Genomic DNA, 144,179 nt, shown 5'->3' on the forward strand with positions numbered 1-144,179 from the left:
TTATACACTTTTATATTACTTTTGGGACTAACCTACTAACCGGAGGCCTAGCCCAGAATTGCTGTTTTTTTTGCCTATTTCAGAGTTTCACAGAAAAAGAATATCAAACGGAATGAAACCTTCGGGAATGTGATTTTCGGAATGAACGTGATCCAGAGGACTTGGACCCTACGTCAAGACATCAACCAGGAGGGCACGAGGTAGGGGGTGCGCCTACCCCCCTAGGCGCGCCCTCCACCGTCGTGGGCCCCATGTTGCTGCATCGACATACTTCTTCCTCCTACATATACTCACGTACCCCCAAACTACCAGATACGGAGCCAAAAACCTAATTCCACCGCCGCAACTTTCTGTACCCGTGAGATCCCATCTTGGGGCCTTTTCCGGAGCTCCGCTAGAGGGGGCATCGATCACGGAGGGCCTCTACATCATCTCAAAGGCCTCTCCGATGAAGTGTGAGTATTTTACCTCAGACCTTCGGGTCCATAGTTATTAGCTAGATGGCTTCTTCTCTCTTTTTGGATCTCAATACAATGTTCTCCCCCTCTCTTGTGGAGATCTATTCGATGTAATTTTCTTTTGCGGTGTGTTTGTTGAGACCGATGAATTGTGGGTTTATGATCAAGATTATCTATGAACAATATTTGAATCTCCTCTGAATTCTTTTATGTATGATTGGTTATCTTTGCAAGCCTCTTTGAATTATTAGTTTGGTTTGGCCTACTAGATTGATCTTTCTTGCAATAGGAGAAGTGCTTAGCTTTGGGTTCAATCTTGCGGTGTCCTTTCCCAGTGACAGTAGGGGTAGCAAGGCACGTATTGTATTATTGCCATCGAGGATAAAAGATGAGGTTTATATCATATTGCATGAGTTTATCCCTCTACATCATGTCATCTTTCTTAATGCGTTACTCTGTTCTTCATGAACTTAATACTCTAGATGCATGCTGGATAGTGGTCAATGTGTGGAGTAATAGTAGTAGATGCAGGCAGGAGTCGGTCTACTTGTCGCGGACGTGATGCCTATATACATGATCATACCTAGATATTCTCATAACTATGCTCAATTCTATCAATTGCTCAACAGTAATTTGTTCACCCACCATAATACTTATGCTCTTGAGAGAAGCCACTAGTGAAACCTATGGCCCCCAGGTCTATTTTCCATCATATAAATCTTCCAACACTTAGCTATTTTTATTGCCTTTTATTTTACTTTGCATCTTTATCATAAAAATACAAAAAATATTATCTTATCATATCTATCAGATCTCACTCTCGTAAGTGATCGTGAAAGGATTGACAACCCCTTTATCGTGTTGGTTACGAGGATTTATTTGTTTGTGTAGGTGTGAGGGACTCGTGCGTGGCCTCCTACTGGATTGATACATTGGTTCTCAAAAACTGAGGGAAATACTTATGCTACTTTACTACATCACCCTTTCCCCTTCAAGGGAAAACCAACGCAGTGCTCAAGAGGTAGCAAGAAGGATTTCTGGCACCGTTGCCGAGGAGTCTACGCACAAGTCAAGCCATACCAAGTACCCATCACAAACTCATCTCCCTCGCATTACATTATTTGTCATTTGCCTCTTGTTTTCCTCTCCCCCACTTCACCTTTGCCGTTTTATTCGCCCTTTTTCCGTTCGCCTTCTTCCCATATGTCTTTTTGTTTCCACGTGCCTTCTATTTGCTTGTGTCTTTGCTTGCTAAAAATCTATTGATATGGATCCACTTAAAGTGTTCTACTTGGATCATCTTCGATCCTTATGCGCTTGTGCTAAAACCCCAACTAGCTTAGTTGATGGGAAATCTTTAGATGAGCATGCTCATTTTGTTCGTCACCGTTTGTCTGAAAAAGGGAGACTCTTATGGGGTCAAATAAACAAATTGCTCTGTTATGCTTGGAATCTTTGTGAAATTTGTGATATTACTTGTTGCTCTAAGAACCCTAAAAAACACCTCCCCTACTTATGTGAGTTTAATGAAAATGAAATCTTATCTTCTTATGCAAAGGGTGTTTATAGTTACTATGATATCGAACAAATTGAAGAATTTGTTACTTTTAAGGGTGCTTATGAAGTTGCTTCTTTGATTGAAAAGTATGATATTACTCTCTACGAATCTAAAATTTTTGACATACTTAAATATTGCTATGAAAACTATGCTCATACTGTCTATGTCAAAGAATTTATTGGGAGAATGACCATTGCTTTGGAAGAAAATAATGATATGCATGAATCTATTGATAATGATGATTCCGATGATTTGGTTGAAATATCCCTTGATGAACATGATGCTTGCTATTCTTGTGGCCATGATGCCAATATTTATGAAGATGAATTTGCTATAGTTCCTTATGTTAAACATGAGATCATTGCTATTGCACCCATACTTGATAGTTCCTTCGATGAAAAGCATGATTGCAATGATTTTACTATAAATTCTCTTAAGGTCAATTGTGCTAATAATATGCAAAACCCTAAGCTTGGGGATGCTAAGATTGCTATGTCTATTACTTGTTGCAATGATAATGATTGGGGTGATTCTTCTTTTGATCTTGAAGATTTATTTAAGCCCCATGATAAATATGAGATTGATAATAAAGTTTGCAATACTATGGAAAGTAGGTTTGGAGAGGTCATGACTTTAGCTAATGTTAATCCCACTATTTTGGAAGAGTGTCAACTTTGCATACATGTGGATCATGTTAAGCATATGTTTTGTGATAGCTATATTGTTGAATTTGCTTTAGATCCTACATGTAACTATTATGAGAGAGGAAAATATGGTTGTAGAAACTTTCATGTTACTAAATTACCTCTCGTTATGTTGAGATTGCTATTGTTTCTTTCCTCTTCCTTGCATATGCTAGTTTTTGCTTGCTATGATAATTTGTTTGCCTATAAGATGCCTATGCATAGGAAGTATGTTAGACTTAGATATGTTTGTCATGTGTTTTATGATGCTCTCTTTGTGATTCAATTGTTGTCTTTCTTGTGAGCATCATCGAAATCTCAATGCCTAGCTAGGGGCGTTAAACGATAACGCTTGTTGGGAGGCAACCCAATTTGATTTTTAGTTTTTTTTTGCTTTTTGCTTCTGTATAGGAATAAATAATATGTCTAGCCTCTGGTTAGATTCGTTTTTATGTTTTAATTAGTGTTTGTGCCAAGTAAAACCGTTAGGATAACCTACGGTAATAGTTATTTGATTCTGCTGCAGAAAACAGAAACTTTGCGCGCACGAGATTAGTTCTAATAAATCACAGGAACGTGATTTTCAGTTGATTCTTTTTGTTGTAGATCAATAATAAATTATCTAGAACTTCCTAATTTTTTGGAATTTTTCACGTTCCAGAAGTTTGCGTTAGTTACAGATTACTACAGACTGTTCTGTTTTTGACAGATTCTGTTTTTCGTGTGTTATTTGCTTATTTTGATGAATCTATGGCTAGTAAAATAGTTTATAAACCATAGGGAAGTTGGAATACAGTAAGTATAACACAAATATAAATAAATAATGAGTTCATTATAGTACCTTGAAGTGGTGTTTTGTTTTCTTTCGCTAACGGAGCTTACAAGAATTTTTGTTAAGTTTTGTGTTGTGAAGTTTTCAAGTTTTGGGTAAAAGATTTGATGGTTTATGGAACAAGGAGTGGAAAGATCCTAATCTTGGGGATGCCCATGGCACCCCAAGATAATCTAAGGACACCTAAAAGCCAAAGCTTGGGGATGCCCCGGAAGGCATCCCCTCTTTTCGTCTACTTCCATCGGTAACTTTACTTGGAGCTATATTTTTATTCACCACATGATATGTGTTTTGCTTGGAGCGTCTTGTATTATTTGAGTCTTTGCTTTTTAGTTTACCAAAATCATCCTTTATGTACACATCTTTTGAGAGAGACACACATGATTCGGAATTTATTAGAATACTCTATGTGCTTCACTTATATCTTTTGAGCTATATAGTTTTTACTCTAGTGCTTCACTTAAATCTTTTAGAGCACGGTGGTGGATTTGTTTTATAGAAACTATTGTTCTCTCATGCTTCACTTATATTATTTTGAGAGTCTTACAAAACAGCATGGTAATTTGTCTTAATCATGAAATTAAAATTCTCTTATGAGTGCGTTGAATAGTAAGAAAAGTTTGATGCTTGATGATTGTTTTGAGACATGGAGGTATTAATATTAGAGTCATGCTAGTTGAGTAGTTGTGAAATTGAGAAATACTTGTGTTGAAGTTTGCAAATCCCGTAGCATGCACCTATGGCAAACATTGTGTAACAAATTTGAAACATGAGATGTTCTTTGAGTGTCCTCCCTTGTGTGGAGGTCGGGGGCGCGCGATGGTTGACTCCTACCAACCTCCCCCTAGGAGCATGCGCGTAGTGCTTGGTTTTGATGACTTGTAGATTTTTGCAATAAGTATGTGAGTTCTTTATGACTAATGTTGAGTCCATGGATTATACGCACTCTCACCCTTCCACCATTGCTAGCCTCTCTAGTACCGCGCAACTTTCGCCAGTGCATTACACCCACCATATACCTTCCTCAAAACAGCCACCATACCTACCTATTATGGCATTTCCATAGCCATTCCGATATATTGCCATGCAACTTTCCACCATTCCGTTTATCATGACACGTTTCATCATTGTCATATGGCCTTGCATGATCATGTAGTTGACATAGTATTTGTGGCAAAGCCACCGTTCATAATTCTTTCATACATGTCGCTCTTGAATCATTGCCCATCCTGGTACACCGCCGGAGGCATGCATATAGAGTCATACTTTGTTCTAGTATTGAGTTGTAATCATTGATTTGTAAATAAATAAAAGTGTGATGATCATCATTAATAGAGCATTGTTCCAAAAAAGAGAAAGGCCAAAAAAAGAGAGAAGGCCAAAAAAAGAGAAAATAAAAAAGGACAATGCTACTATCCTTTTTCCACACTTGTGCTTTAAAGTAGCACCATGTTCTTCATGATAGAGAGTCTCTTTTTTTGTCACTTTCATATACTAGTGGGAATTTTTCGTTATAGAACTTGGCTTGTATATTCCTACAATGGGCTTCCTCAAATGCCCTAGGTCTTCATGAGCAAGCAAGTTGGATGCACACCCACTTAGTTGCATTTTATTGAGCTTTCATACATTTATAGCTCTAGTGCATCCGTTGCATGGCAATCCCTACTCCTCACATTGATATCTATTAATGGGCATCTCCATAGCCCGTTGATACGCCTAGTTGATGTGAGATTATCTTCTCCCTTTTTGTCTTCTCCACAACCACCATATTCTATTCCACATATAGTGCTATGTCCATGGCTCACGCTCACGTATTGCGTGAAAGTTGAAAGAGTTTGAAAATTCTGAAGTATGAAACAATTGCTTGGCTGAAACCGGGGTTGTGCATGATTTGAGTATTTTGTGTGATGAAGATGGAGCATAAACCAAACTATATGGCTTTGTAGGGATGAACTTTCTTTGGCCATGTTATTTTGAGAAGACAAAATTGCTTAGTTAGTATGCTTGAAGTATTATTATTTTTATGACAATATTAAACTTTTATCTTGAATCTTTCGGATTTGAATATTCATACCGCAATTAATAGGGTTACATTAAAAACCATGCCAAGTAGCATTCCGCATCAAAAATTCTGTTTTTATCATTTACCTACTTGAGGACGAGCAGGAATTAAGCTTGGGGATGCTTGATACGTCTCCAACATATCTATAATTTTTTTATTGCTTCATGCTATATTATATTCTGTTTTGGACATTATTGGGCTTTATTATACACTTTTATATTACTTTTGGGACTAACCTACTAACCGGAGGCCCAGCCCAGAATTGTTGTTTTTTTTGCCCATTTCAGAGTTTCACAGAAAAAGAATATCAAATGGAGTCCAAACGGAACGAAACCTTCAGGAACATGATTTTCGGAACGAACATGATCCAGAGGACTTGGACCCTACGTAAGACATCAACCAGGAGGGCACAAGGTAGGGGGCAGGCCTACCCCCCTGGGCGCGCCCTCCACCCTCGTGGGCCCCACATTGCTCCACCGACGTACTTCTTCCTCCTACATATACCCACGTACCCCCAAACTACCAGATACGGAGCCAAAACCCTAATTCCACCGCCGCAACTTTCTGTACCCGTGAGATCCCATCTTGGGGCCTTTTCCGGAGCTCCACCAGAGGGGGCATCGATCACGGAGGGCCTCTACATCATCTCCAAGGCCTCTCCGATAGGTGTGAGTAGTTTACCTCAGACCTTCGGGTCCATAGTTATTAGCTAGATGGCTTCTTCTCTCTTTTTGAATCTCAATACAATGTTCTCCCCTCTCTTGTGGAGATCTATTCGATGTAATTTTCTTTTGCGGTGTGTTTGTTGAGACCGATGAGTTGTGGGTTTATGATCAAGATTATCTATGAACAATATTTGAATCTCCTCTGAGTTCTTTCATGTATGATTGGTTATGTTTGCAAGTCTCTTCGAATTATCAGTTTGGTTTGGCCTACTAGATTGATCTTTCTTGCAATAGGAGAAGTGCTTAGCTTTGGGTTCAATCTTGCGATGTCCTTTCCCAGTGACAGTAGGGGCAGCAAGGCACGTACTGTATTGTTGCCATCGAGGATAAAAAGATGGGGTTTATATCATATTGCATGAGTTTATCCCTCTACATCATGTCATCTTTCTTAATGCGTTACTCTATTCTTCGTGAACTTAATACTCTTGATGCATGCTGGATAGCGGTTAATGTGTGGAGTAATAGTAGTAGATGCAGGCAGGAGTCGGTCTACTTGTCGCGGACGTGATGCCTATATACATGATCATACCTAGATATTCTCATAACTATGCTCAATTCTATCAATTGATCAACAGTAATTTGTTCACCCATTGTAATATTTATGCTGTTGAGAGAATCCACTAGTGAAACCTATGGCCCCCGAGTCTATTTTCCATCATATAAATCTTCCAACACTTAGCTATTTTTATTGCCTTTTATTTTACTTTGCATCTTTATCATAAAAATACCAAAAATATTATCTTATCATATCTATCAGATCTCACTCGCGTAAGTGACCGTGAAGGGATTGACAACCCCTTTATCGCGTTGGTTGTGAGGATTTATTTGTTTGTGTAGGTGCGAGGGACTCGTGCGTGGCCTCCTACTGTATTGATACCTTGGTTCTCAAAAACTAAGGGAAATACTTACGCTACTTTACTGCATCACCCTTTCCTCTTCAAGGGAAAACCAACGCAGTGCTCAAGAGGTAGCAGCTACCATGTCGACTACTACCCTCCAGGCTACTGATTCACTACCAACTTAGGCCAAAAGCCTAAGCTTGGGGTAGTACGTGTTTCTCACCGACATTACATTCATGCATATTATTCCATTTGTCGGTGTTCACACTTTTTCCTTGTATCATCCATGCTTAGATTTATTTTTCTTGCTTTCTTCTTGTGTGTTTGAACAACTTTAGAAAAAACCAAAAAAATTAGTTGTAGTAATTTACTATCTATGCATGCTTAGTAGTAGTACTAAAAAGAAAACCCAAAAATATTTCCTTGTTCTTCTTTTAATTGTTGGGAGCTTTCTCGTGTAAATAGTTTTTCTTGTTTTTGTTTGCTTGTTGAAGAAAAAACAAAAACTCCAAAATTATTTCAGTGTGTTTCTCTGAATTTCTTTTCTTTTATTCGAGTTGTACCGAGGAGAAGACCACGATGAAAATGTTGAGTGGCTCTCACATGAATAATTGTTAAACTAGTAAGAGCCCATTTTACCTTGTCTTCTCCTGTTGAATAAAATGTTTTGCAGATTCCAACTTAGTCCATGGCACTCTTGCACTACTATTATTTTCATGTCATTCGGTCGTGCAAGTGAAAGGCAATAATGACGATATTCGATGAGTTGGCCGTGGCAAAGAGAAACTGGTATGAACTCGACTTGTCTTGCCTGTGTAAATAGGTAGTACCGCTCTAAGATGTCAACTTCAACTTTCCTCAAATCCAACTTTAATTCTTTTTGTTTATTCCTTTTGGCTAATGTAATATTTTACACATGCTTTTCCCTCATGTTGTTTTGTGGGTTCTAGGTGGTAGTAGCGCTGGTCACCATGCCCGCCGCAAGACTCTAGATCACCAAGGTGGTTCCAAGCGCTTTCACACCACAGATGATGCTGGTGCCACTTCCAGCACTCAGCCCAACCATAAGACCAAGCAAGTTGCCAGCAAGCAAAAAAAGAAGGAGAAAACCAAATCCATGAGTTAGTTGTCTGCCAAGGAGTTATGTGCTATACGCCACTGCAATCCGTATCGCCATTAGCAAGATCCAGCTCTTATCAATCGTCCCTTCTAGACCAAGCAGCAACGCTCCACCTATCATGATGTGCTCAAAGGCAAGAAGAATCTGTTTGTGAATGTCAGGTCAGTTGATCTTGGTCATTTGCAGAAGGGTCATAGATACTTTGGAGAAGCCCTTACTCTCTGTGCTCAGCTTGATATCCACAGGATTATTTCATTCAACAAAGACTTTGATGCCGAGCTTGTCACCCAGTTCTATGCCATGGTCTACCTTGGAACTGACGATGAGAGGACCCTCACATGGATTACAAATGGAAGAGTTTCGTCTGCAAAGAAAAAGGATTTCATGGCCACCTTGAGATACAATGATGAGGGGCTCAAGAACCCTATTGGGTTGCACCCTCACAATGAGGACGCGACCACGCACAAATCCAAGCTCTGGCGCTACTATACGGAGAAGATTTCTCCCACCACCGGCAAGAAGACTTATGAGTTGTGCCCTTTCCTGGACATTATGCATCACATCTTCAAGAACACGCTCTTCCCTTGCATTGGGACTTTGGATCAGGTTCACTCTTACCTCACGGACATGCTGCTTATCTGCCAGAAGGAGAAGAACACACAGCAGGTGTTGGATGTTTCTCACGTCATGTGGTCGGAGCTTCACTTGGCCGTCCTTGAGTGCAAGTGTCCTGTCTATGGCCCCTATTTGATGTAGCTCATTGATAACACATGGGCGAAGGGCCTCTACTTTTCCCGATGAATATTTGTGACTGGTGACTTATTGCCACATGAGGTTATCTGGTTGAGGCAAAAGGATAACTGGAGTACTCCGGCTGCTCCTGAGATGGAGGCACCTGAGGTAGAGTCTGAGTGCGGTGATGAGCCGGACTATGAGAAATCTGCCGGGGAGCCATCTTGGGCTTCTAAGCTCAAGAAGAAGATGAAGAAACTGTTCTGTATCGAGGCGCATGGTTACTATAAGGCTCACGTAGCGGAGAAGAAGGCGCGCAGTCATGACAAGGCTATCATGAGACACCTTGGCCTGGAGTCCGCTGGCGGTTCAGAGGATAGGATCGCTTTAGAGGAGGAGTGGGTCTTGAAGAACTGCAAGTGGATAGACTCAGATGATGATCAGCCTGCTACTGCAGAGGAGGAGTCTGAGGATCACGAGAAGGAGGAGGAGCACGCTGATGATGACGACATGGAGTGATGCTACCACCTTGGACCATAGTAGTGCTCTCTTCCCTTTTGATGTCTTGATTCCAAAGGGGGAGAGAGTTTAGGGATTTGTCGAGTCACGAGTGCGTCTTATTTGCCTTCGCTTATTTCGTTTGTGAACTCTTTTATCACTTAGTTTCGTTTGTGTTTGGTTTGTGTCTATGAGACTTGTGAGTCCCGGAGACCTTATCCATATGGTGTGAGACATATATATGCTATCTTATATTTATCTTTATGTCAACTACTATATTAGCTTGTGAGATTATGTCTATATTGTGCCCTTATCTTTATGCTCACATGCTATCTCTTGCATCCATGACTATCTCTCATATTATGTTGTTGCAAGTGATGCCTTGTCTATGAAATGTAGGGGGAGTGTTGATCCTAGTGTGTGTGCTTTGCATTCCAAAATCACACCTAAATAGTGCACACATCTAGGGGGAGCCCGTCTATATTTTTTAGATGTTGGGTTTGCCTAATATCTCTTTATATCTTATATGCAAATCCTGTGCTATCATCAATCCACCAGAAATGGGGAGATTATTAGGGCATATTTCTCCCTTAGTGGTTTCAGTGATTGATGACAATGCATTTGCGTACTAATCGTGTGCATTGAGCATTTCAGATAAACTATCATATGGCACAAGACGATTCGTGCCCCTCAGATATATAATGTCAAGATGGTTATTTTACCTGCATTTCTTTTTTGGTGGACTTGAGTCGTAGGAAAACCATACTATTAAAGAGGGGGTCCACATCAAAAAGGTTTGGGTGGAATAATCACATACACATCTTTATTTGCACCCACCTTCCATCTCGGTTCATTGGAGTTCCATAGTTTTTTCTAAAAACCTATCCTAGGGCTACCCAATGGTAGTACCATTTGTAAGAGGTACTTCTGCTGATCCAATACCGCGTGTACTACTGCTTATTTAGGGTGTTCTGTTGTCTAATTGAGCTCAGCTGAAGTAGCGCGGTAGTAGGGCGGTAGTACCGCTTGCGGTACTTATTCGTCTTTCTTGGTGTCGGTGTCAAAACCGGCCGATCTCAGGTAGGGGGTCCCGAATTGTGCGTCTGAGTATCAAAGGTAACATGAGACAAGGAACACGATGTTTACCCAGGTTCGGGCCCTCTTAATGGAGGTAATACCCTACTTCATGCTTGATTGACTTTGATGAGTATAGGGGTTACAAGAGTTGATCTACCTCGAGATCGTGATGGCTAAACCCTAGATGTCTAGCTTGTATGATTATGATTGCTTCTATGGACTAAACCCTCTGGTTTATATAGACACCAGAGGGGCCTAGGGTTGTACAGAGTCGGTTTATAGAGAAAGCATACTTCATATCCAAATGCCAAGCTTGCCATCCACGCAAAGGAGAGTTCCATCCAGACATGGGGAAAGGCCTTCTATCTTGTATCTTCACGACCCACCAGTCCGGCCCATGTCACATAGCCCGGACGCCCGGGGACCCCCTAATCCAGGACCCCCTCAGTAGCCACTGAACCAGGCTTCAATGACGATGTGTCCGGCGCGCAGATTGTCTTCGGCATTGCAAGGCGGGGTTCCTCCTCTGAATACTCCAAGGCTGTTGAACAAGAGAACTATATCCGGCTATGTATAACAGTTACAACCCTGAACCACAAGGGCGAAATACTTAATCAAAATAAGTTATGTCCACTGACAGCTTTTTCGGCGTGATGTTATGGCTATCCTTATCATTATCTTGAATCATTTTTTGGCCTCCCACCTCGCGCTTCGAGGTGCGGCCTCCATTGACACGTCTTGTCGAAGCAGAGATCGTGTCCCCTTATTGCGGGATTCTCATCAATACAGGTGTGGGTAATCCAACGGTGCCGTTCGCACGACCCCTCGGGAATAGGCGAGTTTTAAGGCTTGTGAGGGGGCGCTCGATATTCACTGCCTTTATAAGAGGACAATGATCCATATTTTTTTCCCACGCCTTCTTCTTCCTCAGCCCATCCGCCCTCGAGCTCCAGCGCCCAAGTTTCAATCTTTTCCGTCCCCACCAAACACACCAGCCATGTCCGGATCTGGCGCGCAGGGCTAGTGGATGGCTTCCTCCATCACGGAGGGGAACGTCAAGGAACTCCGGGAAGTGGGGTACTTGGCCGCGGACATCGCCCAGCGGCTCCCTGCCAAAAATTAGATCATTCCCACTCCGACGCCTAATGAGAGGGTAGTGTTCATCCCCCACTTTCTTCGTGTACTAGGGTTTCCCCTCCACACTTTCATCCATGGCCTCATGTTTTACTATGGGCTAGATTTCCATGATCTAGCTACGAATTTCTTCCTCCACATTTCGGCGTTCATCGTCGTGTGTGAGGTGTTGCTCCGCACACACCCCCCACTTCGGCCTATGGCTCAAGGTCTTCAACGTGATGCCGAAAGTGGTCGATGGTCAACATGCGGAGTGCAGCGGTGCCATGGTGAGCAAGCTCCCCAACGTCACCTGGCCCAAGGGGGCTTTTGTGGAGACCGTGAAGGGATGGCAACAGGAGTGGTTCTATATCATGGAACCTCGCGACGCCACATGGGCCGCCACTCCTGAGTTCAAATCCGGGCCTCCAATGTGGCTCACATCATGGATTAAGAAGGGCCTGGACTGGGTGTTATCCGACAAGGTGATGATGCTGCAGAATCGTGTCAAGAGTATGATAGAGAAGAACACCAGTCTTGCCGATGTAATCCAGGTGATGCTTTTTCTCTGGATTTTCTCCTGCCAGCACCGGACTCTCCATATGCGGGAGTTCAATCTGGCTAGCCCCCGGGCCCTACATCAATTCTTCGGCACGACGCACAAAGAGATCTGGAAGCTGCTTTTCAAAGCCCAGAAGTCGTGGCCGGGAACGACCGAAGACCTCGGCCTCGACTGCGCTCATCTGGCCACTCCAGTAAGTTTTCAGATTTCCAATGAGTATGCTGAGCCTTCCATTCTTCCTTCAGGGCTGGACAAAGAAGGCAGAGCAGATCCGATGTCCGGCTTCGCTGTCCGAAGACCCAGCCATTCCTCTACTAACGAAGATGCTGGTCCCGGCGTCGTACCAGGCGCCGGAGAAGAAGGCTAAGAAGAAGGGCAAGGAGGCCAGAAGTGGCCTTCACTGTAAAGGTACTTCGAACGTTGCGTCCGAAGATACCGAAGCTCTCTCCTCCCACCAGGGAGATGAAGACGAAGAGGAAGAGGAGGAGAGCAATTCTCCCCTTAAGGGGGGAGAAGAAAAGGGCGGCGGCCGTGGACCTAGAGGCGGAGACATCCAAGAAGGGGAAGATCTCCCTTTCGGACGATTCGGAATCGAACGCTGTAGGACCTTGAAGTATGTCTAGAGGGGGGTGATTAGACTACTTGACCAATTAAAAACTTAACCTTTTCCCAATTTTAGACTTTGGCAGATTTTAGCTATCTTAGGACAAATCAAGCAATCTACACACAATTCAAGCAAGCATGCAAAAAGTATATGGGCAGCGGAAATTAAAGCATGCAACTTGCAAGAGTGTAAAGGGAAGGGTTTGGAGGATTCAAACGCAATTGGAGACATGGATGTTTTTGTCATGGTTCCATGTTGATGGAGACTTCAACCCACGAAGGGTAACGGTTGTGCGAGTCCACAGAGGGCTCCACCCACGAAGGGTCTACGAAGAAGCAACCTTGTCTATCCCACCATGGCCGTCGCCCACGAAGGACTTGCCTCACTAGCGGTAGATCTTCACGAAGTAGGCGATCTCCTTGCCCTTACAAACTCCTTGGTTCAACTCCACAATCTTGTCGGAGGCTCCCAAGTGACACCTAGCCAATCTAGGAGACACCACTCGCCAAGAAGTAACAAATGGTGCGTTGATGATGAACTCCTTGCTCTTGTGCTTCAAATAATAGTCCCCCTGAGGGAGTCCTGGACTAGGGGGTGTCCAGATAGCCGGACTATCATCATCGGCCGGACTCCAAGACTATGAAGATACAAGATTGAAGACTTCGTCCCGTGTCCGGATGGGACTTTCCTTGGCGTGGAAGGCAAGCTTGGCGATACGGATATGTAGATCTCCTATCATTGTAACCGACTCTGTGTAACCCTAGCCCTCTCCGGTGTCTATATAAACCGGAGGGTTTTAGTCCGTAGGACGAACAACCATTCCAGCAATCATACCATAGGCTAGCTTCTAGGGTTTAGCCTCCTTGATCTCGTGGTAGATCCACTCTTGTACTACCCATATCATCAATATTAATCAAGAAGGAGTAGGGTTTTACCTCCATCGAGAGGGCCCGAACCTGGGTAAAAACATCGTGTCCCTTGTCTCTTGTTACCATCCGCCTAGACGCACAGTTTGGGACCCCCTACCCGAGATCCGCCGGTTTTGACACCGACATTGGTGCTTTCATTGAGAGTTCCTCTGTGCCGTCACGATCAGGAAGGATGCCTCTTCCCGTCTTTAAAGACGGTGTCCTCATCAAAGGAGCCCTGGCCGCCGGCCAAACTATCCGGCTAGGTGGTTTTCTCATGACCGCCTGTTCGGCCACCGCTTCAACGATGACCTCTCGGGTCATCAAAAGCAATCTTCACGTCAACTCGGAATTCGTCGAGCAGCTGGATCCAATAGAGCTCTCGTCCGTAAACGAGCTCTTGGATCGCATCGCTGCCCTAGGAGTCGCTACAGACTACAATCAGATTGGGCTTAAAACTGACCTGAGAGAGATTAACTCTCCCCAGGCTACCACCACGTTGCGGTGGTAGAGGAACAACGCGGCGACTCTTATTCTGTATTGAAAACTAGTCATGTCCGGACTCCCGAACCCTCCATGCCAGATTCCCGCGGAGGGACGAACGTCGATCAAGCACTGAACCTAAAGTCAGACATCGGACCAGACTCGTTGGACAACGTCCAACAATCCAAGCTTCCAAATCCGGAAACTTTTTGGCCCTTGAGCCTCGAGATGGGTAGGGTTCCGGACTCAATTCCACCCACCCACCCAGACATATGCGATCTATCTCAAATCCGGCAAGAGCCCACTGAAACAGTACATCATTACTGGGCCAGATTCCTCCTGGTTATGGACAGGATAAAGGACTGCCGAGAGGAAAACGCAATTTCAATTTTCTGCAATAATTGCACGGACGAGGGAATCTTGAACGCCGTCAGTCATCGTGAAACGAATAATCCGCAGCCTCGCCGAATAATATGTGGAAACGAACAATCAAATAATATGCGGAAACGAACAATCCGCAGCCTCGCCGAAGTCTACCAAGTAGCAACAACAAACCCATGGAGCGACACGGCCATCACCTTCAACGCCAGCGACGAACCTAAATTCCGAACAGCCCGAGCACCAGCCGCATTGGTCCTCAGTCCAATAGTGGACGTCTTTCGTCTTACAAAGGTACTCATGGATGGCGGCAGCGGATTAAACCTCATCTACGAGGAAACTCTTCAAAAAATGAAAATAGACAGGAGCCGCATTAAGCGAAGCAGCACAACCTTTAGAGGAATAATCCCTAGCCGGGAAGCACGCTACACAGGAAAAATCACACTTGATGTGGTGTTCGGCTCGCCGGACAGTTATAGGTTTGAGGAAGTCATGTTCCAAGTGGCCCTGTTCAGCAGCGGATATCACGCTATATTAGGACGAGAGGCATTCACAATTTTCCAAGCCATATCCCATTACGGGTACATGAAGCTTAAGATGCCCGGGCCCGGCGGAATAATCACTCTCGTTAGTGATCCGGACACAACACTCCGCGTCGAAAACAAGACAACCGCATTAGCCCTGGAGGCACTATCCGAAGCCCTAGCGGCGGAGGAACTCGCCGTGCTGCGCTCTACGGTGAACAGGGATGATGTGATACTCGATAAGAGATCCAAGTCCACCTCCTTTAAACCAGCGGATGAAATAGTCAAATTCCAGGTCCATCCAACGGACCCAACAAAGACGGCCTCCATCGGGGCACAGTTGAATCCTGATGTAGACGCCGCACTACGAGAACTCCTTCGGGAAAATTGGGACATCTTTGCCTGGCACCCTTCAGATATGCCAGGAATCCCACGCAAATTGGCAGAACACAGCCTAAACGTCCTAAAAGGATTCAAGCCAGTCAAACAGGCTCTTCGGTGATTTTCCGAACCCAAAAGACAGGCAATGGGAGAAGAGCTAGCCAAACTACTAGAAGCCGGATTCATCAGAGACATCAAACATCCAGACTGGCTAGCAAACCTGGTAATGGTACCAAAGAAGGACAAATCCTGGCGCCTATGTGTCGATTTTAAAGATCTCAACAAGGCCTGCCCAAAGGATCCCTTCCCCCTTCCCCGCATCGACCAAATAATCGATGCTACTGCAGGGCACGATTCATTGTGCTTCCTTGGCGCATACTCCGGCTACCATCAAATCAAGATGGCGGAGGCGGACCAAGCCGCAACGGCATTCATTACTCCATATGGACCATTCTGCTTCAACACGATGCCCTTCGGACTCAAAAACTATGGGGACCCCGACTCATAAGTCGAGATCACCGAATGCACGTGTACAGTGATCCCAGAGATCAATGCTCACTGAACACACAGAAGCTGAATAACAAGAGTCTTACATCCATACATACCGTCTTACACAAATTGTGACCATTATGGTCAAGTCTTACATTGATAAAGCCTTAAGGGCTGAACATCGAAAGAAACATAAGCAGCGGAAATCGTCGTCGATAAGTAGAACCCATGCCATCAGCCTTAACCCTACAGGCATTCTGACTGGGAAACGTCCTAGTTCGCATGTTCGTCTCCAAAGAACTCTTCTCCGAACTCTGGTTCTTCCATGCCTGGTCAATTAAATAACCAGTGGCAAGCCAATGAGTACTTTGAATGTACTCGCAAGCAACCCATGTTTGGGTTCAAGGTACAACAATGCATGACATAGGTAAATTTTTGCAGAAAGCTAGTTTTGAGTGCAATGACATGTTCAACATCCTATAAAGCATGCATCAAGAGGGTTCAAGTAACCCTGAGGACTGGTTACAGATATCAACATAAATAGAGTGGGCACCAACCCATTTATCATAAACAGAGTGGGCACCAACCCATCTCAGTCGTGTCAAGTCCTTTGACTTGACCCAAGTCATTTCCATCATCACACACACCGGGTTTGTAAACAAGTGGACGTAGCCCAGGAGCGGTTACCCAACTGTCCTTGACCGTGGACACGGCTATTCGAATAGTTTTACACTCTGCAGAGGTTGCACACTTTACCCACTAGATCCGGGGAACTTCCATGTCATCCACGACCCGCGGTACCTCAAGTACCCGGGGTAAGCACCCGATCACTACCTTTCTCTAGACGACACTAACATGGAGTCCACTCGATTGGTAGTAACCCCCGTGCCAACCATTTCACATCATAAAGTTGTGGATCCTTGCTCCCATATTCATCACATACCACAAGCACGGGGTACCAACAGTGTGTCCGGTGCCCTGTGAAAACAGTCATGGCCGCCCTACCTGGCACGACCCCGTCGCAAGAGAGAGTACCAACTCTCCCCCGTCACTAGTAATGCGGGCTCCAAGCTAGTATCGGTCTAAGTACCCAATAATGCCCTTTCCCATATAAGGGTAGAGTGGTTGCGCATGTAAGGTTGGAATAACGGTCGCAACTCCGACCAATCCGTTTTGAAAACAACACACACTTTCCTTGGCACACCACTTCGTCATCAAGTGGTCACCCATCTCATCATCTCCCTCGGGCATAAGTGGCACCCGACGGGGTTTTCAAAAGTCTTTTGAAAAAGCTTTGTCTCCTGCTCCATGCATAAACCCGTCCCTTTTGCGTAGCAACTACTTAGCATCCTATCTACTCCCACCGGCATAACCCTCATAAGAAGGTAGGGCCATGCACAATGCAAGTATCAACGAGAGAATAACGGAGGCAACCAACCCACGTGGTTCACCATCTCACCATGATTCCGAAGCAACAATAATAAAGAGCTATATATGACATGCATAAAAAGGGGTTCCATAGACATGGTCAAAGGGCTGCTTGCCTTGGTTGGCTTGGTCTTCAAAGTCTTCAGGCCCTGCTCCTCCTTCTTCCTCAGCTACCTCGTCAAATACGGGATCGGCGACGATGCAAGGCACGGCGAGGTCGGGCGAGAGCACTGCTGGGCTCGGCGACGTGTTGCCGTTCGGGTGGTGGTGGTCGCGGTCGCCGGGGTGGCCTGCTTCGCCGGCGACGAAGTTACGCGGCGGAGGCGCTTCGGGCGTCGGTGGCTCCGGCCGTTTCCGGCGCGTGAACGCCGACGAGCCGAGGCGGCGGAGCTCGAGCTTGATCTCGAGCTCGGGCGGCTCTGGAGAGGAGTGGGTGGTGCGGGAGGCCGATTGGGAGTGTGGAGGGGCGACAGGGAGGAAGAGAGAGGCTCGGGGTCGCCTTATATAGGCTGGCCGAGGTCCACCGTAGGCATGGCCTACGGGTGCCCGCGGGATCGGCTCGGGTGGCCGTTGGAGGAGGGTTGGAGCTGTCTACGGTGTTCGTGGGGGTGGAGTAGGGCGCCAGGGAGAAGGAGAGAGAGCGGGGAGAGGCTCTGGCGTTCGCGCGTGCGAGGCCGGGCATTGGCCGAGCCGGGCGGCGCTGGGCACGCGTCGCAGGAGGTGAGAGAGAGGGGGAGACAAGGGGGCCTGCACGGTGGCGTGTCGCGGACGTCGAGGCACATCGACTGGCGTGAGGGGGAGGCACGAGGTGGTCGGGAGGCGCGGTGTCAACGGTCGGCGCTCTGCCAGGCGCTCCAGAGCGCGACTTTGGCCGGCATCCGCGGCTTTCTCGCGTCGAGCGCGCGTCCACTTGTGTCTGGGAGCTACAGTGGGTGTGGGAAAAACTAGGAGAGCGCCTAGGATGCTCTGGAGGGCCGAGGGGAGAGAGGGGGGCTGTGAGAGAGAGGAGAAACTGCTGTCCAGAGAAGACAAATGAGGTTCCCCCCTTCCTCCTCATTGCTTCCTCAAGTAGAAAAGCATCCAAGTTGCAGAGGGAAACGAGGAGGGGTTGTGGTAAAAAGATAGGCTCAAGGAGATTAGTGGAAGGGGCTGGAATTAACATTCTAAAATTCCTATAGAAGGTGTTTGATGAGGTTTTGGATAAGTTAAAGACTTCCACTGGCCATGATACTCCATAGGGTGAAATGCCACATATAATTAGGGCCTTCCACCCATTTTGAGCTTATTTGGACAAAGTTGCTAATGTAACTTTTGCAAACCCTAGAAATGGGCAGGAATGGATTTGTGTAGATCCAGTGGAGTAGATCACTTCTCCTTGATGCACCACTTGGTGTGGTAGCCTTATTTGGTCATGTGATCAGGCTCACCAAAGTTGGGGTCTTGGAGAAGAAGTTGGTAGTACAAAGTAGTTCAAATTTGATTCTGGTCAGAGAGGGTTTTGAGGCACTTTGACCAAGATTTCTTCTTATCCAACCTGTGCCATTTGGTCTAGATGCATCATTAGACCATTGGAGCATGTTCACCAAGTTTGAGAATATTTGGACATGTTTGGCAATGTAAAGTTGCTCAAACTTCAAAATGGACAGAAATGGTTTTGAGGAGTTTTGATGATGTGATCTTGTTCTCCAAGTCATGAGACTTGGCAAGATCATCCAATATGTCATATGTGACATGATAGAATTTTTCTTGGAATTTTTGGAGAATATTTCCTTTGTAAATATTTCAAAAGCTTGAAATATCCAGAAAGGGTTTTTGAGGGATTTGACCAATATTTTGAACATTACCATGTGTTGAAACTCTTATATATGGAAAATATATGTCCACTGAGTTTCCCTAATTTTTGTCAAATATTTTTAAAACAATAAAATAATTTTTTCCTATTAAAGACCATTTCTGGCCTTAATAAAAAGCCTTTAAATAAAATAGTAAAACAACTTTTAAAATTATATTTTTGTGGTTTCTGGGTATCCTATATCTAATAGGAGTCAAATATATTTTTGGAAAGATTTTTACTGCCCTTAATCAAGTACTTGCAGTGCAAACCTCAATTCAGGGGTTTTTGGAAAACTAATTTAGAAAATACTTTCTGGCCAAATTATTTTTGTAAGAAAATTCTATATTGCACTATACACATGGCATGGTCATTGGGCAGGAGTTTGGGGCAAGGAGATGAAATATAGATGGTGGAGTAGTTGACTTTAAAGAGCACTTGAAAAGAAGCACAGAGAGAAAACCAAATCCAAATAAAAGCCAAATAATGCAAAAGTTTTTGTTGGTCCAAATTTTCATGCTTTATTAATGAAAATGCAATGTTACAAAATGCAGGGTGTGACAAAAACGCCGGCGCAACATATCAGCGCATGATTCAGACATGTCTTGCTACCCAGATAGGCAAAACAGTAGAGGCATAGGTAGACGACGTAGTCGTCAAAACCAAACACGTCAAAACTCTAGTAGACGATTTGAGGCTCACATTTGACAACCTCCGAGCATATGACATTAAGCTGAATCTGGAAAAATGCATTTTCGGCGTACCAGCCGGAAAGCTCCTGGGCTTCATTGTATCCGGTAGAGGAATTGAAGCAAACCCAGCCAAGATCCGAGCTCTGTCACAGCTAGATATTCCAAAAGACCTCAAACAAATACAAAAATTGACTGGATGTGTGGCAGCTCTAAGACGCTTCATCTCCCGTTTGGGAGAAAAGGCATTGCCCCTCTATCGCCTCCTTAGGCGCACCGAACACTTCGAGTGGACGGATGCCGCCACTACCGGACTCGAAGAAATAAAAGCCGTATTGGCAACAAAACTGGTTCTGGCTGCGCCTAACCTGGGCGAACCAATGTTGTTATATATCGCGGCAACACATCAAGTTGTAAGCGCGGTGCTCGTCGTCGAACGAGAAACAGAAGGGCATAAATTCCCTCTTCAAAAACCAGTGTACTACGTATCCACTGTCTTAACTCCCTGCAAGTCCCGGTACCCGCATTATCAAAAGATAGCGTACGCGGTGTTCATGGCATCCCGGAAGCTTCGACACTACTTTCAAGAGTGTTCGATAACAGTGGCCTCCGAAGTGCCCCTCAACGACATTATAAACAACCGCGATGCGACGGGCAGGATTGCAAAATGGGCCATTGAGCTCTTACCATTCGATATAACTTACAAACCTCGGCGAGCTATAAAGTCGCAAGTCTTGGCTGACTTTGTCGCTGAATGGACTGAAGCCGAACTCCCTAAAGAGTACGGCGCATACTCCAATTGGATTATGCATTTTGACGGCTCCAAAATGTTGGCCGGCTTGGGGGCTGGCGTCGTATTGACGTCCCCAACCGGGGATACAATCCAATACGTACTTCAGATAATGTACACGGACTCCAACAATGCAGCCGAATACGAGGCCCTCCTACATGGCCTCCGGATGGCAATCTCCATGGGCATTCAACGCCTAGAGGTGCGCGGGGATTCAAACCTTGCAATATCCCAAGTAAATGGAGACTTTGATGCCAAGGATCCGAAAATGGCAGCCTATCGTAACGCTGTCCTAAAAATGTCAGCTCGGTTCGAAGGACTCGAATTCCACCATGTAGCCCGGGATAATAACCAAGCAGCCGATGTATTGGCACGCATCGGCGCGAAACGCGACGCTATCCCTCCAAACATCTTCCTGGAACGACTCTTTAAGCCATCCGTACTATGGGAAGAGGAGTCCGGAAATAACAACCCGGAAGCAACCGCACCACCCAACACAGAACAGTCTGACATAATCGGCGGTTCAGCCGATGAAATAACGCCTTCAGCCCACCAAATAATGGCAGTAATTGCCCCGTGGACAGAACCATTCCTAGCCTACTTGATTAGGCAGGAACTTCCCGAAGACCAAAACGAGGCTCGCTGCATAGTTCGGCGGTCTAAAGCCTACAAGGTCCATGAGGGAGAACTTTACAAGAAAAGCACAACCGGAGTCCTTCAAAGGTGCATCTCCGAAGAGGAAGGGCGAAATCTTCTCGCTGAAATTCACGCCGGACTAGGCGGACACCACGCTGCAGCCTGGGCCCTTGTAGGTAAGGCCTTCCGCACAGGATTTTATTGGCCGACGGCCCGGGCAGATGCTCAGGACTTAGTCCAAAGATGCGTCGCTTGTTAGCTCTTTGCTAATCAGAGCCATATGCCACCCACCGCCCTCAAAACTACACCCATTACCTGGCCGTTCGCGGTCTGGGGGCTTGACATGGTCGGACCCCTCAAAGGGGGAACCCACAAGCAAAGGTACCTATTGGTCATGGTGGACAAATTCACCAAATGGATAGAGGCCAAGCCAGTTAAAACGGCAGAGTCCGGACCGGTGATAGACTTCATATCCGGGGTAGTACACCGTTATGGCGTCCCCCATAGCATCATCACTGATAACGGCACGAACTTCACGGCCGACGAGGTCAAACTCTGGTGCAAAAATATGGGCATCAAGCTCGATTACGCTTCAGTCTATCACCCTCAAACCAACGGTCAAGTTGAGCGAGCAAATGGTCTAATAATGAGCGGCATCAAGCCCAGACTAGTGCGGTCCCTTACGGAATCTAACACGCACTGGGTAGAGGAGCTTGACTCCGTACTCTGGGGGCTGCGGACCACGCCGAACCGTACTACCGGATTCACACCATTCTTCATGGTATACGGCGCAGAGGCAGTTTTGCCTGCGACATAATTCATGACTCACCTCGAGTGCGCATGTACGAAGAAAGAGAAGCCGAGCTGGATCGGCAGGACAGCTTGGACACATTGGAGGAAGAACGCGACGTGGCAAAGGCTCGTTCCGCATTCTATCAGCAGCAGGCTCGAAGATATCAAAGTAGAGAAGTACGGGCTAAAACTTACAATGTTGGCGAACTAGTTCTACGCCTGCCGGACAAGAAAAAGGACAAGCTCAAGCCCAAATGGGAAGGTCCCTTCATTATCGATCAAGTCCTGACCGGCGGAGCATACCGTCTGCGAAATGCATCGGACAACCGACTCGAGCCGAACCCATGGAATGCAGCCCGCCTCCGAAGATTCTACGCCTAGCGCCGGACTAAGAGTTCGTCTCCTTCCTCCGTCCAAATTTTTACACTTCATCTATCTTTCGTTTCTCTCTTTTCTCTCACCTTTTTCATAAAAGCCCTTAAAGGCCTATTTGTGCATTGTTCGCACACCCTTGATGTGCTATCCGCACTCATTATACCTGGGGGCTTCTTTACCAGAAGCTTACTTATACGGGTTTCATGCCCAGCACATGTGTCAAACTTCCACATGTACCTTTTATTCACCATTATATGCATCGATATGACTTAAGTTTTGGCCAAGATGGGTTGCCTGGCTCCTGTGCTTACCCCTACGTTCCCGATTGTTCGGCTAGGAGGTAAAGGGAGCACCTCTGCGATTGTTACTGCCGGGTCAGTCGGATGTGTACCTCAGACTGGGTGAAGCCGAAAGCTAGCGTTCTTAAGGGAATATTCGGTTGGTGGCTTGAAAGATGATTTTTTACATATTTATTTATCTGCCCCCAGATGTTTTCCTGCTCTTTTCGCAGTCCGGACATGCACTTTAGGGCATGCCTCCCAGGGAAAGGAACCCTTAACGGAACTATTCTCCCTGGAAGATGTTTCTTACTAACCATGTAATATAACATAACTAGTTGGGCACTTGTCCGATAAAGCACTAATGACCCCTACGCCTGGTCTCCATGCATGCCCCGGTTTTTTCTTAACCGAGAAGGTATTCGGACACACTCCGGACTCTAGGGTCCCGAGGTTGAAGCGAAAAGGTTGGCAAAGACAAACGATCTACAATCCGGCTAGAAGGCATTTTACATGTCATTTTAAATACATCGTCAAATCGACTGACTGTACTCCTCCTCAATACCGTCTAACAGGCTGTCTAATTTACAGTCCCGTTGGGAATATTTAGCGACCAACTCTACTTGGCCGTACACCAAGCTCACAGGGATCTCCTTCCCATCAGGCCCCACAGGTCCGACCTCGGTCATGTGGTTTGGATCCGCCTTCTTGTACCGCGTCTTCACCATGGCCCAGGCCTCCCTGGCACCTTGGCGGAAGGCCGATATCTTCCATAAACGGAAGCGCTGCCGCGCTCTCTGAAGCTTCTCCGCAAGCTCTCCAAGGCCCTTGTGTAGGGAGAGGGACGGCCATAAGGCCTGGACGACGCCGCTCATCGCCTGCCGAACACGTTCGAGCAGTTGCACCAGCTCGGGAAGTTGATCACCCGTTGAGACGGGCATCTCCTCCGCAGGGCGACCTGTGAGCACACCTACAGACATATTTCTATCAGTTGACTTCCTCGCCGAACTCTTCTTTTCAAAGGATTTTTCTCAAGCACTTACTATAGATGCCGCGATGAAGCCGCTGATTCTCCTTCACGGAGCCAGACAGCTCGGCCCGAACACCTTTCAGCTCTTCTCCAAGCTGGGCGTGGGCATCCTGGAGTTTGTTCCTTTCCTGCTGCACCTTCGTAAGCACCCTCTCGCCGGCCTTCAGCTGGCGCAGTAGTTGTTGCTTGTCCGGATCAAGTCCGGCAACATCTGCAATACCATTGTTAGATTTATACGCACGTCGCACACCGCTTATCTTTCTGAAATAATGTGTTATCGGAGGGGGTTTCTGTGCCTCCTTCTGCGGCAGCTAGTGCGGCCTCAAGTTGGGCCTTGCACTCTTGCAGCTCCTGAGACAATCGGGTATTCTTCTCTGTAAGATCCTGCAAATTATATGATCCTTAAATCAGTTACTTTAACTACTTTAAGTCTCGGGGGCTACTGGCATATACAACCATTAAAATCTCTTACCCGTATGTCTTTTACATATTGCTCCGTGGCTCTGGTTAAACCATCTTGAGCGGCACGGAGGTGCGCGTCTCCCACGTTAAAGGCATTCAATGCCTCTAGGGAGAAACACGCGTCACGCAGAACTGTCCGGCGACGCCTATGATTCATGGCGCTCTCCACCTCAGACCTGGTGGCGGACAGCCGGTCGGCATCCTCCGCTAGAGGAGAATCCGGCTCGCGCCTTGCGCTCGCCTCCCCCTCCGGACCAGGTGTTGGAGCCTGACGGGCGAAGGCTTGGTTGGCGACCTCTCCGGACACAGTCCGGCGAGTGCTCTTTCTCCTGGAAAGGTCATGAGCGTTAATACACCTCCTGGGAATCCTTTTCCTAAATAACAGTCATGAGCTATACCGTTGCGGTGACGTTTCGATCCGCGCCGCACTCCTCTTCTGCCTGCTGGGCCGGACTGACCCTTGTTGGTCAGCCGCCGTGGGCTCGGCTTCCTGCCTTGAAGGCACCTCCTGCGAGACACCATTGTATAAGGTGGTCAGAAATGCGCAAGGACGAAATAATGGTGTCAGGACTTCGGTCGCAATCACCTGGGGAGCCGGAGATAGGCCGGGGTAGTCAGCCGTAATGGCGACCAGAGCATTGTCCATGCTGAGTTGGTGGAACATCCCGTCGATTAGCTCCACCTTTATGTCCGGATCCTCTTCGGAGGCCGGATCAAGGGATCTTCCTGGACCCTCGGGTTGTGGAGCCGGACTATGTATGCCCTCCACATCCCGACGCAGCTCCTGTGTCGAAATCGTAAAGTAAGGTACTTAACTTTGAAAGCATGGGTCGGATAAATAAAATGTCCGCTTACCCAGCGCCGAGGGTTATTCATGGAGAACCCATTCAATGGGCTCGTCTGGAGGAAGTCCTCCTTCTCCCCCTTGTACAGACCGGACAGAATCTTCACCAGATCTTCGGCCGATCCCCGCCCTTTGCGGCCATGACGGGTGGCATCATTTTCCCCGTTGAAATCCCACATGGGGTGGCCCCTGTATTGCAGCGGCTGCACCCCCCGCATTATGCACGTGGCCATGACTCCAATCATGGTCAATCCGGAATGGGCCAGCAACCTTATCCGGGCCATCAAATAATGGACGCCCTTGTCTTCCTCCAGTTGAGGGCTCCGCGGGCGCCAACTTAGGCGTTTCTTCAACGGAGCCTTGCTGAACTCCGGGAGGCCGATCCGAACTGGGTCCGGCAGTGGAGCGTCTTCTATCTAAAACCATTCCGAAGGCCAGTCTTCGGACGCCTTCTTTGGGGTTCCGGATGGATATTCGGTCCCGGCGATGCGCCATATTTCGGCACCGCCCACTTGATATATTGACCCCTCGTGAGAACGGGGTATGAGGCAGAATAACCTCTTCCACAGCGCAAAATGGGGCTCGATGCCCAAGAATAGCTCGCAAAGAGCTACGAAACCCGCGATGTGCAGAATAGAGGCGGGCGTAAGGTGATGGAGCTGGAGTCCATAGAACTCCAGAGGCCCGCGGAGGAACGGATGCACAGGAAATCCAAGGCCCCTTATTAGATAGGGGACGAAGCACACCCGCTCTCCTTTAGAGGGACTAGGGGTGGCCTCCGCTTGCTTCCCACCTTTGTAGGTGGCCAGCCCGGCTCGAACTGGGACCATAAAGGCCGGAGGAAGATATCCCTCCGCTTGAAGCTTCACCAGCTCGTTGTGCGGAACTGAGCATCTCCTCCAATCTCCTGGCGGAGGGCTGGGAGCGCGAGAGGAGGAGCCGCGTCGATGGTCCATGATGGAATGGGTTTTCGGTCAGAAGCTCTCTGATGAGTACTCGCGGAAGGAGGATGGTGTGATTTGGATCTGGATTCTTATCTCTCTTATAGGCGGATTATTTGCGCAGCTAGGGGGTAAAACATAAAAGATACCCTGGCTTTTCGCATTCGTGCGACGCATAGAAGAGGGCCATTATTGGGCGTGGAAGCCAAGGAGCGCAACATTTGTAAGGGAGCCGGACACTATTCGGCCAGCACATGGAATTTGGAGAAGAACCCGCCTTGCAACGCCGAAGACAATATACGCGCTGGACTCATCGTCATCGAAGCCTGGTTCGGGGGCTACTGAGGGAGTCCTGGACTAGGAGGTGTCCGGATAGCCGTACTATCATCATCGGCCGGACTCCAAGACTATGAAGATACAAGATTGAAGACTTCGTCCCGTGTCCGGATGGGACTTTCCTTGGCGTGGAAGGCAAGCTTGGCGATACAGATATGTAGATCTCCTATCATTGTAACCGACTCTATGTAACCCTAGCCCTCTCCGGTGTCTATATAAACCGGAGGGTTTTAGTCCGTAGGACGAACAACCATTACAACAATCATACCATAGGCTAGCTTCTAGGGTTTAGCCTCCTTGATCTCGTGGTAGATCCACTCTTGTACTACCCATATCATCAATATTAATCAAGCAGGAGTAGGGTTTTACCTCCATCGAGAGGGCCCGAACCTGGGTAAAAACATCGTGTCCCTTGTCTCCTGTTACCATCCGCCTAGACGCACAGTTCGGGACCCCCTACCCGAGATCTGACGGTTTTGACACCGACACTCCCCAACACTCAACTCTCTCTCATGGGATTTGGATCTGGTGGAAAGAAGATTTGAGTGGAAAGCAACTTGTGGAAGGCTAGAGATCAAGATTCATATGGTAGGAATGGAATATCTTGGCCTCAACACATGAGTAGGTGGTTCTCTCTCAAAAATGGTAAGTTGGAAGTGTAGGTTTGTTCTGATAGATCTCTCCATGAATGAAGAGGAGGTGGAGAGGTATATATAGCCTCCACACAAAATCTAACCGTTACACACAACTTGCCAAACTCGGTGGGACCGAATTGGTAAACTCGGTCGGACCGATTCAGATAATCTAGTGACCGTTAGGATATTCAGTGGGACCGACATGCAACTCGGTAGGACCAATATGGTTAGGGTTAGGGCATAACATAATCTCGGTGAGACCGATTACACAAACTCGATGAGACCGATTTTGGTAATAAGCTTACCAGAGAGTTGGTCAGGTAAACTCGGTGGGACCAATTCGCTCATTTCGGTGAGACCGAAATGTTACGAAAGGTAAACAAGGAGTTTACATTGCAATCTCAGTGGGACCGATCGCTCACTTCGATTAGACCGAAACGTTACGAAGGGAAACAGAGAGATTACAATCCCATCTCGGTGAGACCGATATCCCTATCAGTGAGACCGATTGCCTAGGGTTTGTGGCAGTGGCTATGACATTTGAACTCGGTGGCGCCGGATAGAAAGAATCGGTATGGCCGAGTTTGACTTTGGGTTTAGGTCATATGTGGATGTGAGAAAGTAGTTAAGGGTTTTTGGAGCATATCACTAAGCACTTGAAGCAAGAGGCTCATTAAGCAACACATCATCCCTCCTTGATAGTATTGGCTTTTCCTATGGACTCAATGTGATCTTGGATCACTAAAATGTAAAATGAAGAGTCCTGAGCTTTTGAGCTTGAGCCAATCCTTTGTCCTTGCTATTTTGAGGGATCCACTTTCATCATCCATGCCATGCCATTCATTGAGCTTTCCTGAAATATTTGTCTTGGAATAGCATTAGCTCAATGAGCTATATGTTGTTATGAATTACCAAAACAACCTAGGGATAGTTGTATTTTCAATCTCCCCCTTTTTGGTAATTGACGACAACATATAGATCAAAGCTTCGAAAAATGATAATAAGATTAAAAAACATCGTTGCTTTGAGAACTATGTGATAAGCAAGAGCTCCCCCTAAATTTGTGCATAGTTTAAGATTTGCTTTGGACTGCAAGTGCACAAGGAATTAGGCTCATGGGGTACTCTTCCATGTCACATACATCTTGGTGGAGCGCTCAAAATAATAAAGATTGAATACATGCACTCATCACCAAACAAAGTGAATGATCATATAAGGATAAGTAAGATAATATCATCTAACAAGCATAAGTGTAGCTTATTATCAAACACATGATCATCAATGTCTCACAGATAATAGCATAAGATCTCAATCAATCAAAAGCAAACAAAGTTTAACCACCAAAGCAACAGAGAACAAAAAGCAACACTCTCTCTCTCTCTCGAAGCCTATGATCTATACATTTTTCTCCCCCTTTGGCAACAAGTTACCAAAAAGTTCATAGAAAATGCATAGTGCTAGATCGACTCTCAGGCTTGATCTTCAGGTGGTGGTGTAGAGATGGCTCCTTGGAGGAAGGCTTCAGTTGATGTGGATGGAGCTGGAGGAGTTGGTGCTGGAGCTGGTTGCACTGGAGCTGTAGGAGATGTAGCTGGTGCATATGATGTGGCTCTGGTGTCTATCATAGGCACTGCAGCTGATCTCTGAGCTCTAGGCACTCTGGCAAATGCATCTGTGGTTGTCTTGCCCTTCCTCTCTGCATGTCATCCTGTAGCTGCTCCACAACTGACTGAATCTCAGTTACTTTGACATCTAGATCATAGAATTTTTGTTCCATGATTCTTTCCAGGCTCTCCTGGTTTTGAGTTAGGGTGGCCAACCCCTTCTCAATCCTCAGAGTTGATGCTATCAAGTAACCAAGCTGCTCTTGCTTGTTCTTCAAAAAGTACTCACATGCCTCCTCTTGAGTTGGCATCTTGGCAGCCTTCTCTTTCTTTGCTTTCTCCTTCTTCTCTTGAGCTTGTACTGATGATGGTTCATTCTCATTCATCACAACTAGATTGTCCTCAAAGTCTGGATAGATAGCAAAATGTTCCTTGTCCAGCAAGTATGTGCCTGTGCCCATCGTTGAGTTAATCAACTCCTGAGTTTGTGGGGCATATCCACAACTTCTCTTTTGGTGTGCTGCTGTCCTCTTGATAGTGTCAATCATGAGGCTCATGACCTTGAATTTTTGTGGCACATCAAACAAGTGTAGCAAGTTTATAGCATGGCCTCTTATCATGTTGTGGTCACCTGACTTGGGCAATAGAGTGTGCCTTAGGATCCAGTTGATCGTTGGCAGCCCTGACAGAAGAAAATGAACTGACCCAAACTTATGTGTCTCAACTGCAGCATCTGGGATTTCCTTGTACATATGGGCCATGGTATTGTGATCCATCTTCTTCTTGGCATAGACATCCAAGTCATCTTCACTCTGCTTTGGTGCATTGATCAGATTTGCCCATTCCTCAATGGTTGATTGGTACCTTGTACCTTTATACATCCAAACTATCCTGCCATCTGGATAGAAATGTGTTGTGGAGTAGAATTGCATAATGAGCTCATCATTCCACTTTGTGAGCTTCTGCCCAACAAAGTCTGCAACTCCACAAGCAATGAAACTGTCTTGCACTCTAGGATAGTGTTCTTCATTCTCCTTCATGTAGGTCCAGTCGACCCACCTCATATCACACACTATAGGCTTCTTGTCCAACAGCACTGTCTCATAGAAATCCTGTTGTTCCTTGGTGTGGAACCTATAATCAACAACAGTCCTTCTCCTGATAGCATATGGATCTGACAACCTCCACAGTCTGAGTCCTGCATCCTTTCTTAACTTCATGTTCTCAGCCACAGGATTAGCATCATTGTGCTCTGGAATATTTGGCTTCAGCTTTCTCAGGACTTGTCCTTCATCATCTTCGTCAGCAACAACTTCAGGCACTGGGGCCTTGTTCTTCTCAGCAGCCAGTATACTCTTGGTATTCCTCTTTGGTGAACTCTTGGGCTTTGGGGCAGCTTTGGGTGCTTCTTTGGGCTTTGATGTTGCAGCCCCTAACTTTATAGCATCACCCATCAGCTTTTGTGCCTTGGGTGCTAGTGCAGTGACCTCTTCTTCCTCCTCCTCAGAGTCTCTTCTCATAGAGGGGTTGCCAAGAACCTTGGCAGTAGTGGTTCTGGCTCTCTTCTTCTTCTTATCTTGACCAGCAGCTTCATCTTCTGACTCAATAGTAAACTTCATGGTTTCTCGAGTGGGAACCTTCTTGGGTTTAGAAGTGGTAATTCTTCTTGCAGGTGCCTCTTTGGGATCAGGCTTTTCAGGTACTTGAGTTGATCCTCTGACCTTCAGCATAGGTGTCCTCTTGGCAGGGACCTTCCTATTGAGTCCAGGCTTTGTGTTCTTTGCTGAGGCATACTCCTTTTTGAGCACTACCTTCTTGGAAGTAGCCTCATCTTCAGCTGCCACATAGTCCTCATCCTCAGAGTATGAGGTTCTCTTACTTCTGGCTCTTGTGGCTGCTTTAGGCAAATTGCTAGGAGTGCTTCTGCTGCCATCATCTGAAGAACTTGAGGGACTAGTGCCCTCACTCATGTGAGTCTGCTCTTCTTCCCTGTTCTGACTATCACTTTGGTCTGACATGCTAAAAACATTGACTGCTAACCCTGTGAATAGTTATAGATGAGATAGAATGGATGAGCATCACAAAATGCAGAAATTTTTGCAAAAGAATGATTCAAAAACTTAGTTTTAGTTTTCCACAGAAAGAATTTCGGATCAACCGATTTTCAAACTCAGTGATACCGAAGCAGTTTTGGAACCTAATCTAGTGAACTCGGTCAGACCGAGTCAAAGTTCGGTGGCACCGAGACTGCTAGGGTTTCACAAAGTTCTAAAATCGGTCACACCGATTAGAACCGAGAGTTACTAGTGCAATGGCATTAGCCAAATCGGTGGGACCGAGTTTTTCAACCCGGTGGGTCCGAGATGGTTTCGGCGGAAACCTAACCCTAAATTTTCAAATCGCATCTATTCTAAGGATTGTTTTGACTGGATAGGAGTGTTTCAATCGTGGCAAGAATCATAATGAACACAATGTGCTGAGAATCAGACGAGAATAGCACTGTGATCGAGTTCATACCCTAGTTCAGCGATGAACTCCCTACGGCGGCAATGGCGGAGAAGAAATCCATTGATGGCGGCGGAGACCAGCGACAGGAGGCGGCTGGCGATGAAGGCGATGATCCGGAGACCTAGTAGGTAGAGCGAGCTATGCGCGGGCGAAGGGGTTTGGAGAAAGTTTTCCAAAATTTTGCCCGTGTGTATATATAGCCCGACACAGTCGGTGTGACCGAGTGGAACGACTCGGTGGCACCGAGATGCATAACTATTGACAGTTACAGCAACTCGGTGTGACCGAAAAGTTCTAATCGGTTGCACCAAGATTGAAAACCTAGATCGACTTAGTGATCTCGATAGGACCGAAATGGAGGAATCGGTCAGACCGAGAATCACAAAGAAGTTTTGGAAGTTTAAGTCTATGACGAATCGGGGACTCCGAGTGCTCCTCACACAGAGTGGTTTGAATCTGACTTGATCAAATTTTGTGATGTAGCATGAATAGAGTTTGAGACGAGAAAAGCATAGATAGCTAGAGAAGGTTCTTAGGCATTCTTGTCCATCCACTTGGCCAAAGAAAAAGAAGCCAAACAATCAAAGCAACAAGTGGATGTCCTCGAATGAGTAAAATATGCATCCAACATGCTCACACAATAAAATGGCAAATGAAATATGTGGCAAAGCATGCACAACCAATTCTAGCATCTATCAAACAATTGGCGATGACTAGGTCATCTATATATGAGTATATTGACTTAGGAGTCAAATGAGAACATTTGATCATAGGTCATACTCATCGTTTAAGCTCAAGTGGGGTTACCACTTTTACATAATGCATTGATGTGTTCACATCATTAGAGTTGCTTTGACTCAATTCTTAGAGTTAAGCTCCCCCTAGATGTGAGATCCCCCCTTAGAGGGATGAACTAACCTTGGGTTTTGTCGATGATGACTTCATGTAGGTGTTGAAGATGTGGATGCTCAATGTTGATGTAGATCATTTGGAGCAATCCTTTGGAGTGAGTTGCACTTTCAACATACCTACATGGGTTAGTCCCACAAGGAACAAACAAGAATATCCATAGACATAGAGTGATGCACACACAAGATGATGTCCATGAAATCATTAGGTTACCTTGTTCCTTGCCTTACCAACATGAGGGTTTGTGACTCCTTGAACTAGTGCAAGATATGGAAGTTGATTGCACTTGTCCTTGCCATAATAATATGAGTAAAGAATGTTGGCGGAGTCACCCTCAAGAACACTCTAGTTCTTCTTCTTCGGGATCCACATCATCTTGATGGGAATCCTTGGAGTTGTAGTTGTACTTGATGAAGTAGAACTTGACGTGGTCTTGGGAACCCATTTGACCAAGGACTTAGGTGCTTCTTCAAATGCATCAATCTCCTCTTGAAGCTTGTCCTTGCCTTTGTTCTTGGGGTATTGATCTTCTTCCCACTCAACTCCATTGGCATTGAATTTTCGTTCAAAACTAACACCTTGATTGTTCCGGTGCCTTCCTTGCTTGCGTACAATTTCCTCGAATTGCTTACTCCCGGCAAGGCTCTTGTATACACCTTTCTCTATAATTCCCTTCAATAAGCTATTTTCTTGCTCAAGTGTAACTTGGCTAACAGAATCATTATTGGAATCAAGAGAACTACTAGAAGCAACAATATTGGATTTAACATTATTATTGTTACTACTAGAGGAAGGATCTTTCTTGTTCTTGTTACTAGACTTGACTTGAGGCATGTAAGTAGATAAGAGTAAACGCTTGGCAATGTAAGAAGAACTTTTCTTACGGAGATCATCATTGATTGCCTTTAAGAACTCATGCTCTTTCTCAAGATTGAGCTTTTCAAAGCGTAACTTCTCATGAGCCCTTAAAAGTTCTCGATGATCTTCGAAGATAGTTTCATGAGCTAATTTGAGAGTGTTTAGTTCTTTAGTTAGAAGCTCAATCTTCTCCTTATCATTGTCATTCTTTTTATCTTGATTAGCATGATTAATTGATGTTTCATCATAGTATTCATCACTAGAGTTGTCAACAAGTAAATCATCATCACCTAGCAAGTCATCTTCATCACTATTAAAATCAACATACTCGGGATGTGTTACCTTGGGACCTTTGGCCATGAAGCATCTTCCAATTCCTTCATTTGGTGAGTCAAATATGTCGTAGGAGTTGGTTGACACAAGTGCTAGACCGGCAACACCTTCATCTTGAGTATATTCGGAGTCGGAGTGATAGCTTCTCTCGGAGTGATTGTCGGAGTCGGAGCCGGATACCCATTCACCAACATGAGCTTGATGTCTTCGTTTTTTGTAGCTCCTTGATGACTTGTCCTTCCTTTCCGAATCCTTGCTTATCCGTGAGGGTCTTCATTCATAACGATCATCTCTACTCCTCCTCTCTCTTGGTGGTGATTCTTCTCTTTTGCTTCTTCTTTTTGGAGAATCTTCTATTCTTTTGTAGGGTGCCGTACACTCATTGGAATAGTGTTCGGGTCTCCCACAGTTGTAGCAATTGCGCTCTCGACTAGAAGATCTTTTTTCATTATAGGACCTTGACTTAGAGCTTCTTTCTTTGCTTCTACTCTTGTAGAATTTGTGGAAGTTCTTCACCATTAAGCTCAATTCTTCATTGAAGGTTTGTTTCTCACTTGATTATGTGGGGGCTTCACATGAGGCTTTGTAAGCACCACTTGACTTGTTGTGAAGTTCCTCCTTATCCTTGAGTGACATCTCATGAGCAACAATTCTTCCAATGGCTTCTGTTGGCTTGAGATCTTTGTAATTTGGCATCATTTGGATCAATGTGCACACAGTATCATACTTTCCATCCAATGCTCTTAGGATCTTCTTGATGATGAATCTGTCGGTCATCTCTTCACTCCCTAAGCCGGCAATCTCATTTGTGATAAGAGCAAGCCTAGAGTACATTTCAGCGACACCTTCACCATCCTTCATTTTGAACTTGTCCAGCTGACTTTGGAGCACATCCAACTTGGATTCCTTGACGGAGTCAGTACCTTCATGCATATCAATCAAAGTGTCCCAAATTTCCTTTGCATTCTCAAGACGGCTGATTTTGTTGAATTCCTCGGGGCACAAGCCATTGAAGAGGATATCACAAGCTTGAGTGTTGTATTGCAGCATCTTCAATTCTTCCGCACTAGCTTCACAGTTTGGCTCTCTCCCATCAAAGGATTCACCTTGCAAGCCAATACACACAATATCCCAAACGGCGGGGTTATGTCCAAGAATATGCATTTTCATCTTATGCTTCCAACTAGCAAAATTAGTACCATCAAAGTAAGGACCTCTACAGTGATAATTTCCTTCGCTAGACGCCATACTCTCCTAGGTTGTGAAACCAAGGCTATGACCACCAAAAGCTATGGAAATCAAAGCAAATGGAGACCAAAGCTCTGATACCACTTGTAGGACATTGAAGTATGTCTAGAGGGGGGGTGATTAGACTACTTGACCAATTAAAAACTTAACCTTTTCCTAATTTTAGACTTTGGCAGATTTTAGCTATCTTAGGACAAATCAAGCAATCTACACACAATTCAAGCAAGCATGCAAAGAGTATATGGGCAGCGGAAATTAAAGCATGCAACTTGCAAGAATGTAAAGGGAAGGGTTTGGAGGATTCATACGCAATTGGAGACATGGATGTTTTTGTCGTGGTTCCGATAGGTGGTGCTATCGTACATCCACGTTGATGGAGACTTCAACCCACGAAGGGTAACGGTTGCGCGAGTCCACGGAGGGCTCCACCCACGAAGGGTCCACGAAGAAGCAACCTAGTCTGTCCCACCATGGTCGTCGCCCACGAAGGACTTGCCTCACTAGCGGTAGATCTTCACGAAGTAGGCGATCTCCTTGCCCTTACAAACTCCTTGGTTCAACTCCACAATCTTGTCGGAGGCTCCCAAGTGACACCTAGCCAATCTAGGAGACACCACTCTCCAAGAAGTAACAAATGGTGCGTTGATGATGAACTCCTTGCTCTTGTGCTTCAAATGATAGTCTCACCAACACTCAACTCTCTCTCATGGGATTTGGATCTGGTGGAAAGAAGATTTGAGTGGAAAGCAACTTGGGGAAGACTAGACATCAAGATTCATATGGTAGGAATGGAATATCTTGGCCTCAACACATGAGTAGGTGGTTCTCTCTCAGAAATGGTAAGTTGGAAGTGTGGGTTTGTTCTGATAGCTCTCTCCACGAATGAAGAGGAGGTGGAGGGGTATATATAGCTTCCACACAAAATCTAACCGTTACACACAACTTGCGAAACTCGGTGGGACCGAATTGGTAAACTCGGTCGGACTGATTCAGCAAATCTAGTGACCGTTAGGATATTCGGTGGGACCGACATGCAACTCGGTAGGACCATATGGTTAGGGTAGGGCATAACATAATCTCGGTGAGACCGATTACACAAACTCGGTGAGACCGATTTTGGTAATAAGCTCACTGGAGAGTTGGTCAGGTAAACTCGGTGGGACCGATTCGCTCATTTCAGTGAGACCGAAATGTTACGAAAGGGAAACAGGGAGTTTACATTGCAATCTCGGTGGGACCGATCGCTCACTTCGGTTAGACCGAAATGTTACAAAGGGAAACAGAGAGATTACAATCCCATCTCGGTGAGACCGAGATCCCTATCGATGAGAGCGATTGCCTAGGGTTTGTGGCAGTGGCTATGGCATTTGAACTCAGTGGCGCCGGATAGAAAGAATCGGTATGGCCGAGTTTGACTTTGGTTTTAGGTCATATGTGGATGTGAGAAAGTAGTTGAGGGTTTTTGGAGCATATCACTAAGCACTTGAAGCAAGAGGCTCATTAAGCAACACCTCATCCCTCCTTGATAGTATTGGCTTTTCCTATAGACTCAATGTGATCTTGGATCACTAAAATGTAAAATGAAGAGTCTTGAGCTTTTGAGCTAGAGCCAATCCTTTGTCCTTGGTATTTTGAGGGATCCACTTTCATCATCCATGCCATGCCATTCATTGAGTTTTCCTGAAATATTTGTCTTGGAATAGCATTAGCTCAATGAGCTATTTGTTGTTATGAATTACCAAAACCACCTAGGGATAGTTGCACTTTCAATCTCCCCCTTTTTGGTAATTGATGACAACATATAGATCAAAGCTTCGGAAAATGATAATAAGATTAAAAAACATTGTCGCTTTGAGAACTATGTGATAAGCAAGAGCTCCCCCTAAATTTGTGCATAGTTTAAGATTTGCTTTGGACTGCAAATGCACAAGGAATTAGGCTCATGGGTTACTCTTCCATGTCACATACATCTTGGTGAAGCGCTCAAAATAATAAAGATTGAATACATGCACTCATCACCAAACAAAGTGAATGATCATATAAGGATAAGTAAGATAATATCATCTAACAAGCATAAGTGTAGCTTATTATCAAACACATGATCATCAATGTCTCACAGATAATAGCATAGTATCTCAAGCAATCAAAAGCAAACAAAGTTTAACCACCAAAGCAAGAGAGAACAAAAAGCAACACACTCTCTCTCAAAGCCTATGATCTATACATTTTTCTCCCCCTTTGGCAACACGTTACCAAAAAGTTCATAGAAAATGCATAGTGCTAGATCGACTCTCAGGCTTGATCTTCAGGTGGTGGTGTAGAGATGGCTCCTTGGAGGAATGCTTCAGTTGATGTGGATGGAGCTGGAGGAGTTGGTGCTGGAGCTGGTTGCACTGGAGCTGTAGGAGCTGTAGCTTGTGCAGATGATGTGGCTCTGGTCTCTGTCACAGGCACTGTAGCTGATCTCTGAGCTCTAGGCACTCTCGCAAATGCATCTGTGGTTGTCTTGCCCATCCTCTCCTACATGTCATCCTGTAGCTACTCCACAACTGACTGAATCTCAGTTACTTTGACATCTAGATCATAGAATTTTTGTTCCATGATTCTTTCCAGGCTCTCCTGGTTTTGAGTTAGGGTGGCCAACCCCTTCTCAATCCTCAGAGTTGATGCTATCAAGTAACCAAGTTGCTCCTGCTTGTTCTTCAAAAAGTACTCACATGCCTCCTCTTGAGTTGGCATCTTGGCAGCCTTCTCTTTCTTTGCTTTCTCCTTCTTCTCTTGAGCTTGTACTGATGATGGTTCATTCTCATTCATCACAACTTGATTGTCCTCAAAGTCTGGATAGATAGCAAAATGTTCCTTGTCCAGCAAGTATGTGCCTGTGCCCATCTTTGAGTTAATCAACTCCTGAATTTGTGGGGCATATCCACAACTTCTCTTTTGGACTGCTGCTGTCCTCTTGATAGTCTCAATCGTGAGGCTCATGACCTTGAATTTTTGTGGCACATCAAACAAGTGTAGCAAGTTTATAGCATGGCCTCTTATCATGTTGTGGTCACCTGACTTGGGCAATAGACTGTGCCTTAGGATCCAGTTGATCGTTGGCAGCCCTGACAGAAGAAAATGAACTGACCCAAACTTATGTGTCTCAACTGCAGCATCTGGGATTTCCTTGTACATATGGGCCATGGTATTGTGATCCATCTTCTTCTTGGCATAGACATCCAAGTCATCTTCACTCTCCTTTGGTGCATTGATCAGATTTGCCCATTCCTCAATGGTTTATTGGTACCTTGTACCTTCAGACATCCAAACTATCCTGTCATCTGGATAGAAATGTGCTGTGGAGTAGAATTGCATAATGAGCTCATCATTCCACTTTGTCAGCTTCTGCCCAACAAAGTCTGCAACTCCACAAGCAATGAAACTATCTTGCACTCCAGGATAGTGTTCTTCATTCTCCTTCATGTAGGTCCAGTCGACCCACCTCATATCACACACTATAGGCTTCTTGTCCAACAACACTCTCTCATAGAAATCCTACTGTTCCTTGGTGTGGAACCTGTAATCAACAACAGTCCTTCTCCTGATAGCATATGGATCTGACAACCTCCACAGTCTGAGTCATGCATCCTTTCTTAACTTCATGTTCTCAGCCACATGATGAGCATCATTGTGGTCTGGAATCTTTGGCTTCAGCTTCCTCAGGACTTGTCCTTCATCATCTTCCTCAGCAGCAACTTCAAGCACTGGGGCCTTGTTCTTCTCAGCAGCTGGTATACACCTGGTATTCCTCTTTGGTGCACTCTTGGGCTTGGGGGCAGCTTTGGGTGCTTCTTTGGGCTTTGATGTTGCAGCCCCTGACTTTATAGCATCACCCATCAGCTTTTGTGCCTTGGGTGTTGGTGCAGCAACCTCTTCTTCCTCCTCCTCAGAGTCTCTCCTCATAGAGGGGTTGCCAAGAACCTTGGCAGTAGTGGTTCTGGCTCTCTTCTTCTTCTTATCTTGACCAACAGCTTCATCTTCTGACTCAATAGTAAACTTCATGGTTTCTCCAGTGGGAACCTTCTTGGGTTTGGAAGTGGTAATTCTTCTTGCAGGTGCCTCTTTGGGATCAGGCTTTTCAGGTACTTGAGTTGATCCTCTGACCTTCAGCATAGGTGTCCTCTTGGCAGGGACCTTCCTATTGAGTCCAGGCTTTGTGTTCTTTGCTGAGGCATACTCCTTTTTGAGCACTACCTTCTTGGAAATAGCCTCATCTTCAGCTGCCACATAGTCCTCATCCTTAGAGTCTGAGGTTCTCTTCCTTCTGGCTCTTGTGGCTGCTTTAGGCAAATTGCTAGGAGTGCTTCTGCTGCCATCATCTGAAGAACTTGAGGGACTAGTGCCCTCACTCATGTGAGTCTGCTCTTCTTCCCTGTTCTGACTATCACTTTGGTCTGACATGCTGAAAACACTGACTGCTGACCCTGTGAGTAGTTACAGATGAGATAGAATGGATGAGCATCACAAAATGCAGAAATTTTTGCAAAAGAATGATTCAAAAACTTAGTTTTAGGTTTCCACAGAAATTATTTTGGATCAACCGATTTTCAAACTCAGTGATACCGAAGCAGTTTTGAACCTAAACTAGTGAACTCGGTCACACCGAGTCACAGTTCGGTGGCACCGAGACTGCTAGGGTTTCGCAAAGTTCTAAAATCGGATGATGAACTCCTTGATCTTGTGCTTCAAATGATAGTCTCCCCAACACTCAACTCTCTCTCTCATGGGATTTGGATATGGTGGAAAGAAGATTTGAGTGGAAAGCAACTTGGGGAAGGCTAGAGATCAAGATTCATATGGTAGGAATGGAATATCTTGGCCTCAACACATGAGTAGGTGGTTCTCTCTCAGAAATGGTAGTTGGAAGTGTAGGTTTGTTCTGATAGCTCTCTCCATGAATGAAGAGGAGGTGGAGGGGTATATATAGCCTCCACACAAAATCTAACCGTTACACACAACTTGCCAAACTCAGGGGGACCGAATTGGTAAACTCGGTCGGACCGATTCAGCAAATCTAGTGACCGTTAGGATATTCGGTGGGACCGACATGCAACTCGGTAGGAACGATATGGTTAGGGTTAGGGCATAACGTAATCTCGGTGAGACCGATTTTGGTAATAAGCTTACCAGAGAGTTGGTCAGGTAAACTCGGTGGGACCAATTCGCTCATTTCGGTGAGACCGAAATGTTACGAAAGGGAAACAGGGAGTTTACATTACAATCTCGGTGGGACCAATCGCTCACTTCGGTTAGACCGAAATGTTACGAAGGGAAACCGAGAGATTACAATCCCATCTCGGTGAGACCGAGATCCCTATCAGTGAGACCGATTGCCTAGGGTTTGTGGCAGTGGCTATGACATTTGAACTCGATGGCGCCGAATAGAAAGAATCGGTATGGCCGAGTTTGACTTTGGGTTTAGGTCATATGTGGATGTGAGAAAGTAGTTGAGGGTTTTTGGAGCATATGACTAAGCACTTGAAGCAAGAGGCTCATTAAGCAACACCTCATCCCTCCTTGATAGTATTGGCTTTTCCTATAGACTCAATGTGATCTTGGATCACTAAAATGTAAAATGAAGAGTCTTGAGCTTTTGAGCTTGAGCCAATCCTTTGTCCTTGGTATTTTGAGAGATCCACTTTCATCATCCATGCCATGCCATTCATTGAGGTTTCCTGAAATATTTGTCTTGGAATAGCATTAGCTCAATGAGCTATATGTTGTTATGAATCACCAAAACCACCTAGGGATAGTTGCACTTCAAACGCCAAAGACACCCCCAAGAGGCGCCCCAGGCCAAAGCCCCTGGTCGAGTCGTAAGTACTCAAAGATACTATACATATATCTGGCCTTTTACCAATTGTAGGATAACATATCATTTACATATTTTAGTCCGGCCGTGGTCTCGCCCAACAATCATCATCTTCGGGGAACTCATTGGCGCCGGGGATGATGGAGAGCAAAACGCCTCCACGAGCCTCTCCGCCACATGCCGCGGATGACACTGAGGTGTTGTCCAAAAGGACCTCTCCATGCCAGGGAGACGTGTGGAAGGCCGCTGAAATGGCACCAGAGGGTAATGCCTTGGCTTCCGAAAACATGGGGGCACAACGCCCATGGAAACTGACGACGGGGGCCCGGACCAGTCCGGCCCCCTGCCGAATACAACTCCGGAGACCCACATGGCTCCGGAATCGAGCGAGCAACCCCCTTTAAGGGAGGGGGGTGCTGACTCCACCGGCGACCTCCATCAGTTCGGAGGCGCCGGACATGCTGAGGGAAGCACTTCAACATGCTTCCGTCGTGGAAGAGCACCGTACCTTGATGGGTACGGTGGTTGAGAAGGTTCAGTCCGCCAAAAGCGGACTGGATGAAGCTTTCACTAGCCTGTTAACAGGTTTTGAGGTATGTGACATAATATGCTTAGCCGCTTTTCATATTGGAAGAATATGCCTGTGTATAGATAGTAGCCCTTGAGACTCTGTTCGTCTCTTTGGAAAAAGGAGCCAGACAGAGTATCAAATATTCGCCGGAGATAACACGTTTATCTATTTTGATAAACAGGCTTCATTGTTAGCGGCTTTAGCCAAGGACGCTGAAGTTTCCAAACTCCAGCAGAAACTGAAGCTGGCTGATGATGAGATCGACAGTATTAACAAGCGGTTCGATGAGGCCCAAGGTATGCTTTTTAAAAGACCCTTACGAGCCTGAATTGTAATACAAGCTCAGAATTTAAACTTATGTGATGCTATGTCTATGATTGTAGGCAGCGCGACCGAGGTCGAGACCCTTAAGAGTGCCCTTTCCGAAGCCAAGGAGGAGGCGAGGGCAAGCAAAGCGGCCACAGACAAGGCGGCTGCGGATTTAGAGGCCGAAAAGGTCGCCCGCCGCCAATATGAGGCGAGGGTGACCAAAGTGGAGCAAGCGCTCCAGGATGCTGCCAACAAGTGTGAGTCCTTGGAGGAGAGTAATAAGGCCCAAGTGGCCGAACTCACCAAGGCTCTTCAAGAGGCGAAGGAGGCGCGGACAGAGTCCTGGGCGGCTCGCGAGGAAATCAAGCAAGCCGAACAGATAGCGGCTGGTAAGCCTTTTCTTTTACAGAGTACATCCAGCGGTTGAAGATATGCTTTGCTAAATCGATTATGGAGTGCTCCAGACGCCTTCGCGGATCTCTCGAGGAGTGCTGTTGATGCCGCCCAGTATTTCCGGGCCCAAGAAGGGAACGCGGCGGAGAAGCTCTTCTGGTCACAGTACTTGGCGCCGAAGTGGCCATCGTTGCTAAACAACTAGATGATGCAGCTGACAGAGCTGCATAGGATGTCCAGTTTGGCCATGAAGGATATCATAGTCTGGCTATGGCCAGCTGGACCTATTCCGAGCAGCTACTTCAGCCTGGTCAAGCGTCTCGGCGACGCCTTCCCCCGCGTTGAGGCTGTGAAGCACTCGGCGTGTATAGAAGGTGCGTGGATGGCCTTTGCCCGTGTCAAGATGCACTCAGCGAAGATGAAGACCGCCGTCGTGGCGGTTGAGGGTCCGCCCGAAGGCAAGGACCACTGCAAGTCGGATCGCTATTTTGAAAATGTCCTCGAGGGTGCCCAATTGATAGAGGGTCAATGCTCGAAGGATATCATGTTTGAGTAAATGTATCCGGGCTACCCAGACAATGTATTATAAACCAAGGCTTTGTAATATATTTTATGCATTTATCTGAACTATTGTCCTCCTGTGCGGCCGTATGTCATTGTTCTAAAAGTTTGCCAGTCGTCGGGTTCAGCCCCCACGTAGATGCTACGGGGGTGTTCATAATAATGTACAATCACTCTTGACGCAACGTCTTGGTCCGTAAAGGAGGTGACTTACGTAACTAACCAAGCAATCAGACTATGCGGCTTTAGCACTTTCACTTAGCTATAGGAGTTTGACAATGGGACTGTAAGATAGCCCCTGGTGCGCACGCGGCTATCCGAACTTGGATGCCTTAACCGCGTGACTGGGAAGAGCCAGTCCTTTGTATAATACGGAAGAAATCACTAGCGATTTAGTAAGTCGCCGAATTGCTGACCAGCTCTCGCCGCATCATGACAGTTAGTTTTCGACCATCTCTACTGAAGTGTTTGATCGGACGAACCAGAAACACAATCGCAGTAGTTCTCCCTTTACTACCTTAGCCGAACAAGCGGAACGTAAGGTGGTAATTGATGTCTACTCCCTCCGTCCCAAAATTCTTGTCTTAGATTCATCTAGACATGGATATATCTGAAACTAAAACGTAACTAGATACATCCGTATTTAGACAAATCTAAGACAACAGTTTTGGGACAGAGGGAGTACTACACAACCTTCTTCTTGTAGACGTTGTTGGGCCTCCAAGTGCAGAGGTTTGTAGGACATTAGCAAATTTCCCTCAAGTGGATGACCTAAGGTTTATCAATCCATGGGAGGTGTAGGATGAAGATGGTATCTCTCAAGCAACCCTGCAACCACATAACAAAGAGTCTCTTGTGTCCCCAACACACCCAATACAATGGTAAATTGTATAGGTGCACTAGTTCGGCGAAGAGATGGTGATACAAGTGCAATATGGATGGTAGATATAGGTTTTTGTAATCTGAAAATATAAAAACAGCAAGGTAGCAAGTGGTAAAAGTGAGCACAAACGGTATTGCAATGTGTTGAAGCAAGGCCTAGGGTTCATACTTTCACTAGTGCAAGTTCTCTCAACAATAATAACATAATTGGATCATATAACTATCCCTCAACATGCAACAAAGAGTCACTCCAAAGTCACTAATAGCGGAGAACAAACGAAGAGATTATTGTAGGGTACGAAACCACCTCAAAGTTATCCTTTCTGATCGATCTACTCAAGAGTCCGTAGTAAAATAACACGAAGCTATTCTTTCCGTTCGATCTATCCTAGAGTTCATACTAGAATAACACCTTAAGATACAAATCAACCAAAACCCTAATGTCACCTAGATACTCCAATGTCACCTCAAGTATCCGTGGGTATGATTATACGATATGTATCACACAATCTTAGATTCATCTATTCAAACCAACACAAAGTACTTCAAAGAGTGCCCCAAAGTTTCTACCGGAGAGTCAAGACGAAAACGTGTGCCAACCCCTATGCATAAGTTCACAAGGTCACTGAACCCGCAAGTTGATCACCAAAACATACATCAAGTAGATCACGTGAATATCCCATTGTCACCACAGATAAGCACATGCAAGACATACATCAAGTGTTCTCAAATCCTTAAAGACTCAATCCGATAAGATAACTTCAAAGGGAAAACTCAATCCATTACAAGAGAGTAGAGGGGGAGAAACATCATAAGATCCAACTATAATAGCAAAGCTCGCGATACATCAAGATCGTGCCAAATTAAGAACACTAGAGAGAGAGAGATCAAACACATAGCTACTGGTACATACCCTCAGCCCCGAGGGTGAACTACTCCCGCCTCGTCATGCAGAGCGTCGGGATGATGAAGATGGCCACCGGTGAGGGATCCCCCCTCCGGCAGGGTGCCGAAACAGGGTCCCAATTGATTTTTGGTGGCTGCAGAGGCTTGCGGCGGTGGAACTCCCGATCTAGGTTATTTTCTGGAGGTTTCTGTATTTATAGGAATTTTTGGCGTAGGTCTCATGTCAGGGGGGTCTCCGAGTCGTCCACGAGATAGGGGCCCACGCCCAGGGGGGTAGGGCACGCTCTCCACCCTCGTGAACAGCTTGGGACTCTTCTGGCCCAACTCTTTTACTCCGGGGGCTTCTTTTGGTCCATAAAAAATCCTCAAAAATAGGCACGTTAATTGGACTCCGTTTGGTATTCCTTTTCTGTAAAACCCGAAAACAAGGAAAAAACAGAAACTAGCATTGGGCTCTAGGTTAATAGTTTAGTCCCAAAAATCATATAAAATATCATATAAATGCATATAAAACATCCTAGATGGATATATAATAGCATGGAACAATCAAAAATTATAAATTCATTGGAGACGTATCAGTAATCACAGGAGCCGGGCAACCCAACTATTGACCAAAGACATGATTCGGAGCCGATGCATATAATGCCATATTCGGGATGACGAAGTATACTATAAAAGTGTTCGGACTTCTTTTGTTTGAAAAATATACGTGGCTAGATAGAGCCCCTGGTGATTTGAATCATGCCGAGGTGTATACGACAATCTGACGTAAAGAGGGAATACATATTAGTAAATAAGCCAATACTGAACAAGGTTGGGCTGAACTGTTTCCATTGTGGTCTGATTGATACATCAAAACGTATTTTTACAGAGGATGCGATAAGCATCGAGGCTATTTTACATGCCGAGCTCAAGGAAAAGTCGTATACAGGTCCTAAAAAGAGAAAGATGATCTTGAAGATCCTTTGGACACTCTGCCGCACATCTGCGTCGCTTTTCGCCTTGGTGTATGATCCTTTGAGAGGGTCGTCGATCGAGTAGACATGAGGAGCCTCAAAAAGGGGCCCTTGGTACCATTGAAAAGTGATGTGGGTTGTAAAGAACCTGAAAAATAAAAATAAGAAAAAAAAGAAGAATATGAGGGTCCGGGTAGGGTCGAACCGTATTGTGGACTTTATTTTTAGTAGGCCTCCGTCCTTGCCCATGATATCTTTAGTGCGTAGTTATGTACGCGTGGTACGTATGCCGCTATGAGGTTGGGGCTTTGACGGAGGCTGAATTTCTAGTCTAGCTCTGGACGAGCCGGACTTCCATTCTGTAGGGTAGACCGGACTCGTTTGACATTGTCCGAGGGCTTGATTGCCGATGTAGTATTCGTCTTAATGAGGTCACCCTGTACTTCGGCTGCGAGGGCCATGGTATGCTCCTCAGTACGGAGGGAGCGCTCCATGTTTCCATTGACTGTTATAACGCCACATGGTCCAGTCATCTCGACCTTTAGATAAGCATAGTGCGGGACTGCATTGAAACGGGTGAAAGCGGTTCGTCCGAGCAGTGCGTGGTAGCCGCTGCGGAAGGGGACGATGTCGAAGATCAAGTCTTCGCTTCGGAAGTTGTCTGGTGAGCCGAAGATGACTTCCAGCATTATGGATCCTGTGCAACAGGCCTCTACGCCGGGTGGGCTTGATTCTTGATGGATCAATACCCATTTTATGGACAGTGTCCTGATAAAGCAGGTTAAGACTGCTGCCTCCGTCCATAACAACTTGCGTGAGGTGGAATCCGTCGATAATTGGATCGAGGACCAGTGTTGCCGAACCTCAATGACAGATACTGGTCGAATGGTCTCTGCGATCAAAAGTGATCGGACAGGCTGACCATGGGTTAAATTTTGGGGCGACTTGCTCTATGGCGTAAATGTCCCTGAGTGCGCGCTTGCGCTCCTGCTTGGGGATATGAGTGACATAGATCATGTTCACTATTTTTACTTCGGGGGAAATTTCTTTTGCCCTCTTGTGTTCATTGGGCGAGGCTCTTCATCGTCGTCCTTTCTGGGCGGCCCTTTCCCCTTATGTTTGGTGTTTTAGCTTACCGGCCTGTTTAAAGACCTAACAGTTTCTGTTGGTATGGTTGGCAGGCTTGTCAGGGGTGCCATGAATCTGGCAGGGCCGATTTAGTATTCGGTGCAGACTAGATGGACCATCTTTGTTTCCTTTGAATGGCTTCTTCCGCTGACCGGGTTTAGAGCCACTGAATCCGGCGTTGACCACCATATCTTCGATGTTGTCATTATTGCTTCGACGCTTATGTTTGTTGCGCCGTGGCTTGCCGCTGCCGTCTCTGACTTCGGAGGTGCCAGGGTCATTGGTGCCGTTGCTTCTACGAGCTAGCCAGCTATCTTCTCCCGCGCAAAAGTGGGCCATGAGTGCGGTGAGGGCGGTCATAGACTTTGGATTTTCTTGGCCGAGGTGTCGGGTGAGCCACTCGTCCCGGACACTGTGTTTGAAGGCAGCGAGGGCTTCGGCATCCGCACAATCGACGATTTGGTTCTTTTTAGTTAAGAACCTGGTCCATAGTTTCTGGGCTGACTCTCTGGGTTGCTGGACTATATGACTGAGGTCATCGGCATCTGGAGGCCGAACATAGGTGCCTTGGAAGTTGTCTCTGAAGGCATCTTCCAAATCTTCCTAGCTAACAATGGAGTTTTCTAGGAGGCTGTTTAACCAATGTCGTGCTAGTCCTTTGAGTTTTAAGGGGAGGTACTTGATGGCATGGAGATCGTCACCGCGGGGCATGTGGATATGAAGAAGGAAATCTTCAATCCATACTGCGGGTTCGTTGTTCCATCATATGATTCAATATTCACGGGTTTAAACCCTTCTAGGAACTGGTGTTCCATTACCTCATTGGTGAAGCATAAGGGGTGTGCGGTGCCTCTATATCGGGCAACGTCGCGACGCAGTTCGGATGAAGTCCGTATGCGGTTCTCGGCCCGAGTGAGGTTGTGCCTGTCGTGCCAGGCCTGATGGTCGTCTTCTCGCGTTGGGGCATGCCCCCTTGATCCATAGATCGATCTGGCTTGGCCTGCTCTATTGTCCAGGTCCTGCTATAGGTCGTAGGTGTATCCTTGAGCTGCCGTCTCTCTGCCTCTACGACGAGGTGGTGCGGGTTGGTGTTCGGCATAGGTGGCCGCTTTATCTCGTCCACGTGGTGGCCGGTCTGGTTCATCAGCACGGTCATGTCTTAACGGTATGGGCTCGACGTCCTCGTCGTCAAATTGTGGAAGTAGCCGACGCTTCGGATAACTCTTTGTTGGGCGTTGAAGGCCGTACTCTTCGGCAGCTAGGACTTGGGTCCATCTGTCATTGAGTGTATCCTGCTCGGCTTGGAGCTGTTGCTGCTTCTTTTTCAGGCTTCTCGCAGTGGCGATTAACTAGTGATTAAAGCGCTCCTGCTCGAGTGGTTCCTCTGGCACGATAAAGTCTTCATTGCCGAGGCTCATATCATCCTCGGAGATTGGTAGATAGTTACTATCCTCCGAGTCCTCGTTCCCGACTGGATCGTCAGGGTTAACTTGCCCATCCTCCCAATCATCCTGTTCGGATGTCGGCTCGACAGGGGCTTTGGGGTCTTCGACGTTCTCCGAAGTGTTATTATCTCCGGTGTCGGTATTGTTGTCTTTTTCGCGACGCGATTTTGAGCGGTGTCGCTGACGTCGACGCTTTGGAGGTGCTTCAGCAGGCTTGTCCTCAATCGGATCCTTCCTGCCGTCATCGTCATCCTCTTTGGGTGTGTCCACCATATACATGTCATATGTGGAGGTGGCCGTCCAATGTCCGGTAGACGGCGGGTCTTGGCCTTGCTCGTCTCCGACATCGTCGTCCATGCCGTCGATGTCTTCGGAGGCGTAGTCCAGCATGTCGGTTAAATCTTTGACAGTGGCTATGAAGTGGGTGGTGGGTGGTGAGTGGCACATAAAATTCCCCGCTCTCAGCCCCTAACCCGGGCTGGGCGTAGTTCGGAAGTGATTCCTCTGTAAGCGAGGGATCGCATTAAGTCCGGAGCCTCGTTTAAAAAGCGAGTCCGCGGGGCTGGCTGGGGTGAAAGCCTCCTGACCATACCTACTTGGTGTGGACTTCGCGAGTTCGGATCTGGAGTTCGGGGGCGAGTCCGTCTTTTCAATGATAGGGGGAACTTGGACTGATTCCGAGTTCGCCGTGGACAAGATCGGCTCCGGATCCTTGATAATGCGGTTTGCAACGGAGAGTCCGGTGGGCTCCACACTCCCATATTCAGACCAGATGGTTTGCTCCGGATCTAAGGCCAGAGCTGTGATCGGGGCCGCTGTCGGCGTTCTAGGAACGGGGGTCCCCAGACTTGCCTGCCTGCGGCCTGTGGCGTGGCTCAAGGGGGCCCAGCGCGGCCCGTCTTCATCAACACAAGCTCAAGACCCTCGCGAGGGGCCAAGCCTCACGCGGCGGACGACAAGGAGCTTCCTCAGGAACGGCCTCGTCAAGCTGACTCACGAGGAGGCGGAGAGTTCAAGGCGGGGTACCTCGCGAGGTGCCCATGACGCAAGCCATGACGACCAAGGGCGCCAGTCGGGCGCCAGCCCACGCAGTGTCCTCCTTTCCTCTTTGGTGCAAAGGGAGCAAGCGCAAGCGAGAGCATCAAGCAAAGGCATCCATTTCGGTGCAACATGACCAAGACCAGCCCAACGGCAGGGGAGAAGTCATTGTGGAGCCCAAGCAGGCGTCACCACCAGAGCCTTTGACAGGCGAGGACCAACTTTAGTTAGGATAAGTGTACCCGCTGTCCCCCTTCAAAATGGCCAATTGTTGGCGCCCTTCCCGCTCAATATTTGGGAAGAGGCCCAGGGCCTTTGCCTATAAATAGGACTAGCCACCCCCGGGGTAGAGGGGCGAGACCTGATCGAGAATCCAAGAGCCAGAACCAAGTAGCACCAGCCAAGAACAGACCCTCGCGAGGCTGTTCTTCATTGTATTGTTCATCATCAGCCCATGAGGCAATCCACCACACCACACACTGGAGTAGGGTATTACACCACAATGGTGGCCTGAACCAGTATAAATCTTGTGTCTCTTGTGCTGTTCTGTTTGGTAGTTTAGATCCTAGCGATTCGGCGAGGAACAGGCAGGCAGAGGGTAAAATCTCCGCGCGCACCCCAGTGTTCGAACCTCAAGGGTCTGCCGGAACCCAAAATCCGACATTTGGCGCGCAAGGTAGGGATGCGCCGGAATTTGCCTTCCGTCGTCTTGTTCTTCTATGACCACCGCATCCATGTCTGACGCTCGTCGGGCTCGCGCCGAGCGGCAAGCCGCCCTCGCTTTCCACGTCGCCCAGACGGCTCCCGTCGGCGGGCGCCCTCGTCGTTCCCCGTCACCTGCCGTCAACGCCGCCACCGGCCTGGCGGGGAACGAACAGCAAGCGTCGTCCCAGCACCCATCCATGAGGCGGGACGGCCGCACTGCCACACCCTCGCTCACCCCCGTTGGTTCTTCGCCACGCGCGGCCATGGAGGCCCAAGCTGCGCTCATCGCGGCAAACGAGCTCCTGCGCTACCGCCCCATCGACGACGTCTACGAAGAGTGGCTCGACCGAGTCGTCGAACTCGTCCGCGCCGCCGGGGGCTCCCCCGCGCCATCCTTCTCGCTGCACCGCGCCCCGCCCTGCGCGGGCAAGGAAGCTCCTGGGGCGCCTCAGCCGCCTCCACCTCAAGAAGGTACCCTGGCCCCAAGGCGCGCGGCCCCTGGGTGGAACCCGCTCTGTCAGGCGCCAGCGCGGCAAGAGCAGAGCTGCCAAGAAGTCCCTCGCCCTCGAGAAGCTGCCCGAGCGCTCCCTGCTCCAGCACGTCAAGACCCTGCGCTGCCTCCAGCCACGGCGCATGGGGACCCGCAAGACCAAGCTCTTCGTCGCCCCAGGCCTCCTGTGGCCACAGCAGGCTGCCGCGCCTTCACCTCCGAGCTGCGTAGCGTCGCGTGGCCCGGCAAGTTCAAGCCAGACCTGCCTCCTCCCTACGACGGCACGGCTGACCCTGCAGAGTTCCTCCAGCTCTATGAGTTGGGCATCGAGGCTGCCAACAGGGATGAAAAAGTCATGGAAAACTGATTTCCCATGGCACTCAAGGACGGAGCCCGCACCTGGCTCCTGAATCTGGCCCCGGGCATGATCTCGTCCTGGGACGAGATGCGCACCCGCTTCATCGCCAACTTCCAGGGTACCCGCGACCGGCCACCCGCCGTGAGCGACATGCGCCTTATCAAGCAGCAACCAGGGGAAACCTTGCAGAAGTACATCCAGCGCTTCAACAACGCGCGCCTCAAGATCCCCAAGGTAACGGAGGAGGCCATCATCTCAGCCTTCTCCGACGGGGTGCGCGACGTCAAGATGAAGGAGGAGCTGGCGATGCATGAAGACCTGTGCACCTCCTTGGAGCTGTTCAACTTGGCGACCAAGTGCGCCAGGGCTGAGGAGGGACGCCTCTCCCTCCTCGAGCTGCCCACCGCGGACCCAGAAGAGAAGAAGCCCAAGGCCAAGGACGTGAAGCGCAAGGGGGCTGCCCTACTCGCGGCAGAGCCAGACACCAAGCGGGGCAGAGATCAGCCCAAATCCTCCAAGGGCAGTCGGTACTGCGTATACCACAACCTCCACACCCACAACACCAATGAATGCCAAGAGCTCCGGGCCGTGCATGAAGGAAGGGTCGGCAGACGTCCCGACCGCAGCGACGGGGGCTATGGCCGAGGAGGAGGAAGGAATGCAGGACATTGGGAAGACCGCGGCCCGTGCCAAGGGTGGCGCGACCGACCTCGCGAGGACTGCTGGCAGGGCCCGCCTCGTGAGGGAGGCTGGAGGGACCAGCCTCGCGAGGATCGCCCGCAAGGGAACGCAAGCCTCCCTCTGCTGCCGCCGCAGCCAAGGAGAAATGAAGACCGTCATCAGGACGAGGGGGCTGGGGGCTTCCAGGAACGACGTGCGATCGCCTGCATCCTGGGTGGAGCTCAAGCCCCAGCCTCTCAGCGCATCTTCAAGCAGTTCGCCCGCGAAGTGAATGCAGTCCTTCCCAAGCTCGAGGCCACGCGCCCTCTCAGGTGGTCGGCATGCGCCATCACATTCAGCTCAGCAGATCAGCTCAAGTGCGCGGCCACAGCCGAAGTCCTCCCGATGCTTTGTTCCCCGATCATCAGCAACATGTTGGTCACCAGGACCCTTATCGACGGCGGGGCAGGGCTCAACGTCCTGTCCGTGGAAACATTCAACAATCTTCAAGTGCCCTACAGCTAGCTTCAGCCAACCAAGCCTTTCTCTGGAGTCACCGACGGCTCCACCGTCCCGATTGGGCAGGTCTGCCTTCCTGTCACCTTCGGGGCACGCGACAACTACCACACCGAGCTCATCGACTTTGACGTCGCCCACATTCGCCTGCCATACAACGCCATCCTCGGGTACCCGACGCTGGCCAAGTTCATGGCCGTAACCCACCACGGCTACAACGTCCTCAAGATGCCAGGAAGTGGCGGGGTCATCACGGTGCCCTGCGAAGAGAGAGACGCGTGTGCTCCCTGGAGCGAGCCTTTCAGGCCGCATCACTGGAAGACCCGGACCGCGGAAGCAGGAGGCTTCCCGAGGCCGCACCCAAGAAGAAGAAGACATCGCCCGGCCCGGCCCCTCAGGACCCGCGCCTGCTCAGGGGGAGCCTCCTTCCATCGCATAGGGAAGCGCGCCCGGCGCCCTCCTTAGGCAGGGCTCGAGGGCTCTCCCCTGGAGGGCCGCCGACCTCGCCAAGGTCAGGAGGGAGGCGCTTGGGCACCACATGGAGGCGTGTTTCGAAGCACGTTTCCCTCAAGGAGGAGCAAGGCAAGGAGGGCCCAACCCTCAGGAGTTCGTCAGCAAGGCCATTCAGGAGCTGCAGGAGTCAAGGGTCATGAGAGGCAGCCGCCGCCTACCCGCGGTGGCCCCCCATCCAGGCGAGGATGGTGGGTTGCACGTCTGCATCGACATACCGGGGCTCAACCGAGCCGCGTCTCAGGAGTGCCTCTGGCCCTCGCGAGTGGGACGCTGCGAGGGTCCGCCCCACAGCTACTTCCGCATGCCTTATGGCTTGCCGAACGCGGGGGCTCCGCACCAGCGCCTCATGAGAGCCATCCTGGAGGCTCAAGTGGTCAGGCGTTCCGCAGCCCTGGCGGAGATGGAGATGGCCCGCGAGGAGCCGCCAGCACCTCCGGAGCCTCCTGAGGCCCCTGGGCCTGGGGGCTCGTGAGGATCGGCTCCCGCAGCCCGCCGATTCTGCTACACCAACACCCCTTCCTCCCCAACATCATCAGGTGACATCTTTCTAGTTTCATTTCCGGCTGGGAGCGCCCATAGGGCCGCATTATTCCCAGGCCGCGTGGGTCCGTCCCTGCGGCATATATCCCTTTTGTTTCATGTTCTTAGCTTACCTTATTGGGGCGCCCCTCGGGCTGCATCATCCCCAAGTCGCTCGGGCCTGACCCAGCGGCGTGTACCCTTCTTGCGTTTATCTTAGGGTTATGCTGTTGATGTTGGGGAACGTAGTAATTTCAAAAAATTTCCTACGCACACGCAAGATCATGGTGATGCATAGCAACGAGAGGGGAGAGTGTTGTCTACGTACCCTCGTAGACCGAAGCGGAAGCGTTGACGCAACGTAGAGGAAGTAGTCGTATGTCCTCCCGGTCCAACCGATCCAAGCACCGTTACTCCGGCACCTCCGAGTTCTTGACACACGTACAGCTCGATGACGCACCCCGATCTCCGATCCAGCAGAGGCGCGGGGAGGAGTTCCGTCAGCATGACGGCGTGGTGACGATCTTGATGTTCTCCTGTCGCAGGGCTTCGCCTAAGCACCACTACAATATGACCGAGGTGTAATATCGTGGAGGGGGGGCACCGCACACGGCTAAGGAACGATCTCAATGATCAACTTGTGTGTCCTAGGGTGCCCCCCTACCCCCGTATATAAAGGAGGGAGGGAGGAGGAGGCCGGCCTAGGGAGGAGGCGCGCCATAGGGGAGTCCTACTCCCACCGGGAGTAGGATTCCCCCTTTCCTAGTCCAACCAGGGATCCTTCCATGTAGTAGGAGTAGGAGACTAGGAAAGGGAAGAGAGAAGGGAAGGAAGGAGGGGGTGCGGCCCCTCCCCTTAGCCCAATTCGGACTAGGGCAAGGGGGGGCGCGCGGCCTACCCTAGGCAGCCCCTCTCTCTTTCCCGCAGGGCCCAATAAGGCCCAATACTTCTCCCCGGCGAATTCCCGTAACTCTCCGGTACTCCGACAAATACCCGAATGACTCGGAACCTTTCCAAACTCCGAATATAGTCGTCCAATATATCGATCTTTACGTCTCGACCATTTCGAGACTCCTCGTCATGTCCCCGATCTCATCCGGGACTCCGAACTCCTTCGGTACATCAAAACTCATAAACTCATAATATAACTGTCATCGAAACCTTAAGCGTGCGGACCCTACGGTTCGAGAACAATGTAGACATGACCGAGACACGTCTCCGGTCAATAACCAACAGCGGGACCTGGATGCCCATATTGGTTCCTACATATTCTACGAAGATCTTTATCGGTCAGACCGCATAACAACATACGTTGTTCCCTTTGTCATCGGTATGTTACTTGCCCGAGATTCGATCGTCGGTATCCAATACCTAGTTCAATCTCGTTACCGGCAAGTCTCTTTACTCGTTCCGTAATACATCATCTCGCAACTAACTCATTAGTTACAATGCTTGCAAGGCTTAAGTGATGTGCATTACCGAGAGGGCCCAGAGATACCTCTCCGACATTCGGAGTGACAAATCCTAATCTCGAAATACGCCAACCCAACAAGTACCTTCGGAGACACCTGTAGAGCACCTTTATAATCACCCAGTTACGTTGTGACGTTTGGTAGTACCCAAAGTGTTCCTCCGATAAACGGGAGTTGCATAATCTCATAGTTACAGGAACATGTATAAGTCATGAAGAAAGCAATAGCAACATACTAAATGATCAAGTGCTAAGCTAACGGAATGGGTCAAGTCAATCACATCATTCTCCTAATGATGTGATCCCGTTAATCAAATGACAACTCTTTTGTCCATGGCTAGGAAACATAACCATCTCTGATAAACGAGCTAGTCAAGTAGAGGCATACTAGTGACACTATGTTTGTCTATGTATTCACACATGTATTATGTTTCCGGTTAATATAATTCTAGCATGAATAATAAACATTTATCATGAAATAAGGAACTAAATAATAACTTTATTATTGCCTCTAGGGCATATTTCCTTCAGTCTCCCACTTGCACTAGAGTCAATAATCTAGTTCACATCATCATGTGATTTAACACCAATATTCATATCTGTATATGATTAACATCCATAGTTCACATCGTCATGTGACCAACACCCTAAGGGTTAACTAGAGTCAATAATCTAGTTCACATCGCTATGTGATTAACACCCAAAGAGTACTAAGGTGTGATCATGTTTTGCTCGTGAGAGAAGCTTAGTCAACGGGTATGTTACATTCAGAGCCGTATGTATTTTGCAAATATTCTATGTCCACAATGCTCTGCACGGAGCTACTCTAGCTAATTGCTCCCACTTTCAATATGTATCCAGATTGAGACTTAGAGTCATCTGGATCGGTGTGAAAGCTTGCGCCGATGTAACTCTTTACGACGGGCTCTTTTATCACCTCCATAATCGAGAAATATTTCCTTAGTCCTCACTAAGGATATTCTTGACCAATGTCCAGTGATCTACTCTTAGATCACTATTGTACTCCCTTGCCAAATTCAGAGCAAGGTATACAATAGGTCTGGTACATAACATAGCATACTTTATAGAACCTATGACTAAGGCATAGGGAATGACTTTCATTCTCTAATCTATTTTCTGCCGTGGTCGAGATTTGAGTCTTACTCAATTTCACACCTTTGCAACACAGGCAAGAACCCTTTCTTTGACTGTTCCATCTTGAACTATTTCAAAATCTTGCCAAGGTATGTACTCATTGAAAATCTTATCAAGCGTCTTGATCTATCTCAATAGATCTTGATGCTCAATATGTAAGTAGCTTTTACTGAGGTCTTTCTTTTAAAGAACTCCTTTAAAACACTCCTTTATGCTTTGCAGAATAATTCTACATTATTTCCGATCAACAATATGTCATTCACATATACTTATCAGAAATGCTGTAGTGCTCCCACTCACTTTCTTGTAAATACAAGCCTTTCAAAAAGTCTGTATAAAACCATATGCTTTGATCAACTCATCAAAGCTATATTCCAACTCCGAGATGCTTGCACCAGTCCATTGATGGATTGCTGGAGCTTGCACACTTTGTTAGCATCTTTAGGATTGACAAAAACCTTCTGGTTGCATCATATACAACTCTTCTTTAATAAATCCATTAAGGAATGCAGTTTTGACATCCATTTGCCAGATTTCATAAAATCTGGCAATTGCTAACATGATTCAGACAGACTTAAGCTTTGATACGAGTGAGAAAATCTCATCGTATTCAACCCCTTGAACTTGTTGAAAACCTTTTGCAACAAGTCGAGCTTAGTGGATAGTAACACTACTATCAGTGTCCGTCTTCCTCTTGAAGATCCATTTATTTAACATGGCTTGCTGATCATCGAGCAAGTCAATCAAAGTCCATACTTTGTTCTTATACATGGATCATATCTCAGATTTTTATGGCCTCGAGCCATTTCGCGGAATCTAGGCTCATCATCGCTTCCTCATAGTTCGTAGGTTCATCATGGTCTAGTAACATGACTTCCAGAACATGATTACTACACCACTCTGGTACGGATCTTACTCTGGAAGACCTACGAGGTTCTGTAGTAACTTGATCTGAAGTTTCATGATCAATATCATTAGCTTCCTCACTAATTGGTGTATGTGTCACAGGAACTGATTTCTGTGATGAACTACTTTCCAATAAGGGAGTAGGTACAGTTACCTCATCAAGTTCTACTTTCCTCCCACTCACTTCTTTCGAGAGAAACTCCTTCTCTAGAAAGGATCTATTATCAGCAACAAATTTGCCTTCAGATCTGTGATAGAAGGTGTACCCAACAATTTCCATTGGGTATTCTATGAAGACGCACTTCTCCGATTTGGGTTTGAGCTTATCAAGTTGAAAAACCTTTTTTCATATAAGCATCGCAACTCCAAACTTTAAGAAACGACAGCTCAGGTTTACTGCTAAACCATAGTTCATACGGTGTCGTTTCAACGGATTTAGATGGTGCCCTATTGAACGTGAATGCAGCTGTCTTTAATGCATAACCCCAAAACGATATTGGTAAACTGATTAGAGATATCATAGATTGCACCATATCTAGTAAAGTATGATTACGACGTTCGGACACACCATTACATTGTGGTGTTCCAGGTGGCGTGAGTTTGTGAAAATATTCCACATTGTTTTAATTGAAAACCAAACTCGTAACTCAAATATTCGTTTCCACGATCAGATCGCAGAAACTTTATTTTCTTGTTACGATGATTTTCCACTTCACTCTGAAATTCTTTGAACCTTTCAACTATTTCAGACTTATGTTTCATCAAGTAGATATACCCATATCCGCTCAAATCATCTTGTGAAGGTCAGAAAATAATGATACTTGCCACGAGCCTTCATACTCATTGGTCTGCATACATCAGTATGTATTATTTCCAATAAGTCGGTAGTTCGTTCCATTGTTCCGAAGAACGGAGTTTTAGTCATCTTGCCCAAAAGGCACGGTTCGCAAGCATCAAATGATTCATAACCAAGTGATTCCGAAAATCCATCTTTATGGAGTTCCTTCATGCGCTTTACACCGATATGACCCAAACGGCAGTGCCACAAATAAGTTGCACTATCATTATTAACTTTGTATCTTTTGGCCTCAATATTATGAATATGTGTATCACTACGATCGAGATCCAACAAACTATTTTCATTGGGTGTATGACCATTGAAGGTTTTATTCATGTAAATAGAACAACAATTATTCTCTGATTTTAAATGAATAACCATATTGCAATAAACATGATCAAATCATATTCATGCTCAACGCAAATACCAAATAACACTTATTTAGGTTCAACACAAATCCCGAAAGTATAGGGAGTGTGCGATGATGATCATATCAATCTTGGAACCACTTCCAACAAACATCGTCACTTCACCCTTAACTAGTCTCTGTTTATTCTGCAACTCCCGTTTCGAATTACTAATCTTAGCAATCGAACAAGTATCAAATACTCAGGGGCTACTATAAATACTAGTAAGGCACACATCAATAATCTGTATATCAAATATACCCTTGTTCACTTTGCCATCCTTCTTATCCACCAAATATTCAGGGCATTTCCGCTTCCAGTGACCATTTCCTTTGCAGTGTAAACACTCAGTTTCAGGCTATGGTCCAGCTTTGGGCTTCTTCGCAGGAGTGACAACTTGCTTGTCTTCCCACTTGAAGTTCCCTTTCTTTCCCTTTGCCCTTCTCTTGAAACTAGTGATCTTGTTAACCATCAACACTTGATGCTCTTTCTTGATTTCTACCTTCGTTGATTTCAGCATCACGAAGAGCTTGGGAATCGTTTTTGTCATCCCTTGCATACTATAGTTCATCACGAAGTTCTAGTAACTTAGTGATGGTGTCTAGAGAATTCTGTCAATCACTATCTTATCTGGAAGATTAACTCCCACTTGATTCAAGCGATTGAAGTATCCAGACAATCTGAGCACATGCTCACTAGTTGAGCGATTCTCCTCCATCTTTTAGCTATAGAACTTGTTGGAGACTTCATATCTCTTAACTCGGGTATTTGCCGGAAATATTAACTTCAACTCCTGGAACATCTCATATGGTCCATGACGTTCAAAACGTCTTTGAAGTCCCGATTCTAAGCCGTTTAAGCATGGTGCACTAAACTATCAAGTAGTCATCCTTTTGAGCTAGCCAAACGTTCATAACGTCTGCATCTGCTCCTGCAATAGGTTTGTCACCTAGCGGTGCATCAAGGACATAATTCTTCTGTGCAGCAATGAGGATTAACCTCATATCACGGATCAAATCCGCAACATTGCTACTAACATTTTTCAACACAGTTTTCTCTAGGAACATATCAAAACATATGAAAGCAACAATGCAAGCTATTGATCTACAACATAATTTGCAAGATACTACCAGGAATAAGTTCATGATAAATTTAAGTTCAATTAATCATATTACTTAAGAACTCCCACTTAGACAGACATCCCTCTAATCCTCTAAGTGATCACGTGATCCAAATCAACTAAACCATGTCCGATCATCACGTGAGATGGAGTAGTTTTCAATGGTGAACATCACTATGTTGATCATATCTACTATATGATTCACGCTCGACCTTTCGGTCTCCGTGTTCCGAGGCCATATCTGTATATGCTAGGCTCGTCAAGTATAACCTGAGTATTCCACGTGTGCAACTGGCTTGCACCCGTTGTAGATGGACGTAGAGCTTATCACACCCGATCATCACGTGGTGTCTGGGCACGACGAACTTTGGCAACGGTGCATACTCAGGGAGAACACTTCTTGATAATTATTGAGAGATCATCTTAAAATGCTACCGTCAATCAAAGCAAGAATAAGATGTATAACAGATAAACATCATATGCAATCAAAATATGTGACATGATATGGCCATGATCATCTTGCGCCTTTGATCTCCATCTCCAAAGTATTGTCATGATCTCTATCGTCACCGGCACGACACCATGATCTTCATCATCTTGATCTATATCAATGTGTCATCACATGGTCGTCTCGCCAACTATTGCTCTTGCAACTATTGCTATCGCACAGCAATAAAGTAAAGCAATTATTTGGCACTTGCATCTTATGCAACAAAGAGACAACCATAGAGCTTCTGCCAGTCACCAATAACTTCAACAAAACATGATCATCTCATACAACAACTTATATCTCATCACGTTCTGACCATATCACATCACAACATGCCCTGCAAAAACAAGTTAGACGTCCTCTACTTTGTTGTTGCAAATTTTACGTGGCTGCTACGGGCTTAGCAAGAACCGTTCTTACCTACGCATCAAAACCACAACGATAGTTTGTCAAATAGACTCCGTTTTAACCTTCACAAGGACCGGGCGTAGCCACACTCGGTTCAACTAAAGTTGGAGAAACTGACACCCGCCAGCCACCTGTGTGCAAAGCACGTCGGTAGAACCAGTCTCGCGTAAGCGTACGCGTAATGTCGGTCCGGGCCGCTTCATCCAACAATACAGCTGAACCAAAGTATGACATGCTGGTAGGCAGTATGACTTATATCGTCCACAACTCACTTGTGTTCTACTCGTGCATATAACATCAACGCATAAAACCTAGGCTCGGATGCCACTGTTGGGGAACGTAGTAATTTCAAAAAAATTCCTACGCACATGCAAGATCATGGTGATGCATAGCAACGAGAGGGGAGAGTGTTGTCTACGTACCCTCGTAGACCGAAGCGGAAGCGTTGACGCAACGTAGAGGAAGTAGTCGTATGTCCTCCCGGTCCAACCGATCCAAGCACCGTTACTCCGGCACCTCCGAGTTCTGGACACACGTACAGCTCGATGACGCACCCCGATCTCCGATCCAGCAGAGGCGCGGGGAGGAGTTCCGTCAGCATGACGGCGTGGTGACGATCTTGATGTTCTCCTGTCGCAGGGCTTCGCCTAAGCACCGCTACAATATGACCGAGGTGTAATATCGTGGAGGGGGGGCACCGCACACGGCTAAGGAACGATCTCAATGATCAACTTGTGTGTCCTAGGGTGCCCCCTACCCCCGTATATATAGGAGGGAGGGAGGAGGAGGCCGGCCTAGGGAGGAGGCGCGCCATAGGGGAGTCCTACTCCCACCGGGAGTAGGATTCCCCCTTTCCTAGTCCAACCAGGGATCCTTCCATGTAGTAGGAGTAGGAGACTAGGAAAGGGAAGAGAGAAGGGAAGGAAGGAGGGGGTGCGGCCCCTCCCCTTAGCCCAATTCGGACTAGGGCAAGGGGGGGCGCGCGGCCTACCCTAGGCAGCCCCTCTCTCTTTCCCGCAGGGCCCAATAAGGCCCAATACTTCTCCCCGGCGAATTCCCGTAACTCTCCGGTACTCTGATAAATACCCGAATGACTCGGAACCTTTCCGAACTCCGAATATAGTCGTCCAATATATCGATCTTTACGTCTCGACCATTTCGAGACTCCTCGTCATGTCCCCGATCTCATCCGGGACTCCGAACTCCTTCGGTACATCAAAACTCATAAACTCATAATATAATTGTCATCGAAACCTTAAGCGTGCGGACCCTACGGTTCGAGAACAATGTAGACATGATCGAGACACGTCTCCGGTCAATAACCAATAGCGGGACCTGGATGCCCATATTGGTTCCTACATATTCTACGAAGATCTTTATCGGTCAGACCGCATAACAACATACGTTGTTCCCTTTGTCATCGGTATTATACTTGCCCGAGATTCGATCGTCGGTATCCAATACCTAGTTCAATCTCGTTACCGGCAAGTCTCTTTACTCGTTCCGTAATACATCATCTCGCAACTAACTCATTAGTTACAATGCTTGCAAGGCTTAAGTGATGTGCATTACCGAGAGGGCCCAGAGATACCTCTCCGACATTCGGAGTGACAAATCCTAATCTCAAAATACGCCAACCCAAGAAGTACCTTCGGAGACACCTGTAGAGCACCTTTATAATCACCCAGTTACGTTGTGATGTTTGGTAGTACCCAAAGTGTTCCTCCGGTAAACGGGAGTTGCATAATCTCAAAGTTACAGGAACATGTATAAGTCATGAAGAAAGCAATAGCAACATACTAAACGATCAAGTGCTAAGCTAACGGAATGGGTCAAGTCAATCACATCATTCTCCTAATGATGTGATCCCGTTAATCAAATGACAACTCTTTTGTCCATGGCTAGGAAACATAACCATCTCTGATAAACGAGCTAGTCAAGTAGAGGCATACTAGTGACACTATGTTTGTCTATGTATTCACACATGTATTATGTTTCCGGTTAATATAATTCTAGCATGAATAATAAACATTTATCATGAAATAAGGAACTAAATAATAACTTTATTATTGCCTCTAGGGCATATTTCCTTCAGTTGACCCACCATGCTTGTTATTTGGTGCCTTTTCCTCTTGGGTGTCGGAATCTTGGGCGTTAAAGGGGGGGTGCCTGAGCATCGTGACTCAGGGCTTCTACCGGCTCTCCAGCCCTCACCCTCTGGTCTTGTCCATGGTATCGCGACCTGGCAAGCCAGCGACGGCTGAGACCAGCTCGAGAGCTAGGACCCGAGGACGTAGAGTTTCGACATCTAACCCAGCTTGCGCGTTAAAGGGGGGGTGCCTGAGCATCGCGACTCAGGGCTCCTACCGGCTCTCCAGCCCTCACCCTCTGGTCTTGTCCATGGCATCGCGACCTGGCATGCCAGCGACGGCTGAGACCAGCTCGAGAGCCGGGACCCGAGGATGTAGAGTTTCGACATCTAACCCAGCTTGCGCGTTAAAGGGGGGGTGCCTGAGCATCGCGACTCAGGGCTCCTACCGGCTCTCCAGCCCTCACCCTCTGGTCTTGTCCATGGCACCACGACCTGGCATGCCAGCGACGGCTGAGACTAGCTCGAGAGCCGGGACCCAAGGACGTAGAGCATCGGCATCTGGCCAAATTTGCAGGAACACACTCCAAGATAAGGCCCAGAGCCAGGCGCAACCCGCCTTGAGGTAGGGCCCCGTGAGTCCCGCGCTGGCACACGGGTGCCCATATACACCTCGTCAAGCCCTACCGTGCCAGCCACGTGTCAGGGTGGGGCTGTATACGCCTCGGGGGCTCCTCCCAGAGGGGAGCCCCCTCCCACGCACCCGTGGAAGCACCATGCTTCGCGCTGGCTGACGACACTGCCGAGGAGCGGCTATGCCCATACACATACGGAAGCGCTATGCTCCGCGCTGGTGATAAACAACTGAGGGTGGCCCCCGGGCCGCATCAACCTCAGGGATCCCGGAGCTCAGTGTCTGGCCTCATCGCAACGCCTCCCCTCGGGAGTGCCGTGCGAAGGGGCTAGGCACGGGGGCTGCGCCTGGGTCACGCCCAGACGCACGCCACCTGGCCAGGCCCCCCCAGGCCTGGTTCGTCGCACGTCCCTCCCCGAGCGGAGCCAAGGTACAAAGGTCATTTGAGCGTCAAGGGGGACTCCTGAGCATCGCGACTCAGGAGCCTAACTGGTCACATAGCCCCTTACTCCTTAGTTCCGAAAGGCTAACGGCGGTTGAGGTATGCACGGGGCCGGGCTCTGCAGACGTAGAACGACATATCCACCCACATCTCACCTCCCTACTTGCTGTTCAAGCGCCAAGGGGGACTCCTGATCATCGCGACTCAGGAGCCTAACTTGTCACGTAGCCCCTCACTCCTTGGTCCCGTCCTGGTTTCCGGTCGGGGCTAATGGCGGCTGAGGTATGCGCGGGGCCGGGCTCTGCCGGCGTAGAACATAAGCAAGTAGGAAGGAATAGCACAAATTTCAGGGAATTCAAAAGCAAATATTACAGTCCATACTATTATCACGGTACCAAATGCAAGTTTTAACGCCTCCCCGAGGCATGGTACATGCGCAGGAATTAAAAGCAGGACAGGAGCCACGACGGAGTCACTTGCCGGCGGTGGAGCTGCGTGGAGCAGGTTCGCCTTGTGGAGCAGCAGGGCTGGTAGCGCTCCGCTTCGGCTTGGTGCTGAAGGCCCAGAACTTCCCCAGCAGGGCCTCCGCACGACCCTTCACGGCCTCAGTAGCGGCAGCGGCACGCTCGCCGCTCGCAGGCTCCAGCAGGCTGTCGAGGTCAATGTTGGGGTCACGAAGATAGATGCGGGTGAAGACCCGCGTCAGCGCTGCGGAAGACAAGACGCGTGCCTCGGCCTCGGCCGTAGGGCCAAGGCCAAGGGTGACATCTTCAAGGGCGCAAACCAGGAAGGGAAGCAGCTTGGCGGGGCCATCCTCCTCACCGGATAGCGGGCTCTCAAGGCCGCTATCATAAAGCGTCTTCAATGAAGTGCGAGCCTTCTCCTCCATATCCGCGAAGGCCACGCGATCCACGGCGAGAACCCGGGCCTTGCAGTCCAGGTCAACCTTCCTCGCCTCCAGCTCTTGCTCCAGCGCGCCTAGGCGGCCACGGCGCCTCTTGAGCTTGGCCTACAGGTCCTTGACGGCCGCCTCGCGAGCCTTCATGCTTTCCTCCTGCTCTCGGTGAAGGCGGGCCTCCTCGGCAAGCTGGTTCTGCAGGCCCTTCAGCTCGCTCTCTAGCTTCTCACAGAAACCTCGGACAGTAGCCATCTCCCCCAAGGCAGCATCGCGGGCAACCTTCGCCCCGAGGACGGCTTGCTTCTCCTCGTCGCAATCCGTCGAGGCCTGGACCAGCGCTGCCCGTATCGAAGCGTCGGAGTGAATCCAGCCAGAAGCTAGCTCCAAGCGCCCGGCCACTAGACGAGGGTCGGCGCCCAGAAGATCCTACCGTAGACGGTCCAGTTCGGCAGCGGCGCGATCTAGAATGGTAGTCGGAGAAGCAGCAGTCGGTGGAGTAGGAGGAGAAGACGGCAGCGTGACCACGGTATCCTGAGGCGGAACCAGCTGTGCCACGACGGCTATGGAGGTAGCGTCAGGCAAGGGTACCTCGGGAGTCGCCTGGGCCATGGGGGCTGAGCTCGCCCCAGCAGGCTCAGCCTGGCCTCGCGAGGACGCTCGGGCAGGAGAGGCCCGTGCGTTGTAGTTGCCTCCTTTCTCGGGCAAAGGCGCTACCGCGGATGGGACCTCAGGAGCCCCCTTCGACTTCTTTGCCGCGGGCGCTAGCCTAGCCGGGAGACACGAACATCAAGCCTCAGCAACGGAAAAATAATCAAAACAGGAATCAAGCACTTACAGGTCGTCGCTTGCGGGCTCAAGCAGCCTCTGGCCGTACTTGAAGCCCGAGAGCCGGCTGCTGGGGTCAGCTTCAAGGAGCTCGGGAGCAGGAGGTGCGCATGTGGATCGCCTTGGAGCTGGGGCAGACCCGCGGGGGATCAGCCCGGTCCGGTCCTTCTTCGGGATCGGAGGCAGGCTCCCGCCGCCCTGCTCACCATTACCCTCGTCGTCATCACTCAGGGAGAGGCGGAGAGCGCGGGACCTGCGTCAAAGAGGGGGAGCCCTTGACTCCGCCTCGGAGTCAGCCCCCTCTTCCCGCTCCCCCTCTCCCTTCTCCTCGCTGGAGTCGTCGGAGGACACGTCCACCGGGTCCTCTGGAGCCTCCGCGGGCACGGGCCCGTCCCCGTTGAAGACTGGCATGGACTCCACTACCTGCTCCCGGTCCTCACGGAGGAACAGGGGCGTAGGAGCGCCCTCCAGCCTCGCCACGTCGCCCCCAACCAATGACTGGAGGACCGCAGCCAGATCCTTGTCGGCCAAGACCGCGGGGCTCGGGTGGGGCCTCCACATCGGAAGTGAGTACTGACGGAGCAGAGCCAGCTGGTGCTCCAGGAACTCCCTCAGCAGCGACGCACCGGTCAGCTTCCCCGCCGCCATGCTAGCCGGCCTCAGATCCGCGTCCATCTTCTCCAACACCGGCTTCACGCGGGGATCCACAAGCTCCACCCGGGACCAGTCGTCGGAGCTCACAGGGTGCCCCATGGGCAGGATCAGCCGAGGGTGGATGCGCCCAGCATCCACCAAGACCCACTTGCTCCTGAAGCCCTAAATCCTTTTCCCAGGGTTCGAAATGGCAATGGAGCTGCCGTACGCGACGAAGCTCGCGCACGCAGAGACGGAACCACGGGAGGTCCGGAGGGAGAAGTAGTGGCGCAGCAAGACCACTGAGGGCTTCACCCCTACGTGAGCCTCACAATAGTAGGCGAAGATTGCAAGAAGAAGGACGGAGTTGGGGTGAAGGTGCAGAGCTTGAAGGTTATAATGGCGGAGGACAGAGAAGAAGACCTTAGAAAAGGGAGGCACCAGACCGGCGACAATGGCGCTTACGAAGAGCGGATAGAAGGTGCTCCCTTGGCCTTCAGGGACGGCAGAGCCGGCCTTGAACACCTTCGCCCCGTCGATGCCCTGCGCCGCCGCCATCTGGCGCACTCGAGCGAGGCTCGCCTCCGACACGTTCGGCGAATCCAGGGCGGACGAGTACCAAGCTCCGACCGGGGCTTGGCGAGGCGCCATGTCTGGCTAGGGCACGCGAATGGAGTATATCTGAAGATTTCGGAGGCGGGGAGGAGAGGCGCAAGGAAGGGGATCTGAGCAGGAACTGGAGGAAGCAAAGGAGGCAAGGGACAGATGCCGCTCCTTTATCAACTCGCGCGGTTGCAGAGGCGCCCACGTCCAATCAACCGCCACGCGGCGCCCAAGGCCGCAGGCTGTTAGGGCCCGCGACGCTTCGCACTTGCCCTTTCACCTCTCTGCTCAGCCAAGTTTGGGCGCGCCGTGGGCCCGGAGCTACTGTCGGTGTTCTGGGAACGGGGGTCCCCAGACTTGCCTGCCTGCGGCCTGCGGCGTGGCTCAAGGGGGCCCAACGCGGCCCGTCTTCATCAACACAAGCTCAAGACCCTCGCGGGGCGGACGACAAGGAGCTTCCTCAGGCACGGCCTCGTCAGGCTGACTCACGAGGAGGCGGAGAGTTCAAGGTGGGGTACCTCGCGAGGTGCCCATGACGCAAGCCATGATGACCAAGGGCGCCACTCGGGCGCTAGCCCGCGCAGTGTCCTCCTTTCATCTTTGGTGCAAAGGGAGCAAGTGCAAGCGAGAGCATCAAGCAAAGGCATCAATTTCGTTGCAACAAGACCAAGACCAGCCCAACGGTAGGGGAGAAGTCATTGTGGAGCCCAAGCAGGCGTCACCACCAGAGCCTTTGACAGGCGAGGACCAACTTTAGTCAGGATAAGTGTACCCGCTGTTCCCCTTCAAAATGGCCAATTGTTGGCGCCCTTCCCTTCTCGATATTTGGGAAGAGGCCCAGGGCCTTTGCCTATAAATAGGACTAGCCACCCCTGGGGTAGAGGGGCGAGACCTGATTGAGAATCCAAGAGCCAGAACCAAGTAGCACCAGCCAAGAACAGACCCTCGCGAGGCTGTTCTTCCTTGTATTGTTCATCATCAGCCCAAGAGGCAATCCACCACACCACACACTGGAGTAGGGTATTACACCACAATGGTGGCCTGAACCAGTATAAATCTTGTGTCTCTTGTGCTGTTCTGTTTGGTAGTTTAGATCCTAGCGATTCGGCGAGGAACAGGCAGGCAGAGGGTAAAATCTCCGCGTGCACCCCAGTGTTCGAACCTCAAGGGTCTGCCGGAACCCGAAATCCGACAGCCGCGAACCCTTCGAAGATCAAGTCTCCTCGGATATCGGCGACATAGTTTAGGTTTCCAAAGCTGGTCTGATGACCAGGGGCGTAGCTGTCGATCTGTTCGAGGTGGCCAATTGAGTTGTCCCGCAGAACGAGGCCGCCGAACACAAAGATATGTCTAGGGAGGAAAACTTCCGAGAAAACGGCATCGTTGAAGATGATCGAACGAGCCATCGAGCCTTCTGTTGACGACATAGTGGAACTCTCAATGAAAGCACCAATGTCGGTGTCAAAACCGGCTGATCTCGGGTAGGGGGTCCCGAACTGTGTGTCTGAGGATCGAAGGTAACAGGAGACAAGGGACACGATGTTTACCCAGGTTCAAGCCCTCTTAATGGAGGTAATACCCTACTTCCTGCTTGATTGACTTTGATGAGTATAGGGGTTACAAGAGTTGATCTACCTCGAGATCGTGATGGCTAAACCCTAGATGTCTAACCTGTATGATTATGATTGCCTCTACGGACTAAACCCTCTGGTTTATAAAGACACCGGAGGGGCCTAGGGTTGTACAGAGTCGGTTTATAGAGAAAGGAAACTCCATATCCGAACGCCAAGCTTGCCATCCATGCAAAGGAGAGTCCCATCAGGACACGGGGAGAGGCCTTCTATCTTGTATCTTCACGGCCCACCAATCCGGCCCATGTCACATAGCCCGGACGCCCAGGGACCCCCTAATCCAGGACTCCCTCACTTGGCCTATGTGAATATGAGCCAATTCCGAAAAGTGAATAGTTGACTATTGAAAGTGCAAGTCGACGTTCTTGATATGAAAGTGAAAGTGGAGTGAAATCTGGATATGAAGGTTCAAGTCCAGTTCCAATCTAGATATAAAAGTATTGTTCAATCGTTGAAAGTGATCCTGCCGCTACCACCGCTCCACTACCACTGGTATTGCTGTAGCTCAGTTCACTAAGCGGAAGTAAATCGGTAGTACCGCTTGTGTACGTGATGATTCCACATTGCGGTACTACCGCCTAGAGACTACCGCTGCTACTACCGCTTATATTTCACTAAGCTGCTACTACATTGTGTAGCTCAGTTCACTAAGCGGAAGCGTTAGGTTAACGCGGTTGATGTAGTCGAACGTCTTCGCGATCCAACCGATCAAGTACCGAACGTACGACACCTCCGAGTTCAGCACACGTTCAGCTCGATGACGTCCCTCGAACTCTTGATCTAGCAGAGGGTCGAGGGAGAGTTTCGTCAGCACGATGGCATGGTGACGGTGATGGTGATGTGATTCATGCAGGGCTTCGCCTAAGCACTACGACGCTATGACCGGAGGAGTAAATTGTGGAGGGGCGCACCGCACACGGCTAAGAGAATAACTATTGTGCTATGGGCTGCCCCCTGCCCCTGTATATAAAGGGGGAGGGGAGGAGGCCACCGGCCTAGAGGTGGTGCCATGGGGGAACCGAATAGGACTCCAAGTCCTATTCGGCCCCCTTCCTTTCTTACGGAGGGGGAAAGGGGAAGGGAGAGGGAAGAGAAGAAGGAAAGAGGGGCGCACCCCCTCCCCTAGTCCAATTTGGACTCCCCATGGGAGGGGGCGGGGCCACCCCTTGTGGGTTTCCTCCCCTCTCCCCTATGGCCCATGTAGGCCCAATACTTCCCCGGGGGGTTCCGGTAACCCCTCGGTACTCCAAAAAAATACCCGAACCACTCTGAAACCATTCTGGTATCCGAATACCATCTTCCAATATATCAATATTTACCTCTTGACCATTTCGAGACTCCTTTTCATGTCCATGATCTCATCCGGGACTCCAAATAATCTTCGTTCACCAAAACACATAACTCATAATACAAATCATCATCGAACGTTAAGCGTGCAGACCCTACGAGTTTGAGAACTATGTAGACATGACCGAGACATATCTTCGATCAATAACCAATAGCGGAACCTGGATGCTCATATTGGTTCCTACATATTCTACGAATATCTTTATCGGTCAAACCGTAATGACAACATACGTCATTCCCTTTGTAATCGGTATGTTACTTGCCCGAGATTCGATCGTCGGTATCATCATACCTAGTTCAATCTCGTTACTGGCAAGTCTCTTTACTCGTTCCGTAATGCATCATCCCGCAACTAACTCATTAATCACATTGCTTGCAAGGCTTATAGTGATGTGCATTACCGAGAGGGCCCAGAGATACCTCTCCGATACTCGGAGTGACAAATCCTAATCTCGATCTATGCCAACCCAACAAACACCTTTGGAGACACCTGTAGAGCATCTTTATAATCACCCAATTACATTGTGACGTTTGATAGCACACAAGGTGTTCCTCCGGTATTCGGGATTTGCATAATCTCATAGTCAAAGGAATATGTATAAGTCATGAAGAAAGCAATATCAATAAAACTTAACGATCATTATGCTAAGCTAACGGATGGGTCTTGTCCGTCACATCATTCTCTAATGATGTGATCCCGTTCATCAAATGACAATACATGTCTATGGTTAGGAAACTTAACCATCTTTGATTAACGAGCTAGTCAAGTAGAGGCATACTAGGGACACTCTGTTTTGTCTATGTATTCACACATGTATCAAGTTTCCAGTTAATACAATTCTAGCATGACTAATAAACATTTATCATGATATAAGGAAATATAAATAACAACTTTATTATTGCCTCTAGGGCATATTTCCTTCAATTCGGACACCAGAAGTGTTCCAGAGTGTATCGAGTATTTATCAGAGTACCGAAGGGGTTACCGGAACCCCCGGGGGGAATATATGGGCCATATGGGCCATGAGAGGGGAGCACACCAGCCCACAAGGGGTGGCGCGGCCCCCTATGGTAGGAGGCCGAATTGGGAGAAGGAAAAAGGTGGTCCCCCCCTTTCCTTTCTCTCTTCCCCCTTCCCTTTCTTCTCCGGTGAAATAAGGCAGGGGGCGCCACTTGGGGAAACCCCAAGTAGGATTCTGATCCTACTTGGGGCGCACCCTGGCTGCCTCCCCTCTCCCTTCCACCTATATACATGTGGGGGGCGCCCCTAGCACACTCCAGACAATTGTTAGCCGTGTACAACGCCCCCTCCATCGTTTACACCCTTGGTCATATTTTCGTAGTGCTTAGGCGAAACCCTGCTAGGATCACTTCACCATCACCGTCACCACGCCATCGTGCTGACGGAACTCATCTACTACCTCGACGTCTTGTTGGATCAAGAAGGCGAGGGACGTCGCCGAGCTGAACAAGTGCATAACGCGGAGGTGTCGTGCGTTCGGTACTTGGTCGTTTGAAGCGCGAAGAAGTTCGACTACATCAACCGCCTTGAGAAACGCTTCCGCTTACGGTCTACAAGGGTACGTAGACACACTCTCCCTCCCCGGTTGCTATGCATCTCCATGAATAGATCATTGCGTGTGCGTAGAATTTTTTTTATTTTCCATGCAACGTTTCCCAACAATATAAAGTCAAGACGGTTATTTTACCTGCATTTCTTTTTTGGTGGACTTGAGTCGTAAGAAAACCGTACTATTAAAGAGGGGGTCCACATAAAAAAGGTTTGATGGAATCATCACGTACACATCTTTATTTGCACCCACCTTCCATCTCGCTTCATGGGAGTTCCACTGTTTTTCTAAAAACCTGTCCTAGGGCTACCCAACGGTAGTACTGCTTGTAAGAGGTACTTCCGCTGATCCAATACCGCGTGTACTACTGCTTGTTGTTGTTGTTAGCATCATATAGGTTGTTCACCTAATTGCATATCTAGACAACCTATCTGTTGTTAAACCTAATTTGTTAAGAAAATTTAAAAATTAGTAGTTGCCTACTCAACCCCCCCCCCCCCAGTCAACCATATTGATCCTTTCACCAGCGCGCACCCCTCGCTCCGCCTCGCGCGCCCATTTGGGTTGGCCCATGAGCGGTGACAGGCACCCGTATTTTGTTTTTGTTTTTTTTCCTACCGTTTTTGTTTTTTCTTATTTAAATAATTCGGGATTTCGAAATAGTTCAAAAAACTGAAAAAAATAGAATTTTGAAAAAGTTTGTGGAGCCAAAAAAGTCCCTGAATTAGAACAATATTCACGAACTTGAAAAATGCTCGTTGTTTCAAATAATGCTAGTGAATTTGGATATTGATGAACATTTTTAAACATTATGGTGAACACATTTTGAATATGAAGAACATTTTATTTTGAAAAAACATGGATGATTTATTTATTTTTTTGACTTTTTATGAACATTTTGGGAAACTATGAAAAAAAATTAGAATTTAGGTTAAAAAAATTAAATCTTGATGAACAAATTTTGAATTCCATGACCCTTTTTTGTGTCCATTGAACAATTTTTGAATTTGAAGAAAAAAAATGTTCGTGGATATGAAAAGAAAATTCGCAAAAAAGGTGGAAAAGTAAAGAAGAAAAAAGAAAAGCAAAAGAAGAAAAAAAATGAAAGAAAAAGAAACAGGTAAATGGGCCGGCCCATACGACACCCCCGCTGCGAGAAGGGGGGGGGGGGTACGCGCTACAGGGAAATGGGCCGTATAGGAGTCCCAACGCGAGGAATTTTTTTTAGGGGCCCAACGCGAGGAATAGGCGCGCCCGTTGGAGATGCCCTAGCCAGCCATGCGATGCGGGCTGTCAAACTCAGTAAAGAGGGAGGGCCGGGCCACGGATGCGTGAGGAGGCCCAAAATCCATGCAAACCTAGCCCTAGGTGTGCAGCAGACGGGCAAGAGAGGAGGGCCGTCCGTAGCAGGCTATCCAACGGCCGCCGTGTGTTGTGTTGTGTCTCGGAGAGAGAAACAGAGGCGTTTTGTAGATGTTTCCGCCGCCGCAGCCACTCCATTTCCCTTTCTTCCTCCTCCCACTCCAACTCCGACCCCAACCCCCTGTCCCCTTCTTCTTCCGCCGCCCGGAGGACTCGTCCTCTCCGTCTCGTGTTTGTCCATGAATCCGGCTCCGACTAGGACCTGATTCTCCTCCTTATTCTCCCCCCTCTATATAAATCCAAACAAATACCCTGTGTCTGTGTGATATCCAGATCTACCATGTCGCTGAAAGGCTACCACGAAGCCTCACTGCATCCGCCGGCTGCGTATGACGCGGCGGCGGCGGCGCCGGAGGCAGCGGAGTGGGACTGGGGGGAAGCCCTCCTCGACAGATCCGCCTACATGGTCGACAAGAAAGACCACGAGAAAAACCATACCTCCGCCTGCCGTCGATTTCGGAGGAGCCTGCACAACAGGGAGGTGGAGGTGGAGATGCAGGTCAGCCTGTTCATGGCGCCGCCGCCTCGCGTTTCCTACTTTTGCTGCTCCGCCAACTGCACCGACAACGACCACGGTGAACAAGGAGACACCCCCCGCTTGTTCATCCGCGAGCCTTGGATGATCGCCACGGAGGGTGACCTTGCCCTCTTCACTCTCTGCCACGGCCACAACCGTTCCTTCTACTCCGAAAGCAGCAACTACGACTACTTCCTCTACCAGGCAGCAGCCTCACCGGCGGGGAAGCCGGAACTCACCCGGCTCCCGCGGCCCCAACCCAACATGCTACCAGCTTTCGGAAGTCGCTGCTTCCCTACCGGCAGTATTGGCATCTTGCGTTACTGCAGCAACATCCCCACCGCCGCCCACAAAATCCCCTTGACGCCCCCCACCCCTATCCCCAGCCCCTCCGTCGCCCTTCCCCGCCCCCAAAGTATCCCCTTCACGCCCCCCACTTCCGTCCTCAGCCCCTCCGTCGCCCTTCCCCGCCCCCAAAGTATCCCCTTCACGCCCCCCACTTCCGTCCTCAGCCCCTCCGTCACCTCATATTCTCAAGCCCGCCCCAAGGATGATGCCTGTGATGCCTACAGGATTGCGGCGCTAGCCTACGACCCTTTCCACCCCAGCCATTCCGGATACTACCTCTGCACCTACGACTCCAAGGACCCTCGGTGGAGACGCACGCCCGCTGCCTCTCCACAGCCACCACCGCCTGAAGACTTTGTGTCCAGCAAGGTCATCACCATCCGCCGCTCTGGCTCCGGCTCCTGTTCCGGCATCATGGGCTGGGTCGACCTCTGGAGTGGCATGCTCCTCTGTGACGTGCTCGCTGCCGCCGCCGACACCCTCTGCATCCCGCTTCACTATCTCACCTTTCCAGAGCCGAGGCAGCTGCGAACTGAGCTCCCTCTTGCCACAGACATTGGATACCACTTTCGGGACATCGCCCTAGCCAATGACTCCGGCATCATCAGGTTTGTCGACCTTCAGGTCCACGCCGAACCCAGCCCGCGCTCGCAAACTCCTAGTGGCTGGACGGTGGTCACGTGGACCTTGGAGGGGCTCAATGGCGGTCTGGATGCCCTGTTTTTCCGGCAGGAGCACGAGATCCATTCTGGACATATCCACGGCTACAACCTGCCTCAGTCTCTCTTTGTTTCCAACCCCATCCTCAGCTCCGACAGAGATGGCGTCCTCTACCTCTTGACCAATGCCAGCAGCGAAAACACCAACAACATGCCGTCGAAGGTGATTGCTCTTGACCTCAACCAGAAGATGTTGCTGGACGTGCAGGAATTCGACAGGCAAAGACCCAGCTCCTACATGACCACTAGCATCTCCAGCTATCTCATGCCAGCTGCTGCAGGTACTGCACCATCGCCTCCCCTCCCCGTTAATTAATTATAACATACGTCGGTCATCGACATGCATGCCTTGCTCAAATTCATCTGAGACCAATGTAGACCATGGCATGAGTCTAGTTTTATCATCTAAGGTCAATCGATATGTTGGTTAATTAAGTAGTACAAGTTCATATATGACTTGAAAACTGACGACGCCTTTAGCTTGGTGACAACAAGATTCCCTTCCTGTTGACAAATTTCTTTTTCTTAACATGCATGCATGGATGTTCATTCTAGAACTAGCTAGAATTTGTCGTTGTAGACTCTTTTTTATCTGTTGGCTTTGTTAGTTGTGATTTTATTTTAATAAATGAGAAGGGCAAGGATTTATTTTTCACAACAAAAACTGTTCTTTTTCTGTGCAGTTTCAAAGGAGAAGGAGAGTATGAAACGGCGTGCGCCAAAGTCTATGGGATCCGCTCGCAAGAAGCAGCCTGCCATCGCTAACCCAGCAGCGGTAGGAGGAAAGGGTGATGTCGGGGATGCAATGGACTTGTCACAGTAGGTGGTTTGTTTGGTGGTTTGTTTGGGTACGAGTGCCCTTTGAGATGACTACCATCATGGATTCTTTGCTCTCACAAGTTTCAAACCATGCCATCCACCATCGCAGGAAGTAGTATGAATCAGAATTTTATTTATTAAGTTTATGATGGAGGTTAATTTAGGAGATGATTATTTATATTTAGAGCTCCCTCCAGGTGCCTGTTAATTTGCTTACTATTATTATTGTGCTCTAGGTAGCTAGTACAAGATGATGTCCCTGCATGGTTTGTAATCCCCTCCGTACCTGCCTTGTTTGACTTTCTACTATTGTTAAGGTTATTATGAATGTCTCGACTGCGTTTTGACCTTACTTACTATGTTAACTAGTGTAGTAGTTGTTGGGGCACTTGTATATGTGGCTCGATAGTGATCTCTAACACTGTGCAAAGTGTCAATCTTGTCAATATGAAGATCCGATTACGTTACTACAATGTCATTCATGCACCATATATACATACTGGATTACTGGTCACTTGCAAGCAACTTCAGAATGGGTCTTATACCTTCTTCAATTCTATGTACATGCAGCTGTGGCACAAGTACTGGATTGCTGCCTCCACCTGGGGGCAAATTCGTTTATCCGTCTTACTCAGTTGATTGATGAATGGGGTTACGATTTTAAGTGCTCAAGACAGTCGCATGTATGCAATGTCGATGCTTCCATCTTATACGATGATAATGCCGGTTTTTAGTCGAGATGATGAGCGCAAGATGCACTGGCTCTTCCGGGAAGGAGATCTTGCTGAAACCAGAGATGTGGTGATTTGGGTTTGAGGAGGGACCTTTACGCTTTCAATATTGCCAAAATTATTGCACCCAGAGGCGGAAGCTTGGTGAATTCTACAGACGCCCTAAAATCTCTTTGTGCTATCAAGCTCCATTGTACAGGCGGTGGGTGCCAGAATTTATTGTATATTTTCTCTTCAAATGAATTAACAGAAATACCTAATGCACCTTCATATATAGAAAAAAAGCAGAAGAGATGCAATGCAAATACGATGAATTTGTACCGTATGGCACACTAGGTTAGTTGTGAGCAGTTGAAGGTGAATACGATGGTGGTCAAAGAAACAATATAACGAGATACGTATGGGTGGCGAGCCAACCTGTCGTTGGATTGGTTAGAGGTACTGTGGTATCCCAGCCCAGTAGGGTTCAAGCCCGCCTACGGTGACTTTATAAATTTCAAGATGATATCTCAGCTCGGTCTTTCGGAGGTGCTCCTAGGGATAGAGTGTGCGTGTGTGCGTTCATAGGAGTGAGTATGCGCGTGTATATGAGCGCTTGCGTTTATACTGTATTAAAAAAAAAGATACGTATGTGTGAGAAAATAGTTGTAACCAAACATGAGCCCCACATGTCAACCCACAGTTGTTATAAATGGCCGATGTAAGACTTGAGAAAGAGATTGAACACCCCATTGTACTTGGTCATCACTGCTGTATTACAAATTACAAATGCAAGTGCACGTTGAGCAGGCTAACAAAGTCCCTCTGTGAATCCGACCGATGTCACATGGAGGAATGGGGTTCCGTGAGTTCCGCTTGTTCAACCAAGCTTTGCTGGCACGCCAAGCTTGGTTCACATGGAGGAAATGGGCGACGGCGTCGACATCGTCGCTTCCCTCCTTGGGGCGTCGCCTTGAAGAGCTTCAGATCCCATTTGCACACTCCATGTGTTGGACGCTCGCGACATTGCGGTAGGCTGGTGCCCATCCGGCGATGTGGGTGTTGGCGCGGCTTCTTGTGTGGCAACGATGGTAGTTTCGAGCGGAGTAGGCTTGTAGATGGGTCTTGGTAGTCGGTCTCTTCCGGCGTGTTCGAGGGGTCGCCGTGCCCCGCTTTGTCTTCCTGAAGTCGGAGCTGCTGAGGAGGGACCCTTGCGGTGATGATGACACGAGACGGGTGGTCAACTCTGGCGCTGGCTCGGCGCAAGCCCAACGCTTTTTCCCTGGGATGCTCGGCGATAGAGTCGGAGTTGTCTGGTCGCCGGCGCGTGTGGCTGACTGTTTGGCATCGGCTGGCGCAGACCTCGACGCTTGTTTGCGGTGAGGCTTCTTCGGTGGTCGTTGATGGTGGAGTCGGAGTCGCCCTCGCGGAGGTGTAATGACGATGACGCCGGGCTGCAACCTCGTCGACGCTTTTCTTTTCGGCGGCGTGTGTGCGTTCTTGTGCGGGTGGCCAGGTCGCCTTGTGTGTCCTGTGTGGACATGTTGTAACGGTTTTTGTCCGGTTTTCCGTTAATTAACTGGGCAACTCTCTTCTTCTTTATTAACGAGATGGGCAATACTTTTAGCTCTGTTTCAAAATAACATGAGCCACACATGTCAAGTCCCGGTTGTGTAAATGGCCGATGTAAGACTCGAGAAAGAGATTGAACACACCATTGTACCTGGTCATCACTGGGCGTAGGCGTAGAGTACCTTCACAAATTACAAATGCAAGTGCACGTTGAGCAGAGTCCTGTGTACACTAACAGAAGAGCTCTTTATGCTATGTCAGACGGTTTGTTTGATGGCTGTGTGCATCTTTGCTATCCGGAGTCGGAGTCGGGTGTCATTCTTCAATATCCTCTCGATGCTACATTTTAAATTAATAGAATCACCCTTTGCCAAGAAAAAAAAACACCAACGGAAGAGCCGGCATAGGACAAAGAGCTCACTTCCTCCAGGCCTCCCTTGCGTTAGTTAATGGTGTCCCTCGTGTGATGCGTGTGATTATTAAAGCCAGCAAATGACCGGAAATTGCCCTTGGAGCTCGGCCTTCATGGAGGCCTCCAAATTCAAATTTCATATTTTAACATTTCAAAAAATTCTGATAAAAAATACAGATATACATCTTTCATGGTGCTTTTGTGCTACTGTCGTACTGCGTCTTTTTATAAAATAAAAAAGAGAAAAATTCACTGTAGGTCCTCATACTTTCGCCGGCAATCACTTTAGTCCCCGTAGGTAGAAATACTCGACATACAATCCCTAAACTTGCTCTAGGGTTCACATAGGGTCCATTGTATACTTTGCTCTATGTATACGCTGATTTGGCACCTGTCAAGCGGTACAGCATGGTGTTGACTACTCCCTCCGTTCCTAAATATTTGTCTTTCTAGAGATCTCAACAAGTGACTACATGTTCGATGTATTTTTGTGATTGCCATTTTCAAAAGATATAAGTATAAATGTATTTTTTAATTGCAAGTTATACACATCTATGTTTTATATTGGATGTACACGTACGTGCATGCACCAGCTAATCTTTGGTTTATCTCCACGTGCATGCATGCACGTTGATTTTGCCAACGTACCAACCAGCGTATATTGTTGATTACATGCATGGTATGAGCTACATCACTCACGTATTTGATCAGGTACCTAGCTAACATTGCAGATGTAAAGGCCCGGTGTAGCTCCTGTCGACGCTTCGCTGAATCGTATATACACCCGAACGTCCGCGTCGTCAGTTCCAAATACCCATATACTGGAGCCCTGACCGGCGTGTATTGTACTTTTCCGAATACCCGAATACTTGACTAATGCATGTATGCACTAGTTTAGTCTGGGCTGGCCGTGGCGTGTTAAATATGGCTGAGTTCTACACCGTGTACATGCAAGTATACAATTACCCACAACTGATCAAGCCAGCAAACTTGTGAGCTACGTACGAGGGTTGCAAGCAAACGTGTGGATCAGATGGCCGGCCCACCGGCAGCTGTGTAGCTCAGGTACGTACGAGTTTGGTTTTGTTTTTCCTTGTGCAGGCGTACGCGCTAAGAAAGGGAGAAGGTAAGCACCAACGGAGCTCGTAGAGGGGATTTGATCTCTATCTTCCCACGAATATCGGAACAAACTCTCGCGCTCTGCTTATCTCCCTTCCCTATAAATACAGAGGCACAAGGCCATCAATCGGGGCTCACGGAGGCACGGCCAGAGGAGAGGAACTCACGCACGCACACATCCATCGCACAACACCTCCAGCACCCATCCATTGTCATCTCACGCACACATCCATTCATCAAACCACGCAGCAATCCATCCATCCACAACTCACGCACCCATCAATCGGGACTAACGGCCAGGCTGAGGGAAGAACGCACGTAGAATCCTCACGCATCGGTCGGAGGCGGAGTGGATCGCCTCTGGCAGAGTTTCAGGCGGCTGCATCCCGGGAGCAAGGCGAGGAGGAGGAGGCGAACCACCATGGAGGCCAAACTCGTGTTCCCGAAGGGTAAAACTTTGATCTAACAAATCTCTTTCCTAGTTCTTTCTTGACATATAGCATGCACGCACACAAGTCGGGAGCGTTGCCTTCGGCAACGTTCGCATGATTGGACCGCCGCCGGAGATGGAGCCGCCGGACTGGAAGATGAAGTCAACGTCGCCGGGGATGGTCTTCACCAAGCCAGCGTCACAAAGAACGACGAGGAGGTCGCCATCACCACCTGCCGTCCGCCTCGTCACGACGGTTCGGCCAAGACGACGACGCGGAGCACGCCACGACGCCGCCCACCGTCGAGGTCACCAGGTCGATGCCCCGGAGGTCGACGCCACGGTGGCCACCCCATTCATCACCGCGCGATGAGGACGACGCGTCGCCGGAGCTCATCTTCACCAAGCCCGCGCTATGGACGCTGACACTACTGAGGTCGGTGTCACAGAGGTCGACGCCACGGTGGCCGCCCCCCACTCATCACCGCTCGACAAGGGCGATGCGTCTCCCGAGCTCATCTTCACCAAGCCCGCGCTATGGACGCTGACGCCACGGAGGTCGATGCCTCGGAGGTCAACGCCACGAAGGCCGCCCCTGCTCATCACCGCTAGACGGTGGACGCCACGGAGATCGCCATCATCACTCGCGACCGCTTTATCACGATGGTGCTGCGGAGGACGACGATATGGAGCACGCCACGAAGAGCTTGTCGTCGATGTCGTCAAGCCGGCCCCATGGAAGCCGACGACACAGAGGTCGCCGAGATGTCATCCCCTTCGTCACGGTGGCTCCATGGAGCTTGACGGCATCGAGGACCCCATCACTCCTCACGTCTACTTCATCATAATGAGGCAGCGGAAGACGACGAAGTGGAGCATGCCACGACGTCGCCCGTTGTCGATGTTATCAAGACGCCGCCATGGAGTGGAGGTCGATGGCACTGAAGTCGCCATCACCGTTCTACGGAGCCCGCGTCTGCTTCATCGCACAAGAGAAACATCATCCAAGAAGAAGCACGCCTATCACACCGTGCGTTCTTCCGTGAAGACGGAGCACTTGCCGGCGGCTCCTTGAGGTGGACGCGTTGAAGACATCGTGCAACCCGTAACATCGCCGAAGCACTCGCCGACGGTTCTTCGTTGGCACCTACCAGCAACATCGAGCAACGGTGCAGCCAATGTTGTAACGGAAGCAAACGATGCCCTACCGCTGAGCCGACGCCTCGCCGGGTCCGCCTTTCCCTCGTCATAGCAGGATCCGGTTCGACGGCCGGCTTCCCAGCACCGAGAGACCACCTTGTGCCACGAAGTGCCCCTAAACTATCGTTAATGGTGTGAGTGAATTAGTATGCACACTATACCTCATGTGCACGTGCATGGGCCATGCATGTACGTGCATGTTGGCTGGATGGCAACGTACGCGTTCATTGGATTCACAAAAGGAAATGCATGGAAGAAGCTACACATGAGCTATCACCCGAAGACGACTCCAAGGAAGCTGTTCGACACCATCTGCTTCGTCATGCTCGGTGTCGCCAAAGATGGAGACGCGCGGCACCCCACCTCCTGCTTGTCCACCCCGTCTTACTGTAGAGCTCTGAAGATGAACATGTGAGCACGGCGACGTCCACTCCGCGCCCGGACGCGAAGTGAAGGCTGGGGTCCTACACCACGATGCCATGATTCAGATGGCCTCCTACCCCCATGTCGCTGCTCCGGCGCCACACTCATTCGGAGGCCGAAGCCGAGCAAGTCGGCGCCGCCCGAGGACAAGATGCGGCCGCTGGGCGACGCGACTTCAACAACAACACCGCTCCTCTACGATCTCGTGAGACGATGCCTTGACTACGCCGACTGCCGTGGACTCGGCGTCTGGCCGGGACGAGGTGTCGACCACTCAGGCCGTGCTGGGCGAGCAACGCAACGGTCACACACCGACGCCGGTCTCCATCGACAATTACTCCCGCAGGGTGTAGACCCTTGTACACCCCGAGAAGCTACTGGTCGTCGAGAAGTCCGAGCCAAGCGTGATCCATGCTACCCCAACAACAACTCCTCCAACGCCGCCAAGACCGACGAGGCACGACGGCGAGGGCGAGCGTGGCCACCGCAAAGGCTACGCTACACGTGGCGCGTGTACCGACGAGGACACGGGCTCTGCCGCCGCCAACACACACACATCACCACCATCATGCATGGAGAACGCGAAGCGAAGACGACGAAGACGACCACACAGCTCAATTGGAGGTATCCCGCGGAGCAACCCGCGGGAGTAATTAATCGGGAGTCTTTCGAGGCCCCGAGAACCAGGAGATCACACAATCGCCACAGCCAGCTTGGCCGTGCTAGTAGGCCACAGAGCGCACCGTTTTTTTATGGGATATTGTAATTTTATTTATCCAATGAGATTAATGAAATACATGTTCCCGTATATCTTTTCCTTTTGTGTACTACGGTACACTGGCACGCCCGCATACACAGTTTTCTTTCCCCGGCGTCTGAGAGAAACACACTCCCTTCTTCCCTTCTCCCCGGAGTCCTTAGATGATGTTTTTCTCGTGTCAAACACTACATACGAAGCAAAATGAGTGAATCTATACTCTAAAATATGTCTATATACATCCGTATGTGATAGTCCATTTGAAATCTCTAAAAAGACAACTATTCAGAAACGGAGGGAGTACATACGTCACGTGAATGGCTGGAATACGTTAAAGACTTGAGGCGTTTTCTACAAATTTCCCATGAGTGAGCTCTTTCCTTCCTTCCCTTCCACAATCGGCCGCCGTGACAGCGCGGGCTCCCCTTTCGGCCAGGTGCCACCCGCATACAAAGCCCTCCTCATGGAGCCGTCGGCGCCTCCGCCCCCACCACCGCAGCAGCTGCGCCTGCGAGTCTTGGACAACGACAGGCTCTCCCCGGCGCCCCGCAGCCTCGGGCATCGTCCCTGCCGCTCTCCGGCCTCGACGCCGACCGCAACGTGCTCGGCATCTCCTTCCGTACCGTCCGCTTCTTCCATGCCCAACCGGTCTCCCTCGTCCCACTCGACGTCCTCCAGGCAGCGTTCGCCCATGCGCTCGGCCTCTTCCCGCAGCTCGCCGCTGCTCGACCACCTCGCCGGTGCTCGACCACCTCACCAGCGGCATCCCGGGCGCCTGGTAGAACTTGGACGGCGCCCTTTCACTGGCAGATTGGCCGTCGAATTGGACGGGGAGAAGCTGTCCTCCGACCAGCACATGATCTCGCGACTCGCAGCGGAACGCTGCCGTGGCGAGGCGGCGGCCGGTCTGGACCTGGAGAAGCACCACGGCGTCCTCTATTAAGCCGAGATTTGGGAATCAGGAAGGCTAGCAAATTAGAGTAGAGCGCTAAAAGAGAGCGGGTATGATTTTGAGGGTTGCTCACCCTCCGTTCCTAAATAGATGACTCAACTTTGTATTAAGTTAGTACAAAGTTGAGTCATCTATTTTGAAACGAAGGGAGTATAAGTCTTTGTAGAGATTTCACTATGAACATATGGATGTATATAGATGCATTTTAAGTATAGATTCATTCATTTTGTTCCGTATGTAGTCCATCTAATGAAATCTCCACAAAGATTTATATTTAGGAAGGGAGTATTTATGAAATCGGCGGCTCCTAGCAGGTCCAACCACGACTGAAGCCATGGTGCCCAAAAATTCGCTACGTCTATCTTCTGCCAGCGTGGCACCTTGATTGTGGAAAGGTAGGTTAGATCTGGACCTAACTATGTTGAAACTAGGCATTATGTACCCAGAAACTTCATGTTGTATGCAGGTAACACAATCTACAGTCATCATATATTTGTGTATGCTGTCAATGTTTTCATGAGGCACATATCATTTGTTGCTCGTTTGTGTTTTTAGCATATATAGTGATGCCAAAGTAATGTACCTATGAGAGATACATCTCAGCATCTGTTGCTTAACTTGCAGCAATTCTGGACTGAAGGATCATTGGAGAAGAACAACGCTCTGGTTGAATAGCTGAAGCAGTATGGTGTTATTCGAACAGGTAAAGTGGCAGAACTTTGTCCAACTGAGATTTTGTCCTAACTGCTGCCATCTTCGTGTATTCGTATCATAGGTAGTGGTTACTTGACTGCTTGCTTTGCAATGATGGTTGGGCCAGACGGTTGCGCAGTGGGGATTGAACACATTCCTGAACATGTTGCTGCTTCAACTGAAAATGTCGAACCGAGTGTTGCAGAACAAGGACGGATGGATATGCAGCTGTGCACTCAAAGTAAGACACGAGTCGAACTCGAGAAATAGCTGTATTTGTTTGATGTATGAATACAATTTCGGTCAACAATCTCACATGCACACCTGACCAATTTTCTCTCCGACTGATGGATGTGTCTCCCCCCCGCTCCCCCTCCCTCCCCACCGCCACCTAGCCACCTTGCCCCTAGCCAACTTCCGGCCACCGCAGCCTCCCCCCATGAACACACACTCATCACCAACCCCTTGGATGCGCTGCTCCCCTCTGTTGCGCCACCACCATCACCTTTCTTTGACCCCTCCTACGTCAAAGCTGGGCAGGTGGCTCTCCGCTGCTTCCTGGGATGCGGCAACGCCATGGGCCTCGAGTTCGAAGATGACTGCAGTTACTACTGCCGCCTTGCAGTCACCACTCCGGCGCCGCACCTTGCATCGCCCCTCTACATCGTCTTTGAGTTCTCCACCCGACACCTTGACGCCATCTCTGTGGCTGCTCTGCTCCAAGCTGCCCTGGGCGGCTGCGCCGCTGACTTCTTTGTCGCCATGTGCTCCCCCCTGGTCTTCCGTTTCCATGTTGCTTCCCCGCAGGTCGCGGAGATCATCCTAGAACAAGAATCTATCCGCCACTGTAACTACGCCTTCTCTTTTGCTTGCTCACTCGCTCTGCTTCCACCCATGCCTGAAGCGGCTGCCTCTTGCATGTCACTCGCCACCCTCATGCAAATTCCAAAAGATCTCTATCTTCACTTTGAAGGTGTGGTCGCCACACAACTCCGGTCTGCTGTCACCATTGACCCATGCCGCAACCTCCATGGCTGCCGCATGTACGCCCGCGTCATCCAATTCCCGTTTTCCCTCACCGCCGACTGCATGGCCCTCATACTCACTCGTCTCTTCGGAGGCTGCTTCCTCTACTACAACGTTCTGCATGATGGAGACTCCTGCTTCTCCTTCACCATCGCCAACCCAGCTGTCGCCCACCTCATTGCATCCATGGGCGATTTCCATAAACGGGGCATGTTGATCCGCTTCCCTTCACCGCCTACTCTGTGTGGACCTGGACGCTCGTTCGTTGGAAAGGTCGGGCCGCTCGTGCATGTCTCCAAGGCTTCCTCTCCGACGACGAACATCTCTGCTTCATCGCCTCAACGACAACGACCCTTGACCTGCCCAAGGTTAGACGCTTTCGGCCTGGTATTAGCTTTTTTTTTTACCGTATGCTACATGCTAATCACCCTAATCGGCTGCCCACACATGTGCATTACACCTCTCACATCCACTACTTCTGGGTCACCTTCATGCCTCTCTCGGTTAGCCCTAATGAACTACTAGTCGAGTCAGCATTAAACCACTGTTTTTTGGTCAAACAAGATTTCCTTGCAATAAAGGTTGATGGGCTCATTTTCAAAACTGGCATCTTCTCCCGCTTGGCAAAATTTCAAATCCTCAGGACTAGGTAACTGGGCTTCTCTGGTTTTCTCTTTTTCTCTTTGACCACCTTGACGTCACGGTCTCTCACCTCTGTCAACACCTATCACACTATCAATCCTTTTCATACACCCCGCTCCAGCCACGCCCCGTCTCCGTCCTGGGACCTATGTGCCACCCAGCCCTCACAAGCCCTGCCCGACCCCAGCCGCCCTCACGGGCAAGCTGCACGTCCCCTCATCCATGCAGGCGCCCCGGGCCCTCTCCATGCACAATGATGATTGCGCAGCGGTGTCAGGCGGACCAAATCCACCAAAAGATCCGTACGCAACACACATAGACATGCATGCGTGCGTCGCTCTCGCTACATCCCAGACCCCCCCCTTTTGTCTCTCTGTCTGTGCCAAATCTGGCCACCCCACTCCTCCCCCCGCGTCTAATCTGGACGGTGCAGCGCCGCCCCTGTCTCCCCCCCGCCTGGCCACTATAGCCACTCCGTGTCAGAAAGCCGCGTTGGGAACCAAAGAGACCGCGCGGTCATGCGCTCGCGCGTGCACGCCGCCCCCTCAACCTACCTGTGGCCAGCATCTAGCTCTCATCATCGCTTCTGCACCTGCTCTGCAGCCTATGCCATCGGCTCGGTCACCACGCCATGCCTCCAGGTCACCTCCACCACTGCCGCACGCCTCCAATCACGCCCCCTGCCACAAGATACGCCGCCCACGCGGTCCAACAGCGCCACGACGACCCCATATCGAGACGCCCTCCTCTCCTCCCCCATGCCGACAGCCACCCACAGCCATGCCCCGTATATATACCATGCCGGCCCCTCTCCCCTCTCCATCACCATTTTCTTCCTCCACACTCCTCACGCAAGAAGAGACGTTGCTTCCGCTGTCTCGCGCTCGACCACTGCATTGAGGCCTGTTGAGACCCCGTGCACTGCACTCGCTGCTGGCGGAACGTCCACCGCAGCCGCGATTGCAGGCACCTCTGGATCTGGTCGTTATTTCCTCCTCTTCCCGACGTTTTTAGTTCAAGCCCTAACCCAACCTTCTGTCATCGCAGTATGAACCCCGGCAGCTCATCCTCGATTGTGCGTCGCGCCCCACGCACCCTCATGATCGGAGAAGTCCCCATCATCTTGTCCGAGTCGTTCCCTGTCGTCTGCGTCCCCTCCCCGTTCGTCCTCCATGGCGTCCCCGTCAACTCCGACGGGGCCCCCTGCCTTCCCCCTCACCACCATGCACAGCTACACCCCCTCACCGTCACGTACATCTGCACCTCCTCCTTCCCCCACCACCCCTCACCACCACCTCCACCACAACAACCCCTCACCTTTCGACACCCATGCCCTTCGAGATCACCTCTCTGACATCTTCACCGCATCCCAGTATGCCAGAGCTGAGTCGCACGTCTCAGACTCTGAGCCGGGCGAGGAGCTGCCTCGCCCGGAGCGGGAGGCCGGCCTGCAACCCCCTTACAGTGACATGCCTTGTCCACTGCCCTCGTCGCGACGCCTTCGCACACCTCCAAAACCCCGACCCCAACCCCACCCCACTCATCCGCCGTGCTATCCAGCACACCTGCATCAACCCTGCCTTCATCTTTGGCGGGTCTTGGTGCGGGATCGCTTGCATCACCTTCCACACCCCTGCTGCACGCAACGATGTCATCCGTCACAGCCCCATCGAGTTCGAGGGCAACATGGTCACTATAGAACCAGTAGAGCACGCCGACCGTTCCATCACCATTTTCACTGACCTCGCTAAGATCGAGGTCTCTGAATTTCCACACGAACTCTGGCACAATGATGGCATTCGATTCGCACTTGCCTTTCTTGGTGACGTCTGTGCCGTCGATGACTTCTGTCTTCACAACATTGACTACACCTCTGTCCACGCGCTCGTTCTGCTCCAGTCAGGAAGCCAGCTCCCCCGGGCCTAGTCATCCAGCTCCCACCTATCAATGAGATCAAAATAGCCAAGGTCGTCGAGGTCTCTCGCTGGCACCACGGCGACGGTGCCAACCCCTTTGGTGGCGATTCCTCCGATGGCGACTCTGCCCCCCTCTCCCAGCGTGGCTCACCATGCCCGCTCTCCCCCGATCACTTAGCTCCTGTGGTCTCCGCCGTTCGGGCTAGCTGGAGGGCTGACCCCACCTACGGCGGCACCAGGCCGGTGGCCAGCCCATGCACCACCGGTGCACCTGCTCACCCTGCCTTCCCTGGTAGCGCTACCTGTGACCCTGCTTTGTCGGCTGTCCTCCCACCTCCTGGCTCTGCACGAGACCCACTAGTCGTCTCTGATGATGATTCGGTTGGCTCCGAGGGCATGCACGTCCCCCTCCTGCGTGCAGCCACCACGGACTCCCTGGACACGGTCCATGCGCCTGCGGGGGCTGTCCCGGGCCCACCTGTCATCCGCCTACTGCCCAGGGTGGCTGCTGTTAGCCCACCTGCTCCCACCGTGGACGTGGTGGCTGCCGAGTCGGCTGGCTGTGTCCTGCCTTCGGACATGTCGGCCTTTGTCGTCTTTGCTCCGCCCTCCAATGCACTCCCCGCACCGGCCACCTTCACGTTCTCTGCAGGAGAATCTTCACGCGCCAACGGTAATTCCCTCCCCCCTCCGCCGTCGTTCCTTTCAACCCCGATACAAGTTTTTGCCTCTAACAAGGCTTCTGCTTTGACGGATACAGCTCTCCCTCTCCAGGATGTTGACACCCATGAGAGCACCATTCGCAAGGAGCGCCGCAGGTCTGCTCGCGACCACTCGGTCTCCAAGGACAAGCTACGGCATAGTGCACGCCTCGCTGCCAAGGAGTCCAAGTACTCTCCCATGCTCGCTAAAGCCATTAAGGCCAAGGCGGCTCGCCTCTCTGCTTCCGACGTCAACACGGCCATTGGCCACGCCATCCAGCACACCTGCCTTGACGCCGCCAACGGCCCTCGTGCCTCTGCCCAAGACCTGGCCACCATCGCGCTTCTCTGTGGCGCGGACGACGGCCACCTTGACGCCATCCTCTCCTTCGAGGATGCCGCCTCCGGTGACGATGCCGAGCCATGATTGCTACCCCAGCCATGCACGGTCCCTCCATGTCCGGGGCCCACTGGAAGTTGACGTCCGTTGTTGTATGCCACGATTACTATGTAACGCTGCCCTTTTGGTCTTTGTGGGTGTTGGCCTTTATTTTCCGTGCTGCTATACCAACTACTATCGTAGAACCCCTGTACTCCTTTCGCTTTAAGTGATGTCGTACGTGGTGTCCGGAAAACTTTGATGAGTAACGATGTAATCTCTATTTGCTCCTGGAATGTCCGTGGTTTGGGAGATCACGATAAATGCGTCGCTGTCCTATCTGAACTATTAGCAATCAACCCTCACATTGCCCTCTTGCAAGAATCTAAACTAGAATCCTTCTCTGACGCCAAATTACGCTCCTTTTTACCCCACCACCTGGACCAAGTTTTCTCGCTGCCCGCCATTGGCACGGCCGGCGGCACCATATCTGCAGTCAACTCCTCCTCCCTCCAGGTCATCTCGCAGTCCCACCGAAACTTCTCCTCCATCGTAAATCCTACGATCAACTGCATGTGCCCTTGACATCGCCATCACCAACATCTACACCCCCTCTACCCATGCCCTCAAACCAGCCTTTCTTGACGAACTCCTCTCGATCGCACAACCAGATAATGCTCCCTGGCTCGTTCTTGGAGATTTCAATCTCCTACGCTTCCCTTCCGACAAGAACAATCCCACCTTTCGACGATCAGAAGCGAACGCTTTCAATCAGGCTATCGATACCCTAGCCCTCATTGAGCTGCCACTCCTTGACCGACATTTTACGTGGTCTAATAACCGATCCTCGCCCACGTTAGAAAAGATCAATCGCGCATTCTTTAATCTCGCTTGGGCAGATGCTTTCCCTAACACCTCCTTGTCCTCCCTCACACGTTTCACCTCTGATCATGTTCCCCTGCTTGTACACGTCACCACTACGATCCCACGTCCTAACTTCTTCAAATTCGAGCCTGGCTGGTCCAAATTTCGCCCATGCAACGACATCATCACACGATGCTGCTCATCCTCGCTTTCCCCTTCAACCAACTCGGCCACTAACCTTGCAGCTGCACTCAAAAAATGACGGTCCGAACTCAAAACTTGGACACATTCTCGCATTCCCACCCCCTCCGCGAATCATGCTGCAAAGCTGCCATCTCAGCCCTGGATCATACTGAAGAATGCAGGCCCCTCTCACCAACCGAACTCCTCACTCGCATGATCATCATCTCTCTTCTCAAATGCACTATCCAGGAAAAAATGCAGTACTGGCGGTGGTGTGCCAAGGTCTCCCGGGCTATCAATGGTGGGGAAAATACAAAATTCTTCCACGTCTCTGCCTCACAACACCTGATGAAGGAAAAGATCTTCACTCTTACTCACAATGGACACGACTTCTCCTCTCATCACCAAAAGGCTAAGATCCTCCGTGACTTTTTTGTGTCTGTCATTGGCACTCCTATCAATACGTCCTGGTCGTTCAACCTTCTCGACATCTACCCTAACCCTACTCCTGGCCAACATGTTTTGCATGAAAAATTCTCGAACGAAGAAATAAAGTCAGCATTCTTCCAAATGAAACCTCAAGCCAGCCCTGGCCTAGATGGATTTGGGCCTGCATTCTACCGTACCTTTTGGCCCACCATCAAAAATCTTGTGCTTCCCTTCTTCGCCCAATTCCATCAAGGCACGACCGACACAGAACGCGTAAACCAGGCTCACGTCATCCTTCTTCCAAAAAAAGACCTACCTACATCGCCGGATGCTTTCCGACCTATCTTGCTCCAAAACTGCCCAATCAAGGCTGTTGCCAAAGTGCTGACCACTCGTCTAAAGCCCTTCATTCCTCTGTTGGTCCATGGAAATCAGACATGGTTTATCCCAGGGAGGAATATTGCTGAGAACTACATCTTTGCCGCCGATCTTATCAGCTCTTGCCATACTCTAAAAAACCCCACTATGGTGTTCAAGCTAGATTTCAGAAAAGCCTTCGACTCTATTGCAGGGCCCACACTTGACAAGATCCTCCTCACCCGGGGTTTTCCCCCCATCTTTCGCAGATGGATCCAGAACATCCTTGTTACAGGAAAAACTGCCATTCTTCTCAATGGAGTCCCAGGAAACTGGATCAATTGCAAAAGTGGCCTACGTCAGGGCGACCCAATCTCACCCTACCTCTTTCTCATTGTAGCAGACCTGCTCCAGCAACTCTCCTCAGACACGCACATGCCTCGCTCCACCACCCCATCTTCTCTCATCTCCCCCTACCGTTCTCCAGTACGCAGACGATACGCTAATCGTTGCTGCCGCCTCGCCCGATGCCGTCGCTGCTCTAAGGATAATCCTAACCAACTTTGCAATGTTACTAGGCTAACCATCAACTTCTCCAAAACCACGCTCGCAACCCTACACACTGATAACACCGTTGCTAACAGCATAGCCACTGCCATGGGATGCTCTCGCGCCCCCTCCCCCCAAACCTACCTAGGCCTCCTTTCTCCCCTACTCAGCCTCCTTCCAATGCCTTCGACCCCATACTAGAACGCTCACGCAAGCTGCTGGCCGGATGGCGTGCAAAGTTGCTTGACAAAGGTGATCACCTTGTTATAATCTCCGCTGTCCTCGACTCCCTCCTAACCTACTTCATGTCAGTCTTTCGTATCCCAAAAAAGGTTTTAAAAACCCTAGACTCCATTCGTCGAGCTTTCTTCTGGGCGGGTGAGGATTCATGCTCAGGAGCCCAATGCCTTATTGCATGGAAAAACGTATGTGTCCAAAAAAAATATGGTGGTTTAGGGCTCAAAAACTTGCATCTCCAGAACAACTGCCTACTCATGAAATTTGCTGCCAAAGCCCTCACGTGCTCCTCCACCCCCTGGTTGGAATGGCTAGATCTTCAACACCCAAATGCTTTGGTGACACCCCCACCCCAACACTCCTTTCTCTGTTGTACCATTGCCAACCAAATACCCACTCTACAATCCATCTCCTTCGTCCTAACAAGTAGTGGAACACACACTTATTTTTGGCACGACACTTGGCTCACCCCTACACCCCTAGCTCACACTTTCCCTCACCTATTCTCGCACTCCACTCTCTAGCTGGTTAAGCTGGCTAATGTGTTGCGATATGGTTTAGAAGCTAACCTCCGTAATCGTCTCTCCCTTCTGGCAGAGCAAGAGCTTGTTGCATTGTTGGCTGTTTTGTAGGATTTCGTCCCCTCGGCTGAGGAAGACCGAAGGTTTCTGCTTTGGGGTCTTGCCTTCTCCACCAAGCATGCGTACGGCACACGAACGGATACCGATCCTATTGCCCCCCTCATCTCGCACTCCAAGGTACCACGCAAAATAAAGATCTTTGCCTGGCTCCTCTTCAAGGATCGACTCAATGCCAGAGCCAACCTCGCTCACAAGCAGATCCTCTCCACGGACTTATGTCCTCGTTATGCCATGCTACCAGAAGACTCAATGCACCTCTTCCTCACCTGCCCCTTTGCCAACCGCGTCTGGCAACGGGTGGGCATCCTATCGCATGTGGATGACCTCAACGACCTTTGGGACACTCGACTACCCCAACAACCGCCACACAAGACTTGGCCGCTTATTCTCATGTCTTTACTCTGGAAGATATGGGCTGCACGCAATGATATGATCTTTAGAAACATTGATCAACATTCTGTAATAACTCTCAGGGCCCTGATCTCTGACCTGGACCTATGGTCACACCGTCTGATGGAAACATGTGACAAGGAGGACGTCTCCTCGTGGCGTTCCTACCTCTCTGCATGTTGCGTCGTGCCTTTGTAATTCTGTGCTTTCTGCCTCGACGACTTTTGGGTAATATATTCAGGTGGGGAGCTCCCCCCGGTGATTCTCAAAAAAAAAAGAAACATGCACACCTGACCTGCATCGGTCGATCATAAAGAGATGGGAGGGAGATCGATCGATTGGAGCCTAGCTAGCATAATTAGTAGATTAGTGAGTGGTGGTGATTAACACGAGAATGAATCCATGGCCATGGGAGTCGGATCAGCTGGAGCGCCGGCTGGCGGAGCTGTCCAGCTCCCGAGGCTAGACCGCCTAGACAACGACGAAGCAGGGGAGCACGGCGCGGCGGTCCAACACCACCTGCTCACTGCCGCGCGCCCACGTCCACTGAGTCGTACTCGTCACTGTGCTCTTCGGGGCGTACGTCGGCAGGTGCGACGGATGCGGCCGGCGATGACGCACCACGCCAGCATGCCCCTATGGCCCTCGTGCCCTCCCATGGCAGGATGACCACAATGGCTGCACTTCAGCAGGAAAACTTTAGACGCCGGAGGAGTGCGCACTTGAGGTAGCCGACACAGGCGATCTCGTCGACGAAGACGAACATGGCGTGCGTCTCGGTGTCCCCGTAGCGCTACGATGATAACTCACAAGTATAGGGGATCGCAACGGCTTTCGAGGGTAGAGTATTCAACCCAAATTTATTGATTCAACACAAGGGGAGCCAAAGAATATTCTTGAGTATTAGCAGTTGAGTTGTCAATTCAACCACACCTGGATAACTTAGTATCTGCAGCAAAGTGTTTAGTAGCAAAAGTGGTATGATAATAAAGGTAACGGTAGCAAAAGTAAAGATAAATGTTTTTGGGTTTTTGTAGTAGTTGTAACAGTAGCAACGGAAAAGTAAATAAGCGAAGAACAATATGTGAAAAGCTCGTAGGCAATGGATCAGTGATGGATAATTATGCCGGATGTGATTCCTTATGCAATAGTTATAACATAGGGTGATATAGAACTAGCTCCAATTCATCGATGTAATGTAGGCATGTATTCCGTATATAGTCATACGTGCTTATGGAAAAGAACATGCATGACATCTTTTGTCCTACCCTCCCGTTGCAGCGGGGTCCTTACGAAAACTAAGGGATATTAAGGCCTCCTTTTAATAGAGAACCGGAACAAAGCATTAGCACATATTGAATACATGAACTCCTCAAACTACGGTCATCACCGAGAAGTATCCCGATTATTGTCACTTTGGGGTTGTCAGATCATAACACATAATAGGTGACTATAGACTTGCAAGATAGGATCAAGACCACACATATATTCATGAAAACATAATAGGTTCAATCTGAAATCATGGCACTCGGGCCCTAGTGACAAGCATTAAGCATAGCAAAGTCATAGCAACATCAATCTCAGAACATAGTGGATACTAGGGATCAAACCCTAACAAAACTAACTTGATTACATGGTAAATCTCATCCAACCCATCACCGTCCAGCAAGCCTACAATGGAATTACTCACGCACGACGGTGAGCATCATGAAATTGGTGATGGAGGATGGTTGGTGATGATGACGGCGATGAATCCCCCTCTCCGGAGCCCCGAACGGACTCCAGATCAGCCCTCCCGAGAGAGATCTATCACCCTCAAACTAACGGTCAAGTCGAGCGAGCAAATGGTCTAACCATGAGCGGCATCAAACCCAGATTAGTGCGGTCCCTCAAGGAATCTAACACGCACTGGGTAGAGGAGCTCGACTCCGTACCCTGGGTGCTGCGGACCACTCCGAATCGCACCATCGGATGTACACCATTCTTTATGGTATACGGCGCAGAGGCTTCTGCCCTGTGACATAATTCATGATTCACCTCGCGTGCGCATGTACGAAGAAAGAGAAGCCGAGCTCGATCGGCAGGACAGTTTGGACGCATTGGAGGAGGAGCGTGATGTGGCAAAAGCCCGTTCCGCATTCTATCAACAGCAAGCTCGAAGATATCAAGGCAGAGAAGTACGGGCCAAAACTTACAACATTGGCGAGCTAGTTCTACGCTTGCTAGACAAGAAAAAGGACAAACTCAAGCCCAAATGGGAAGGTCCCTTTATCATCGACCAAGTCCTGACCGGTGGAGCGTACCGTCTGCGGGATGCATCGGATAACCGACTCAAGCCGAACCCATGGAACGCAGCCCGTCTCCAAAGATTCTACGCCTAGCGCCGGATTCTGAGTTCGTCTCCTTCCTTCGTCTATATTTTACATATTAGCTATCTTCTGTTTCTCTCCTTCTCCCTCCTTTCCTATTACAGCCTTTGAAAGCTTGTTTGCGCATTGTTCGCACATACTTGACGTGCTATCCGCGCTCATTATACCTGGGGGCTTCTTTAACAGAAGCTTATTTATACGGGCTTCATGCCCAACACATGTGTCACACTTCCGCATGTACCTTTTATTCACCATTATATGCATCGATATGACTTAAGTTTTGTCCAAGCTGGGTTGCCTGGCTCCTGTGCTTACCCCTACGTTCCCGATTGTTCGGCTAGGCGGTAAAGGGATCACCTCTGCGATTGTTATTGCCGGGTCAACCGGATGTGTACCTCAGACTGGGTGAAGCCGAAAGCTAGCGTTCTTAAGGGAATATTTGGTCGATGAACTAAAAGACGATTTCTTATCTATTTATTTATCTGCCCCCAGATGTTTTTCTGCTTTTTTCGCAGTCCGGACATGCACTTTAGGGCATGCCCCCCAGGGAAAGGAACCCCTAACGGAACTATTCTCCCTGGAAGATGTTTCTTACTAACCATGTAATATAACATAACTAGTTGGGCACTTGTCTAATACAACACTAATGACCCCTACGCCTGGTCTCCACGCATGCCCCGGTGCTTATATAACCGCGAGGGTATTCGGACACACTCCGGACTATCGGGTCCCGAGGTTGAAGCGAAAAGGTCCGCTATGACAAACGATCTACAATCCGCTAGAAGGCATTTTACATGTCATCTTAAATTACATAGTTAACTTGACTGGGCATATTCCTCTTCAATGCCATCCAGCAGGCTGTCTAGTTTACAGTCCTATTGGGAATACTTTGCGGCCAATTCTACTTGGTTGTACACTAAGCTCATAGGGATCTCCTTCCCATCAGGCCCCACAGGTCCGACCTCGGCCATGTGGTTTGGGTCAGCCTTCGTGTACCGCGTCTTCACCATGGCCCAGGCCTCCCTGGCGCCTTGACGGCAGGCCGATATCTTCCATAAGAGGAAGCGCTGCCGCGCTCCCTGAAGCCTCTCTGCAAGCTCTCCAAGGCCTTCGGGCGGGGAGATAGATGGCCACAAGGCCTGTGCGACGCCTTTCATCACCTGTCGAACTCGTTCGTGCAGTTGCAAGAGCTCGGGAAGAAGGTCACCCGTAGAACCGGGCATTTCCTCTGCAGGACGGCCTGTGAGCATACCTACAGACATAACTCTGTTAGTCGACTTCCTCGCCGAACTCTTTTTCAAAGTTCGTTCAAGCACTTACTAAAAATGTCGCGTCGAAGCCGCCGATTCTCCTTAACAAAGTCAGATAGCTGGGCACGAACATCCTTTAGTTCCTCACCCAGCTGGGTGTTGGCATCTTGGAGATTATTTTTCTCCTGCCTCACCCTTGTAAGCACATTCTCGCCGGCTTTTAACCGGCGCATGAGCTGTTGCTTGTCCGGATCTACCCCGGCGCCATCTGCAATATTATTGTCAGACTTATACACACGCCGGACTTCACAAATTACTTATCTTTGGAAGCATATATTACCAGAGGGGGTCTCTTTGGCTTCCCCCGCTGCGGCTAGTGTGGCCTCAAGTTGGGCTTTGCACTCCTCCAGCTCCTGGGATAGTTGGGTATTCTTTTCTGTAAGATTTTGCACAATAAATGATCCTTAAATCAGTTATTCTAACTACTTTAAGTCTCGGGGGCTACTGGCATATATAACTGTCAAATTTTCTCACCCGTATGTCTTTTACATACTGCTCCGTGGCTCTGGCTAGACCATTTTGAGCGGCACGGAGGTGCGCATCTCCCGAATTGAAGGCATCCAATGCCTCTGGGGAGAAACATGCGTCACGAAGAACTGTCCGGCGACGCCTGTGATTCATGGCACACTCCACCTCGGAATTGGTGGCAGATAACCTGTCGGCATCCTCTGTCGAAGGAGCATCCGACGCACGCCTCGTGTTCGCCTCCACTTCTGGACCTGTCTTTGGAGCCTGGCGAGCGGAGGATTGATTGGCAACCTCTCCGGATATAGTCCGGTGAGCGCTCTTCTTCCTGAAAAAGCACGAGCGTTAGTATGCCCCCCTGGAATAAAACCTGGGGGCAAGATGACACGCCATACTGTTGCATCGGCGTTTCAATCTGGACTGCACTTCTTTTCGGCCTGTTGGGCCTTGCTGTCCCTTGTTGACCGGCAGTTGCAGGCTTGGCCTTCCGCCTCAAGGACTTCCCCTGCGAAACACCATTGGTATACGGTGATCAAAAACATGCACGGACGGGTCATTTTCAAAGTATTGGGACTTCGGTCTCAGTTACTTGCGAGGTGGGAAGTATTTCGGGGTAATCGGTCGTAATGGCGACGAGGGCATTATCGATGCTCAGTTGGTGGAATACCCCGTCGATCAACTCCACCGATATGTCCAGATCTTCTTGGGAGGTCGGATCGAGGAACCTTTCCGGATCCTCGGGTTGTGGAGGCGGGCTATTTATATCCTTTACGGCCCGGTGCAGTTCCTGCGCGGAAATCACAAAATGAGATACTTGACTATGGGAGTACGGATTGGATAGGCAAAAATAAATGTCCGCTTACCCAGCTTGGAGGATTGTTCATAGAAAATCCGCCCTGCGGATTGACGCGGAGAAATTCCTCCTCTTCTCCCTTGTACAATGCGGACAAGATCTTTATCAGATCGGCGACCGATCCCGGCCCCTTAGGGCCGCAGCTGGTGGCATCATCCTCCCCGTTGAAATCCCACATGGGGTGGCCTCTATACTGGAGCGGCTGCACCCCCCGCATAATGCATGTGGCCATGACCCCGATCATGATCAGTCCGGAATGAGCTAACAGCCTAATCCGGCTCATCAGGTAAAGGACGTCCCTGTCATTTTCCTTCTGAGGACTCCGTGGACGCCAGCTTAGGCGTTTCCTCAAAGGAGCGTTGTTAAACTCAGGGAGGCCGACCCGAATAGGGTCTGGCAGGGGGACATCTTCTATATAAAACCATGTCGAAGGCCAGTATTCGGACGCCTTCTTCGGGGTTCCGGATAGATATCCGGTCCCGGCGATGCGCCATAGTTCGGCTCCGCCCACTTGATATATTGACCCCTGTTGAGAACGGGGCACAAGGCAGAACAGCTTCTTCCACAGCGTAAAATGAGCCTCGATGCCCAAAAACAACTCGCAAAGGGCCACAAAGCCCGCAATATGCAAAATGGAGGCAGGCGTAAGGTTGTGCAACTGGAGGCCGTTGAACTCCAGGAGCCCCCGGAGAAACGGATGAATTGGAAATCCGATCCCTCTTATCAAATAAGAGATAAGGCATACCCGCTCTCCTTTGGAGGGGCTGGGGACGCTCTCCACTTGCTTTCTACCCTTATAGGTGGCGAGTCCGGCTCGAACCGGAACCATGAAGGCTGGGGGAAGAAATCCCTTGGTTTGGAGCGCCACTAGCTCGTTGTGCGGGGCGGAGCATCTCTCCCAATCTCCAGGCTGAGGGCTGGGAGGGCGAGAGGAGGAGCCGCGTCGACTGTCCATGATGGAATGGATTTCTGTCAGATGCGCCCTGATGAATGCTCGCGAAGGGAGGATGGTGTGATTTGGATCTAGATCCTCGTCTCTTTTATAGGCAGCTCATTTGCGCGGCTAGGGGGATAAATGTAAAAATACCCTGGCTTTTCGCATTCGTTCAACACGTGGAAGATGGCCATTATTGGGCGTGGAAGTCAAGGAGCGCAATATTTATAAGGAGCCGGACACTATTCAACAGGTACACAGGATTTGGAGAAGAACCCGCCTTGCAATGCCGAAGAGAATCTACGCGCCGGACTCATCGCCATAGAAGCCTGGTTCGGGGGCTACTGAGGGAGTCCCGGATTAGGGGGTGTCCAGATAGCCGAACTATCACCTTTGGCCGGACTCCTGGACTATGAAGATACAAGATTGAAGACTTCGTCCTATGTCTGGATAGGACTTTCCTTGGCGTGGAAGGCAAGCTTGGCGATACGGATATGAAGATCTCCTACCATTGTAACCGACTCTGTGTAACCCTAACCCTCTTCGGTGCCTATATAAACCGGAGGGTTTTAGTCCGTAGGACGAACAACAATCATACCATAGGCTAGCTTCTAGGGTTTAGCCTCTCTGATCTCGTGGTAGATCTACTCTTGTACTACCCATATCATCAATATCAATCAAGCAGGAGTAGGGTTTTACCTCCATCGAGAGGGCCCGAACCTGGGTAAAAACATCGTGTCCCTTGTCTCCTGTTACCATCCGCCTAGACGCACAGTTCGGGACCCCCTACTCGAGATCCACCGGTTTTGACACCGATACAAAGCATTAAGTAACCGGAGAAGCCTCCCCCAAGTTTGTGGGAGACTCTCTTCTTTGATTTGCACAAAATTATATATATCCCGCAAGGCAGCTTGTTTCTTATGAGCAGGGAAATATTTAGCAGAGAAGTAATAAATCATATCCTGGGGACTATGCACACAACCAGGAGCAAGAGAATTGTACCAAGTCTTAGCATCACCCTTTAATGAGAACGGAAATATCTTAAGGATATATAAATAGCGAGACTTCTCATCATTAGTAAACAGGGTAGCTATATCATTCAACTTGGTAAGATGTGCCACAACAGTTTCAGATTCAAGGCCATAAAAAGGATCAGATTCAACTAAAGTAATAGTATCAGGATCAACAGAGAATTCATAATCCTTATCAGTAACACAAATAGGTGAAGTAGCAGAAGCAGGATCGGGTTTCATTCTAGCATTAAGAGACTGCTGCTTCCATTTAGCTAATAATTTCTTAAGATCATTTCTATCATTGCAAGCAAGAATTTCCATAGCAGCTGTTTCATGCATAACATAACCCTTAGGAACAACAGGTAATACATAATCATTGGGGGGACCTTCATCATCACTATCATCAGTAATAGGATCTTCAGTAATTTCATTCCCCCTAAATCTAGCAAGTTGTTCATCAAGAAATTCACCTAATGGCAAAGTAGTATCACGCACAAAAGTAGTTTCATCATGCATAGCAGAAGTGGCATCATCAATAACATGCGACATATCAGAATTCATAGCAGTAGCAGGTTTAGGTGTCGCAAGCCTACTAATAATAGAAGGAGAATCTAGTGCAAGGCTAGATGGCAGTTCCTTACCTCCCCTCGTAGTTGAGGGAAAAATAGTAGTTCGATCGTCTTTCAAGTTCTTCATAGTGATCAACAGATATAAATCCCAAGTGACTCAGAGAATAGAGCTATGCTCCCCGGCAACGGCACCAGAAATTAGTCTTGATAACCCACAAGTATAGGGGATCGCAACAGCTTTCGAGGGTAGAGTATTCAACCCAAATTTATTGATTCAACACAAGGGGAGCCAAAGAATATTCTTGAGTATTAGCAGTTGAGTTGTCAATTCAACCACACCTGGATAACTTAGTATCTGCAGCAAAGTGTTTAGTAGCAAAAGTGGTATGATAATAAAGGTAACAGTAGCAAAAGTAAAGATAAATGTTTTTGGGTTTTTGTAGTAGTTGTAACAGTAGCAACGGAAAAGTAAATAAGCGAAGAACAATATGTGAAAAGCTTGTAGGCAATGGATCAGTGATGGATAATTATGCCGGATGCGATTCCTCATGCAATAGTTATAATATAGGGTGATATAGAACTAGCTCCAATTCATCAATGTAATGTAGGCATGTATTCCGTAAATAGTCATACGTGCTTATGGAAAAGAACTTGCATGACATCTTTTGTCCTACCCTCCTGTTGCAGCGGGGTCCTTACGAAAACTAAGGGATATTAAGGCCTCCTTTTAATAGAGAAACGGAACAAAGCATTAGCACATAGTGAATACATGAACTCCTCAAACTACGGTCATCACCGAGAAGTATCCCGATTATTGTCACTTCGGGGTTGTCGGATCATAACACATAATAGGTGACTATAGACTTGCAAGATAGGATCAAGAACACACATATATTCATGAAAACATAATAGGTTAAGATCTGAAATCATGGCACTCGGGCCCTAGTGACAAGCATTAAGCATAGCAAAGTCATAGCAACATCAGTCTCAGAACATAGTGGATACTAGGGATCAAACCCTAACAAAACTAACTTGATTACATGGTAAATCTCATCCAACCCATCACCGTCCAGCAAGCCTACGATGGAATTACTCACGCACGGCGGTGAGCATCATGAAATTGGTGATGGAGGATGGTTGGTGATGACGATGGCGACGAATTCCCCTCTCCGGAGCCCCGAACGGACTCCAGATCAGCCCTCCCGAGAGAGATTAGGGCTTGGCGGCGGCTCCGTGTCGTGAAACGCGATGAAACTTTCTCTCTTATTATTTTCTCCCCGAGACGGTATATATGGAGTTGGAGTTGAGGTTGGAGGAGCTCCAGGGGGCCCACAAGATAGGAGGGCGCGCCCTAGGGGGGGGCGCGCCTATCTCGTGGACTTCCCGTGGGCCCCGATGGCCTTGATTCTTTCGCCAAAAATTCTTATTAATTTTGAAAAGTGCCTCCATGGATTTCCAGGACATTCCGAGAACTTTTCTTTTCTACACATAAAGCAACATCATGGCAGTTCTGCTGAAAACAACGTCAGTCCGGGTTAGTTTCATTCGAATCATGCAAGTTTGAATCCAAAACAAGGGCAAAAGTGTTTGGAAAAGTAGATACGTTGGAGACGTATCATACGACGAGTAGAGCGGGTGACCCGTGTAGCCCTGGATCTCGGACCGACACGTGTGCTCCCAGTCGTGGTCCCGGTGCTGCGCCGGGTCCGACAACAGTGCGTACACCTTGTTGAGAACCACGACCATTCCCGGCATTACCGCCATTGCCGGTGACGTCCGGGTGGCAGCGCTTGTGCAACGCCGAGTAAGTGGTAGTCCGTTGCCCACAACGAGCCCGCATGGCCACTAGAGATGGAAGGGCGGTACACAGACCCGAAGCTGCCCCGACGGGCGGGAGGTCGCCATCAAGCATGCTGAGCGAGCGTCCACCGGCGTTCGGCGGCGGCGGCGGTTTGCGGCGGAGCGGGCGCGGTCGTCCGGTGATGTCGGAGGTGGTGGCGAAGCTGGAGGGAGCCGTGATGCTCTGCGAGGAGTGCGTCGTCCGGTCGGAACATCAGCTCCTTTTCCTTCTGCCGATTTTGCAAAAACCCCTCGGGTCTTAACATATTCCAGTCGTTCACGTGACGTGTCTAGTCAACGCCATGTTGTACCGCTTGACCAGTGCCAAATCAGCGTATACGTAGAGCAAAGTGTACAATGGACCATGTATGAACCCCTAGAGCAAGTTTAGTGATTGTATTTCGGGTATTTCTAACTACGGGGACTAAATTGACTGCCGGTGCAAGTATGAGGACATACAGTGAATTTTTCTCAATAAAAAACTACTGTATCATATTGCGTCAAGCCAGAGCACCGGGGCGCTGGCTTCTAGGGGCGTAGAGTCAGGTCTGTTTCTCCATTGACTTGAGTTGAAAACACACACATCTACCTAATGACAACGACAATTTCATTCTTTTAAGAAGACCAATGATCCTTTTACTACAATTGAGCTGAGTTTGATTCGTCTTGTTCCTACCAAACAACTAAACTACTTTGTGTCCCGTCGACGAGGACGACGCCCCGAAGTTTTAGGGTGGCGTCGCCACGATTCGCCCGAGCCCACTCCAGAACCACCGCCTGCCGACACCGAAACCCAGGATTTGCCCATCGTCGGAGATGTCGAGGGAGATGGGCGGGGAGAGGGGAGGAGGAGGAGGATGGATTGTGATGTGGACGACATCGGAGCGCGGCTTATAAAGCAGGGGCCAGGCTGGTCAGCCGCTTCAATGCGGCGCAGCACCCGGAGTCTGTTCCTCGGGAAGCTGCATCCGCATTGAAGCGATGGCTCCTAGAGGTCATGTTGGTTAGTGTCGCCCTCCGTCCTGCCGATCACAAGTGTCGACCGCTGCGTGCTTTGGGCCGGCATGAATGCGGAGCGTTAAGGCCAACTCCAACGCACGACCCCAAATGGTCCGCCCGTGTCCGTTTCGGCCGAAGTAGGCCGCCCAACACGCGGTCGCATCCTCAAAATTTGTCCGTTTGGCGTCTGGTCTGCCCCATTTCCGGCGCAAACATGCACTCAGTTTGCGTCCACACAGGCGCCAAACGGACTGGCATGCGCTTGCGGGTCGTCCGCCTCGGGGACGTGTGGCGGCCGTCCAATTACCTCCATCGCCCAAACTAAATGCGCACGCGCGGCGGGCCCCAGCCGTCAGCAACACATCTAGCGGTCGTCGTCCTTCTTAAATTGGAAGTCGTGGACCAGCTAGTCCACAGTTTCCACTTCTTGGCCGCCCTGCCTCCTCTAGCCCCGACACGCTCAAACCCTAGCCGCCCACCTTGCCGCCGACGCCATGAGCTGGCATTGGACTAGCCATGGCAAGCACAGCCACAAGGCCTCCTCCTCCTCTGGTCGACGCCGCTCCCACATATCGCCTCCCACACAACTTCCTCCGCACCACCGGCCTTCCAGATCGCGTCGCCGTCGGCCGGCCTGTGGAACAGGCCGTACGTCCATGTCGATGTCTGCCACCGCTACTAGGAGACTTCGACATCGCTGCCGTGGGGAGATGTGCACTTGCCGAACAACTGGCATCTCTCAGTAGACCACGTGCTAATCCTGGTAGTGCCGGTGAGTGGTCGCGCCCACCACGAGGAGATCACCCGTCGACGCGCACGCCTGCCTCCGGACCTCCTCCAGGGCGCAAGGTACGCTGTGGACTCGCCGCTGTGGGACACGTGGTTCTGCGATGAACACGACCTGCGGCAGCGGTCATTCTTTGTTGGACGTCCTCCTAGCCCGCCCCAAGCACGCGGCTGTAGGCGTGTGCGCGACATCTCACCGTCGTTGTCGCCATCTCCGTCCCCTCCACCACCGTCACCCATGACCAAGGAGGAGGATGAAGGAAATATTCCCTAGAGGCAATAATAAAGTTGTTATTTATATTTGCTTATATAATGATAAATTTTCATTATTCATGCTAGAATTATATTAACCGGAAACTTAGAACATGTGTGAATACTGAATGATGACCCACAAGTATAGGGGATCTATCATAGTCCTTTCGATAAGTAAGAGTGTCGAACCCACCGAGGAGCAGAAGGAAATGATAATCGGTTTTCAGTAAGGTTTTCTCTGCAAGCACTGAAATAGTAGGTGATAGATAGTTTTGTGATAAGATAAATAGTAACGAGCAAAGAGTAAATAAAGTAAATAAAGTGCAGCAAGGTGGCCCAATCCTTTATGTAGCAAAGAATAAGCCTGGACAAACTCTAATAATGAAGAAGGAGCTCCCGAGGACACATTGGGAATTATCACTGTTCAAGAATTCACCCGATTAATCAGTTAATGGGCTAGTTAATCGCTACTCATAGCATGGGCGAATCGAATAACACCTATTTGTCGCGTTAACTTGTCAGGCCGATTAATTGGCCAGTTAGACCGATTAATCATTTGTCATGCCGATTAATCCCCGCTGGCCCATTACAGAGTGGGCAAACAAAGCCCAAAATTTTGTACATAATCCCCTCCGGCCCCATGCCGCTCCTTAATAGATAGGATTAATAATTTACCTCCTCTCTATGTTTTCATATGTGTATGGCAGCATATTTTGGTATACTACATAGCTGGGAGCATGAGAGTATGGTGTAATACATTAAAAAATCTAGATATATGTTGGCAAGTTTCTATTCAATCTACCGATTAATCTAGCTAATAGGCCAATTCACCGATTAATCGCTACTCCTAAATTGACCGAGCAGCTACCAGTTAACGATTTCTTGAACATTGGGAATTATCGTCAAGCTAGTTTTCATCATGTTCATAAGATTCGCATTCGGTACTTTGATAATTTGATATGTGGGTGGACCGGTACTTGGGTACTGCCCTAACATGGACAAGCATCCCACTTATGATTAACCCCTATTGCAAGCATCCGCAACTACAAAAAAGGAGTATTAAGGCAAACCTAACCACAACATTAAACATATGGGTCCATATCAACCCCTAACGAAGCAACGCATAAACTAGGGTTTAAGCTTCTGTCACTCTAGCAACCCATCATCTACTTACTACTTCCCTATGCCTTCCTCTAGGCCCACATAATGGTGAAGTGTCATGTAGTCGACGTTCACATAACACCACTAGAGGAGAGACAACATACATCTCATCAAAATATCGAACGAATACCAAATTCACATGACTACTAATAGCAAGACTTCACCCATTTCCTCAGGAACAAACGTAACTACTCACAAAGCATACTCATGTTCATAATCAGAGGGGTAATAATATGCATAAAGGATCTGAACATATGATCTTCCACCAAGTAAACCAAATAGCATCAACTACAAGGAGTAATCAACACTACTAGCAACCCACAGGTACCAATTTGTGGTTTTGATACAAGATTGGATACAAGAGATGAACTAGGGTTTTGAGAGGAGATGGTGCTGGCGAAGATGTTGATGGAGATTGACCCCCTCCCGATGAGAGGATCGTTGGTGATGACGTTGGTGATGATTTCCCCCTCCCGGAGGGAAGTGTCCCCGGCAGAACAGCTCCGCCAAAGCCCTAGATTGATTCCGCCAAGGTTCCGCCTCGTGGCGGCGGAGTTTCGTCCCGTAAGCTTGCCCATGATTTTTTCCAGGACAAAACCCTTCATATAGAAGAAGATGGCAACCGGAAGACCACCAGGGGCCCCAGGAGATAGGGGGCGCGCCCTCAGGGGGGCCCCCTGTCTCCTGGACAGGGTGTGGGCCCCCTGGCCTATTTCTTTTGCCCAAAAAATCTTATTAAATCTGAAAAGCTGTTTCGTGGAGTCTCAGGTCTTTTGGAGTTGTGCAGAATAGGTTTCCAACATTTGCTCCTTTTCCAGCCAGAATTCCAGCTGCCGACATTCCCCCTCTTCATGGTAAACCTTATAAAATAAGAGAGAATAGCCATAAGTATTGAGATATAATGTGTAATAACAACCCAAAATGCAATAAATATGGATATAAAAGCATGATGCAAAATGGACGTATCAGTGAACACATAGACAAATAGAGTGTCCCTAGTATGCCTCTACTGGATTAGCTCATTAATCAAAGATGGTTAAGTTTCCTAGCCCTAGACATGTGTTGTCATTTGATGAACGGGATCACATCATTAGAGAATGATGTGATGGACAAGACCCATCCATTAGCTTGGCATTATAATCATTTAGTTTTATTGCTATTGCTTTCTTCATGACTTATATATGTTCCTCTGACTATGAGATTATGCAACTCCCGAATACCGGAGGAGCACCTTGTGTGCTATCAAATGTCACAACGTAACTGGGTGATTATAAAGATGCTCTATAGGTGTCTCCAATGGTATTTGTTGAGTTGGCATAGATCGAGTGTCGGGGGAGCTGACCCACAGACACCTATGGGACCGGCGGACCGAGCCCCTTTCGGTTCGGCGGGGGGCGGAGATCGCACGAAGAGCGGATCGAGGCGAAGCACACAAGTAGTTTACCCAGCTTCGGAGCTCTCCGAAGAGATAATACTCCTACTGCTGGATGTCTGAGTGTATTGAGTTCTTGCTCGGGAGCGCTAAGTGCTACAGTACACGCTAGCTGCTAACGAGACCGAGCGTGAGTGTTTTCTGCCTTCGAACCCCTCTCTACGTTGCGCATGGGCCTCCTTTTATATGCTCAAGGGGTCACCGACAGGTGGCAACGTAGACAAGGGTAAAAATGGAAAGGTGTTGCGGTTGGTACAACTACCTGTATAGTGTATCATACCTAACCCTGACAGCAGGGGACAAAGGCATTAAATGCCCGTCTGTGTCGCCCAAATAGTGCGAAAAGGGACCGTCAGGGACGCCACCGCTTGCCATGATGGCAACCTCGTCAGTGCCGCTTGCCACCGTGCACCGCTGGCTGCACAACCTCTTGCCACGCGCGCATGGAAAGGTCCCAGGGCGACACGTTGGTGGATGTGCTGGAGCGCGGGTACGGAGTGGTAGCTTGCCGCAGCAAGCGCCTTGCCGCGGTTGTTGTCTTGTCGCGTCCGGAAGCTTGTCGCTCACCGGGCCTCGCCGGGACGCGTGGCGCATTGTGGCAAGTTCCTTGAGATGCCATGGTTGGCCTTCCCGGCAAGCTCTTCTTGCCGGGGCCTTTTCTCCTTGGCTTGAATACTTTGTTCTTGAATGGCTCCAAAGGAACCACGGAGGACCTTGGCGGTCACCCGGCAAGCCTTGGCGCGGGATGCTGCAACTGCCCGTGCACAAGTTCGGGATACTAGGGTACCCCTACTCTAGTACACCGACAGGAGCCCCCGGGCCTGGGCCACACACGGTGCCGAGCGCTGTTGGGCCAGGCCCAAAACAGGGCACGGGCACGCGCGGCCTGGGTTACGCCGTATCTTACTCCGTATCCACCGCGCCCTCCCCGAACGGCATGCGTCGAATGCGGCATCGTGGGAGAGATCGTGGGTGGTTTCTTTATTCGGAAAGACGGAACGTCCGCCCCCCTCCCTCTTTATAAGGAGGGGAAACAGGGGCAATTCGCCCATCTCGCCGGTTGCTATTCCAATCTCAGAAACCTCCGCCGCTCCCCCCTTCTTCCCAAAGCTGAAAGAGAGCAGCGATCCGCCCCCCATCGCCACCAGCACCACCAACACCGTCGATCTCCCCCACCACCTCCGCCATGGCTCCGAAAGCCGACAAGGGGAAGGGCGTGAAGTCGACCGAGGCGCAGCGGCTTGCGGCGCTGCGAAAGGAGTAGGCAACCTTCCCCCCCAAGCTCGCCGCGAAGGAGCTGAGGGAGTATTACTACCTCTTCTGGTCGACAGAGACGCGAGCGCATCCACGCACGAAGGTACTCTCAGCCGCCGCTTCGGAACTGGCTCCGAATGGGTATCCCTTCTTTGCGTTGTTCTTCTACTGCGGGCTCTGCCCGCCTTTCTCTGAGTTTTTCTGCGACATTATGAACACCTACGGGTTCCGCCTCCTTGACTTCACCCACAATTGCGTTCTGACCATGGCAATGTTCGCACATCTCTGCGAAAACTTTGTCGGAGTCTATCCAAAGGTAGCTCTTTTTCGCCACTTCTTTATGCCCCGAGTTGAGAGAGGGGAGCCTTTATCCGGCGGAATCGCCTGGATCTCGAGAGCTGGCAAGAAGGAAGCTTATCTGGAGGGAGAGCTCCGCGGCAAGTGGGAGGAATGGAGAGCAGACTGGTGCTGGATTGTCGAGGAGAACCCGCAACCATTTACCGCCCAGCGCCAAACCCCAGTAGTGCGCGGCAACGATTGGAGCAATGTGGCCCTGGAAGACGATAGGCTGAAGATTGCCGTCACCTGGATCCTACGCCTCAGGCTTGCCAGGCTCACTTTAGGCGCCGTTGGCGCAGATTTTCTTCGCCGCCGCATCGCCCCCCTGCAGGAGAGGAGGAGACCCGCCTGGGAGTTCCAGAATGCGGCGGATATCATGAGGCTGCGCCCGGGCCTCAACTTCAACTTCACTGTCCTGGAACTGGATGCGATGCTCCTGGAACTGTTCAAGCAAGACCCCCAACATCCCAAAGTGTTCAGGTTGCCGAAGGGTGTCGTTCCGCTGTGTAAAAATTCCTCGCTCGACCGCATCTGTGCAATGATGCCGCTGTGCGATTCGCATGGAATTGTCCCAACTTGGCAAGAGCCTGCAGATGACGTCGTGCAGGAGTTTTTTGACGGCTTGGTAGAAGTGCCGGTTCGCGCCGATGAACAGAAAAGCCTTACTCGCAACACCACCGATGCGGAGATGCAGCGCATCGCCACTAGGCTGGAAGAGGCGGCGGCAGCCGCTGCCGCGGGCGAGTTTGGATTCACCGTGGAGGAGGCAAAGGCAGCAGAGGCGGCAAGCCTTGCCGAGCGAGAGGATCTTGCCGGCGAGGGAGAGCTTGCCGGCGAGGGAGAGCTTGCCGGGCCTGAAGTCGAGTCGAGCGAGCCCGCCGAGGGTGCGAGCGGCTCGTTGGAGACCAACTCCTCTTCCTCCTCATCTTCAGACAGCCCGCCGCAAGCAGAGCCCCCAGTTCCACCAAGAAGGCGTCTCCGCAAGGCCGGGGACGTAGCGGGGCGGCAGACGAGTCGACAGCCGCTGCGCTGCGCGACGCGCTCCACCGTGGTGAGCACTATTGTCGCGGGAGCACCTCACGCCGCTGCGGCAACTGGAGCGGGGTCCTCCCGGACCATCCTTTCTGCTCCTGCCGCTTCTCACGCCGCGGCGGCGGCCGGAGCTGGGTCGTCTCAGACCACCGCCACTGCCCCCGCCAAGCGGCTAAGGGAACCTACTCCTCCGCCTCGTCGCGCGGGAGGTCAGCCAGACTTCAACCTCTCCGCGCTCAGCTCCGACGAGGAAGAAGAAGAGTAAGATTCTTTGTTGTACTTGTAGTTCTTCTATTCTTGTTGTTTTGTCTTGTATCTGATTTGCTTTACTCTGAACCCATTTCTTTTCAGGACTCTGGCCCAGAGAGCGGCGAAGAGAGCCAAGGTCCTGGTGATTGTCATCGAGGACGAACCTACCGCGACAGCAGGGGGTGTGTCCGAGACCACCTTGCCGGACCCGGCAACTATTCCCCAAAGCAGCCCCCAGCGTAGCCCCCAGCGTAAGTATATGGTTTACTTCCCGCTGTTAGGCGCGCATGGGTGCTCTTTCTTTGCTGACATCTTACTATTGGTTTGTGTAGGAGCAGAGCAGCCTCACCAGGAGTGCCCGGAAGCCGCCCTCGACATGCCATCTGCTTCGACTACACCGCCAAGGGAGGTCTCCCCGGCAAGGGAGCGTTCTCCGGCAAGGGAGACTTCTCCGGCAAGGGAGAGTTCTCCGGCAAGGGACAGCACCAGCGACCCCCCGGTGGCGGAGACCACGACTGCAGAACCCAGTACAGGTAATCCTCTTGCTTGAAAACTTCCCTTGGGTTCTTCTTCTTCTGGTTTTCTTTTTGGATATTTGTTTGACTTTTCTCCCTTTTCCGGCCGTCAGATCCATCTGTCGCGGAGCCGATGGAGACCGAGGTTGCCGGCGAGGAGAACGCGCGCGGCAATACCGACGACGCCGCTGCCACCGAAGAAGCAGCTAGCGCTGATGATCCCGCCGGCGAAGAGGCCGCCAAAGCTGCCGCCGCAAAAGCTGGCGAGGGGTCTGGCGATCGCACTGACGGCCCCGAGGCCGCAGGAGCGCCAGGCGCTACGCCGACCGCCGATCCCCCTGCTGCTGCCGCAACTGTCAGGCTCCGAAGAGCCCCAGCCCGGCGCCTATTTTAAGGCCGGCGATGGCATCTTCATCAAGCTCCCCTAGGCGTCAAGCTCCAGGGCGCCGGTCGAAGGAGAAATCTTGGATGGAGAGGTGCTCGCCTCCGCTGGGCTGACGCTGGTTGACGCGCCGAGCAGCAGCAGCGGCGAGCCTGAGGAGGAGCTGCTGCTGCAGAAGCTGCTGTCGCTCTACCGCGCTCGACAGGCCAAGCTGGAATCCCGAGAAGCGCTTGTCGCGAAGGCGGGAGTGGACATCGAGGAGCGCGCGGAGGAGCTCCGGGGTCTTAACCAGGAAGCTCTCCGGTCCCTGGCAGAGGAGTGGAAGCAACTCGCCGAGGAGCGGAAAGCCTTCCTCCTCGAGAGGGCTGAAGCTGAGGAGCAACAGCGGCTTGCCGCCGAGAAGCTGTCTGCACAGGAGGCGAGTTGACGCAACGGAAGGTCAACCTTGACAGCCACGAGGAGGAGCTTGCCGCGCGCGAGCAAACATTCGGCGGGGCTCTCAAGGAAGCAAAGGATGCTGCTGTAGCTGCCGAGGCCGCCAAGAAAAAGCTGGAGCCGAAGGTGGCGCAGCTGGAGGCCGATCTCAAGGCGAGCGGTGAAGAGCTTGCTGCGCTCAAGCGTGAGCGCGAGAAGGACGCCTACACCCTTGGCAAGCTGCAAGGTCGTCTCGCCGAGAAGGGCAAGGAGCTTAGCGCCGCCAAGGACTCCAACGCAGATCTTGAGTTGAAGCTGACTACTTTGACCAAGACGCTGGACGGCGCCAGGGAGCAAGAGGTGGCCTTGAAGGAGAAGATCAAGGCCGACGAGGCGCTGCTGGCGAGTGCTGCTGCTACCCAGAACACTTTTAGGGAGAATGTGGAGCACTGGACGGAGGGTCTCGTGGATGTTGCCGCATCCATCGACAAGGAGCTGGCACAGCTGGGGATGGAGGATCTCGGGTATTCCTCCGATGAGAACCTCCAACCCAGCGCCAAGCTCAGCTTGTTCTTCAAAGGCATGGCGACGGCCCTCCAGCGACTCCGGGAGAAGATCCCAAAGCAGCTGTCCGATGAGTCGTGCAAGATCTGCGCGGGAGCTCTTCAAAAGGTGTTGGTGAAGGTGGCCTTCCGCAACCCAGGCCTCAACCTCACCAACGACCTCAAGACCCTGCCACGGGATGCTGATCTGGAAGCGCTCAAGACCCTTGTCGCACCCATTGTGGACAAGGTGAGCGGGATCAAGAGGGTTGAGGGCGATCGTGTAGACTAGGCCGTCCGTTTTCTCCTTTTCTTGTCGCTGCTGGTCATGTTATGAGAACAATCTGTTAGAGCTGCGACAAGCTATCTTGTAATATAACTCTATTTTGGGTAGCGATTGCTATGTTATTTCCTTTACTTGATTCCTTCCTTTGTATGTTTTTGCCCTACGCTTTTAGGGAACTTGCCGGTGCAGGCACCTTAGCCGCGAGCGCTGAGTGCGGGACGTCAGCAGCCTGCCGGCGGCGCCGCTACCGGCAAGAAACCTTGTCGCAACTAGTCGCAGCTCACTTAAGTTGTTGAGCGAACAAAGTAAGGGCGCAACTAGCTACGAGTTGGTTCCTCCGCGCACAGGTTTTCCATACAAAGCACGGTCGTTCGAGGAACATAACTTAAAATTTTTAAAACTGTTTGCTCAAACTTTTGGCAACTTAGCTTTTCTATCGTTTGCTTCCCGGTAAGGCGAAACTTTCTTGAACGACGCCTGGTCCACACCATTATCTTCTCCTTTCCCCCCGACAAACTTGTGGGCGAGGGAACCTTCCTGTCTTTGAGAAGAAGAAAGAAGAGAAAATAAAGATATGGAGCCTTACGGCTCGTTATTGCTTACCGGGGGTAGGCGCCGCACAAAGTGTCAGATAACACATGCAAAAAATAGAAAGCATGAAATTGACAAGATGTGCGGAGCACATGAGCTTTACTTATGCACGGGGTCTGCGCCTGGCTTTGTACAAAGGATTACATGCAACATCGGCAAGACTTGTACAAAAGGTGGTTGCCGGAACAGGTTCTGGCAACCGCGCCTTACGGGTAAAACTTACGAAGATGCTCAATGTTCCAGGAGTTGCTCACTGGAATGCCATCTTCGGTCTCAAGGCGGACAGCGCCAGGCCTAGTGACTCGTTTCACCCGGTAAGGGCCTTCCCACTTCGGCGTCAACTTGTTGGAATTCTTGGCGGACTGAACGCGCCGAAGAACAAGGTCGCCTTCCTCGAGACTTCTGGCATTAACTTTGCGGCTATGGTAGCGGCGCAAAGCTTGCTGGTATTGAGCAGCTCGTACAGCGGCCTGAAGACGGTCTTCCTCAAGGAGCAGCGCGTCATCTTGTCGCAGCTGCTCTTGCTCAAGCTCATCATAAGCGAGCACTCGAGGTGACCCGTATACGAGTTCCGTGGGGAGAACTGCCTCTGCTCCATAGACTAGAGCGAAAGGTGTTTGGCCAATGGCTCGATTTGGCATCGTCCTGATCGACCAAAGAACCACCGGCAGCTCCTCAATCCAGTTCTTTCCGCACTTGCGTAGCCTGTCGAAAGTCCTGGTCTTGAGCCCGCGCAGCACTTCAGCATTTGCCCTCTCCGCTTGACCGTTGCTTCTTGGGTGAGCAACAGAAGCGAAGCAGACCTTGGCGCCAAGGTCTTGGACGTACTGCGTGAAGGTGTGGCTCGTGAATTGCGTGCCGTTGTCGGTGATGATCCTGTTAGGGATCCCGAAGCGGCAAACAATCGACCTGAAGAACTTGACTGCTGATTGTGCTGTCACCTTCCTCACTGCTTCCACTTCCGGCCACTTTGTGAACTTGTCGATTGCAACGTACAAGTACTCAAAGCCCCCGACAGCTTGGGGAAAGGGGCCGAGGATGTCGAGCCCCCAGACCGAAAATGGCCAGGATAAAGGGATCGTCTGGAGAGCTTGAGCTGGCTGGTGTATCTGCTTGGAATGGAACTGGCACGCTTCACACTTGGTTACTTGTGCAGTTGCATCCTGGAGGGCTGTCGGCCAAACGAAACCTTGCCGGAATGCTTTGCCGGCAAGTGCTCTTGCGCCAATGTGGTGACCACATATGCCTCCATGTATCTCTGCCAACAGCTTTTGTCCATCTTCCCGGTGAATACACTTCAATTTCACACCGTTGAGTCTTCTTCTGTACAGTGTGTTGTCGACAAACTGGTACATACTTGACTGCCGGGCTACTCTTTCTGCTTCTTCTTGCTCTTCGGGAAGTTCTCCTGTCTGAAGGAAACGGATAATCTGCTGTGCCCATGCTGGAGCTTGCGGCTCGACAACAAGGACTAAAGGCACATCTGCTGCTGTGGGAACATCCGCTTCTACGACAAGAACCTGTGGCTCAGCCGGAGCTTGACGTTCCCCAGCAAGCTTGCCGGAGCAAAACTTGTCGGGAGCGTCTGCTTCAACGGAACAAACCCTAGGGCTTGCCGGAGCAGACTGCTCCTCAGCACCCTTGGTGTTGATCTTGGGGACCTTCTTGGCGGCGGCTTCGGGGAGCTCTGCCGGAAAATAGTCACCAGAAATCAACTTCCTCTTCTTGCTCTGTCCAGTTGATGGCGTTACAGATGGTTGAGTCAGTTTGAGCACAAAGATCCCTGGTTCCACAGGTAACTTAAGTGCGGCGCACTTCGACAGGCCATCGGCAATGTCGTTCTGAGCTCTTGGAACATGTTCCATCTGTAGGCCGTCAAAGTGCTCTTCTAACTTTCTCACTTCATCAACGTAAGCTTCCATCAACGGACTCTAATAATTCTTGTTCACTTGGCGGACGACTAGCTGCGAGTTACCCCTGACAATGAGCTTCTTGATCCCAAGGTCTGCTGCGATCCTGAGACCGGCAAGCAAACCTTCATACTCTGCGGTATTGTTTGTTGCTTGCTCCTTGGGAAAGTGCATCTGGACTACGTACTTGAGGTGCTCTCCGGTGGGCGCAACAAGTAGCACGCCCGCGCCGGCGCCTTGCAGCGAGAAGGCACCATCAAAGTACATCAGCCACTCTTTGCTTGCTTCCTTGACGGGGATGCTCGTTTCTGGAATTTCTTCATCTGGTGTTGGCGTCCACTCTGCTATGAATTCTGCCAATGCTCTGCTTTGGATAGTTGAAGTGCTCTCAAACTTGAGGCCAAAGCTTGACAGTTCCTATGCCCACTCGACAATCCTGCCTGTTGCTTCTGGATTCTGCAGTATCCTCTTCAGCGGAAAACGAGTGACAACTGTGATCTCATGTGCTTGGAAGTAATGGCGCAGCTTTCTCGAGGCCATGAGAAGGCCAAAAAGCAATTTCTGCACACCAGAGTACCTTGACCTAGCCCCCTGCAGAAGGGAACTGACAAAGTAAACTGGGCGCTGCACCATTCTCTTCTGCATCTCCTCACGCGCCTGCGCAGATCCATCTTTGTCGGGACCAGAGCTTGTCGGTGAAGTCCCCTGCTTGTCGCTGGATGCATCTGCCGTGGTTGCTGGCTCATCATCCGCCTCCCTCTCCGCTACTAACGCAACACTAACCACTTGATTGGTTGCCGCTATATACAGCAGCAACTTCTTTTGTGGCTTAGGTGCGACAAGTGTCGAAGTGGAGGACAGGTATCTCTTTAAGTCCTGTAGTGCAGCCTCCGCTTCCGGAGTCCATTTCATTGGACCTGCCTTTTTCAATATTTTGAAAAATGGCAGGGCGCGCTCAGCAGACCTAGAGATAAACCTACTGAGAGCAGCCACGCAACCGGCAAGTCTTCGTACATCCTTGACGCGCTTTGGTGCTTCAATCTGTTCAATGGCCTTGATCTTGTCGGGATTGGCTTCGATTCCCCGCTGAGACACGAAGAACCCGAGAATCTTGCCGGAGGGGACTCCAAACACACACTTCTCGGGGTTAAGCTTGAGGTTGATCTTGCGCAGATTTGCAAAGGTTTCGTCTAAATCTTGAATCAGAGCTGCCTTGTCCTTGCTCTTGACCACTATGTCATCCATGTAGGCTTCCACATTTCTGTGCATTTGTGGCTCAAAAGCGTCATGGACTACCCTTGCAAATGTTGAACCAGCATTCTTTAAACCGAAAGGCATCCGTACGAAACAGTATGTGCCACATGGAGTGATGAATGCGGTCTTCTCCTCATCCTCTTCTGCCATGAAGATCTGATGGTATCCTGAGTATGCGTCAAGAAATGAAAGCAAGTCACATCCAGCCGTGGAGTCAACAATCTGGTCAATGCGCGGTAAGGGAAATGGGTCTTTGGGACAAGCTTTATTGACATCGGTGAAGTCGATACAAAGCCTCAATTTCCCGTTTGCCTTGCGCACGACTACAGGATTGGCCAACCACGTAGGATAGAGCACTCCTCTGACAAGGCCTGCTGCTTCCAACTTCTTGATTTCTTCTGCGATGAATTCTTGGCGCTCCACTGCTTGTTTCCTGACCTTCTGCTTGACGGGCCGCGCATGAGGACAGACGGCAAGATGGTGCTCGATTACTTTCCTGGGAACACCGGGGATATCAGATGGTTGCCACGCAAACACGTCGAAGTTCGCCCGCAGGAAAGCAACGAGCGCGCTTTCCTATTTAGGGTCGAGAGTGGCACTGATGGTGAAGGTACCACCAGTGCCGTTCTCCTTGGCGGACACCTTCTTGGTCTCTGGCGGAGCTGCCATTGTCTTCTTACACTTGCCGGTGGAGCTCGATGGTGCGTCCTCGACGGTAGCGCAGCACTCCGAAGAGGTGCGCTTGCCGGAGTGGGCATCAGAACTCTTGCCGGACTTGGTCTTCTTCTTCCCCCCGGGAGCTTCAATGGTAAGTGATTTGCGATCTGTTGCGGCTGCTGCTTCCCGGTAGATCTTGTCGGCGTAGATAAGAGCATCCTTCTTGTCGCCAAGGACAGAGATGACACTTATCGGGTCTGGCATCTTCAGCATGTTGTATGCATAGTGAGAGGCTGCCATGAATTTGGCGAGTGCTGGATGGCCGAGTATCCCATTGTAAGGCAATGGAAAGTCAGCAACGTCAAAAGTGACCCTCTCAGTCCTGAAGTTCAACTCGCTGCCAAATGTCACCGGTAACGTGATCTTTCCCTTCGGCTTGCTCCTTCCCGGATTGATCCCTTGGAATGTTCCGGTCTCTTCGAGCTCGCTGTCAGGGATCTGGAGTTTTTGAAGTACCGCGGAGGAGATCAGGTTCAAGCCGGCCCCGCCGTCAACTAGCATCTTAGTGACCTTGAGGTTGCAGATAGTTGGTGAAACCAACATCTGCAAGCACCCGACCGCAGTTATGCGATCAGGGTGGTCCTCAATATCAAAGATGATAGGCGTGCTGGACCATTTCAGAGGCTTGCATGACTCAACGGGTGGTTCTGCCGCATTGACTTCCCGCACCCACTGCTTGAGCCGGCGGTGTGAAGTATGCAGAGAAGCACCGCTGTCAACGCACAGGACCTCTATGGCTTTCTGGAACTCCTGCTCTCCGGTGTCGTCATCATCCATATCTTCATCGTTGTCGTCATCTTCGTCCTTGTCGCGGCCGCGGGGAGGTCTGTCTCCTTGCCGCTGCTTGGCTTTGCCGCGGCGTCCTCCTCGGCCGGGGCATTTCTTGCCGGATCCTCCAGCACCTTCTTGGGCCTTCTCCTTGTCGCGTCGCTCGTATTCAGCCTTTTGCTGCTCGACAAGCTGCTCGACCTTCTTGCAGCTCTAGAGGTCATGGCCCTTGGTGCGGTGGATCTTACAGTACTGCTTGTTGGTGCCGTTCTGCTTGTCGGCGACCGCCACAGCCTGGCAGTTGGTGCATGCGGCAATCTCCTTGCCGGAGCTACCAGCTTTGGCCTTCTTGGCGCCACCTCCATTGCCGGACTGCTCAACGACTAGCACATCTTTGCCTTTCTTCTTCCTGTTGTTCCGCCGCCGGTTTTTCTTTGCCGGGGCAGCATCCTCGCTGTCAGATCCTCCTGCTCCTGTATTCTCTCCGGGGAGTTTCCTCCCTTCCTCAGCACGTGCACACTTGTCGGCCAGGGCATATAGCTCACTGACGTCTCTGATCTTGCACATCGCCATCTCCTCCCGCATCCTGCGGTTTCGCATGTTCTGATGGAACGCGCTGATGACCGCGGCAGGGTGGACATCTAGGATGTTGTGCTGTACATGGCTGAATCTCTGAATGTACTTGCGCAGGGGCTCTCCTTCCTTCTGGGCGAGCAGATGAAGGTCGCTCTCTTGGCCATGAGGCTTGTGGCCGCCTGTAAAGGCACCGACAAACTGATGGCATAGGTCTGCCCAGGAGGATATGGAGTTGTCCGGCAAGTGCATGAGCCAGGACCTGACATTGGGCTTGAGCACCAGCGGGAAGTAGTTGGCAAGGATCTTGTCGTCCCGCCCCCCGGCAGCCTGCACCGCGATGGTGTAGATGCTGAGGAAATCCGACGGATGCGACTTGCCGTCGTACTTCTCTGGTACGTCTGGCTTGAAATTCTTCATGCTGGGCCACTGGACTTGCCGCAGCTCACGAGTGAACGCAGGGCAACCTACCGTGTACGGCAAGTCGCCTGGTTCCCCCGGCGCATGCATGTCGATAGAAGGCCCAGCGCGCTGGTCTGATTGACGCCGCGCTTCTCTTCGACGCTCGATGCGAGTACGAGCGTCTTCTTGCTGTCGTTCATGAAGAACTTGGCGCTGATCGCGACGAGCTCGTGGATCTGATGATGCGGTGGAGTCGCTGTCGAGGTAGATCCGGCGAGTCGGCGATCTTGGCCTTTGGGGCGGAGAGTGCACGGTAGTTGTGCCCCCACCGGTTTTGTCGCCATCGGCTCGCGCCTGGCAGTCTTGCTGCGGCTGTGATGTACTCGGCTGTCGTGGAGTGTCACCGTTGGCGAAGCCGATGAGACTCTGAATTGTGGCCCTCCATTCGTCGATCTTGTCTGCTGTTGGAGGGTAATCCAGGAGCAGTTGAGCTCGTGCTAAAGCTTCTGCTGGAGTGGTGGGTGGCAGTGGCGAACGGTACGAGGAGCGGGATATGCTCGGACTTCTAACTATGTTAGAAGGAGTAGTATCCCGTCCAGCCGACCGTGTCTTGCTCGTGCCAGCATGTTGGCGTGCATGCTGGTCTTGAGCACCCCGAGATCCACCAGCTCGATCTTGGTCCAACGAACGTATGGTACCGCAAGTACCATGACGCTGTCGGTCCCGCACCTCCTGAGATGGGCGCGGTGCATGTACGGACGCCAAGTTCTGCGCAGCCTTGTCCTTGGACCTAGCAGCACCGTGAGCTCCCTCGTCGACGCCCGTTCTTCCGCCGGCGTCTACCCCACCACCCGTTTGCTCCGGTGGTGGTGGGACCGACGCGGACGGAGCAGCCACCTCCGAAGCCTTCTTCTTCGGTGGCATGTCGATGAAGAAGATGAAGATCTAGCTCGTGTGAACGCCGGATCAGGTTCACACAACCTCGAAGCCCCTACCTGGCGCGCCAAAGATGTCGGGGGAGCTGACCCATGGACACCTATGGGACCGGCGGACCGAGCCCCTTTCGGTTCGGCGGGGGGGCGGAGATCGCATGAAGAGCGGATCAAGGCGAAGCACACGAGCAGTTTACCCAGCTTCGGAGCTCTCCGGAGAGATAATACTCCTACTGCTGCATGTCTGAGTGTATTGAGTTCTTGCTCGGGAGCGCTAAGTGCTACAGTACACGCTAGCTGCTAACGAGACCGAGCGTGAGTGTTTTCTGCCTTCGAACCCCTCTCTACGTTGCGCATGGGCCTCCTTTTATATGCTCAAGGGGTCACCGACAGGTGGCAACGTAGACAACGGTAAAAATAGAAAGGTGTTGCCGTTGGTACAACTACCTGTACAGTGTATCATACCTAACCCTGACAGCAGGGGACAAAGGCATTAAATGCCCGTTTGTGTCGCCCAAATAGTGCGAAAAGGGACCGTTAGGGACGCCACCGCTTGCCACGATGGCAACCTCATCAGTGCCGCTTGCCACCGCGCACCGCTGGCTGCACAGCCTCTTGCCACGCGCGCGTGGAAAGGTCCCAGGGCGACACGTTGGTGGATGTGCTGGAGCGCGGGTATGGAGTGGTAGCTTGCCGCGGCAAGCGCCTTGCCGCGGTCGTTGTCTTGTCGTGTCCGGAAGCTTGTCGCTCACCGGGCCTCGCCGGGACGCGTGGTGCATTGTGGCAAGTTCCTTGAGATGCCTTGGTTGGCCTTCCCGGCAAGCTCTTCTTGCTGGGGCCTTGTCTCCTTGGCTTGAATACTTTGTTCTTGAATGGCTCCAAAGGAACCACGGAGGACCTTGGCGGTCACCCGGCAAGCCTTGCCGCGGGGTGCTGCGACTGCCCGTGCACAAGTTCGGGATACTAGGGTACCCCTACTCTAGTACACCGACATCGAGATTAGGATTTGTCACTCCGTGTATCGGAGAGGTTTCTCTTGGCCCTCTCGGTAATGCACATCACTATGAGCCTTGCAAGCAATGTGACTAATGAGTTAGTTACGGGATGATGCATTACGGAATGAGTAAAGAGACTTGCCGGTGACAAGATTGAACTAGGTATGATGATACCGACGATCGAATCTCAGGCAAGTAACATACCGATGACAAAGGGAATAACATATGTTGTTATGCGGTTTGACCGATAAAGATCTTAGTAGAATATGTGGGAGCCAATATGAGCATCTAGGTTCCACTGTTTGTTATTGACTGGAGAGGTGTCGCGGTTATGTCTACATAGTTCTCGAACCCGTAGGGTCCGCACGCTTAGTGTTCGATGACGATTTTATATTGTATGAGTTATGTGATTCGATGACCGAATGTTGTTCAGAGTCCCAGATGAGACCACGGACATGACGAGGAGTCTCGAAATGGTCGAGAGGTAAAGATTCATATATAGAACGATAGTATTTGGAGATCGGAAGTGTTCCAGGGGTACCGGGTACGTATCGGGTCATCGGAAAGGGGTTTCGGGCACCCCGGGCCAAGATATGTGACTTATTGGGCCTAGGGCGAGACAGACCAGCCCCTAGTGGGTTGGTGCGCCCCATACATGGCCGAATAAGGGGGGAAAGGAAAGGGAGAGGAGAGAAAGGAAGGGGGCAATTAGGCCTCCCATTTCCTTCTCTCTCCCCTCCTCTTTCCTTCTCCCTCCAGAAAACATGGAAAGGGGGAGGCCGAATAGGATTAGGCCCCAAGTAGGATTCCTCCTACTTGGGGTGCACCTCTTGCTACTCCCTCCCTGTCCCACCTATATATATGGGGGGGCTCCGCTAGAACATACCAAGTCTTCTCTTAGCCGTGTGCGGTGCCCCCTCCACAGTTACACACCTCAGCCATATCGTCATAGTGCTTAGGGGAAGCCCTACCCATATCTGCTCAAATCATCTGTGAAGGTGAGAAAATAACGATACCCGCCGCGAGCCTCAATATTCATTAGACCACATACATCAGTATGTATGATTTCCAATAAATCTGTTGCTCGCTCCATTGTTCCGGAGAACGGCGTTTTAGTCATCTTGCCCATGAGTCATGGTTCGCAAGTACCAAGTGATTCATAATCAAGTGATTCCAGAGGTCCATTAGTATGGAGTTTCTTCATGCGCTTTACACCAATATGACCCAAACGGTAGTGCGACAAATAAGTTGCACTATCATTATCAACTCTGCAGCTTTTGGCTTCAACATTATGAATATGTGTATTACTACTATCGAGATTCAACACAAATAGACCACTCTTCAAGGGTGCATGATCATAAAAGATATTAATCATATAAATAGAACAACCATTATTCTCAGATTTAAATGAATAATCGTCTCGCATCAAACAAGATCCAGATATAATGTTCATGCTTAACACTGGCACGAAATAACAATTATTTAGGTCTAAAATTAATCCCGAAGGTAGATGTAGAGGCAGCGTGCCGACGGCGATCACATCGACTTTGAAACCATTTCCCACGCACATCATCACCTTGTCCTTAGCCAATTTTTGCTCCATCCGTAGTCCCTGTTTTGAGTTGCAAATATTAGCAATAGAACCAGTATCAAATACCCAGGTGCTACTACGAGCTTTAGTAAGGTACACATCAATAACATGTATATCACATATACCTTTGTTCACCTTGCCATCCTTCTTATCCGCCAAATACTTGGGGCAGTTCGCTTCCAGTGACCAGTCTGTTTGCAGTAGAAGCACTCAGTCTCAGGCTTAGGTCCAGACTTAGGTTTCTTCTCCTGAGCAGCAACTTGTTTGCTGTTCTTCTTGAAGTTCCCCTTCTTCTTCCCTTTACCCTTTTTTTGAAACTAGTGGTCTTGTTGACCATCAACACTTGATGCTCCTTCTTGATTTCTACCTCCGTAGCCTTTAGCATTGCGAAGAGCTCGGGAATTGTCTTATCCATCCCTTGCATATTATAGTTCATAACGAAGCTCTTGTAGCTTGGTGGCATTGATTGAAGAATTCTGTCAATGACACTATCATCCGGAAGATTAACTCCCAGTTGAATCAAGTGATTATTATTCCCAGACATTTTGAGTATATGTTCACTGATAGAACTATTCTCCTCCATCTTGCAGCTGTAGAACTTATTGGAGATTTCATATATCTCAATCCGGGCATTTGGTTCAAATATTAACTTCAACTCCTAGAACATCTCATATGCTCCATGACGTTCAAAACTTCGTTGAAATCCCGGTTCTAAGCCGTAAAGCATGGCACACTGAACTATCAAGTAGTCATCATCTTTGCTTTGCCATACGTTCTTAACATCGTCAGTTGCATCTACAGCAGACCTGGCACCCAGCGGTGCTTCCAGGACGTAATTCTTATGTGCGGCAATGAGGATAATCCTCAAGTTATGGACCCAGTCCGTGTAATTGCTACCATCATCTTTCAACTTTGCTTTCTCAAGGAATGCATTAAAATTCAATGGAACAACAGCACGGGCCATCTATCTACAACAACATAGACAAGCAAAATACTATCAGGTACTAAGTTCATGATAAATTTAGGTTCAATTAATCATATTACTTAAGAACTCCCACTTAGATAGACATCTCTCTTATCATCTAAGTGATCACGTGATCCAAATCAACAAAACCATAACCGATCATCACGTGAAATGGAGTAGTTTTCAATGGTGAACATCACTATGTTGATCATATCTGCTATATGATTCATGTTCGACCTTTCGGTCTCAGTGTTTTGAGGCCATATCTTCATATGCTAGGGTCGTCAAGTTTAACCCGAGTATTCTCCGTGTGCAAAACTGGCTTGCACCCATTGTATAAGAATGTTGAGCTTATTACACCCGGTCATCACGTGGTGTCTCGGCATGACGAACTTTGGCGACGGTGCATACTCAGGGAGAACACTTGTACCTTGAATTTTTTAGTGAGAGATCATCTTATAATGCTATCGTCAATCAAAGCAGAATAAGATGCATAAAGGATAAACATCACATGCAATCAATATAAGTGATATGATATGGCCATCATCATCTTGTACCTTTGATCTCCATCTCCAAAGCACCGTCATGATCACCATTGTCATCGGCGCAACACCTTGATCTCCATCGTAGCATCGTTGTCGTCTCGCCAACTATTGCTTCTACGACTATCGCTACCGCTTAGTGATAAAGTAAAGCAATTACAGGGGGATTGCATTGCATACAATAAAGCGACAACCATATGGCTCATGCCAGTTGCCGATAACTCTGTTACAAAACATGATCATCTCATACAATAAAATAGCATCATGTCTTGACCATATCACATCACAACATGCCCTGCAAAAACAAGTTAGACGTCCTCTACTTTGTTGTTGCAAGTTTTACGTGGCTGCTACGGGCTGAGCAAGAACCGTTCTTACCTACGCATCAAAACCACAATGATATTTCGTCAAGTTAGTGTTGTTTTAACCTTCTCAAGGACCGGCCGTAGTCACACTCGGTTCAACTAAAGTTGGAGAAACTGACACCTGCCAGCCACCTATGTGCAAAGCACATCGGTAGAACAAGTCTCGCGTAAGCGTACGCGTAATGTCGGTCCGGGCCGCTTCATCCAACAATACCGCCGAACCAAAGTATGACATGCTGGTAAGCAGTATGACTTGTATTGCCCACAACTCACTTGTGTTCTACTCGTGCATATAACATCTACGCTTAAACCTGGCTCAGATGCCACTGCTGGGGAACGTAGTACTTTCAAAAAACTTCCTACACACATGCAAGATCATGGTGATGCATAGCAACGAGAGGGAGAGTGTCGTCCACGTACCCTCGTAGACTGTAAGCAGAAGCGTTATGACAACACAGTTGATGTAGTCATACGTCTTCACGATCGACCGATCCTCAGTACCGAACGTACGGCACCTTCGCGTTCAGCACACGTTCAGCTCGGTGACGTCCCGCGAACTCACGATCCAGTAGAGCTTCGAGGAAGAGCTTCGTCAGCACGACGGCGTGGTGACAGTGTTGATGAAGTTACCGACGCAGGGCTTCGCCTAAGCACCGCTACGATATGACCGAGGTGGATTATGGTGGAGGGGGCACCGCACATAGCTAAGAGAGATCAATGATCAACTTGTGTGTCTTGGGGTGCCCCTTGTCCCCGTATATAAAGGAGCAAGGGGGGAGGCCGGCCGGCCCTAGCAGGGCACGCCAGGAGGAGTCCTACTCCCACCGGGAGTAGGATTCCCCCCTTCCCTAGTTGGACTAGGAGAGAAGGAAGGGGGAGAGAGGGAGGAAGGAAAGTGGGGGCGCCGCCCCCCTCCTAGTCCAATTCGGACCAGAGGGGGAGGGGCACGCGGCCTGCCCTGGCCTCCTCTCTCTCTCCACTATGGCCCATTAAGTCCCATACAATTACCGGGGGGTTTCGGTAACCTCCCGGTACTCCGGTAAAATCCCAATTTCACCCGGAACTATTCCGATGTCCAAATATAGGCTTCCAATATATCAATCTTTATGTCTCGACCATTTCAAGACTCCTCGTCATGTCCGTGATCACATCCGAGACTCTGAACTATCTTCGGTACATCAAAACAAAAAAACTCATAATACCGATCGTCACAGAACTTTAGGCGTGTAGACCCTACGGGTTCGAGAACTATGTAGACATGACCGAGACACGTCTCCAGTCAATAACTAATAGCGGAGCCTGGATGCTCATATTGGTTCCTACATATTCTATGAAGATCTTTATCGGTCAAACCGCATGACAACATACATTGTTCCCTTTGTCATCGGTATTTTACTTGCCCGAGATTCGATCGTCGGTATCTCAATACCTAGCTCAATCTCATTACCGGCAAGTCTATTTACTCATTCCGTAGTGCATCATCCCTTAACTAACTCATTAGTCACATTGCTTGCAAGGCTTATAGTGATGTGCATTACCGAGAGGGCCCAGAGATACCTCTCTGCCAATCGGAGTGACAAATCCTATTCTCAATCTATGCCAACTCAATGAACACCATCGGAGACACCTGTAGAGCACCTTTATAATCACCCAGTTACGTTGTGACATTTGGTAGCACACAAAGTGTTCCTCCGGTATTCGGGAGTTGCATAATCTCATAGTCAGAGGAACATGTATAAGTCATGAAGAAAGCAATAGCAATAAAACTAAACGATCATAATGCCAAGCTAACGGATGGGTCTTGTCTATCACATCATTCTCTAATGATGTGATCCTGTTCATCAAATGACAACACATGTTTATGGCTAGGAAACTCAACCATCTTTGATCAACGAGCTAGTCAAGTAGAGGCATACTAGTGACACTATGTTTGTCTATGTATTCACACATGTATTATGTTTCCGGTTAATATAATTCTAGCCTGAATAATAAACAGTTATCATGATATGAGGAAATAAATAATAACTTTATTATTGCCTCTAGGGTATATTTCCTTCAATACCTTGATAGGATTTTGAAGGAGTTCAAAATGGATCAGTCAAAGAAGGAGTTCTTGCCCGAGTTGCAAGGTGTGAAGTTGAGTAAAGAATCAAAACACAACCACGACAGAAAATAGAAAGAGAATGAAAAGTCATTCCCTATGCCTCAGTCATAGGTTCTATAAAGTATGCTATGCTGTGTACCAGATCTATTGTGTACCTCACCATGAGTTTGGCAAGAGGGTACAATAGTGATCCAGGAGTGGATCACTGGACAGCAGTCAAAATTATCCTTAGTGGAATAAGGATATGTTTCTCGGTTATGGAGGTGCCAAAACGTTGGTCGTAAAGGGTTACGTCGATGCAAGCTTTGACACTAATCCAGATGACTCTAAGTCTCAATCTGGATACATATTGAAAGTGGGAGAAATTAGCTAGAGTAGCTCCGTGCAGAGCATTGTATACATAGAAATTTGCAAAATACATACGGACCTGAATGTGGCAGACCCGTTGACTAAACTTCTCTCACAAGCAAAACATGATCACTCTTTGGGTGTTTCATTTTGAACTACTTCAAAAAACTTGTTAAGGTATGTACTCATTGAAAAAACTTATCAAATGTCTTGATCTTTCTCTATAGATCTTGATGCTCAATATGTAAGCAGCTTCACCGAGGTCTTCCTTTGAAAAACTCCTTTCAAACACTCCTTTATGCTTTCTAGAAAATTCGACATTATTTCCGATCAAAAATATGTCATTCAAATATACTTATTAGAAATGCTGCAGTGCTCCTACTCACTTTCTCATAAATCCAAGCTTCTCCAAAAGTCTGTATAAAACCATATGCTTTGATCACACAATCAAAGTGTATATTCCAACTCCGAGAGGCTTGCACCAGCCATAAATGGATGGCTGGAGCTTTTACACTTTGTTAGCATCTTTAGGATCGACAAAACCTTATTGTTGCATCATATACAACTCTTCTTTAAGAAATCCATTAAGGAATGCAGTTTTGACATCCATTTGCCAGATTTCATAAAATGTGGCAGTTGCTAACTGATAACCCACAAGTATAGGGGATTGCAACAGTTTTTGAGGGTAGAGTATTCAACCCAAATTTATAGATTCGACACAAGGGGAGCCAAAGAATATTTGAAGGTATTAGCAGCTGAGTTGTCAATTCAGCCACACCTGGAGATTAATTATCTGCAGCAAAGCGATCAATAGCAAAGTAGTTTGATAGTTTTGATAGTAGCAATAGTAATAGTAATAGTGATAGCAGTAATTTTGTAGCAAGTATAACAGTGATGATAGTAGTAGTAACTTAGCGGAAACAATATGGAAAAGTTCATAGGCATTGGATCAGTGACTTGTTGGATGATATTCATCATGTGACAGTTATAACCTAGGGTGATTCGACACTAGCTCCAGTTCTACGTGCTTTATTAAAAGAACTTGCATGACATCTTTTGTCCTACCCTCCCGTTGCAGCGGGGTCATATTGAAAACTAAGGGATATTAAGGCCTCCTTTTAATAGAGAACCCGAACAAAGCATTAACACATAGTGGATACATGAACTCCTCAAACTACGGTCATTACCGGAAGAAGTCCCGGTTATTGTCACTCCGGGGTTACCGGATCATAACACGTAGTAGGTGACTATAACTTGCAAGATCGGATCTAGAACATGGATATAATGATGATAACATAAATAGTTCAGATCTGAAATCATGGCACCCGGGCCCAAAGTGACAAGCATTAAGCATGGCAAAGTCGTAGCAACATCAATCTAAGAACATAGTGGATACTAGGGATCAAGCCCTAACAAAACTTACTCGGTTACATGGTGAATCTCATCCAACTCCTCACTGACCAGCGAGCCTACGAAGGAATTACTCACTCCCGGTGTGGAGCATCATGGAATTGGCGATGGAGAAGGGTTGGTGAGGACGAAGAACGAAGATCCCACTCTTCGGAGCCCCAAACGGACTCCAGATCTGCCCTCCCGAGGAAGAACAGGGTTTGGCAGTGGCTCCGTCTCGTGGATCATGATAGTTCTTTCTCTCTGATTTTTTCCTAGAAATATGTGATTTTATAGTATCAGGGTTGAAGTCTGCGGGGCCACCATGTGGGGACAACCCACCTGGGCGCGCTAGGAGAGGGGGGCGCGCCCTGGTGGGTTGTTCCCACCCAAGGGGCCCTCTCCGGTGGATCTTGGCTCCAGAAATTCTCTTTTATTATATAAAAAATCCTCGCAGAGTTTCGTTCCATTCCAAGAACTTTTATTTCTACACAAAAACAACACAATGGTAGTTCTGTTGAAAACAACGTCAGTCCGGGGTGAGTTTCATTCAAATCATGCAAATTAGAGTCCAAAACAAGAGGAAAAGCATTGGAAAAAGTATATATGTTGGAGACGTGTCAAATCCCCCAAGCTTAAACCTTTACTTGTCCTCAAGCAATCCAGTTGATAAACTGAAAGTGAAAAACATAAACTTTTACGAACTTTTTTGCTCTTGTTTGCCTAAATAAGCTTAAACAGCACCCAGGTTTTCAGCCAACATTCTAACTAACCATGTCGTCAATAACTCTTAAAGATTATAATGGCTCATATCAATGACATAATCAGCTAACGAGCAAGAATAAGATATCTCAAACGACAACACGTTATCAAAACAACCATGATATAATATGACAATAGTGGTATCTCGCTAGCCCTTTCTGAGACCGCAAAACATAAATGCAGAGCACCTCCAAAGTTCAAGCAATGACTAAACATTGTAATTCATGGTAGAAAAGCTCCAGTCATGATGCACCCAACATTAGCTACACACAATGCATAAATCATGACAGCTGTGCTCTACTCAGTTTCTGGCGCTTGTTTTAGAAGATGGTGACACAACATAAAAGTAAATAGATAGTCCCTTCACAGAGGGAAGCAGTGATTTGCAGAGGTGCTAGAGCTGAATTTTTAAAATAGAGGTAAATGATTATTTTGGGACATGCACCCTTCTCATTTACTTCACGACTATCAGTTATCAACATCTCCCATGCTAAACAAGCTAGTGGCGGTTCCCAAGCGATAAAAAGTAAAGGTTTTGACTCCATTGGGAGTTTTTGTTTGATTATTCGAGCGATTAACTTTTTTTGTATTTTGCAGTTTGGGACTGCGCATCCCTAATACCGCCCTTTTCTCGTGCGATGGCGAGTGAATAAACACTCGACCTGAGAATAACCCGCTTAGCATGGAAGATACCGACTACCTCTCGTCATTCCATGAACGATCCAAGCACACAAAACGGACGTTTTTAGAAGTTTTTAGAGGTGGCACATGCAAATTTACTTAGGATGGCAGGGTAATACCACATATAAGTAGGTATGGTGGACTCATCTGGAATAACTTTGGGTTCAAGGTTTTTGATGTACAAGCAGAATTCCCACTTAGTACAGGCGAAGGCTAGCAATTAGATTGAGAAGCGACTAGCTAGAGAGCAACAATGATCATAACCATGCATTATGCATAAGTAACACTAGACACTAGCATGAGTAGGATATGGACACCATGAACATAAATATCATAGAGGCTATGTTGGTTTTGATTCAACTACATGCATGAACATGTATCAAGTCAAGCCACTCGAACATTCGGAGGAGGATACCATATCATCATACTACATCACAATCATTTTAAGGCAATGTTGATATCCAAGATAAATCATTATCAACTCCCAGCTACTTATGCATGGCATGAGAAACTATAATCTCTAATTGTCATTGCAAACATGTTTAATCATAATGGGCTGAATCATGGGTACTAGGTTAAACATATTTACACAGATAGAACAAGTCAAGTTCATACCAGTTTCTCTCTACCACGGCCAGTTCATCGAGTGTCGTTATTGCCTTTCACTTGCATGACCGAACGATATGACAATAATAATGGTGCAAGAGTGCAGTGGACTAAGATGGAATCTACAAGACATTTTATTCAACATGCGAAGACAAGGTAAAATGTGCTCTTTATTAGTTCAACAATTTATTCAAATGAGAGACACTCAACATTTTCATCGTGGTCTTCTCCTTGGTACAACTCGAATAAAAAGAAAAGAAATTCAGAGAAACACACTGAAATATTTTTGGAGTTTTTGGTTTTCTAGAATCAAGCAATCATAAGAGAAATGCAAAAACGAGAAAAACTATTTACACGTGAAAGCTCCCAACAAACAAAAGAAGAACAAGGAAATCTTTTTGGGTTTTCTTTTTAATATTACTACTAAGCATGCATCGAAAGTAAATTAACTACAACTATTTTGTTGGTTTTTCTAAAGTTTTTCAAACACACAAGAATAATGAAAGAAAATGAATCTAAGCATGGATGATACAATGAAAAAGTGTGGACACCGACAAATGGAATAAGTGGACATAAATGTAAAGTCGGTGGAAACACGTACTCCCCCAAGCTTAGGCTTTTAGCCTAACTTGGTAATCGATCAGTAGCCTGGAGAGTAGTAGGGGTGCTGAGGAGCGGGCATCCACTCGTCCCACTGTTGGGGCTCCTGCTGTGCCGCTTCCGCAGCAGCCTGAGCGCTCCGGTAGGCGATGATGTCCGCAGGCATGATCCAGTATCCGCCCCTGGCAGTAGAATCAAACAAAGCAGGTGCAGGCAATGGAATAACATCCCGAGTGTTAACACTAAATACTAGGTTATAAGGAATGGCAATATCACGATGATCATGTGCAAGAAAGTGATGGTGTTCCATGGCTGCACGGTCTAGGTAAACCTTAGTCAGAGGGTAATCGTGAGGGCGTATCACAACCTCGAAATGAGCAGCCAAACGAGTAGCAAATATCCCACCATGTATTTCACCCTGTGATTTATTAAGATGCAGGCGTATGCAAATATGTTTGCACAACAGATGATTGGTTAAACACAAGACTATAAGTAAAATTATCAGCCTTTCCCTTGAGAATCTTATGGTATTTAGGGTGTTAAAATCTAAATACTGCTTGGGTAGAATAGGATCAAAGGGCAGAGGTGAAGCACCCAGCCCTCGTGCTAGACGCGTGGCATAAATCCCACCATAGAACCAGCCACTATTAGCGTTGTGTTGAAGTCTGCGTGCAACAATGCTGGAAGGTTATAATTCCTTTCACCGATGAGAGCAGTACGTATGAGGCTCAGGTCTGGAGCACAAAGTGTGCTACAGTCTTTCTTGCCTACTATACATTTCCTGTTAAATAAAGCAAAGTACTGAATTGCGGGAAAATGAATCCTCTTTATTCTACCTTGTGTCACTCCCCTATTTTCACCGTAACAAAGGCTAGTCAAGAAAGACTCGAACTCAGCCTTGGGTGGCTCATCAAAAGAACCCCAAAATGGAAGCTTGCAGTGGTAAGCAAAATTCTCTAGTGAGATGGTAAATGGATTATCATAAAGCATAAACGACACCCTAGACTCACGTGGAAAATATTTAAATCCTTTGACAAATGATTTAGTGAGAAGTTGGCGTTGTTCACACTTATCTGAAAGGTAAGGACCGAGACCTGCATCGTGAACATATTCCTCAAATTTCTCCTTAATGCCCACACACACCATATACTCATCGCAAGGCCATAAGCATGTTTTGGTGTCAGCATCTCGCGTGGAACTTTCACTTGGTTCAACATAAGAACGAGGAGCAGAACTATCACTAGAAGAGGCTCCCGAGGATCGTCTCCTCGAAGAACTCCTTCCAAATAGGTTCATCATGTCCGTGTACAATTTTTGAAAATAAAATTTTTGAGGTGACAAAAAATTGTCAACAAAACTTTATAAAATTGATAGCAACTACTCATAGGGGTGCATAGAAGCCATAGCAAGCATTCAAGCTACTTAGAACACTAAGAAATCAACATGCAAGCACATCCACAACAGCATCAAGAGTAACTAATTATTCAAAATATAAACCACTAAAGCAGAAACTAATTGGACAAACGGTGGAGTGACATACCAAGCAACAATCCCCCGAAATAGTTTCGGAAACGGAGCTTTGAGCAAAGAGATCGAAATCCGCGGGTTTGAGCTCAAGAACACGGGAGAAAGAGTGATGGAGATTTTTTTTCTGGAGGTAAGTTATGATGTGGGATGAAGAGGTAAGTGAGGGGGACCACGTGGGGACCACAACCCACCAGGGCGCGCCTGGGGGTCCTGGCACGCCGGGTTGTGCCCACCTGGTGCACCTCCCTGCTGGTATTATTTGCAACAGAAATTCAGAAATATTCAGGAAAAAAATCGTGTAAAATTTTCAGGGCATTCTGAGAACTTTTATTTTTGGGTCATTTTTTATTGTACGGCAAATTCAGAAAACAGATAAAACATGGCATTTTATTTTATTTAACTAATAAAAACAAAAAACAAAAGGTAAGGACAGAAGGTAGTGCTTACTAAATTCATTAACTTCATACCGTTCAAAAATGATCCATTAATAAGGTTGGTCAGGTCTTATTACCAACCACTTTCGATTAGCATGAAACCGAAGAACTTCCGTAAATCACTAAGTTACCTCAATGGGGATATGCATTTCCCCAACATTACGTATTTCATAATTCTTTTTGACAGTAGGTAGAGGTATTTGAAAACTTCCAATAGTGATTATCGGAGATTTTTCAATAACATTAATACCATTCACTTGGAATTGTTTCTTCGGAACGTGCACCGTATGCTCATTGCCATTAATATGAAAATTGACCTTGCTTTTATTGCAATCAATAATAGCCCCTGCAGTGTTCAAGAAAGGTCTACCAAGGATAATCGACATGTTTTCATCCTCGGGCATCTCAAGTATAACCAAGTCAATCAAAATAGTAACATTAGCAACAACAACAGGCACATCCTCACAGATACCAATAGGTATGGCAGTTGATTTGTCAGCCATTTGCAAAGAAATCTCAACAGGTGTGAGTTTATTCTAGTCAAGTCTTTTATATAAAGAGAAAGACATAATAGTAACACCAGCTCCTAAATCACACAAAGCAGTTTCACATAATTCTTTTTCATAGAGCAAGGTATAGTTGGTATTCCCGGATCTCTGAGTTTTTTAGGTACTCCATCTTTAAAAGTGTAATTAGCAAGCATGGTGGAGATTTCAGCTTCCGGTATTTTTCTCTTATTTGTGATGAGGTCTTTCATATACTTTGCATAAGGAGGCATTTTCAAGATATCAGTCAAGCGAGTACACAAAAGACTGGCCTCAGCATTTCAGCAAAGCGTTCAAATTCTTCATCATCTTTCTTTTTAGTTGACTTGGGTGGAAAAGGCATAGGTTTTTGAACCCATGGTTCTCTTTCTTTATCGTGTTTTCTAGCAGTCATATCTTTTATTCTTAGGTTGTGGGTTATCATGATCAACAGGTGGTTCTATCTCAACATCATTGTATGGTTCTTTATCATTGTTTGGTTGAGAGTCTTCATGAACCTCATCATTATCTTTTTCATTGTCACTGGGTGAGTGTTCATTACCAGATTGAGTTTCAGCATCAAAGATAGAAGTTTCATTATTGTTATCAGGAGGTTTTTCTATTTCAGGTTCACTAGAAGTATGCAAAGTCCTATCATTTTTCTTCTTCTTTTTCTTTTTAGTAGGACTAGACGCGCTAGTGTTATTTCTTTGTGAATCTTGTTCAATTCTTTTAGGGTGTCCCTCAGGATAAAGTGGTTCCTGAGTCATTTTACCTCCTCTAGTTGCAACTCTAACAGCAAAGTCATGCATATTATGATTAATTTCATCAAGCAATTCTCTTTGTGATTTAGCAACTTGTTCTAACTGAGTTTGAACCATAGAAGCATGTTTTCCCACACCTCTAACATCATTTGAAATTCTAAATAACAAGTCACTCAAGTGAGCAATCATATCAGAATTATATTTCAGTTGTTTCATAACATTTGCATTGAAGTAATCTTGTTTTCTAATGTAGTTTTCAAACTCATAAAGGCATTGACTAGGATGCATATTGTGAGGATTATCATTAACATGAAACTTAATAAGAGAATTTACCTCTACCACCTTAGGCAGTGGTGGTGTATTAAGCCCATGTATTTCTTCAATAGGAGGTAAATTTTTAACATCCTCAGCTTTAATACCTTTTTCCTTCAGAGATTTCTTTTCCTCTTGCATATCTTCAAGACTGAGATATAATATACCCCTCTTCTTCGGAGTGGGTTTAGGCGATGGTTCGGGAATAGTCCAATCATCATAATTTTTCAATATATTATTCAACAATTCCTCAGCTTGTCCAACAGTTCGTTCCCTGAAAACACAACCAGCACAACTATCTAGGAATTCCCTAGAGGCATCGGTTAGTCCATTATAGAAGATATCAAGTATTTCATTTTTCTTAAGAGGATGATTAGGCAAAGCACTAAGTAACTGGCAAAGCCTCCCCCAAGCTTGTGGGAGAATCTCTTCTTTAGTTTGAGCAAAGTTAAATATCTCCTGTAAGGCAGCTTGTTTCTTATGAGCAGGAAAATATTTTTTAGAGAAGTAATAAATCATATCCTGGGGACTACCCACACAACCGGGAGCAAGAGTACCGTACCAAACTTTAGCATCACCCTTTAATGAGAAAGGAAATAATTTGAGAATAAAGTAGTAGCGAGTTTTCTCATCATGAGTAAAAAGGGTGGCTACATCATTAAACTTAGTAAGATGTGCCACAACAGTTTCAGTTTCATAACCATGGAAAGGATCAGATTCAACTGAAGTAATTAACTCTGGTTCGACAAAGAATTCATAATCCTTATCATCAATAAAAATAGGTGAAGTAGCAAAATTAGGATCACATTTCATTTAGCATTCAGAGATTTTTCTTTATACTTGTGTAGTAATTTCTCTAGATCATGTCTATCATTGCAAGCAAGAATATCTCTAGTTGTTTCTTCACTCATAAAATAACCTTCCGGTACCTTAGGCAATTCATATCGAGGAGGGCTAGTTCTAGCAGGTGTTTCAGGAGTTTCATGAGCAAGCTCTTCATCAGATTCAACAACATCATGTTGTATTACTTGATACGTCTCCAACGTATCTACTTTTTCTCACGCTTTTCCTCTTGTTTTGGACTCTAATTTGCATGATTTGAATGAAACTAACCCCGGACTGACGCTGTTTTTAGCAGAACTACCATGGTGTTGTTTTTGTGCAGAAATGAAAGTTCTCGGAATGGAACGAAACTTTGCGCGGATTTTTTATATCAATAATAAGAATTTTTGGAGCCAAAACCCACCAGAGAGGGGCCCCTGGGTGGGCACAACCCACCAGGGCGCACCCCCCTCTCCTGGCGTGCCCAGGTGGGTTGTACCCACCTGGTGGCCCCGCCGATGACCCACCTGATACTATAAAATCACATTATTCTAGAAAAAATCAGAGAGAAGGAATTATCGCGATCCACAAGATGGAGCCACCGCCAAGCACTGTTCTTCCTCAGGAGGGCAGATCTAGAGTGCGTTTGGGGCTCCAGAGAGGGGGGTCTTCGCTCTTCATCATCACCAACCCATCTCCATCGCCCATTCCATGATGCTCCCCACCGGGAGTGAGTAATTCCTTCGTAGGCTCGCTGGTCGGTGAGGAGTTGGATGAGATTCGTCATGTAATCGAGTTAGTTTTGTTAGGGCCTGATCCCTAGTATCCACTATGTTCTTAGATTGATGTTGCTATGACTTTGCTATGCTTAATGCTTGTCACTTTGGGACCGGGTGCCATGAACTCAGATCTGAACCGTTTATGAATTCATCATTATATCCATGTTTTAGATTCGATCTTGCAAGTTATAGTCACCTACTATGGTTATGATCCGATAACCCCGGAGTGACAACAACCGGGCCCACTCTCGGTGATGACCGTAGTTTGAGGAGTTCATGTATTCACTATGTGTTAATGCTTTGTTCCGGTTCTCTATTAAAAGGAGGCCTTAATATCCCTTAGTTTCCAATATGGACCCCGCTGCCACGGGAGGGTAGGACAAAATATGTCCTGCAACTTCTTTTAATAAAGCACGTATGACTATTTACGGAATACATGCCTACATTATATCGATGAACTGGAGCTAGTGCCATATCGCCCTAGGTTATAACTGTCACATGATGAATATCATCCAACAAGTCACTGATCCAATGCCTACGAATTTATCCTTATTGATCTTGATGCGTTACTATTGCTATCATCACTATTACACTTGCTACAAATTACTGCTATCACTATTACTGTTACCGTTGCTACTGTCACTACTATCAAACTACTTTGCTACTGATCACTTTGCTGCAGATAATTAATCTCCAGGTGTGGTTAAATTGACAACTCAACTGCTAATACCTTCAAATATTCTTTGGCTCCCCTTGTGTCGAATCTATGAATTTGGGTTAAATACTTTACCCTCGAAAACTGTTGCGATCCCCTATACTTGTGGGTTATCAAGACCTTTTTCTGGCGCGGTTGCCGGGAAGCATAGCTATATTTGTTGAGTCACTTAGGAATATTATCATATTATCACTATGAAGAATCTGAAGGATCCTAAGACTAAGATATTTCCCTCAAGTACGAGGGCAGGTAAGAAACTGCCATCCATTTCTGCTTTAGATTCACGTTCTATTATGAGTAAACTTGCAACACCACCGCATGCTATGAATTCCAATGTATCACAAGTTATTGATGATGCTACTTCTATTATGAATGATTCTTATGATGATGCTAGTACCTTGCTTGATAATGATGATGTGCCACTTGGTGAATTTCTTGATAAACAAATTGCTAGAGTTGTACAACATGATGTTGTTGAATCTGATGATGAGCTTGACACTGAAACAACTAAAACACTTGCTAGAACTAGCCTTCCTAGATATGAATTGCCTAAGGTACCGGAAGGTTATGTTATGAGTGAATAAGCAACTAGAGATATTCTTGCTTGCAATGATAGAGATGATCTAGAGAAATTACTATGCAAGTATAAAGAAAAAATCTCTGAATGCTAGAATGAAATGTGATCCTAAGTTTGCTACTTCACCTATCTTTATTGATGATAAGGATTATGAATTCTCTGTCGACCCAAAGTTAATTACTTCGGTTGAATCTGATCCTTTCCATGGTTATGAAACTGAAACTATTGTGGCACGTCTTACTAAGTTAAATGATATAGCCACCCTTTTTTACTCATGATGAGAACACTCGCTACTACTTCATTCTCAAATTATTTCCTTTCTCATTAAAGGGTGATGCTAAAGCTTGGTACAATACTCTTGCTCCTGGTTGTGTGCGTAGTCCCCAGGATATGATTTATTACTTCTCTCAAAAATATTTTCCTGCTCATATGAAACAAGTTGCCTTACAGGAAATATTTAACTTTGTGTAAACTAAAGAAGAGAGTCTCCCACAAGCTTGGGGGAGGCTTTGCCAGTTACTTAATGCTTTGCCTGATCATCCTCTTAAGAAAAATGAAATACTTGATATCTTCTATAATGGACTAACCGATGCTTCTAGGGACTTCCTAGATAGTTGTGCTGGTTGTGTTTTCAGGGAACGAACTGTTGGACAAGCTGAAGAATTATTGAATAACATATTGAAAAATCATGATGATTGGACTATTCCTGAACCACCGGCTAAACCCACTTCAAAGAAGAGGGGTATATTATATCTCAGTCCTGAAGATATGCAAGAGGCAAAGAAATCTATGAAGGAAAAAGGTATTAAAGCTGAGGATGTTAAAAATTTAGCTCCTATCGAAGAAATACATGGGCTTAATACACCACCATTCCCTAAGGTGGTAGAGGTAAATTCTCTTATGAAGTTTAATGATAATGATAATCCTCACAATATGCATCCTAGTCAATGCCTTTATGAGTTTGAAAATATATTAGAAAACAAGATCACTTCGATGCAAATGTTATGAAACAATTGAAATACAACTCTGATATGATTGCTCGCTTGAGTGACTTGTTATTTAGAATTTCAAATGATGTTAGAGGTGTTGGAAAACATGCTCCTATGGTACAAACCCAGTTAGAACAAGTTGCTAAATTTCCAAGAGAATTGCTTGATGAAATGAATCATAATATGCATGACTTTGCTGTTAGAGTTGCAACTAGAGGAGGTAAAATGACTCAGGAACCACTTTATCCTGAGGGACACCCAAAAAGAATCGAACAAGATTCACAGAGCTAACACTAGTGCACGTAGTCCTTCTAAAAAGAAAAAGGAAAAAATGATATGACTTTGCACACTTCTAGTGAACCTGAAATAAAAAACCCTCCAGATAAAGATAATGAAACTTCTATCTCTGATGTTGAAACTCAATCTGGTAATGAACACTCACCTAGTGATAATGAAAAAGATAATGATGAGGTTCATCAAGACTCTCAACCAAGTAATGAAAAAGAACCAAATAATGATGTGGAGATAGAACCACCTATTCATCTTGATAACCCACAACCTAAGAATAAAAGGTATGATAAAAGAGACTTTGTGGCTAGGAAACACGGTAAAGAAAGAGAACCGTGGGTTCAAAAACCTATGCCTTTTCCACCCAAGTCAACTAATAGGAATGATGATGAAGAATTTGAACGCTTTGCTGAAATGCTGAGGCCAGTCTTTTTGCATACCCTCTTGACTGATATCCTTAAAATGCCTCCTTATGCAAAGTATATGAAAGACATCATCACAAATAAGAGAAAAATACCGGAAGCTGAAATCTCCACTATGCTTGCTAATTATACTTTTAAAGATGGAGTGCCTAAAAAACTTGGAGATCCGGGAATACCAACTATACCTTGCTCTATCAAAAAGAATTATGTGAAAACTGCTTTGTGTGATTTAGGAGCTGGTGTTAGTGTTATGCCTTTATCTTTATATAAAAGACTTGATTTGAATAAACTCACACCTAATGAAATATCTTTGCAAATGGCTGACAAATCAACTGCCATACCTATCGGTATCTGTGAGGATGTGCCCGTTGTTGTTGCTAATGTTACTTTTTGACTGAATTTGTTATACTTGAGATGCCCGAGGACGACAACATGTCGATTATCCTTGGTAGACCCTTCTTGAATACTGAAGGGGCTGTTATTGATTGCAATAAAAGCAAGGTCATTTTTCATATCAATGGTAATGAGCATATGGTGCACTTTCCTAAGAAAAAATTCCAAGTGAATGTATTAATGTTATTGAAAAATCTCCGATAATCACTATTGGAAGTTTTAAAATACCTCTACCTACTATCAAACAGAAATATGAAATGCTTATTGTTGGGGAAATGCAAATCCCCATTGAGGTAACTTAGTGATTTATGAAAGTTCTTCGGTTTCATGCTAATCAAAAGTGGTTGTTAATAAGACCTGATCAACCTTATTAATGAATCATTTTTGAACGGTATGAAGTTGATGAATTTAGTAAGCACTACCTTCTGTCCCCACTTTTTATTCTTTGTTTTTATTAGTTAAATAAAATAAATAAAATGCCATGTTTTGTCTGTTTTCTGAATTTCCCGTGCAATAAAAAAATGACCCCAAAATAAAAGTTCTCAGAATTCCCTGAAAATTTTCTATGATTTTTTCCTAAATATTTAAGAATTTTTGGTGCAAAAATTACCAGAGGGAGGTGCAGCAGGCGGGCACAACCCACCTAGGCGCGCCAGGACCCCCAGGCACGCCTTGGTGGGTTGTGGTCCTCACGTGGGCCCCTCACTTATCTCTTTAGCCCACATCATCACTCACCTCCAGAAAAAATCCCCATTGCTCTCTCTCTCTCTTGTTCTTGAGCTCAAACCCATGGATTTCGATCTCTTTGCTCGAAGCTCCGTTTCCGAAACTGTTTCGGGGGATTGTTGCTTGGTATGTGACTCCATCATTTGTCCAATTAGTTTTTGTTTTAGTGGTTTATACTTTGAATAAATAGCTACTCTTGGTGCTGCTGTAGATGCGCTTGCATGTTCAATTCTTAGTGTTCTAAGTAGTTTGAATGCTTGCTATGGCCTCTATGTGTCCCTATGAGTAGTTGCTATTACTTTTGTTGGAAAATATTTGTGAACTAAAAAGTCAGATTTTTGTTCATAGGAAAAATTGTACGCGGACATGAATATCTTCAGGAATTTGGCTCTAAGAAGAACTCCAAGGGTGTTATTGGGGAGCCTTCTGACAATGATATCCACCCCCGGAGGTTGGCGCAGGTATGGCCGTGCGAATGGCCGCACGTCCCGTTCCTGCAAGAAGCTGGAATTCATGAGGAGTTCATGCAATTCATTGCCAATGCCGGTCTCACCGACTTCATCGTAGATGAGTGTGACCAGCACCAAATCCTCACAAATGTCTTTGTTAAAAGCTTTACATTCTTGCCTAAAGATAATCCTACTGAAGTGAGCTTTGATTTATATGCTGAAAGCCACCAAATACCACTTACTGAATTTTGTGACATATGCATGATCTCATCTGATGGGAGCTTGGCTGAGCCTAGGCCGGCTGAGTTTGGGGATTTTTGTCGCACTTTGACAGTGGGTGATGAGAGGAGAGTGTGAGCCATCACTGCTAGTGGCTTACATTTTCTTGTTGTTCGTTACTTTGCACTTTTTATTACCAAATGCTTGCTCGCTAGGGAGAAGGTGGGTGCGCTTAGTTCACCAGCCCTTCTTGTTTTACGTCGTGCAATAGAGGGCGACAACACTTATATCTTGGGAGCTATTGTGGCTCGTCGCCTCCATCTTAATAAATCTTAGGGTAAAATACATGGTAGGATTTTTGCTACTCGGTTGGCGGCTCACTTCGAGGTGGAGATACACCCCCATGATGTCCCTCTTACCACAGTTTACCTAGACCATGCAGCCATGGATCACCATCACATTCTTGCACATGATCGTCCTGATATTGCTATTCCTTATAACCTGGTCTATAGTGTTGACACTCGTGATGTTATCCCCTTGCTTGCACCTGCTCTGTTTAATTCTGTTGCCAGGGGCGGATACCGTATTATGCTGGCAGACATCCTTGCCTACTAGAACGCTCAGGCTGCTGCCGAGGCTGCACAGGCACCTCCGCAGTGGGATGAGTGGATGCCCGCTCCTCAGGATCCATACTACCCTCCAAGCTACTGATCGATTACCAAGTTAGGACAAAAGCCTAAGCTTGGGGGAGTATGTGTTTCTCACCGACATTATATTCATGTTCACTTATTATTCTGTCTGTCCGTGTTCACACTTTTTCATTGTATCATCCATGCTTAGATTTATATTCTTGCTTTCTTATTGTGTGTTTGATAAACTTTAGAAAAAACTAAAAAAATTAGTTGTAGTAATTTACTTTCTAGGCATGCTTAGTAGTAGTATTAAAAAGAAAACCCAAAAAGATTTCCTTGTTCTTCTTTTGCTTGTTGGGAGCTTTCCCGTGTAAATACTTTTTCTCGTTTTTGCTTTTTATTTGCTTGTTGAAGAAAACCAAAAACTCCAAAAACATTTCAGTGTGTTTCTCTGAATTTCTTTTCTTTTTATTCGAGTTGTACCGAGGAGAAGACCACGATGAAAATGTTGAGTGGCTCTCATATGAATAACTATCGAACTAATAAAGAGCACATTTTACCTTGTCTTCTCCTGTTGAATAAAATGTTCTGCAGATTCTAGCTTAGTCCACGACACTCTTCTCACTATTATTATTATTTTCATATCATTCGGTCGTGCAAGTGAAAGGCAATAATAATGACATTCGATGAACTAGCCGTGGCAAAGAGAAACTGGTATGAACTCGACTTGTTCTGTTTGTGTAAATATGTTTAACCTAGTATTCAGGCTTCAGCCCATTATGATTAAACATGTTTGCAATGACAATTAGAGATTATAGTTTCTCATGCCATGCATAAGTAGCTGGGAGTTGATAATGATTTATCTTGGATATCAACATAGCGTTAAAATGATTGTGATGTAGTATTATGATATGGTATCCTCCTCTGAATGTTTGAGTGCTTGACTTGGTACATGTTCATGCATGTAGTTGAATCAAAACCAACATAGCCTCTATAATATTTATGTTCATGGTGTTCATATCCTACTCATGCTAGTGTCCAATGTTACTTATGCATAATGCCTGGTCATGATCGTTGTTGCTCTCTAGCTGGCCGCTTCCCAATCTTAATTGCTAGCCTTCACCTGTACTAAGTGGGAATTCTGCTTGTACATCAAAAACCTTGAACCCAAAGTTATTCCAGATGAGTCCACCATACCTACCTATATGCGGTATTACCCTGCCGTCCTAAGTAAATTTGCATGTGCCACCTCTAAAAACTTCTAAAAATTTATCCGTTTTGTGTGCCTGGATCGTTCATGGAACGCCAGGAGGTAGTCGATATCTTCCATGCTAAGCGGGTTATCCTCAGGTCGAGTGTTTATTCACTTGCCATCGCACGAGGAAATGGGTGGTAATAGGGATGCCCAGTCCCAAACTGCAAACATGAAAAAGATTTCATCTCTTGAATAATCAAACAAAAACTCCCAATGGAGTCAAAACCTTTACTTTCCGCTTGGGAACTGCCACTAGCGTGCTTAGCATGGAAGATGTTGATAACTAATGGTCGTGAAGTGAATGAAAAGGGGGCATGTCTCAAAATTATAATTTATCTCTGTTTAAAAAAATTGAGCTCTGGCACCTCTGCAAATCACTGCTTCCCTCTACGAAGGGACTTTCTATTTACTTTTATGTTGTGTCATCACCTTCTAAAACCAAGCGCCAGAAACTGAGTAGAGCACAGCTGTCATGATTTATGCATTGTGTGTAGCTAATGTTGGGTGCATCATGACTGGATCTTTTCTACCATGAATTACAATGTTTAGTCGTTTCTTGAACTTTGGAGGTGCTCGGCATTTATGTTTTGCGGTCTCAGAAAGGGCTAGCGAGACACCACTATTGTCATATTTTATCATGGTTGTTTTGACAACATGTTGCTGTTTGAGATATCTTATTATTGCTAGCTAGCTGATTATGCCATTGATATGAGTCATTATAATCTTTAAGAGTTATTGTTGACATGGTTAGTTATAATGTTGGCTGAAAACTTGGGTGTTGTTTAAGCTTATTTATGCAAACAAGAGCAAAATAGTTCGTAATTGTTTTTGTTTTTCACACTTTCGGTTTATCAACTGAATTGCTTGAGGACAAGCAAAGGTTTAAGCTTGGGGGAGTTGATACATCTCCAACGTATCTACTTTTTCTCACGCTTTTCCTCTTGTTTGGACTCTAATTTGCATGATTTGAATGAAACTAACCCCAGACTGACGCTGTTTTCAGCAGAACTACCATGGTGTTTTTTTTGTGCAAAAAGAAAGTTCTCGGAATGGAACGAAACTTTGCGAGGATATTTTATATCAATAATAAAAAAAATTGAGCCAAGACCCACCAGAGAGGGGCCCCTGGGTGGGCACAACCCACCAGGGCGCGCCCCCCTCTCCTGGCGCGCCCAGGTGGGTTGTGCCCACCTGGTGGCCCCGCTGATGACCCCCTGATACTATAAAATCACATTATTACAGAAATAAATCAGAGAGGAAGAATTATCACGATCCACGATACAGAGCCGCCGCCAAGCCCTGTTCTTCCTCGGGAGGGCAGATCTAGAGTCTCTTTGGGGCTCCAGGGAGGGGGATCTTCGTTCTTCGTCATCACCAACCATCTCCATCGCCAATTCCATGATGCTCCCCACCGGGAGTGAGTAATTCCTTCATAGGCTCGCTGGTCGGTGAGGAGTTGGATGAGATTCATCATGTAATCGAGTTAGTTTTGTTAGGGCCTGATCCCTAGTATCCACTATGTTCTTAGATTGATGTTGTTATGACTTTGCTATGCTTAACTCTTGTCACTTTGCGCCCAGGTGCCATGAACTTTGATCTGAATCGTTTATGTATTCATCATTATATCCATGTTTTAGATCCGATCTTGCAAGTTATAGTCACCTACTACGGTTATGATACGACAACCCTGGAGTGACAACAACCGGGCCCACTCTCGGTGATGACCGTAGTTTGAGGAGTTCATGTATTCACTATGTGTTAATGCTTTGTTCCGGTTCTCTATTAAAAGGAGGCCTTAATATCCCTTAGTTTCCAATATCGACCCCGCTGCCACGGGAGGGAGGACAAAAGATGTCATGCAAGTTCTTTTAATAAAGCACGTCTGACTATTTACGAAATATATGCCTACATTATATCGATGAACTGGAGCTAGTGTCGTATCGCCCTAGGTTATAATTATCACATGATGAATATCATCAAGTCACCGATCCAATGCCTACGAATTTATCCTTATTGATCTTGCTGCGTTACTGTTGCTATCATCACTGTTACACTTGCTACAAATTATTGCTATCACTGTTATCGTTACCGTTGCTACTGTCACTACTATCAAAACTATCAAACTACTTTGCTGCAGATAATTAATCTCTAGGTGTGGTTGAATTGACAACTCAGCTGCTAATACGTTCAAATATTCTTTGGCTCCCCTTGTGTCGAATCTATAAATTTGGGTTAAATACTTTACCCTCGAAAACTATTGCGATCCCCTATACTTGTGGGTTATCATTACCTAGCAATTTGTTCATCAAGAAATTCACCAAGTGGCACGTCATCATTATCAAGCAAGGTACTAGCATCATAATAAGCATCATTCATAGTAGAAGTAGCATCATCAATAACTTGCGACATATCAAAATTAATAGCATGTGGTGGTGTTGCAAGTTTACTCATAACAGAAGGTGAATCTAAAGCGGAACTGGATGGCAGTTTCTTACCTTCCCTCGTGCTTGAGGAAAATGTCTTAGTCTTAGGATCCTTCAGATTCTTCATAGTGATAATTTGATAATAATCCCAAGTGACTCAACAAATATAGCTATGCTCCCCGGCAACGGCGCCAGAAAAAGGTCTTGATAACCCACAAGTATAGGGGGTTGCAACAGTTTTCGAGGGTAGAGTATTCAACCCAAATTTATAGATTCGACACAAGGGGGCCAAAGAATATTTGAAGGTATTAGCAGCTAAGTTGTCAATTCAACCACACCTGGAGATTAATTATCTGCAGCAAAGTGGTCAGTAGCAAAGTAGTTTGATAGTTTTGATAGTAGAAATAGTAACAGTAACAGTGATAGCAGTAATTTTGTAGCAAGTGTAACAGTGATGATAGCAGTAGTAACTTAGCGGAAACAATATGGAAAAAGTTCGTACGCATTGGATCGGTGACTTGTTCGATGATATTCATCATGTGACAGTTATAACCTAGGGTGGTTCGGCACTAGCTCCAGTTCGTCGATATAATGTAGGCATGTATTCCATAAATAGTCATACGTGCTTTCTTAAAAGAACTTGCATGACATCGTTTGTCCTACCCTCTCATGGCAGCAGGGTCATATTGGAAACTAAGGGATATTAAGGCCTCCATTTAATAGAGAACCGGAACAAAGCATTAACACACAGTAAATACATGTACTCCTCAAACTACGGTCATCACCGGAAGAAGTCCCGGTTATTGTCACTCCGGGGTTAGCGGATGATAAAACGTAGTAGGTGACTATAACTTGCAAGATCAGATCTAGAACATGAATATAATGATGATAACATAAATGGTTCAGATCTGAAATCATGGCACCCGGGCCCAAAGTGACAAGCATTAAGCATGGAAAAGTCATAGCAACATCAATCTAAGAACATAGTGGATACTAGAGATCAAGCCCTAACAAAACTAACTTGATTACATGATGAATATCATCCAACTGCTCACCGACCAGCGAGCCTACGAAGGAATTACTCACTCCAGGTGGGGAGCATCATGGAATTGACGATGGAAAAGGTTGGTGATGACGAAGAACGAAGATCCCCCTCTCCGGAGCCCCAAACGGACTCCAGATCTGCCCTCCCGAGGAAGAACAGGGTTTGGCAGCGGCTCCGTCTCATGGATCACGATAATTCTTTATCCCTGATTTTTTTTCTGGAAATATGTGATTTTATAGTATCAGGGTTGACGTCTGCGGGCCACCAGGTGGGGACAACCCACCTGGACGTGCCAGGAGAGGGGGGCGCACCCTGGTGGGTTGTGCCCACACAGGGGCCCCTCTCCGGTGGATCTTGGCTCCAGAAATTCTCTTTTATTATATACAAAATCCTCGCAAAGTTTCGTTCCATTCCGAGAACTTTTATTTCTGCACAAAAACAACACCATGGTAGTTTTGCTGAAAACAACGTCAGTCCGGGGTTAGTTTCATGCAAATCATGCAAATTAGGTTCCAAAACAAGAGGAAAAGCATTAGGAAAAGTAGATACGTTGGAGATGTATCACTAACATGATTCAGACAGACTTAAGCATCGCTACGAGTGAGAAAATCTCATCGTAGTCAACACCTTGAACTTGTCGAAAAACTTTTTGCGACAATTCGAGATTTCTAGATAGTAGCACTACTATCAGCATTTGTCTTCCTCTTGAATATCCATTCATTCTCAATGGCTTGCTGACCATCGGGCAAGTCAACCAAAGTCCACACTTTGTTCTTCATATGTGGATCCCATCTCAGATTTCATGGTCTCAAGCCATTTTGCGGAATCTGGGCTCATCATCGCTTCCTCATGGTTCACAGGTTCGTCATGGTCTAGTAACATGACTTCCAGAATAGGATTACCATACCACTCTGGTGCAGAATGTACTCTGGTTGACCTACGAGGTTTGGTAGTAACTTTATCTAAAGTTTCATGATCATCATCATTAACTTCCTTACTAATTGGTGTAGGCATCACTAGAACTGATTTCTGTGATGAACTACTCTCCAACTCGAGAGAAGGTACAATTACCTCATCAAGTTCTACTTTCCTCCCACTCACTTCTTTCGAGAGAAACTCCTTCTCTAGAAAGGATCCATTCTCAGCAACAAAGATCTTGCCTTCGGATTTGTGATATAGGGTGTACCCAACAATTTCTTTTGGGTATCCTATGAAGACGCACTTCTCCGATTTGGGTAGCTTATCAGGCTGAAGTTTTTTCACATAAGCATTGCAACCCCAAACTTTAAGAAATGACAGCTTAGGTTTCTTGCTAAACCATAGTTCATACGGTGTCGTCTCAACGGATTAGACGGTGCCCTATTTAATGTGAATGCAACTGTCTCTAATGCATAACCCCAAAACGATAGTGGTAAATTGGTAAGAGACATCATAGATCGCACCATATCTAATAAAGTACGGTTACGACGTTTGGACACACCATTACTCCAGGTGGCATGAGTTGTGAAACTATTCCACATTGTTTTTAAATGAAGGCCAAACTCATAACTCAAATATTTG

General features: G+C 48.3%; 1 protein-coding gene across 1 annotated transcript; it reads left to right on the forward strand.

The window, feature by feature from the left end:
* Window positions 1-71,295: 71,295 nt before the first annotated feature.
* Window positions 71,296-73,987, forward strand: LOC119274995. The gene is made up of 2 exons (XM_037555768.1): window positions 71,296-73,115; window positions 73,518-73,987. Exons 1-2 carry the CDS (start codon window positions 71,531-71,533, stop codon window positions 73,655-73,657), a joined length of 1,725 nt encoding a protein of 574 aa, XP_037411665.1. The 5' UTR covers window positions 71,296-71,530; the 3' UTR covers window positions 73,658-73,987.
* The last annotated feature ends 70,192 nt before the right edge of the window (window positions 73,988-144,179 follow it).

The sequence above is a fragment of the Triticum dicoccoides genome, chromosome 3B, assembly GCF_002162155.2.
Source record: "Triticum dicoccoides isolate Atlit2015 ecotype Zavitan chromosome 3B, WEW_v2.0, whole genome shotgun sequence".
Lineage (NCBI taxonomy): Eukaryota > Viridiplantae > Streptophyta > Magnoliopsida > Poales > Poaceae > Triticum > Triticum dicoccoides.

Bases quoted from the DNA above. Each gene is read 5' to 3' on its own strand.
- LOC119274995 (XM_037555768.1), top strand. From the start codon at position 71,531: ATGTCGCTGAAAGGCTACCACGAAGCCTCACTGCATCCGCCGGCTGCG. The intron at 73,116-73,517 runs GTACTGCACCAT...TTTTCTGTGCAG, and splicing joins TCTCATGCCAGCTGCTGCAG to TTTCAAAGGAGAAGGAGAGT.